We start from the raw sequence: 142,500 nt of genomic DNA, 5'->3' as shown, positions 1-142,500 counted from the left end.
GTGTATTTAACTCAAAATTACGCCATATCAACATTGATTTTAATTTCTAACAGTATGTATGTACATCACTATGTATGTAGTATGTACTCCTGTATAATGTACACAAGCAGAGTTGTAGAAAAGTGGCAAAAAGTGTTTTTTTTACATTTGTACTTTGTAGAGAAATGTAGACACAAGTTGGAAGGGAGCAAAATAAACCTGACGAGTTTGAATTTGAGTTGATTATGAGTTAATTTTCAATTGATAATTAGCTCACAATAAGTTCACTTTAGTTACTCACACAACTTGACACAAGCCATGGGTTCAGGTCCGGACTTATAAGTCCGGACCTGAACCTGAACCTCTGGACTTGAGTCCGGACCTGAACCTGAATGTGAGTCCAGGTACGCAGCACTACAGGTGCATAATAAATGTCAGACACACTCTGTTTCAGACTACAAGAGGGACCCCTACTCTAAAGGCCATCCGTGTAAAACCATCTGCTGCCGCAACGACCTGAGACCACGCAGACCCCGTCCTGGAGGATGCTACGACACAAAGGTCAGAGGTCATCAGCACAGAATCAGGTTTCTGATATGTACTGTAAAACTGATTATGCTGACATGTTTTCGGGGACATTCAGGTAGGAATATAGCTTTGGCTATAGACATGAGTTTTATTTAATATTATAAAGTCATAGTTAAAAAGGGACCATACTAAAACTATTCAAAAGGTGATTAATGCCAGATTTAACTAAAAGTAAATTTCCATTCTCATTCTTGGAGCCGGGTAAACACAATTATAACTTTATTTATATAGACAATAAACAGACAATGCTAACCTATTCACCATTTTAACTACTTAGACATACTTTATTGTCATTTCAACAAGACACAGAGTGTACTATTAAAACGAAATTTCGTTGTACTGGCTTACAGGAACAGGACAATATAAAAACTTGCTAAAATTATACATATAGATAAATAATAGTGACGTGGTGCTGATAAAATTAAAGATAAAGTGTGCGTTTAAAATATAAAGACTTACTATACATATAAATAAAATAGACATACTATATAGAAAATATGTGCGCTTTACACAGCGTAATGTAATCTCTATGAACATCTTGTGTTAGGATAAGACGAATGGGGAAATGGCTCATTCCCTTTTTTAACCCCCTTATTTACGGCCTGTTTGGACCATGCCTATATAAATAAAACTTGATTTGATTTGATGCCTGTTTTTAAATCTGTCCTCGTTTTCCTCAACTACACACTATAACGTTTTGTGACTTCATCTTGTACAGTTACAAAGCTCCACAGAAATAAAAACAACTGTCACAATACACCCAACGCTAGCACACGACCACAGCTACAATAGGTGTCTTCCAGGACCTCACACACACACACACACACACACGCACGCACGCACGCACGCACACACACACACAGACAGACAGACAGACAGACAGACAGACAGACAGACAGACAGACAGACAGACAGACAGACAGACAGACAGACAGACAGAGGTGCATATCGTATGATCACTGGGCAACCCTGACTGAAAGCTAACATGGACATTAGTTTGTTTCTTTTAAGTTTTGTTCAGAGGCTTTTCCACTTTAAAGGGAAACACTGAATCCTTTCATTTCTGGTTTTAAAAAGGTCAAACTGTATTTGATGAGCAGTTTTAAAATGTCATGGGACAAGCATTGGTTGTAACCAAACTTTATATAAAGAATTCAAGGTCATGTGAACTAGGTTTGGCAACGAATACCTAGAATCTCAATCTCCTCTAACTATGCAGCAGGCGATATACTTAAAAGTAAAATAATGCAATAGACAAAATAATTCAATTATGTTAAAGGAGTAAGAACAGTAGAATAAGATACAACACAATGTAAACACTTTTAAATAAAAAATACTGTTCAAATCAAATGTAAATATTTGGATATAAGGACGATAAACAAATGTGCTAATGTTAATTATGGACAAGACGTATGTGAGTTGAAGGGTTTCAAATTACTTATTGGCAACAAAGATGTCTTAACGGATCTCTATTTAAAGATCCCCTCTTCTCCATGTCTCTTCTACATCAACATGTGTCCCCTCTTCTCCATGTCTCTTCTACATCAACATGTGTCCCCTCTTCTCCATGTCTCTTCTACATCAACATGTGTCCCCTCTTCTTCATGTCTCTTCTACATCAACATGTGTCCCCTCTTCTTCATGTCTCTTCTACATCAACATGTGTCCCCTCTTCTTCATCAACATGTGTCCCCTCTTCTTCATGTCTCTTCTACATCAACATGTGTCCCCTCTTCTTCACGTCTCTTCTACATCAACATGTGTCCCCTCTTCTTCATGTCTCTTCTACATCAACATGTGTCCCCTCTTCTTCATATCTCTTCTACATCAACATGTGTCCCCTCTTCTTCATGTCTCTTCTACATCAACATGTGTCCCCTCTTCTTCATGTCTCTTCTACATCAACATGTGTCCCCTCTTCTTCATGTCTCTTCTACATCAACATGTGTCCCCTCTTCTTCATGTCTCTTCTACATCAACATGTGTCCCCTCTTCTTCATATCTCTTCTACATCAACATGTGTCCCCTCTTCTTCATGTCTCTTCTACATCAACATGTGTCCCCTCTTCTTCACGTCTCTTCTACATCAACATGTGTCCCCTCTTCTTCATGTCTCTTCTACATCAACATGTGTCCCCTCTTCTTCATGTCTCTTCTACATCAACATGTGTCCCCTCTTCTTCACGTCTCTTCTACATCAACATGTGTCCCCTCTGTGGAAAGAAACTCTCTCTTTTCTTTTCTTCTTGCGAGCTATAATATATTGATGAAAAACAGTATAATAGGGGACCTTTAATATTAAATATGAAGCCAACTTTCCTCCTATAACTCCCTCCCCTCCTCTCCTCTCTCATGGTGCAGGTGACAGATTACCAGATGGCGATCCAGCTGGCGGCGGAGGCAGTAAACGGCCCCACGACGCAGGGGGGTCTGCGCCCGTTCTCATGGCAATCCTTCAACCTCACCTCCCATCATGGCCTCCCACACACCTACGACTTCCCCTTCGTCACTATGAGACCAACACTGCATCATCCCTGAGCGCACAGAGACAGAACATAGAGAACCAAATCCAAGAATATGTCGTGCTTTCCTGGTCAAATCAGGAATAACTGTTTGTGGCAACACTGAAACAAATCAGAATCGCTTTTATTACCAAGTAGATTTACACATACGAGGAATTTGCTTTGGTTTAAATGGTGCGTACAAAGACACAGGAATTATAAAAGCTATGTAAAAAAATATGTGAGCAACTGAGTACAGTCAAAATAAAATAGAATATCACGATGAGAAGGTTTAAAAGGTTGTAGTGTGGAGCAGAAATGTGCAACATGTAAGGGTTGTGCAGGATTTGCAATATTATAAAGTTTGGTTGGCATGATGTGCATTAATGTAATGTTTGTATGGGTTGGAAACTGTCCCTGTGAGAGAGAGCTGCAGAAATGAGTCCTAAAACTGGGAAGTTAGTTAGCATTTTAGCAGGTTGATATTCTTTTATTATTCTCAAGCGCTTTGAGCACTGGAAAAGCGCTATAATAAATGTAAGGAATTATTATTATTATTCTTTTATGTATTTTTGGTTAGAAGCCTAAGTTAAAGTCTCTGTTAACACATGCTAGCTTCTGGGATCGGACTACACACATGTGTCACCTTTGTAGAACTTAATTTAGTCTAAAACCAGAAGAGTCCCAGTATAAATACAACTAACAACAATGGGTAATGAGTGGTTGAGATTACATATATGGCCATCAGGGTAATGTTATTAAATAAAAACGTATTTGTTTGCTCTATGCCAGGGGGATCAAACTCAAATACACGGTGGGCCAAAGTAAAAAAAATGGCTACTAGTCGAGGGCCGGACTGGTTCAATGTTTATTGCAAAACTTATTGAAATGAATTTATCACACATATTAAACCTGGAACTAACGAAGCTTAAATGATTGCCTATATAAAAACAACATTAATAATAATAATACATGAGACTTGTATAGCGCTTTTCAGGAAACTCAAAGACGCTTTGACAGACAATTCAAAAATACAAAACAAAGAAAAATACAAAAAGAGATAAACAAAATAGGGGGGGGGGGGGGTCAGTGGTTGAATGCAGTGTTGAACAGGTGGGTTTTGAGTGATGGAAGAGTCCCTGATGGATTGGGTAGTGAGTTCCAGAGGGTGGGTGCAGCAACGGAGAAGGCTCTGCCGCCCCAGGACTTGAGGTTGGTCCGGGTGGGGAGGGACAGGAGGTTGGCAGCAGCAGAGCGGAGGGAGCGAGTGGGAGTGTGTCTGTGGAGGAGGTCAGTCAGGTAGGATGGACATTAAACATTAAATAATCAGTTGAGTCATTTCTTATGAGTACATTTCCCACAGGCCAACAACAGCTTCAACAAAACTATTCCCCTCAAAGAGAAACAAACATGGCCTGTTGCCGTGAGAGAAAGTGCAGAAGGAAACATTGAACTCAGTGTGCTGCTCTGAGATGCTAGCTCAGATACTTGGCGTCTCATCTCGGGTGCAAGGTCATCAATGTTTGGGGTCCGGCTCTGAGCTGAGGAGACCCTCAGGATGGAGTGAAGGCGTGCGTGCAATATACCGGCAGCCAGATCTAACAGTAATTAGAAATGATCCTGCGGGCAGAAATTAAATCCATCTGATTTCGCCTTGAGTTTGTTGACACATTATAATACATGTCATTTCTTAGAGGCTTTTATCCAAAGCGACTAACATATATTCACATGTGCTCTATGCAATCTTTCCTCAGGTTTAAACTGTTTGTAACAACATGATCTAACTACATTTTAATGAAAATATCATCTTTATATATTGCAATAAAGTGTGTTGCATTTTCTTCTTTATTTAGTATGCAGAATAGTTATACAATAAACGATAATACACAACGTTTGTTGTCTTGGTCAAGTCAGTCAAAGAGCACTTGTATTTCTTGATTATGTTTGATACAAAATATCCCTTCAGGTTGGTATTGGTCGGTTCAGTTTGTTTTCCGGTCTCTTGGTCGATCTATCTCCATGAGAAATAAAGAAAAATAAATTAAATTCAACCAGTCAAACCGTATACATGATCACTGGAATGGGTTTACTTTCACCAAACAGATCATTGCAGCATTACCCATAATCCCCTCTGTTTCAGCCCTGTTTCAAAAGTGCTGATTCTCTGTCTGTTACTTTAGGTGAAAATAAGGAGCCCCTGCCCACGCCCCTCTGAGAGATATTTGGTTAAAAAGAACTCAATAGCCGCTTTCACAGCATGTATTTTGCCGTACTTAGTTCCCAGCACTTAGTTCCCCCATGGAACTAAGAGCCGATCGCGTTCACACCGGAATAAATTCCCTGAGGGAAGATTACGCAAATGACGTCACTTCTTCTTCTGCTTTGGGTTTACTGGCAGGCCGCAAACAACTTCACGGCGTATACTGTCGCCCGAAGTCCCCGGCCGGAAGTCCCCGGAGTTGGGGACTGGCTTCAGTAGAAGCTGCTGGGACTCCCATCTAAGCCTTCCGAGTAAATCGCCAGAACGCCTCCTCATCTCCACCGCTCCCATGTTTTTTTTTGTGTTGCCATAAGTTATTCTCTCTCCGTTGGCTAATGCTAATGCTAATAATGCTAATGCCAGCAAATACAATGGCGGCTTCAAAAAACCTTTCAGAGTTTTACGGGGCGTGGTTTGCAATTCGCCCAGCCAATAGAAATTGGTACTTTTTCTCCCAAGGAAAGTCCCACCTCTCTAGCAGGCACTAAACATGGGGGTAAAAGTTCACTGAACTAAGTTCTCTTTTTGGTGTGAACGCAAAATTCCAGGCAGTATCGGAACTAAACTGGAAAAGTACGGGTAAAAGTACTCAGGTGTGAAAGCGCCTAATGTGCTCTAGGAGGAGATTCAGGTGATAAGGTGGGGGGGGGGGGTTACCTTGGTTGCTGATTGGCTAATGGTTACACAAGACAAACAATCGTTATGACATCATAAAGTGGCCAAAATCTGATAAACTCATTTTCAGACAGGTTTTTATATAAATGGATCTGGACAAAAAGAGAGAGAATCTTTTTTCCTGAAACATTCAGAATCTCTTTACACAGAGGGGACACATGTTGATGAAGAAGAGACATGAAGAAGTGGATTTTGCATAATAGGTGACCTTTAAAATGCAATATTTTTTTGTAAATATAATATCCACGTTAGGAGTTAACCGTTAGAGATTTTATTTTTGAAAGTATTACCCGGATGTGCTGTATCTCACTGCCTCTAACTTCACATTGTGGGCGGAGCTTATCCCCTCTCCTCCGAACGGACAGTTGTCTCGGAGCAGCAGCGGGCTCTCACGGTCCTCCTCTCCCCGGCTTCCTCGCTCCTTCTGCGGCTCTTTTCCTGATGGCAACGCCGGCGGATGACCCGCGGGAAACGGAGGACGTCGTCGTAGCGCTGTCGACGCATCAACACCACCACTTACAGAACAGCAACAGCAACAGCAACAACAATAACAATAATAACAACAACAAAGACAGTGAAGCAGGGGACAGCACGACGACGTCCAGCCCCGGGAGCACGGAGCCCGGAGGCGGGAGCACGGAGCCTGGATGCGGGGTTCAGAGCCTCGGTAACGGGTCCGTGCTCAGCCCCAGCGGGGAAATAACGGGAAATGGGTCCGGTTGAACGTGGGCGGCACTGTGTTCCTCACGACCAGGCAGACCCTCCTCAAGGAGCAAACCTCGTTCCTGTACCGGCTGTGTCAGCAGCAGGACCTGCACTCAGACACCGTGAGTTACACAAGAAATTAAACTAACCTGGAGTTTTATTTATCAACTTGAAACGATGGGCTTTTGTGCACAGAAGAAGTCTTTTTGTTAACAAGTCAGACTATTAGTTATGTGTTATTATAATTAGTTAGTGAAACCCATCCCTGTTAAACAATCAGACTATTATTTGTCTCATGTAACAGTGTGTGGTGTTAAGTGATTAGCTAGCATTGACATTTTCTTAATTTCTTCAGAGGTGAAGGTAGTATTCAGATGCTTTACTTGAGTAAAAGTAACAATACATTGTTGTCAAAAATACTTAATTACAATTATAATGTACAAGTAAAACAAAAGCCCTGATTCAAATCTGATTTAGTTTAAAGTTATCATTGTAACACCCCTCCCTGTTAACCAATTTTACAATTATTGATTTTGTATAACAGTGTGTGGCATTTAGTGGTTAGCTAACACCAGTGGTGTAAAGTAACTAAGTACATCAACTCAAGTATGGACTAAGTGGTGGGAGAAGTATTCAGATGTTTTACTTTAGTAGAAGTACCAAAACATTATTAACCTCTCTAATAATTATGTATGTGTTATAACTGTGTGTGGCATGTAGTGGTTAGCTAACAGTGGTGTAAAGTAACTAAGTACATATACTCAAGTACTGAAACAAGTATTTAGATGCTTTACTTGAGAAAAAGTACCAGTACATTATTGTAAAAATACTTAATTACAAGTTAATTCAAAATCTTACTTAAGTAAAAGTACAAATGTATTATAAGCAAGACGTTCTGCAACTACAATTAAAACATACTACATACTTTATACAATGGACATGTGTGCTACATTTAAAAGATGTTAGGACAGAATTCCCTAAATAATTAAGACTAAAGCAGTAAGTAGTACCAATACAATATTAAACGTAATAAAACAATTTAAACGTAATACAAATAAGCGTAATACTAGCTACTGTAGTGACAACCCACCTGCTAGATACTGCAGAGGCGGATCTACGGGGGGGGGGGGGGGGGGGGCAAGGGGGCAGCTGCCCCCTAACTGCCCCCCTAACTTTTGTTTCCCTAAAACTGTACTAAAACAAACCTACACTATTTCCACAAGCTTCTCAAGCAACGAAACAAGCATTATATTAGTCAAAAGTGAATCATTTTAAATATCATTTTAGGCCCGTTAAAAAGGCAGCTACGGCCCTGCATTAAACTGCGGAGCGGCGTTCACACAGCCCGCGGCTCACAGAGCTGCAGAGAGGGAACGAGCTGTCCCAGCACCTAGGGTGGATCAGCTTCCCCTGGGAGCATTTCCCCTTCCACTAGTTTTGTTTTTACTAAGGACGAGAGCTTGAAACTAGAGATGTCCCGATCCGATCACGTGATCGGGGATCGGAGCCGATCACGTGATTTTCCAAAAATCGGGGATCGGGAGAAAAAAATCGGGGATCGGAATTTTTTTAATTTTTTAAATATTATAAAATATATTTTTTAATTTAATGTTACAAAACAAAAATGACCATGTTCACGTCTTAAAGTCATCCTGAGGACTTAGTTTTGGTTTAAAGTTACACAACATCATGTGTTGCTTTCTTTGGGCTTGTTTTCAGACCTGGTTGCTTATTTCTCTGAAAGCTGGCAGCAGAGTGGGCGCAGTGTCTAATAGTAGCAGTAAGCTAACGAGAGGCTACGTCCAGCTGGTGACTCGGGAGTCGGGACGGAGAAAATGTCAGGAGTTTGGAAGTATTATAAAATTGAAAGCGAAGGCAGTGTAACAGCCAGATGCAATGTTTGCAAGGCGGAGGTTCCGCGTGGTGGAAAGAACAGAGCTACGTTCAACACGACCAATCTAACACGCTACCTGAGAAACAAACACCAACAACAACACGCCGAGTACACAGCGGCCACTCGGGTAACGGCACTGAAGCAACCGACACTTTCAGAGACTTTCAAAAGGAAAGAGAAACGGCCCCAGAACAGAGACAAGGCCAACACAATAACAGCCAGATAGCTGAATTCATCGCGTTGGATGACCAGCCGTTATCTGTTACCTTTTTTTTCTCTTAATGCATTGCATAAAGATCGGATCGGGAAAAATCGGTATCGGCAGATTGTCAAAATCAAATGATCGGAATCGGATCGGGAGCAAAAAAAGGTGATCGGGACATCCCGAAACTAAATATGAATAAAACGCAGCCGTTTGAATCGATAGCGTTTAACAGACGGGCGCTGTTTGGGGCGTTACGTTACAAAATCCTCATTCATGCATTCGTCTCCTCCCGGTTGGATTACTGCAACGGAGTCCTGTTCGGGGTTCCCAGTAAAGCCCTGGACAGGCTCCAGTATGTGCAGAACTCGGCTGCCAGGGTGCTTACTCACACCAAGCCCTGGCAGCACATTACCCCCACCCTGATCCACCTCCACTGGCTCCCAGTCAAGCACCGTATCACCTATAAACTCCTTCTTCTGACTTACAAATCCCTCCATGCCCTCGCCCCCCAATACCTGTCTGACCTTCTCCGCTACCACACTCCATCCCGGAAGCTAAGATCATCTGGACAGGATCTCCTCTCCACCCCCCGCACCAGGTTGCGGACTTTTGGTGACAGAGCCTTCAGTGTGGCATCCCCCACCCTCTGGAACTCTCTCCCCCCCGAAATCCGCAGCGCCCCAACCCTGGACATTTTCAAAAAAGCCCTCAAAACGCACCTTTTTACTAAGGCTTTCCCCACTAGTTAGTTTAATAGGTTTATTTTTCCACTACTTCCCCCCCCCTACCCGACTTGTAAAGCGACCTTGGGTTTCCTGAAAGGCGCTATAAAAATATTATATATTATTATTATTATTATTAAAATACTACGCAGACAGCGCTAGCTGGGAGATCGATCACTTTGCTAAATTATGCGGTAGGCTACTGTTAAATCCATGTAAACTACACATCACAGCCATGAGGCCAGATCAATGAAACCAGGATACATCCTTTAACGTAAAAACTGGATCTAAACACAGAGCCTTTGTGCGTTTGATAAATACTTTCTGATGTTATATTTATGATATGCTACTTATTAGCTACATGGCCCTAACGTGTAAAGTTATACAAGCATTTGTACCAGTGCTTTTCACAAGTAGACTCTTGCAGGCCAGAGTAGCTGGAGTGAGTCAACAACAACACAAAGACACCTGAGAAGTGATCAGGATGAACATATAGAGGAAAAGGAAAAGAGAGTTCACCGAAGACACCAGGAGGGTCAGAGCAGGAGGAAGAGGAGGAGAGGAAGAGACCAGGAGGGTCAGAGCAGGAGGAAGAGGAGGAGAAGAAGACATGTAGGCTGTGAGGATTGGAATAAAGATGAAGTATCAGAAAGAGGGCCAGAGGCAGGGATCAGGAGGCAGATGAGACTCCAGCTGGACCACATGGTATGTTCTTATTCTCCATACATATTCCATCACAGCAGCTCAATCTAGCAGCTCTTAGTATTGACACATGTTGAAATGTGTTGCTGCACAGCTCACCTTTAGCTCTCTGGAGAGATGGGGGATGTCATTTGTGTACTTCATTATAACTAAGTACTTTTACTGAATCGGGTGCCTTTTGGGTCTTTACATCTTTGAAAAATGAAACCAAAAAGTTTGGTCATCACATCTGGTGGTGGACTACTTACATGTTCCCACCTCAGGCACAAAGTATAAATAATTACTAGGAATTTCCTTGAAAAAATGTAACGGTGACGTTTTTGACAAAAAGTAGGCATGAGACCTTGTTTAGCTAAGATATGGCACCACATGGAAGTCAAGGACATTACAAAATTGTAATATTTTGCAAAACTATTGTTTATTATGTCATATACAATTATTTACTATTATTAATTCATATAACAGAGTTGAAATGTTGAGCATGTCAATCTTAATCTGAAAATACAAAAACTGAAATAAGAGAAGAAACTGACACTTGCCTTTCTTTGCCATCTTTTCTTCAGAAGACTTTTGTGATGTAATTCCCTCAATGCAGATGCAGATCACACATGGACTGATCCATTATTTTAATAGGAGGGTAAATGGTATGGCTTGGGTTGAAACAAACTGAGGGACGTGTGTCAATATTGCAATTTCATAGATAATTCAAGTATTTTTTCAGAATTTCTTTTTGATCAGTTAAAGTTGACAAGCATATGATTATATTAGTGCAGCAACATTTTGGGTTAATTGGCCATTTTGATTTGTTTAATATTAAATTAATATGTAATTATGCTTAGTGAGGACATGCAAATATGTCTGTCTACTACTAAGACAACCAATCTTTTAAAAACAAAATATATATATACATTTAGTTTTACATTGTAATGCAAAACAACCTGTTCCATTAATTAATTGCTTTAAAATACATTTTGTAGTTTCCTTTCATTTAAAATTGTTGAAGTAAGCTTGGGGGACTCAAAGGGGACCCGATTGTTTGTCTGAACACCTTGTTTCTCTTGTGCATTAAGAACACTTGTGTTAGGGCATGAATTAACAATAAATAGGTTATATATAAAATACCACCTACTAGCTACTGCCGTGACAACCCACCTACTAGCTACTGTAGAGACAACCCACCAACTAGCTACTGTAGAGACAACCCACCTACTAGCTACTGTAGAGACAACCCACCTACTAGCTACTGTAGAGACAACCCACCTACTAGCTACTGTAGAGACAACCCACCTACTAGCTACTGTAGTGACAACCCACCTGCTAGCTACTGTAGAGACAACCCACCTACTAGCTACTGTAGAGACAAACCCACCTACTAGCTACTGTAGAGACAACCCACCTACTAGCTACTGTAGTGACAACCCACCTGCTAGCTACTGTAGAGACAACCCACCTACTAGCTACTGTAGAGACAACCCACCTACTAGCTACTGTAGAGACAACCCACCTACTAGCTACTGTAGAGACAACCCACCTACTAGCTACTGTAGAGACAACCCACCTACTAGCTACTGTAGAGACAACCCACCTACTAGCTACTGTAGAGACAACCCACCTGCTAGCTACTGTAGAGACAACCCACCTACTAGCTACTGTAGAGACAACCCACCTACTAGCTACTGTAGAGACAACCCACCTACTAGCTACTGTAGAGACAACCCACCTACTAGCTACTGTAGAGACAACCCACCTACTAGCTACTGTAGAGACAACCCACCTACTAGCTACTGTAGAGACAACCCACCTACTAGCTACTGTAGTGACAACCCACCTACTAGCTACTGTAGAGACAACCCACCTACTAGCTACTGTAGAGACAACCCACCTGCTAGCTACTGTAGAGACAACCCACCTACTAGCTACTGTAGAGACAACCCACCTACTAGCTACTGTAGAGACAACCCACCTACTAGCTACTGTAGAGACAACCCACCTACTAGCTACTGTAGAGACAACCCACCTACTAGCTACTGTAGAGACAACCCACCTACTAGCTACTGTAGAGACAACCCACCTACTAGCTACTGTAGAGACAACCCACCTACTAGCTACTGTAGAGACAACCCACCTACTAGCTACTGTAGAGACAACCCACCTACTAGCTACTGTAGAGACAACCCACCTACTAGCTACTGTAGAGACAACCCACCTACTAGCTACTGTAGTGACAACCCACCTACTAGCTACTGTAGAGACAACCCACCTACTAGCTACTGTAGAGACAACCCACCTGCTAGCTACTGTAGAGACAACCCACCCACTAGCTACTGTAGAGACAACCCACCTACTAGCTACTGTAGAGACAACCCACCTACTAGCTACTGTAGAGACAACCCACCTGCTAGCTACTGTAGAGACAAACTGTCATTTATTGCATCTCTGCGTGAATGAGAGAGAACAAACACAAAAAGTGGTATTTAATCACTTGGGACTATCATGCTCTTTTTAATGTGTTTTTTCTACCATCACAAGACAGCCAGTCATGCACGATAAAGAACAGGAGAAGCGGAGGAGCTTTCATGCTTCTCCATACGCGCGAGAAAGAGAGATGTATTATGTGTTTCCCAGTCACATGTACGCTGAACACACTCATGAATGATGCAGATTTCTATATGCTGCAGCTGGTGACACGTGTGTGTGTGTGTGTGTGTGTGTGTGTGTGTGTGTGTGTGTGTGTGTGTGTGTGTGTGTGTGTGTGTGTGTGTGTGTGTGTGTGTGTGTGTGTGTGTGTGTGTGTGTGTGTGTGTGTGTGTGTGTGTGTGTGTGTGTGTGTGTGTGTGTGTGTGTGTGTGTGTGTGTGTGTGTGTGTGTGTGTGTGTGTGTGTGTGTGTGTGTGTGTGTGTGTGTGTGTGTGTGTGTGTGTGTGTGTGTGTGTGTGTGTGTGTGACAGTAGAGAGAAGAGGGTATGACTTCCCTTCAGTCTGGAGTCTCTAACTGGAGGCTGACATTTGTGTGCTCTTATCTTTCAAATGTCAAGTGTAAAAACATTGGGAATGGGCGGAGGAGGATAGGGATAAAATGTCCAGTCATGGTATATGGGCACGGTACCAATACATGTGGATTATTACCTTTTACTTCATCGTTCTTTAACAGAAGGATCTGACTAATTATTGTTTAATAATCTATGTTTTTTTTTATCGGACTTAGTCTGAAAATACAGATTACAACAGCATGAATCCAACATATCTTTAAGCATTTAATAAACACTTCATTGATGATTCTAACTGTCATGAACTCATGCTATCACAACATGGGCTAGCTAAATCACACAGCGGCCAACTAGTTAGCTCTGCATTATTATTTTACTAATTGTATACCTTGTCATCAACAATTCAAAACTAAATTCAAAAAATGTATATTTGCAGATTACTCCAGCTAACAAATATTGGGTATTCCCAGAATCAATATTTTATTTTAGAAATAATAACTTCTCAGTTCGTTTATTTATTTAATATTGTTTATTATTTTTTCCTTCTTATTTATTTTCATCGTTATGCGGATTCATTATTATTTCAGCCCTGGAAATGGCCTTGTAATATTTGTATTGGTGTGTATGAGTGCATTTGTGTACTTATACACCTGAACATATGGTGCTTATGTATATTCTGTGTATGTGTGAACATATGAATGTAAAAAAAGTCACTTGAAAATAAGTGTTCACAATGTTTATATGCATTTATTATTATATGCATTTATTCTTATTATTTATTTGCCAAGTATATTTCAATCAGGAGAGACGTGATGTATGAGTACATGTTTATTTATCGGGACACATGATATGCGGGAATAGTGATTGACGTATTACAACAAGTAACTGTAATGATGTTTTGGCGACTAGGCCCCGGGTTTGCAGGATGATCATTCAGGAGGGAAAGAATCGCTCTGATGAACCCCCCGGGGTCTAGACACTGGTGGTGGTGATAGTAGTTCAGTCCGATCTGAAGGGAGAAGGTTTAGCTTGGCCCTGTATTTAGGAGACAGGAGGCGAAGGGGTGGAGGAGGGTTTGCGTTGACACCTGAAATGACAACTGACAGGAAGGGGAGAGCAGATTTAAAGAGGTTAGCAGGTGCGATGATTGGCTAGCCGGGGCGTAATGCCCCTGATCACTTATTGAAATAACGTGTGACACCCGATGCTGTTGTCTTCCTGATTGAACTTACACTGAGCTACATTTCAATCAGGAGAGACGTGATGTATGAGTACATGTTTATTATCGGGACACATGATATGCGGGAATAGTGATTGACGTATTACAACAAGTAACTGTAATGATGTTTTGGCGACTAGGCCCCGGGTTTGCAGGATGATCATTCAGGAGGGAAAGAACCGCTCTGATGAACCCCCAAAAGAAGTGAAGTATGAAGTACGGAGCTGTGAGCAATCCTTACCTTGCGGCTGGCTGCGGAGATCTATGGATGAAAAGGAGATTAACATGGGGACACGATGAGCGCCGGAATCGCTTCCGGGCTGCGGGGTTAGTCATGTGCGGGACCACTGCCCGAAACCTGCACGCAGGTTTACCATGACGCAGACCCACTGGCCGCAACCTGCGCCCGCAGGGTTAAACCTAAGCGCGGACCTGAGTCCGCAACCTGCGCCCGCAGGGTTAAACCTAAGCGCGGACCTGAGTCCGCAACCTGCGCCCGCAGGGTTAAACCTAAGCGCGGACCTGCGCCCGCAACCTGCGCCCGCAACCTGCGCCCGCAACCTGCGCCCGCAGGGTTAAAGCTAAGCGCGGACCTGTGTCCGCAACCTGCGCCCGCAACCTGCGCCCGCAGGGTTAAACCTAAGCGCGGACCTGCGCCCGCAACCTGCGCCCGCAGGGTTAAACCTAAACGCGGACCTGAGTCGGCAACTTGACTCGGACCCACGTTCGCGACCTGCACTTGCGGGATTAGCATACGCAGATCCGGAGTCATAGCCTGACAGATCCGGAACCGTAGACACGTATACATGCTGGCGTGTTACCACACCAGTTATAGGTATATTTACCATCTTTTAGTGTTTGAGGGACCTTTGGATAGCCAGCACGGCACTGATGTCCGGGCGGATGTAGGATGTGAAGGCAGAGGAGGACCATCGTCCGAGTTGTTGCAGGGATGAGGATGAGACGCCTTGATTAGCAGCGGAGGTAGCTGCGCCTATCCTTAACGAATGCCCCGAGAATAATTGGGGCGATAAGCCGGATCTAATGAGAACTTGCTTAAGGTAATGATTGAACTGGTGTTGAGTTAAGGGAAAATCCCCTGAAATAAGAAATAGTGGTGAGAGAGGATTAATGGAAGGTCTAAGACGCAGGAATTTGATCATGGATTCATAAGGGCAGAACGGGGAATCGTTGCGAGCTGCGATGACGGAGCAAGCGCCTCCGCATTTGGAGTGTTTAATGTTTAAACTAAAATGGCTAGCGTGGAAGGATAGGTCGTTAAGGCAGACGTCTTGATTGGGATTGAATGATCGTGAAGCTGTGGTAAATTCGCCTGGTCTAAGAAAAGCATAAAATGCCAGCAGAAATACAGCATCGAGTAGGGCGTCGATGTAGGGAGAAAATAATCCTTCTCTAAGTTTGGAGAGCATAAGGCGCAGAGTGGAGAGTGTAATGGGTCGTCTATGGTCTAACGCTGGGGGAAACGTTTTTAGAAGACCTCTAAGTATGAGTTTAACGGATAGGTTAGCAAGCAAGCTGGGGAAGCTGGGATCGAAGCAGCGAACGTTAAATTGTACTCCTGCTAAGAGGCCCCGGATGTATTGGGGTTTGAGGTGGCGATCAGTGGCGCAGTAGCACATGAAGGCGCACACGGTGGGGATGAGAACGGGTCTAAGTGAGATGCCTACGGAAACACAAAAGAACGCGAACGTTCTCCATGCAAAGTCGTACGTTCTGAGGGTGGAAGTGGCTAAGCCTTTCCTCATAAAATATCTGGCGGACTCTAGGTGCCTAGCTAAGGGGCTCTTGTTTAATGTAGAGAGAGGAGATGCAGAGGAGGAATCCCAACGGGTTGCGGGCTGGCTTCCGGGCAGAGGTTCCGGAAGGTCTGAAATTGAAAGCGAGAGAGGGAATCAGCCACTATATTGAGGTGGCCGGGGACGTGACGAGCTGAGATGAGGAAGTTGTGGGTGAGGGAGGACCACGTGATGCTTCTCATGAACGGCATGATGTCACTGCAAGAGGAGCGACCTTTATTGATGATCCAGACCACTGACTGGTTGTCGCAGAGTACCGAGATGCGTTTCCGTAGCCAGAGGTGGCCCCACACATGGCAGGCAACAGCAATCGGATAGATCTCGTGCAGGGCGGAGGATGAGGAATGATTGGGAAATGAGGGAGGCCACGGGCCCGCGAACCACTCTCCCTGAAAGAAACCCCCAAAACCCACGGATGGGGCAGCGTCCGTGAAAAACCTCATCGAATCAGAGGAGTACACGAGGTCGTCATAAAAGAAGGTGATGCCATTCCAGTGGGCGAGCAGGAGAGACCAGAAGCATAGGTCTGAGCGGCAGCCTTCGTCTAGAAACACGCGGTCGTGGAGGTTTGTTACAGCCGACGCTGCGTCCAGGAGGCGGGAGATGAATGAGCGCCCCTGGGGGATGACGCGCATGGCAAAGTTGAGGTGCCCGAGGAGGGAGAGCAGCTGCTGTTTGGTGATGACTTGTTGCTCGCAATAGGATTTAGTGATGTCGCGTATGCGCTGCAGTTTGGCGATGGGGAGAGATGCTTTCATGTCTATAGTGTTGAGTGTGATGCCTAAAAACTCCAAGCTAGTGTCGGGTCCTATGGTTTTCTCTCCGGACAGGGGGACGCCTAGCTCCTGAAAGCAGCATTTGAGTTTCGCCAGGGAAGCGCCTGAGTTATCCCGAGGGGGATCTATGAGGAGAAAATCGTCCAGCAAGTGGAGAACGGAGGGAATCCTGACATTATTCAGCAGAATCCAGCAGAGAGCTTCGGAAAAGGAATTAAAAATACAGGGGCTACTTCTGCACCCGAAAGTCAAGCGAACCGCAAAGTAGAATTTAGCTTCCCACTTAATACCGAACATGTTCCACTGGGATGGATGGATGGGAATGATCTTGAATGCGTCAGTAATATCTGCCTTGGAGAGCCAGGCTCCTTGCCCCGCAAACTTGATTAGTTTGATTGCGTTATCGACTGAGGCATAATGAAGGGAGAATGGCTCTGGAGGAATAAGGCTGTTAATACTGCAAAACGGGCCGGAGCGGGGTGCGGACAGATCGAAAATCAGCCTTTTTTTCTCAGAGTATTTACTCGTGGCTACTCCTATTGGGCTTGTCCGGAACACTGAGAACGGGGGTGAGTGAAACGGACCGATAAGGTATCCTTTGTTGAGTTCTTTCTCGATAAGCTGGGAGACTATGGTGGGTTCTTTAAATGCTGATTGCAGATTTTTTGAAACAAGGGACACGGAGGGAGGAGAAATAACCCCGACCCTGAACCCTTGAGAGAGCCCTGACAGAAGATATTCTACGAACACGGGATCTGGGTGAGTAGAAAGCGCTGCTGCTAAATGTGGGATGTTGATGGGGGTGGAAAGGTGATGTTTCAGGAGTTTTTTCCCCCACGTGGTTTCTGCTGCGGGAACTTCACGTGCCCGCGCCTGGGGCAAACTGACTTCGGGTGAGCCTCCCTGCAGGTACTGCAGATATGGAGATAAGAACAATAAGCAAAGGTGCAGATATTTTCGTTGAACTTATAACAGATCCTGTCGTCTGCCCTAATCTGCGCCTCTTGCCTATTCTGCACCTGGTTTTTTTGTTTATTATTCCCCGACTGTGACGCAGGAAAAGCTCTGAACCCGGAGAAAGGCACTGATGGGCAGAAGGGGGAGGTGTGGCCCTGCGTCCCGCAGCTGATGCATGAAACAACTTGTTGCCCGCCAGTCGCCATCACGAGCAGCTCGGTGTCCAGCACGGACCAGTCCAGGCGAACGTTGCAGTGGGCTAAGTGAAGCGCTGCTTTGCTAGAAAAGCTCTTGTGATAGGAGTAGAACGTGGATTTCCCGAATTTGAGATAAAGATCGCCGATGAGGCCCAGATAAGCGTCTAACTCAACTCTTCTTTCCGGGTAAACGGAACACAGGACATCGCGGAAGATGCCGAAAGCAACCAGAAATTGTCCTATGTTGAGGTCTCTGAGGAGCCGAGGATCTGCGGATTTAAAAACGGCAGTGATGCTTCCTCCCGTGGCGATTGACTTGTCGCACTCCGGGGAAGGCAAGATGAGGGTGACTAAATGTATGTCTTTCCCATCGAGGATTTTCGCTCTCAGCCGAGAGGAAATGTGAGCGCTCTGGGGAATATGAGGCCTACCTGAGTGAGGCGCTGGGAGTGCGGAAGCCAGGGAGTGAGGGGGAGCTATGATTTGTGGAGGGAAACCCCCGAGACCTGGCATAAATCATGTTGGCAGCGAAGCGGGGACCGAGGCCCAGTTCGCAGAAGAGGTTGAAGCTCCGATGGGGCCTTTATCCATGGCCTGCAGGCGAGCGTCAATTAGCAGCATAGAGCTAGCCAAAGATTGCAGGGAGTTTGCTATGCTATCCGTTAGTGGCTGATTACCGGGGCTCCCGGGCTGGGCGACGCTCGGGTGAGCCTGTGGAAAGGTGGACCTTTTTAGATGGACCGGCTCTAGAGGGACTTGACTTTTTTTTCCTCGCTCCGGCCTCTCGGGGGTGATAGCTGGAGAGTTGGCTGGAGCTGCTGGGGCTGCTGCCCTGGGCTGATGGACCGCGCCGGAGACTTGGTCCGAGAGCTCCCTGAGCTGGGAGAGAGGGAGATCTGAGGCTGCAGAGATACCCTGCTGCCGTAAATGGGTGATTATGAAGTTTGCTTCTGCTGATTGTGAGCTGTCACGGGAAGCCAGGCGGGCGCTCATGCGCCGGAGGCTTGAGGAGTTCGAAGCTGCATCCGGAGGTACATCGGAGTCAGGATCGAGATCCTTCGAAAACGGTTCGTTCTCGGAAGAGTCTGTGTTAGACATTGTGGTTTGTTTTTCTTTCTTTTCTGAGTGTTTGCGGAGGAGTATTCGTTTACTACCTTTTGCGTTGACACCTGAAATGACAACTGACAGGAAGGGGAGAGCAGATTTAAAGAGGTTAGCAGGTGCGATGATTGGCTAGCCGGGGCGTAATGCCCCTGATCACTTATTGAAATAACGTGTGACACCCGATGCTGTTGTCTTCCTGATTGAACTTACACTGAGCTACATGTGTACATATTTGTATATATAGTATTTTCCTTTTCAATAAAGATAGTCAACTGGGTTATATAACTGACCCTATATCTAGATTTCATATATATATATGCATTTATTTATTTTTTCCCCAGTTTTCTTTATTTCTTTGTACTCCTTCATTTCTATACGTTTTTGACGCAATAATGCCAATGTCATATTAGGGTGATTCACCGGAGGGCTACTTCCCATACGCTATGCTTCAGCCCTCCCGCTTCTACTAATTTAGTTTATCTTTGTGAGTATGAATTATACTTTTTCCTTTTTTGGATGAATTAGTGGAATACATTTATAAAAATAAATAAATAAATTGTATGCACAATTTAAAAAGGTATGTTTAAACATATATATGCTTTTTAGGCCCATTTTAATACTCAATTTTTAACAAAGGGGTCCCTGCACCATCTCTCTTTTAGCTTCGGGCACATGTGTCAAACTCAAGGCCCGGGGGCCAAATCAGGCCCTTGGTGGATTTAATTTCGGCCCGCAGGATAATTCCTAATCACTATTAGATCTGGCCCGCCGGTATATTGCACGCACACCTTCACTCCATCCTGAGGGTCTCCTCCGCTCAGAGCCGGACCCCAAACATTGATGACCTTGCTCCCGAGATGAGACGCCAAGTGTCTGAGCTAGCATCACAGAGCAGCACACTGAGTTTCAATGTTTCCTTCTGCACTTTCTCTCACGACAGCAGGCCATGTTTGGTTTTCTCTTTGAGGGGAATAGTTTTCTTGAAGCTGTTGTTGGCCTGTGGCAAATGTACTCATAAGAAGTGACTCTGGAAAAGCTGCAGATAGAGCCATAAGAAATGAATGCAACTGATTATTTAATGTTTAATGTTGTTTTTATAGGCAATAATTTAAGCTTTGTTAGTTCCAGGTTTAATATGTGCAATAAGTTCATTTCATAAGTTCTGCAATAAACATTGAACCAGTCCCAGACCCCCCTGGCTTAGGGCCTGAAAAACAATGCAGACACCTGGTTTAGTCTTTAAACGGTAAAAAAAAAACAGAATGAAAAAATTCACTGAGGCTTCTTCAAGTGTCTGGTTTTGTTGTAACAAAAATCAAAATACCCAAAATTATTACTCAAAATTATTTATGTCACAGAAAAGCAGGAAATCTGATCATTACAACGGTTAAAATCAGAGAATATCATTATTGTTCGGCTATTTCTGCTTTAAAAATAACTGTCATGGTTATAACACAGCCAATTATAATAATATATGACTATATTCTATATTAAGATGATTTCCAGTGTCTATACTTTGTAGACCTCAGCCGAAGAGCACACATCCCTTCAGCTAAAGTGACTAAACCAAAACACACAGCCACCAACAAATTGGAGTTTGGAGGTTTTCAGCCGGCAGCAGCGATGACTGCTCCCTTGCTGAAGCTCTCCAGTCTGTGGAAAGATTATTCCCGTGTGACCTTCAGGAGTTCCCTCTGCACTGCCTGAAGACACACACACTAGTGTTGTCACGATACCAACATTTTGGTTTCGATACCGATACCAAGTCAAGAATTGCGATTCCGATTCTTTTTCGATACTTTTCTTAAAAAAAGGGAAACACGGAATATCGGCTTTAAAATTAGGAATAACAGATGATTTTAGCCGTCGGAACAACTAAAGCAGCAGGTAATAATAACAGAAACGCCAAAGAGTCACATCTAATATAAATATATATAAAAGCATTTATTTTAATTGTGTAGCAGTGAGTTTAACATTTTGGCAGCACTGTTGAGCATTTTGAAAATGTATTTTCATGCCTCTGTGCAAGGCTTAGTCTTTCTATCTTTATAGCCACTGGTGTAAAGTAACTAAATTCATAAACTCAAGTACAATTTTGAGATACTTGTACTTTATTTAAGTATTTCAATGTTTCTTTTGCTACTTTGCACTTCTAATCCACTACAGTTCAGAAATAATGGTGTACTTTTCCTCCACTACATGTATTTAATCCCTTTAGTTACTTCACAGATCTGGATGAATGATGTGAAATATAATCAAGTGTTAAATCAGACTTTAGTTCCACCTGGAGTAAATCCACCAGCTACCCTGCAGTATACAAAGTCATTCAAACTAGCTGCACATTTACCAGCTTTGAGAACACTTTCATGATCAATCATTATAAAACATATCATATATATTATTCTGAAATGGACCAATCTGCACAATGACTACTTTTACTGTCGCTACTTTAATACTTTTACTTGAGGAACATTTTGAATGCAGTACTTTTACTGTAACAGAGTATTCCTACACTCTGGTGCTTCTAGTACAAGACCTGAGCACTTCTACTTTTACTGTCGCTACTTTAACTATATTTTGATGATAATACTTTTGTACTTTTATTTGAGGAACATTTTGATTGCAGGATTGTTCCTACATTCTGGTACTTCTACTTTAACTCAAGTACAACACCTGGGTACTTCTACTTTTACTCAAGTACAAGATATATACTTATACCACCTCCGTTTATAGCCTATGAAAAAAACTAATAGAAAACGAAAGCTAACGTTAGCAGATAGTGATGCTAGTTTGCTAGTTAAGTTTGCTCAACGATAATATTGCGACAGAAAAACTTTTCAGTGCACATCACGCTCTGCTGCTCCGACAGGAAGCTCTGCTCTGAACACCTGAACGGCCCGTTCACAGACTTCTGGCGTCTTTTCTGTCAACAAGCCGAGGCGCAGCGGCAGTTGCACTCCCACTTGCAGCCATGCTTCTCGTTTTCTCACATGCTCTGGCAGCTAGCGCGTGGCAGCGTGCACGAGAGAGGGGAGGGACTTAGAACGTGCTTGAGAGGAGCGGGACTGCAGGCACGGCTGCAGGGAGTGGAAGCAGAGCGCTGAACATACACGGCTCTTATTAAACGGCGTTTTTTACGGGAGTACTTTTCCCCGTCATTCTTAAAGTACCGATACTAATGAAACGGAGGAATCGTACCGTTTTAACGGCAGGGTATCGCGGTACCTTTCAAGTATCGGTACACCGTGCAACACTAACACACACACACACACACACACACACACACACACACACACACACACACACACACACACACACACACACACACACACACACACACACACACTGAATCTCTCCATGTTTCCTTCACACCTGTCCTCGCTCTCAGCAGCTGCTTATCGCACATGCATCCTCCATATTCACCTTTTATTATCCCCATCTCTATCACACACACACACACACACACACACACACACACACACACACACACATACACACACACACACACACACACACACACACACACACACACACACACACACACACACACACACACACACACACACACTTGATTCTCGAGAGACACAAGGAGAGGCTTCATTTTTTATTTTATATTTCACTTGCTGTCATTCTGAAAACCGTTGCAGAGCCGCAGCTGAGGCTCTGAATCCTCTGTGAGTTGTGACTGCGGTTGTAACGATGTCAGGCGTTTTGATATCAATACCGGTGAGATCTCATGCTATCCAGTTGGATACCACGGTAAGAACAAAACAATAAACCCCATGCACATCAACATAGACTGATCTGTTACCTGTGGCGCAGTGGATGGTGCGTTGGTGTTCGGATCAGGGGGCACAGGTCTAACAAGTGACATGTAATGTAATGTTACCGTTAGCATTCTGTTTTTTGTCAAAACGGTGATAGATTCCTCTGTATTGCTGTGAACACATCTCCTTCAAACACCTTTATTTATTCCAATTGTACAAGAATACATTGAACACATCATGATTACATTATAATTCCCCTTGGCCCACTATTGATATTAAACAGAGCTTGAACGCACCGTAGTGTATCTCTATGGACCCGCTGTTCACCAGTTGCTAACGTTAGCTAGCATGGTACACAGAATACAGAATTGCTGCAATCGTCTTCATACCAGAGAGAAAGACATGTTTCTGGGTTATTATAAAGGCTTTGACAATCAATCTGTTTTCTCTTTTAAGTGCTTTTGTCCTGATGTGTGCCCGTGTGTACTAAAAACCAAACATGCTGGAGCAAAAATAGAAAATAAATAAGTTAATTTTCATGCAGAAATCTGTCTTGGATTTGCATGTGCAAAATATGCTGCCAAGAAACTTTAAAGGTCCCACGTCACGGCCATTTCTACTGATCATAATTCCATTGTTGAGGTCTACTAGAATAGATTTACATTGTTCAATGTTCCAAACTCTCATTGGTTTCTCACAGCATCTCTGTAATCTCTGGCTTGTTGGAGCTCCTGCCCCCCCCCCCCCCCCCGGGGCTCGCTGCTCCGCCCTTTGAGACTCGAGGAGCGGACAGTGTGAGCTGGATTACTGGTGTCGTTTCCTGGTTGCTGCGAGACACGGCGACACTCAGCATGAACTCAGCCCGAGCACACACGTGAGGGGCAGCACAGACAGTTTTACTCGCTACAGGGTGCACTTTGAGGGTTTGTGACTGCAGACCGTTTACATGCAGAACAACCTTCATAACACGAGGGGACGGGTGATAACCGGAAAAGCATGACATGGGACCTTTAAACCAACAACAAAAAGACGCGGATAAGGTCATCACACATATATTGACATTCAAGCCTTTAGACAAATGAAACCAATGCTTACCACCATGCTGATAATTACATATATAAGACACAAGAGCAAATTCAGTACTAGAAATTAGGGCTGCTCGATTATGGCAAAAATCATAATCTCAAATATTTGGGTCAATAATTGTAATTGGGATTATTAAATGCGATTATTCATTGACTTTGAAAACATCCATTTATTGGAGAAAAAATGTCAACAGTATGTTTTTAACAGTTGATTCCCCTGAACTTTATAATTCAACTGAAAAAATAATTTATAAAAAAAAAAAAAAAATCGTTTTATTTCGATTACGTTGTTTTCGTAATCGTTGCAAGCCATAACCGTAATCGCGATTAAAATACGATTAATTGAGCAGCCCTACTAGACATGGGAAGGTTTTGTAAATAGATTTTATTCAGCCGGTCTCGTGATGAGAGTTTCTCTGAACACACAGCTGTGGACGCACACAAGCATGAGCGATACAGCAGATTGGGCGCACACGGTTAGTTAATGGACAGAAATCTGGCTTTATTAGGGATGTAGCCGGGCAACTTTATCTGTGTTCTTCGAGGAAGAATCTAGTATTTACCCGGAAATATGTGCGGTTTATTCCTCTCAGTTGTTAAACTAGCAAAGTCATAAAACCATACATTTCATTTGATAGGCAAGCTGATAAAAGCTACACATTAAATCTGAGCTATATCACGATAAACATATTGCACATGTTCTCCGTCCACCTTCACGATAATCTAGTCAAATAATACGAGTAAAACATTAGATATTTCCTCTGAATTGCTGTCATCTCGTCTTGAGTTTGCAATGTTTCTTCTTGTTCTACAATAAATTGAATCACTCTGCGAAAGCCTGCTTCCATAATGAGGTCTGGAAAAGTATGAAGTGCATATTGAAGCGTGTGTGAAGGAGCAGTTCAGACGGTGTGTCTTCTCTCAGGAGGGCGGCTGATTTATGTGCTCTAATCCGCTGGCGTTGGTGTGTTTCTGGATGTTTTTAAACACACACGCACGCACGCACACCCACCCACACACACACACACACGCACGCACACACACACACTGTCTGACTCTGTGTTTTAATGAGATTAGCAGCACCTCAGCTAACCTTCCTGCCGTTATAGCGTTCCAATCTGCCCTCATGTCGTCCCACGCCAATAACATTATACTTTGATGCCAGATTATGTCAGCTGACCAAACTAGGCGGACATTTGCAGACTATAATCTTATTAGCTCAGATTTATGATAGCCAATGGCTCAATGCACATGAAATACTAAGAGGATTACTAGATGAGATTTGATTGCCTATTCCTAATGCTGTAACGTGTAGGCTTTCAAAAATAATTCCCTACTGACTTATCATACGATACATGTAAATTACCCTAATCATAAAGTAAGTTATATGGACCTGACATTGATCACTTTGGCGTTATGTATTGTTATTAGCCCCATCAATTTTACGAACAAGGATTATTTTTCGTCACATATAAAATATATGATAGTACCTACCTACCTACCTACCTACCTACCTACCTACCTACCTACCTACCTACCTACCTACCTACCTACCTACCTACCTACCTACCTACCTCCATTGCTTTTTGAAAGAGTGTATCTTCCTTATTTTTGCCTTACTATTTTTATTTCAGTGCCATAAAATGGTCTTAAAATGACAATAATATTGTTTATTGAAATTCCTTCTGTGACAATTTATTTTCCCACCCAAATGAGTTATGGTTACAGGTTTAGTAACGTGGGTTATCTCCTAAAATATTTAGATTTCTTTCTTGTTTTCTAACATTACATCTATGTCTCAGCTTGCAGCATCAGCATGGATTCTTTTACATGCGTCGACTCGCTCTATCATCTTATCCGTGCTTTGAGGTGAGGCGTTGGCAAAGAACTGTAAACACGAGGCCAGAGCCAAGGTCTTAATTAGAATAAAAAGTAGAGTTGTGTGAACTTGTCCTCTTTCAACCAACAGGAAACAGAAATTAGACGTATTTATTTAGACTACAGGGATAGAATCCCCAAGTTTTTCTCAGTAGAACGAACATGATAAAATACATGATAGTGCCTACCTACCTACCTACCTACCTACCTACCTACCTACCTACCTACCTACCTACCTACCTTGCCGCGCACAGAGAAAAGTGTCATGTATTTGACGTCATGTGATCGGCTCTCCTGATCGGCCTTTATAGAGAGCAACGATCGATCGGCAGAGAGTGAATATCGATCGGAGCATCCCTACTTCCTACCTGCCTAAAATGCCCCTTATCAGCACAGTTTTGCTGATTTTTTACATTAACTTCCATAAATAAATCAATACAGATGAAAGGATGGATGAACTTTGTCACAAGCCTTTTTAAGAATGTCCTAAACTTCCTCAGTTTTAAATCTGTTCTCATTAACCCAGGACGAAGCGGAAGCACAGTAAATAATATGTGTGTTTCCTCCTACATGAAAAACGTCAGCAACACTGAGAAGGCGTCGGTTCAGTCAGACCATCTGTGGCGCCGGAGATGGTAAATTAGGCTCTCCTCTAATTAGAAAAATCACACACACATCCGCGTTTTCCAGATCAGAATCACAGCAGCAGAACAAATACGTGTGTGTGTTTTCACATTTTCTATTGAGGCTAAGCAGTATTTTATTCAAGCATTTAAATCACAATGTATGCATTGAAACGAGGCAGGGATGCGAGTGTCCCACAAACATCCCATTAATAACCAATGGACTTAATAATATATTTAATTTATATAGCGCTTCTCATCTGCCAAGACAAATCTCGAAGTGCTTCACAACAAGGGATACTGATACGCTTTGAGATAATAAAAGACAAATAATTGTAATAATAATAAGAAATCAAAAAATAAAATATAAAATAGAGTACAAACTTTAACTTACCTCCTTTTAAAAACACTTTAGGCTTTTAAATATTAAACTAAATCCTTTATTTTTGTATCGGATTGGTTTTCATGCCAGAGATGTACAGTAAGTGTAAAACAAGGGTATTGAATACATGAGTCGGTGCCATTTTTAATCGTGCGGAGAATTGATCGACTGCCCTACTTTTTTGTATTTACTGATCTGCCAGTCAGTGATAAATGACATCCATGATGGTAACAGCAGATTTCAGGTCTTGAATTTCTTCATAATTAACACAAATGTTAACATAAATTAGATTAGATTATCAAAGGTCGCTGGGACCTCATAAAAACATTTAGTTTAGAGCATGACTCAAGAAATCACACGCTAATTATAACACTTTCACACTTATCTCTGATCGGATAACTCAAATACAAATGGATAAGTGAGGACTTTTTTGGCCGACATGGGCACCTTCACTGGTTGAGGCGCTCAACCCTGAAGCAATGGTACTTTATTAAGTTTAATTCAGTTTGCACATGCTCAAACAAGCAGCAGAATGTGTGTGTGTGTGTGTGTGTTTGTTTGTTTTCGTCTTTTGGTGATAGATTACCTCTGCAGGGACATGTTGTGGTGTCGCATCTTATTTCCCTGAACAAATGCTCCGTAAACTACTAACTAGTGTCCTCACAACAACCCAAAGTATCACCCTGAGAGGGAGGAAGGAGTGTTTTGTCGTCACGAATAACAATACTGATTCTGTGTGTGTGTGAGAGAGACGGAGAAACTGCAGCGATGACACATCCGGGCAGATTTTCCTCTCTCTGTCAAGTCAAGTCACGTCAGGGAGGCGTCGGTCTGTCCTCCGCCGCAGCCCACACACACGCACACGCACACACACACACACACACACACACACACACACACACACACACACACACACACACACACACACACACAGTCCTTCATCGTAGTGCTGCAGGCTGCGTCTTCATATCGAATCATCCCCCGTCTCTATGGCAGTGTCTTTCTATGCCTCTTTGTCTTTGTACCAGTCACTTCTGACGGGATGTGTAATGGAAATTATGAGTTTAAAGGTCCCGTGGCCATTTCTACTGATCATAGTTCCATTGTTGAGCTCTACGAGAATAAATGTATATTGTTCAATGTTCCAAACTCACATTGGTTTCTCACAGCATCTCTGTATAGTCTGTGTATTCACTCTCTGTCCTACACGGCTTGTTGGAGCTCCTGCCCCTGTGGGAGGGGCTCCACGGATTGGTCCATTTGGGCCAATCCGGTCATTTGTTGTTGATCTGGGAGTTCACACGTCACAGAACCCAGGAAGCAAACAATGGAAGAAGAGAAATCCCCACCGAGGCGTTCTGGGGCAGCAGACAGGTCTTCTCTGAGTTAGAGTTCTACTCGCTACAGGGTGCACTTTGAGGGTTTGTGACTGCAGACCGTTTACATGCAGAACAACCTTCCTAGCACACGGGGACGGGTAATAACCGGAAAAGCATGACATGGGCCCTTTAAGAGAACAGAATGCTATTTGAAGCCTATATATAAAATAATGTCAAGATTTCGAAGGCTCGTTGTTAAATGTAGAAGAGCTACAGCGTAGTTTTGACATTGATAATATGAGCTCCTCCTACAGTGCAACACACACTTCATACTGCAAGAAACCAAACTAATATCGTTTATTGCAGATTTTCCACCACAGACCTTTGTGTCATTCTTTTCCTTCTATCGTATTTGTCTTCCTGTTGTTCATTCCCGCAGGCCTCTCCCTCTTCCTGTCTTCTCCCTCCCTTAATCCCTGATTTAGCTGCATAGCACATGCTCCATCCCGCTTTACAGGCAGGATCCGGCCCTTTCCGTACGTCAGTGTCACATCAGAAGCTGCCGTCACGCTACGTCAGCAAAGATTGGACGTGGAGAGATGAGTGTCGGGGATCAAATTGGCTCGACAGCAGCACCATCTATCATTCAGAAATGGACTTCTTCAGGCTGCTCGCAGACTCCACTCTCCTGATTCTGTCTGACTGACTTACTGCGGGTTTATTTGGGGTTTCTTACTCTCTGTCTCACTGTAGAGACGATGAGTTTCAGCTTATATTAATTATGAAGTGAAGCAGCTGTCCTCGCGCTGTCCTCACATCCCCGGACCCCCAGACTCCGAGAAGCACAGGGATGTCAGTATTGTTTATGAAGCAGGGTATAGAAAGTACATTATGGAAATGAAAATACTATTTATTTACTTTTACAAACAGTGAGCAGCTGCAGCATGTGTGTTGCAGGACATGTGTAAGCGTGCAAGCGTCTTTGAGTTGTAGAGAAGCGCTAGGCCTATAGGCTATACATCTAATGTATTATTATTATTATTAGGTTATGTCCTATGTGTTGGACATGTGTGGTTGGACTCTGTCTCACAGGCAGGCTGCAGTGTAACATCAGAGGAGACTGGGCCAATCGTACATTCTCAAACTGCACCACTTAGAACTAACTAAACAATGCAGAGATTATTTTTATATAATTGTATTCAATAACCGTAAGAAATTCAACAGTATGAAGTGATTTGTAAATAGGAATACAGATTTGACTTAATGTTTTCATAAATATATTTTTCTCCCAGTTTGTCATGGGACTTATTTTTACCCTCTCAAAGATCCGGAATCGAGAACCGAAAATAACCGGAATCGAAAAGCAGAACCGGAATCGTTAAAATCCAAACGATACCCAACCCTATGTGTGATGCAGTCAAATCTTACCGCTCACTTACGTTAGCGGTGTCGTAAAACCGTGGGGAAATGTAAAATACGATGGCGAAGAAGAAGATTCCAGTGGCCCCAATTTTTGTCCATTCTGGACAAGTGGACAGTACATTTCCAAACTCACTTGTCCATGGACGAGTACTCTCTAAAAACTTCTTCTCACACTGAATAGATGAAGGGGTAGATAATGATGCGCTGCCGAATCAATTAAATACTAGCTAGTTTCAAACAAGAGATTTAATACAAAGTAGAATGTTATCAGGTAGTCACTGTACGAGCGTTTTACTGCACATTCTTACTTTAACTCCATATTTTAGTCCTTTTTTCATATATCTTTTATTCATTTCATTCTAAACTGGAGCAACAAATCCAACTTTGCCCGGGATAAGTCAAGTATTTTTATTCTGATTTGATTACAAGATGCTATTTCAATAATTTCATAAACCAGGCATTCCTTTTCAAATGTATGTATGCATAATTGGAGAAAGATGTGTGTGTAAATAAGTAATATTAACTTAGTGTGTTTTTCTTTGTGCTTCTTGCATTTCATGGTTGAATTGAGGTCAAATTCAGGTTATTGCTGATGTGTTTCTCAATGTCGAGGACGCTTGCTTGGTAGCACATGTACCTGTCAGTTGCTTCAGAAGCGAGGCAAGAATCCTTCCTAGCCTCGGAAAACGAAGAATTGTGGAACAGGTGTGCGTCATATGAGAGGCCCCGCCTTAAATGGAGCGCGATTTCCGCCAAAGATTTGGAAATTGGTCCGTGCGTGCGCAAAGCATTGTGGGGATTTTAAGACCGCAGATTCTACACATGTGCAGCCTGGAAATGTCTCGCTACGAAGGACGTCGGCCTCGGTAGAATTCCAAGTATGCTGGACATTGGAGCAGTCCTTCGGCGGCACTCGATGACGTGAAATAGTGTCTCTGGAGCAGCCTTCCTCGACATTGAGAAACGGCCCCTGTGTCTAGTCTGTTGGCCATTTTTCTCCAGGTCTAGTAGACAAAGCGTTTTTCACGAGAGTCAACTACGCTATAATTACATGTAGCAGCAACTCGTAAAGCACGAGAAGTAAGTAAGCAAGATGCGCGTTTTTTATTTATGGATGATTAAATCCAAGAAGCCACAAAGCTTGACAATATGTTTGAGTAGGTAGAGCAAATTCAAAAGAGAAATTCTTCGATACAGCCGCAAAACTGAGGAGGAAACAGCGCATCCAAATCAAACCTGCAGCCTCTTATAATCTAGTATTAGTAACAACATACCGTTATATCTAAACTGTACACTCCTTTGTTTACAGTCCAACTTTGTGTTAACCTGGAACTAGGGCTGCTCGATTATGGCAAAATCATAATCTCGATTATTTGGGTCAATAATTGATATGACGATTATTAAAAACGATTATCCATTTACTTTGAAAACATCAATTTATTGGAGAAAAAAAATGTGAAAAGTAGCTTTTTAACAGTTGATTACCGTGAACTTTATCATTCAACTGAAAATCCAATATAAAAAAAAAAAAAAGTAATAATAAAAAAAAAATTGTTTTATTTCAATTACGTTGTTTTCGTAATCGTTTCAAGCCATAATCGTAATTGCGATTAAAATACGATTAATTGAGCAGCCCTACCTGGAACCGATGTCAGCAGCTGATACGAACACCTTTCCAAATAAACAAGATTTGAATAAACGGAAATTCCCTTTTTTCAACATTAGTAACAAACCAAAAGCTGGAGCAGGAAAACATTTGCAGCATGTTGGTATTTAAATGTTGCCTTTTGGGTTACAATCAAATAATCAACGGTCATCACATACAGCGAGGCTGAGTGGTGCTTTGAGTAAAGAGCCGCTATAAAATGCGTCTGTGCAGGATGCTGCGGCTAAGGTTGTTTTCATTCAACAAACCATACAAATAATCAGAATAAAGCAGGTTTACTTTATCACGCTGAAGTTTAAGGGCTTTGTGGATTCTCAAACGTATCTGTCTAGAATTTTTACTCACCATAAGAACCAACTACACTGTGTTCCTTTTTGCTTCTCTCGACCAATGCTCTCTAGACTGTTGAACCTATGTTAGTGACACATGAGTCCTCTTCAATACGTTCCCTCCTCCATCCTTCTACTTTAATCTCCTCGAGGCCTGCATGTTGTTGTATGGATATTTCAGCAGTGGCTCTTTTGTGAATTTGACTCTTTAAAGGGCAGTGCTTCAAGCGATCATCACGAGAGAGAGCTGTGTGTGTGTGTGTGTGTGTGTGTGTGTGTGTGTGTGTGTGTGTGTGTGTGTGTGTGTGTGTGTGTGTGTGTGTGTGTGTGTGTGTGTGTGTGTGTGTGTGTGTGTGTGTGTGTGTGTGTGTGTGTGTGTGTGTGTGTGTGTGTGTGTGTGTGTGTGTGTGTGTGTCTTTAAAGGGCAGTGCTCATGACATAAGCCATCTACTCTGGAGAGCCAGGAAGCAGTGGAATCTGTGTCCTGCTGCTGTGATACGAGGGTCAAATAGCAATGTCTTATTAGCTTGTTGTTATGTGAGATTAAATAAAAAAGACAACCAGGATGTTACTCTCCAGACAGGGAGCTTTGGGGCCAAAAATACTACACAAATATTGCTCAAGAGGCCCCTTAATGCGCTCAAAATAGTAGTAGCAACATCCTATGTTTACACTTAACATATGAACACAAAAAAAGTTTTCTGAGCAATGTAGAAAGTAACAGACACGTTGCACCACCCGAGTTAAGGTCAGTAGACAAACATGGAAAAAGGCTTTCTGCAGGAACGTAAACACCTGCAGTTTGTTGAGTTGTGTCACAGTCTGCTTTCTCGCTCACCTATTTTCTGCATTAACATTCCTTAGTCACCTGGGAGTCACACCCTGTCTCTCTCTCACTCTGTCACACCCATCAGCTCCATTAGTATTTAGGCCCACTTCGCTTTCACCTCAGTGCCAGGTCGTACTTTGCAGCATGCCAGTCTTTCCCGCATTACCCTTCAGATTGCTCTCCCGGTTTCGACCCTGCCTGCCTTGCCTGCTCCCTGACCCGGTCTGTACCTGCGCCTCCCGTCCTGCTTTCTCCTGGAACCCTCGCCTGTCCCCGACCAGCCCTTTGCCTACAATCTGCCGTGTTGTCTCCTACCAGCCTATTGCCTTCAATAAAGCTGGTTACCGACTATCCCTGGTTTCCCGTGTTCTGCATTTTGGTCCTCGGCTCGTTTGTGACAAGTTGTAATGTTTTTTTAACTGGTAATTTTCATTTTTACAAATCAAGACATATCCGGACATAGGACTTTTATTCAAATGACAAATAATAATATGGTTAAACAGAATATTAAATAAAATAAAGCAAAAAATAAAGTAAAACAGTTATAAGTTAAAATAAGGAAACAAATAAGATAATTATAAAAAATATATTAATAATAGTAAAGTAAATACACACTTTTTCAGCTTGGGAGCTACTTTTAATTTGACCAAGCCCACATGAGCTACCTACAGGGCCGCCCCTGCCCAATCTGTGTCGCGGGGGGTGCTAGTGGACTAAACGGATAAACTGTGGCGCGCTTACACTAATTGTGCCGCATAAGCTCATAATAGTGCGCTGCATTTGCGCTTCAGATGAGGAGGTGAGGGTTACACGGTTACATTTTCCATAAGTTATAATGGTTTAATGGAAGTTTTTTTTTTTCTGTTTCAGGACGATTCGGGAGCCTATGTGATCGACAGAGATCCGACCTACTTCGGTCCAATCCTGAACTACCTGCGGCACGGAAAACTGGTCTACAACAAGGAGCTCGCTGAAGAAGGTCCGACATGTTTTGAGTCTGAGTTTATTTTAAATGTTGGGCAAGTGGAAATAATGAAATGGCTTAAAAAATACTGTGTACCTCCATACTGCCTTCATGTGATGTCATTTCCCCCCGAGCAGTCCTTAGTTTCTAGTTTCCTAAATGTGAAAATATACCATATACAGATAACTAAATATTGTATCTTGTAATTGTTGCTTGCTATAAAATAACAGAAACACTGTACATTATTTTGCTTAAACAAGGCTAAAAATAATGGATACATGTTTGTAATAGTAGCTTAAGGTGGGCTAACAGGGTGTCCGCAGGGGGGGGGGTCTTAAAAAGTATTACAAGTTGATAAATCAAGTTAGCGAAAATGAAGGCTATTAAAAAGTATTAAACGGCATTTTCCAAGGTATGACATGTTGTAGCTTGTTTTCAATAAGTATATGAATTGTTGTATTCCACAGTCTGCCTGAATGTAGTCATGGCGTAGGTGTGTAGTGTGATTCTGAGTAGTTTATTGATGGCATCCCGTTGGGTTTGACGTCATCTGAACAGGACATCGCACACTCACGGCTTGATAGCGCGCGAAGGTCCGTTTACGCCGGTTGCTAAGCAACATCGTTATGGGGAAATGCAAGTCTGCGTCCAAATGGTTGGAAGATAAGGAGGAAGGACAATCAATACTGTATATAGTCAATATGAGGTAAAGTGTGTCGCCAAGGTAACCGGTTAGAACTCCAAGTGGCGATGAGGTCTTAAAATGTGTGTAAAGTGTCTTAAAAAAGGTCTTAAAAGATTTGACATTGACTTCAGGATTCCTGCATACACCCTGGCTAAAGACAGATAGAAAAAAGTAGAGCAGATAAACAGAGAAAATATCACACCCTCTTGTGTATAATTAATAATTCATTAATATGTAGTTGAACATCTGCTCAAATGGACATGATTGATGCTGTTTGTAAATAAACTGGATTTTATATATTTAACTCAGTATATAGAGCCTCTTGTCCTCAGTATTTAGAGCCTCTTGTCCTCAGTATTTAGAGCCTCTTGTCCTCAGTATTTAGAGAGCCTCTTGTCCTCAGTATTTAGAGCCTCTTGTCCTCAGTATTTGGAGCCTCTTGTCCTCAGTATTTGGAGCCGCTTGTCCTCAGTATTTAGAGCCGCTTGTCCTCAGTATTTAGAGCCGCTTGTCCTCAGTATTTAGACCCGCTTGTCCTCAGTATTTAGAGCCTTTTGTCCTCAGTATTTGGAGCCTCTTGTTCTCAGTATTTAGAGCCGCTTGTCCTCAGTATTTAGACCCTCTTGTCCTCAGTATTTAGAGCCTCTTGTCCTCAGTATTTAGAGCCTCTTGTCCTCAGTATTTAGAGCTTCTTGTTCTCAGTATTTAGAGCATCTTGTCCTCATTATTTAGAGCCTCTTGTCCTCAGTATTTAGAGCCTCTTGTCCTCAGTATTTAGAGCTCCTTGTTCTCAGTATTTAGAGCATCTTGTCCTCAGTATTTAGAGCCTCTTGTCCTCAGTATTTAGAGCCTCTTGTCCTCAGTATTTAGAGCCTCTTGTCCTCAGTATTTAGAGCTTCTTGTCCTCAGTATTTAGAGCTTCTTGTCCTCAGTATTTAGAGCCGCTTGTCCTCAGTATTTAGAGCCGCTTGTCCTCAGTATTTAGAGCCTCTTGTCTTCAGTATTTAGAGCCGCTTGTCCTCAGTATTTGGAGCCTCTTGTCCTCAGTATTTAGAGCCTCTTGTCCTCAGTATTTAGAGCCTCTTGTCCTCAGTATTTGGAGCCTCTTGTCCTCAGTATTTAGAGCCTCTTGTCCTCAGTATTTAGAGCCTCTTGTCCTCAGTATTTAGAGCCTCTTGTCTTCAGTATTTAGAGCCTCTTGTCTTCAGTATTTAGAGCCTCTTGTCCTCAGTATTTGGAGCCTCTTGTCCTCAGTATTTTGAGCCTCTTGTCCTCAGTATTTTGAGCCTCTTGTCCTCAGTATTTGGAGCCTCTTGTCCTCAGTATTTAGAGCCTCTTGTCCTCAGTATTTGGAGCCTCTTGTCCTCAGTATTTAGAGCCTCTTGTCCTCAGTATTTAGAGCCTCTTGTCCTCAGTATTTAGAGCCTCTTGTCCTCAGTATTTGGAGCCTCTTGCCCTCAGTATTTGGAGCCTCTTGTCCTCAGTATTTGGAGCCTCTTGTCCTCAGTATTTGGAGCCTCTTGTCCTCAGTATTTAGAGCCTCTTGTCCTCAGTATTTAGAGCCTCTTGTCATCAGTATTTAGAGCCTCTTGTCCTCAGTATTTAGAGCTGCTTGTCCTCAGTAGTTAGAGCCTCTTGTCCTCAGTATTTGGAGCCTCTTGTCCTCAGTATTTGGAGCCTCTTGTCCTCAGTATTTGGAACTGATCCTTGTTGTGTTTTTGTTTGAAGGCGTCCTGGAGGAGGCTGAGTTTTACAACATCACGCCGCTCATCAAACTGATCAAGGAGAGGATCCTGGAGAGAGACTCCAAGTCCACGCAGGTAAACACCTCCTGTCAATGTGTCAATTTAGCGAAAATGAAGGCTATTAAAAAGTATTAAATGGCATTTTCCAAGGTGTTACATCTTGTAGCTTGTTTTCAATAAGTATCAATTGTCCAAAGAGGTTGTGTTCCACAGTCTGCCTGAATGTAGTCATGGCGACGGCGTAGGTGTGTAGTGTGATTCTGTGGAGTTTATTGATGGCATCCCGTTGGGTTAGACGTCATCTGAACAGGACGTCGCACGCTCACTGCTTGATAGCGCGAAGGTCCGTTTACGCCGGTTGCTAAGCAACATCGTTTTGGGGAAATGCAAGTCTGCGTCCAAATGGTTGGAAGAGAAGGAGGAAGGACGATCAATACTGTATATAGTCAATGTGAGGTGAAGTGTGTCGCCAAGGTAACCGGTTAAAACTCCAAGTGGCGATGAGGTCTTAAAATGTATGGAAAGGGTCTTAAAAGGGATTACATTTGACTTCAGGATTCCTGCATATACCCGGACACACACACACACACACACACACACACACACACACACACACACACACACACACACACGGTGGTCTGAGTGCAGGGCCTTCCAGTAGGTGTCTCTTTGTTGGTGCCCCCCCCCCCCCCCTGCTGTCCATCAGACTCTTTTCTCTTCTCAGGATGATTTCTCTCACTCTTATATAACCCCTTCGCCTCTCACGCCATCATTCATGCATTCAGCTCCAATGGACTCTGCGGCCGGTCGCCTCGGGTTGAATATGCTGCAGGCATATGGAAGAAAGGGCTGGTTGTGTAGCTGCTAGCTTTGTCATAATGCAAAGGTTTTATCAAGGCATATACATTTGGATTAGGATGAGAATATTGAATTTATTCGGCAGTTAACGCGTTTTTGTGACAGTTGTTTAATTTTTATATTAATTAAAATATTACATTTACTATAAATATTGTTAAAAGTTAATTAAAAATGTGCAATAAAATAATATAGAATACATATATTGATATGAACTCAAAAAGTTAAAGTTAAAATGTGCAATAAAACAAAAAAAAGAATATTTATATATTTAAAATATTCTCCATGTCTCTTCTACATCAACATGTGTCCCCTCTTCTTCATGTCTCCTCTACATCAACATGTGTCCCCTCTTCTTCATGTCTCTTCTACATCAACATGTGTCCCCTCTTCTTCATGTCTCTTCTACATCAACATGTGTCCCCTCTTCTTCATGTGTCTTCTACATCAACATGTGTCCCCTCTTCTTCATGTGTCTTCTACATCAACATGTGTCCCCTCTTCTTCATGTCTCTTCTACATCAACATGTGTCCCCTCTTCTTCATGTCTCTTCTACATCAACATGTGTCCCCTCTTCTTCGTGTCTCTTCTACATCAACATGTGTCCCCTCTTCTTCATGTGTCTTCTACATCAACATGTGTCCCCTCTTCTTCGTGTCTCTTCTACATCAGCATGTGTCCCCTCTTCTTCATGTCTCTTCTACATCAACATGTGTCCCCTCTTCTTCATGTCTCTTCTACATCAACATGTGTTCCCTCTTCTTCATGTCTCTTCTTCGTCAACATGTGTCCCCTCTTCTTCATGTCTCTTCTACATCAACATGTGTCCCCTCTTCTTCATGTCTCTTCTACATCAACATGTGTCCCCTCTTCTTCATGTCTCTTCTACATCAACATGTGTTCCCTCTTCTTCATGTCTCTTCTTCGTCAACATGTGTCCCCTCTTCTTCATGTCTCTTCTACATCAACATGTGTCCCCTCTTCTTCATGTCTCTTCTACATCAACATGTGTCCCCTCTTCTTCATGTCTCTTCTACATCAACATGTGTTCCCTCTTCTTCATGTCTCTTCTTCGTCAACATGTGTCCCCTCTTCTTCATGTCTCTTCTACATCAACATGTGTCCCCTCTTCTTCATGTCTCTTCTACATCAACATGTGTCCCCTCTGTGGAAAGAGACTCTGAAAGTCTCAGGAACAAAGATTTTCTCTCTTTTTGATCCATTTCTATAAAAACCTGTCTGAAAATGAGCTGATCAGATTTTGGCCACTTGATGATGTCATAACGATGTGTTGTCTTGTGTAGCCATTAGCCAATCAGCAACAAGGTAACCCCCCCCCCCCCCCCCCTTATCACCTGAATCTCCTCTAGAGCTCCATTGAGTTCTTTGTAACCAAATGTCTCTCAGAGGGGCGTGGGGAGGGGCTCCTTGTTTTCATCTAAAGTAACAGACAGAGAATCAGCACTTTGGAAACAGGGCTGAAACAGAGGGGATTATGGGTAATGCTGCAATGATCTGTTTGGTGTTTCAGCCAATCAGAGACAGGCTCTGTATATATCTGAGACCTGTGATATATTGATGAAAAGCAGTTTAATAGGAGACCTTTAAATAGAAAGAGTAAGTACATAATTACACTAATTGAGACCCTGCTCCTGCCTTATTTAACCCCCCCCCCCTCCTCTCTCCGCAGCAGGTGCCCCCCAAGCATGTGTACCGCGTGTTGCAGTGCCAGGAGGAGGAGCTCACGCAGATGGTCTCCACCATGTCGGACGGCTGGAAGTTTGAGCAGGTCAGCGTGCGCGCCTGCAGAAAGCCCCGCACCGGACTGCTCTGGACTGTGGGTTGGACTCACGCTGCTGCTGACCTTCAAACTTGACCCTTTGGCCTGACCCTGACCCCCCTTTTTTTGCCCCCTCCCACTCTACCAAAGACCCCCAGATTGCACCAATTTGCACGGTGTAGATTAATGAATTGACTTTAGGCTGGACTTAGGTTGGAGTCCATGTTTGCTGAAGTCTTTCCCACCGATAGTCCCGAGAAATCTAAAGATCCTCCTCTAGGAGTCGAGAGATAGATTTATTACATGGCTTAGTTGAATACTCGATTCTGATTGGTCAATTCAGAACACGTGACACGTTGTTAATCCAGTACAGACAGACCGCTGTCAAGGACTTATTGACCGTTGTTAAGGACGCTCACATCTGCACAAAGAAGTCCGGTCGATTGAACTGTATACCGTTTGGCCGAACTGGGACAAGAAAACAGCGGAGAAGTAACGGGGCAGAAACCCTCCTTTTTACGCAGCGGTCCAGACATAGACATCAAACGAAGACACATATTCAGTGTGCAGTTCCTTTGGCATCAGGGCAGGGATATCTAGATACTTTCCAAGCTTTGACATCATGAGTCGTGCTACTTTTAAAGCAAGCAACGATGTTTTCAAATCTGTAATCAAAGAGGTCCGCAAAAACGCTATCGAAGCGGTTCTTGCCGTTGCTACGTAGTTCAGTAACAACGGACTATTTTTCTTAGCGGATGCATATAATTTAAAATGAATAATAGCCTACTATTTTCTAAATCTATAAAAGCATTTCAATTAATATTGGGAGTCATATCGTTACTTACGGGATAATGTGCAGCGACTTGGTCCTTGTGGAGAACACCCTTCATGCCGCTTGGCGCCGGGCTCCTGATCCGCCTGTCGGGTGTTCTTCTCCCCGTAATGACCGCCTCGCTGCACACTATCCCTTACTTAGAAACCTTTCGTAACACGAACCGTGCGTTCACATAGTGAGGTAAATATTAAATAAACCACAGACTAATCAGTCAGTATTATACTTCTCTTGTAGACGCATTCAAACGTTCTAAAGTGCTTGAACTGGTTTGACCACCAGATATTGAAAACTGTTTGCTTGATAATCCTTTCCTTTGACTTGTTTGGCTTTCATTGACAGAATATTATGATAAAGAACATTTTTTTTTTAATTGCTAAAATGCCAAAGAGAAAACACAAAAGGCACCAACAAATTAATAATGATAGTTACATGTTCCAGAGCAGTTTTCTGTATTTAAATTGACATTGCGATGACTATTAAAAAACATAGTAAGCAGCCCTGAAAACAAGCAATTCCGATATGTCGACATCTGCTCTGGGGAATTGATTCAGCGTTTTTTCGACTGTGAATAATCGAAAAGTTGAGAAAAATAAATGTGAGCTTACTCTTAAGAGTTAACATTTTGAAGGGCTTCGCTCTAAAATAGTTTAAGCTGCAGAACAGCATTTACTCTCCCTGTCGACAGTCTGTTTGAAGTGTGAACACGCAGTAAAAAATAGCCACAGTCATATTGATTTCTTGAGTCTCTGTAATAGGGAGGAGTCTGGCAGTGGTAACATCTATTTGAAGGTGAAGGCCTCTCCAATTATAGCTTCTTTTTTTACCCCTAAAACTCCCCCGTAGACCCTCTTTTCCCACTGCTTCGCCCACTGCATGCTGCACCGCGTATTTCGCCCACGATTCCCTGCAGAAGCCGACCCACAGTGTTTGTGCTGTTTCCCCCACAAGTAAATCATGCTTCTTGTCGAGTCCAAGGTCGAGTGTCTAACAGCAGTCTTAAGCCCCGCCCACTCCACCTCCATCACGCATGAGCACCAGAAGTCTCTCCTGGCTTTAGTCTAGATCAGGGGTGTCCAAACTTTTTTCACCGAGGGCCACATACAGAAAAATATACGATGGCTGGGCGACTCCCTAGAGCTGGGGTGTCAAACTCAATTTCATCACGGGCCACATCAGCATTATGGTTGCACTCAAAGGGCCGGTTGTAACTTTAAGACTATATAAAAAATACATACATAAATATTTAATATATATAAAATAATGTATTATATTATCCTATCGGATAGGATAATAACTACATAATTAACTACGTCTGAAAGCAGAAGTCTACGGCAAATAATTGCAAGTCTCTTCAGTGAGAATGTCACAAAATGATTTAAAAGGAAAAGACGAAAAAAGAAGAAGTGACATTTTGAAAAAAAGTCAAATTCTGAGAAAAAAGTCAAATTTGAGATGCATTGTGGGACATGTAGTTTATGGGCAACGTGCTTCTGTAAATCGGCATGTAACCGTATAATAAACATATTATATTCTTTGCAAGCTCTTGTGGGGCCACATGAAATTAAGTCGCGGGCCGGATTTGGCCCCCGGGCCTTGAGTTTGACACCCCTGCCCTAGAGGTATACTGCCTCATAAGTTCAGTATTCGGAGACGTGTGGCGCAGTGGACTAGTGCGTTGGTGTTCGGATCAGGGGGGGCACAGGTTCAAACCCCACTGCAGTCATGTCGTTGTGTCCCTGAGACACTTCACCCCAAATTGCTCCTGTGGGGATTGCCCATAGTATTGAGTATGTGAGTTGCTTTGGATAAAAGCGTCTAACAAGTGACATGTTAAGTTAGCAAAATCAATCAAATGTAGGGAAAGTATACTTGTGAGTGTTGGCAGCCCTTACAACAGAAGCATCAGATTGATTATAATCAGGAGAAATAGGAAGGGTGTATTTCAAGCTTGTTAATAAGTCATAGGGCTTTTTCCTTATCAACTAAGATATGTTTGAAAATGTTTCCAACTTGAATTGACTGATTTTATTTGAAAAATGAGTACTACTGTGCGATATATGTTTACATTCATATTGAAGAAGTACAATATAAGACAAGCACAAGTTCATTTGTGGGCCGTATTTGATTATACTTTTTGAATTTGACGAATTTGGTCGTAGTTCGGACGCCCCTGGTCTCAGGTCTCTCTCTTCCTTCCTCTTGCTTTGAGTTTTCTCTGCCGTTGCTTCTGATGCTTGCTGTCACTCACTCTCCTCTCCGTCTGTCCCTCTCTCTCCTCTGCATCTCTTCCCCTCCCTCTTCTTCACAGATGGTGAACATCGGCTCGTCGTACAGCTACGGGACGGAGGACCAGGCTGAGTTCCTGTGTGTCGTCTCCAAAGAGCTTCACACTCCCGGGTCGGGACTCGCTACGGAGCAGAGCCACAAAACAAAGGTGAGGCTCAGTCCTTGTCTTTCAGGAACACACACACACACACACACACACACACGTATGTTTGAAGGAATACTTAACCTACAAAATGACGTTTGTGTAACAATAATTCACCCCGTCTTGAATTCTTATAGAAAATGCTGTTTTTCTATGAGGCCTGCATGTCGAGCAAAGATTTAAAAAATACTGAGAAAAGTCTTGATGATATAAGACTTAAACTAAGGCAATACTTTATCAAAACATCCATTTACAAACCCTCACACAACTTAGCCTGATTTTCAAATGTTAGCAATGACCACTGTAGTGCTTTCTGACACCCTCCCTTAATTCCTCAACATAGTGGAAGAGTTATTTTAAAGGGGACCTATCATGCAAAATGCACTTTCTTTTATACATCAACACGTGTCCCCGGTGCGTCGGGGAACTCACGCAGCGTCAGAAAATAAAACCCTCTCTCTTTTCCTCCGTACCCAAATCTCTAAAAACGGGGAACAACGGAGCTGATCCAGATTTGCGTCCGATATGACGTAATATCTGAAATGTGGACCCACGGGCCAATCAGAAACGTTGCTATCAGAAACAATGCCCGACTGTTTTGGACGTAATGTGGTCGGTGTTTACATTAGCATGCTAACACTCAGAGCTAAACTGTGCTGGAGAGCATGTGTGTGAAGAAGCAGGAAGTAAAAAGGAACTCACCTTGTGGTATAACCGGCAAGAGAGAAAGCCTTTGAGCTCCAGACTGTTTCAGATCCTTGATAATCCATGATATGGCGTTTCATCACGGCAGCATTTAGTTTAGACGGTAGCTGCCCGGTCCCGCATGAGCTCAGACCCCTCCCCTTTTATTATTTTTAAAGCTTTATATCCAAATCAGCGCTTTTAAAACAGGAAGTGAAACAGAGGGATATGAGGCGTGGCTAGAAAACACTTCATAGACATGTTTTTTATATATTTGTATATATCTGAGACCTGTGCTATTGCCTAAAAATAGCATGATAGGTGCCCTTTAAGATGTAACGTGTGAAAAATGTATTTTAGCTAGCCTAATTAGCAATTCTGAGTTTCTGAATAACTTCACCGTTGAGCATAATGTTTTACTTTCAGTGAGCTTACACGGCGTTTCAAGATGGACGAAATCCCGAAACGCAAAGAATCTATACAAAAAACTTCTGTACGCATGGCTTGCAGGGTTCTTGCTGCTCTGAGTTTGTATCCTCGTGGTTGATTGCACTTATTGTAAGTCGCTTTGGATAAAAGCTTTAGCTAAATAAAATGTAATGTTATGCATAGAAAGAGCAGCGAAAGGGAACGTGAGGACAAGGCCTAAGTCTCATTTAATCAGCTGCACTCGCTCATTAATGTATTTTCACTATTCTTACTATTTAAAACCCTCCTGCATTAACAGAGTCACACTTATGGAAGTTAAAAGTGTTTTAAATAGTGAACTTTGAGCTGAACGCATGAGTTCTGGGAGGGAGGAGAGTAGCTGTTGTTAAAAGCGACACCTTTTTACCTCAAATGATCAAGAATTTCTTCAATTTTTTGGTTTTCCGTTCACTGTTCACACACATGAGAGAAAATCAATGTCTTCAAGAATTCAAGGGAACACGGGGTGAATAATTGATATAGAAAAGATCATTTTATGTGGGTAGTGTTTCTCTAAATAGGATCCAGCTACAAGGCCGTAGAGTGTGTGTCTTTGGTGTGTGTGAGTCCTCTCATTGAAGTGTGTGTGCTTTGATCCTCCACTCGACGCTCCAAATGTCACCCGCTTCAAAATGTCATTCACAAACACGTTCACTGCCATCTTCACACTGCTCTCTCCTGCTTGCATCAACCTTCATCCTCTCTCTCCTGTGGATCTATAGAAATGTTTTCTCTCTATCGACCTCTCCGCTTCTCGCTGTCCGCTCACTGACACTCATCAGCGTGTCGTCTTGTTTTTTGTTTGTTTTTTGTTTTGTGTTTTCCCCTCCGTCCATCGTGCTGAATGAAGCCGGCAGAGATGCAGGAGGAGGAAGAGGAGGTGGAGGAAGAGGCTGCGAAGGAGGCGGAGGAGGAGGAGGAGCAGGAGGAGGAGGAGGAGGAGGGAGAGAAACAACACCGAATGAGTGGATTAGAGAATGAGGGAGAATGATGTTTTTGTTCCAAAGAGAGGCGGGAATGGGTGAGGAACTGTACGGTACGTGTGCTTAGTGGGTAGATATGGTAGAATCTAGTGCGTGTGTGTGTAGGTGTGTGTGTAGGTGTGTGTGTGTGTGTTTAGGTGTGTGTGTGTGTGGAAATCTGGGATGTGTCATGGCGCTGCATTGAGAAGGAACGATAAGCCCAGTAAACACAGTGCCTACCGCACATGAGTAAATGTATTTGTGTGCAAACTAAATAATTGTTCGTAGCAAATACACTATAGCGAAACAAGTGCATAAGCTTTAGAAGGGGGCATAAATACATCTCTTTAAAATCATATTTACATATCAACAGCAGAAATGTGTATATCTATAGAATAAACAATATACATTATCACTATGAGGCCCACCTACTACAACATACAATAACATACATTATTATTAAAGGTGTAGATAGTTAATCTATAAAGTGTTGGTGTGAGTTATTGAGTGTAGGATAAATCAGCAGTAGATATATCCCCGAAGAGGAAACATCTATTTCAGAAAATGGGGTGAACTGTCCCTTTAAGCCAGGGGTGTCAAATTCAAGGCCCGGGGGCCAAATCCGGCCCGCGACTTCATTTTCTGTGGCCCCGCAAGAGCTTGCAAAGAATATAATACGTTTATTATACGGTTACATGCCACTTTACAGAAGCAGGTTGCCCATAAACTACATGTCCCACAATGCATCTCGTTTTGTGACATGCGCACTGAAGAGACTTGCAATTATTTTCCCTGGACTTCTGCTTTCAGACGTAGTTAATTACGAAGTTATTATCCTATCCGATAAAAATCCAATTCAAAGGCAATCATGTAATACATTATATATATATTATATATTTATATAGTTACAACCGGCCCTTTGAGTGAAACCTTTATGCGAATGTGGCCCGCGATGAAATTGAGTTTGACACCCCTGCTAAGAAAGGAAAAGCAAGCATTATTATTCGTGTGCGTGTGTGTGTGTGTGTGTGTGTGTGTGTGTGTGTGTGTGTGTGTGTGTGTGTGTGTGTGTGTGTGTGGTGTGTGTGTGTGTGTGTGTGTGTGTGTGTGTGTGTGTGTGTGTGTGTTGTGTGTGTGTGTGTGTGTGTAAACAGTGTCCCGACGCAACCTTTCTCAGATATCGATCCACGCTGTGTTTCTATTGGCTCTCATTACCGATGCCGTGACATGAAATATCCCTGACCTTCAGAGCAGCAGTCAGACGTCCCTCTGTGTGTTCAGACAGGACTGTGTGTGTGTGCGTGTGTGTGTGCGTGCGTGTGTGTGTGTGTGTGTGTGTGTGTGTGTGTGTGTGTGTGTGTGTGTGTGGTGTGTGTGTGTGTGTGTGTGTGTTGTGTGTGTGTGTGTGTGTGTGTGTGTGTGTGTGTGTGTGTGTGTGTTTTCTGTTGATCCATTATGCATGTCAGTGAAGTCATTTGCTCTCATTCTGTCTCCATCAGCATCACCACATCATTGCATAGCTCATGTAGTAACGTGTGTATATATAAGATATTAAAAAACAATTCCTAATGTCTGTTTTTCTTTTTATTTCACAGCTCTTCCAGCTCCATGGGTCCCGGATGTAGAAATGTACAAGATATTTAAGTTATTCTTTTCTATTCCTATTGCGCGTCATCAACACGACAACAAAAGTGTGTAGCATTGATATCAGTTTATTCGACAAAATGCCAGGGAGACTAAAAACACAAATGCTCACCGTGAAGCACAGCAATACTTCAAAACGCATTTAAGTCGTGGAAATAATCACGTGTTTGCGTACGTTACCTCGCCAAGGGCAGTGGTGTCGTGGAGTTTAGTAAAACCTAACCAAAGATCAGACCTGAGGAAAAGCAGATGGTGTGAAGGAATCAGATCATTAAAGCATTTCCTAAGGGCGTTATTCCTCAAGTCAATTTCAATCAGGACCGACGTTATATGTCGTTAAGACCGGAGAGTGCCATTCAGTTAAATGCTGTCAGTGTGGAGATGAGTCGACCCCCACGTTTAGGGATTCATTTCGCTTCTTAAAACAGACACCCGTTGAACATGCGGATGAATTATCAAGGAAGAACGTTTTGTCTTTGATTCAGTGAGCTTTGAGCGCTAAATCCATTTAGATCAGGGGTGTCAAACTCAAGGCCCGGGGGCCAAATCCGGCCTGTGACTTCATTTCATGTGGCCCGCAAGAGCTCTGAAAGAATGTAATATGTTTATTATACGGTTACATGCCGGTTTACAGATGCACGATGTCCATAAACTACATGTCCCACAATGCATCTTAAATTTGACCTTTTTTTTTTAATGTCACTTTTTTTCCAGAATTTGGCTTTTCTTTTAAAATCATTTTGGGACATACGCACTGAAGAGACTTGCACTTATTTGCCCTAGACTTCTGCTTTCAGACGTAGTTATTTATGAAGTTATTATTACCTTATCCGATAATAATCCAATGCAGAGGCAATAAAGTAATTACATTATTTTATATATATTCAATATTTATATATGTATGTTTATATAGTCTTAAAGTTACAACCGGCCCTTTGAGTGCAACCATAATGCTGATGTGGCCCGCGATGAAATTGAGTTTGACACCCCTGATTTAGAGAGAAGGTGATGTGTTGTAAATATTTCATTTTCTGCTTTTCGGAAATTGAATCGGACCAAGTGCTCCGATCGGTATCAGCTATCATTCGTTCTTAATTCTTTAGTTCTCTATTTAAAGGTCACCTATTATGCAAACTCCAAAAAAGACCCCCTCTCTTTTTGAAACCTGTCTGAAAATGAGCTGATCAGATTTTGTCCGCTTTATGATGTCATAACGATTTGTTGGCTTGTGTGACCATTAGCCAATCACTGAAGCAACGCAGCTCAAAATAAGCAGACAAAACCACACACACTCCACCGACACACCGTCAGAAGAAAGGCTGTAACTGAGAAGCCAATACATGAACATGGAGAGAGGAGCTGTATCTCTGTTTTGTAAAAGATGATAGTCACACTAATATAAAATAAAGGCTGCTGTGCCGCAGTGCAGGTGAATGATGGAGGAGGGTTACCATCACATGTTACAGACCTCTATTGGCAACAAGTAGGAATTGCACCACAGATCAAATGTGTAAACTCTGCACAAAGTCCGTTTTTATAATGTTGTGTGAAGAAATTCATTACTATCATTCAGCAAATAGCAGTGTTTTCGGTCAGTTTATATCAGCAGGTACTTTTTTATTGGCAGAAAATCTACAGAGGGTCGTACAGTGCAATCAGAGAGATACAGTATGTCCACGTTTTGAGCAAGTCCACGAATCCAGTCTTTGTCAAGTCTGTCACCACCTTCGCGCAGCTGCTGGCGCCACTTCGTCCAGTCCTCCGCCAGCCTCTCCCAGTTGTCCGTCGCAATGTCCAGGGCCTTCGTGTCACGTTTTACGACATCCTTGAAGCGCAGCAGTCGTCCTCTGCCTCTGGAACCAGCGCTCAGCTCGCTGTATAAGATGTCCTTCGGCAGGCGGCCAATCTGGCATTCTGCGAAGGTGACCGAGCCAACCGCAGCCTCCTGACCTTCAGTGTTTGGAGCATTGACTTGCTGCCCGTGTGCGCGCCAGCACCCGCCTCGTTCGTGACCTACGTATACAATAGTCATGTTTAAAAACACTAATATTTACCCGGAAACACATCCATTGTTGAACAGATGCTAATGTTGGGGTAGGACTGAAGGCCCTGACACACCTACCCGATTTTGGGAGTCAGAGGCAGTCGGGCATTCGCGGCGCCCTACTCAGGTTGGTGTGTCCCGCACCGGCGTTGCTTTACGGCATATTTTGACACCTCCCGCGGCCGATTCAACATGTTGGGACAAAGAAAGTCGGGACAAATAAATCACTCTGATTGGCTGTTCAGCTTAGCGAGTCAGTGCATGAGAAGCGAAACGGAAGTGAGGGACCCAAACAAACTACGAAGAAGACAAATCTGAGATTTCATTTAACTCCAGCTCTCGACTCAGGTTCGGGAAAGCCCCGTGAGCTTCTCGCTGTAGAGTGAAAATGGAACGCACACGCTATTTGTTGTTTGTTTATATCACGCAGTCTGTTCTTCTTCTCTCGGTTATCACGCAGTCTGTCTTCCGGTTGTTGCCCTTCTTCTGAGTGACGAATACACACACTACCGCCGCCTGCTGGTAAGGAGAGTTATTGCCACTCACGCATGCGCAGTGCGTACGTGCAACTTGGGCCGTCGGCTGAAGTCTTCGCGGTGTGTTCCAGTGCGAAACATGGCCATTAAGTCAAGGTTTATTTTCAGCGGCAAACTGTATTTACACAATACACTGTAAAAAGAAGTGGGCGAAGTCACTGTGCTTTGACTCATTGGTTGTTTGACTGTCACCATCATCTTGGGCATATTAGGGAGGTGAATCCGCAATTCATTTTAAATTGGGATGCTAATTTTGGATTGTAAAACAAACTAGAAAATGTCTAATTACCCTGAAAATAATAAACTGCAGACTCCTTAAAGAGTGTCTTTCTGGTTGTCACGCCCTAAAGTATACACTTCTTTATTGCCTATTTTACCCTAAATGAGATAATACATTTAAAGACTTGAATCTAAAGATTGAGACCATTAGTTCTTCAGAAAAATGTTTGATAATTTAGTAAATCAATTGAGATGTATGGCAATTTTCTCATAGACTTCCATACAATCTGACTTCTTATTGCAACCATGGCCCTCTGCTGGCCAGATGAGAGAATGCAGAGATATTGGTGGATACATTCATAGTTAATTTGGGTCTTTTTAAGGAATTACTGACTATAAGAAATAAATACCACTATACTTATCCTTAAACGCCTTTTTAATTACATTACATGTCATATGTTAGACACTTTTATCCAAAGCGACTTACATACATTCAGTACTGTGGACAATCCCCACAGGAACAATTTGGGGTGAAGTGTCTCAGGGACACAACGACATGCTGACTGCAGTGGGACTCGAACTTGCTATCCCCTGATTCGAAGTCCAGCACCTCTCCACTGAGCCACAGCCTCCCTCTGCTGGCCAGTTGAGAGAATGCAGAGATATTGGTGGATACATTCATAGTTAATTTGGGTCTTTTTAAGGAATGACTGACTATAAGAAATAAATACCACTATACTTATCCTTAAACGCTTTTTTAATAAACCTGTATTTGGCTCCACTCAGATTTAACTCAAGAAAATAACATTATTCCTGCCTCTCAAGATTCCTGCAGCCATTTCTATGGTTTGCTCCTGTATAACACTGACTAGCACAAACACACATTTAGGCTGCTTCATACAAACCCTACGCAGTAACAGGGAGACAATCGAGACTTAAGATGAAGAAGATCTTTTTTTATCACACTTTTGTACTAAAATCTGGGGAAAAGCCTGCAAATACAACACTTCAGTTGCATGTGTGTGTGAGGTGAAGTGCCTCGTCCAAAGGTAATCTGTTTACCTTATTAAACTAATAGAGTACATGTTAGAATAGTGATCATGCTTATGATAATCGTGATTTCAGCAGGAGGAAGAACACTGTTTGTTATTTTTGGGTGCCTTGAGTTCAAAACTGACGCGTCAACAGACACACGTGTCAAAACGATCTCGGTGTAATTATTACTACATGCTTTTCTTTCCGTTTTAAGTAGCTGTTTTCATATGTTAGTCGACAAATGATTAGTTTACTATCCCACTGAGAGTTTAAGAGTGATATGTTGTGTACATTTTTTCAAGTGCATGTTTGTAAGTAGAGATTTTCGACATAGAAGGCTTGTAGAAAATGCCTTTTTTATTTTTTCTACGTTCGGTTGTCTTAATTTATTCTCACTGTTTCTTTAGGAATAGGAATTTGGGATGTTACATTTTTTTTTAAAGGGGGAGGGGACATTGGATTTTACTACTTTCATTTACGAGTTAAAGGCAGTCTATGGTTAAAGGTAGGGTAGGTAATTTTGGAGAAACCAGCTCGAGATCGCTAGAATTTGAAAATACACAACCGGAAGAAATCTGCCTCTTCCTCACAGAGCCCCTCCCCCAACACACACGAACGCGCACATGACCAATGAGGGCACGAGGTAAATGTGTGCACAGATGGAAGGCTGACAGGCAGGTAGGCCGTCCAGTTACCTTAGCCGGCTCAGATGATTGGTCGTGCTTTTTACAGCGCCACGGCTTCCACGGATGATGTTTTTTAATGCATTTATTGTCATCATTGCTATCGGGATGTTAAGAGCATTCCATGGAATATAACAAGTGTTTCTGAAATAAATGACATACTCCACCTTTAACACTATAGCTATATCCGGTTTGTTAAATATGCTAGTTTTAGCCCTCATGAATGCTGTTGAAACGAATATTATTTCCGTCAGATTTATAATCCTCCCTTCGCATTGTTCAGGTACCTTCTTTGGTTTTCTGGATCCACACTTTATTTTATACTTTGTGCACTGTGTTGAATTATTTCTGCTGTACAGTAAAGTGCGTTGTCACATAGTATTTGCAGCTCTGTTTTATTATTCTGTTCAAAAAAGCAAACATCTGTCGGGCAGCTGTGGAGGTTTCTTCTGTCCATAGAGCCTCGGCGTCTGTAAACATGAAGCAGCGTGACACATGCATTGTAATTGTTTTAATTTTATTTGACTGTATTTCACCTGAAAAACATGTATTTTCAACAAACTGACAGGTTGCTTTTTTATTTTATTTAATGTAAATGAATGTCAATATTCTCAACAAAATAAATCTTTGTCCTTTGGTTTAAAAAACAGATATGTAAATCTCATTTTTGTTACAACCGTGACAGTCTGAAATAACAAAACTGGTTATTTAAATAAACATTGGGATACAGTTTGCAAAAGCTTCGTCCTAAATGATGGTTGAAATGTTCTGCTAATGCTCTTTGAGAGGTGGAGCTGTGGTTGTGTTTTTGTATTTAAACTATATATAAAAAATATTGTTTCCGACAGGGGGGAGAGAAAAATGTACACATGCATGCGGTTGCTAAAAGTGTTAAAAATGTTTACAAACAAAGCAGATAACGTGCGTACAGTTTGGCAAATTGTATGAATGTATTTCCTTAAAGTGTCCATTAATTCAGACGTAGGAATCACTCAAAGATAAAGCGTTCACCTTTCTAACGTTTATCAAACAGAAACACAAAGACAAAACCACATGTGGCTTCTTATTTTACGTAGGCTTTGACTCTGGCAAAAGCCTGTATGCTTTGTCTTCTATGTGTGAAGACGTCTATAGAGAGGCGAAGTCACGCCCATCTACTTCCGGCCCATGGGACCCCGGAAGCGAAAAATTAACATTGAATTCAATGGAGAGAGAAAACGTATCTTTTGATCCCGTTTGAATTGTGCCACGAACTACACATATGATGTTTGTCAATCTTAAACAATAAGTTCCATGTCAAAAAAGTCACATTTTGTCGTAAAACTGTTGAAAAATAATCGTAATTAAAGCGAAGAAGAAGAAGATCTCATAACTGATTATTCCCTCCAATAAATAAGAGATTGCTAAAAATAAATTCACTTGTACAAGATGCCTGTGTGCTTTGTACCAGGTTGTAATCACATAAGTGATCATACTTATAGATCATAGCTCGTTCTATCGCTTCCCGTCTGATGAAAGGACCAGGAGTCGCTGGATCAGAGATCTCAGGTAATACACATGTTGTGCATGGAACACAGTCAAGCTAGCTACATAGCTATTAGCGAGCACGTTAGTTAGCATCACATTACTTAGCCTTGTCATTTGTATTAGCCTTAACATGAAGTGAACCCAAATGTTAAACAGTAAGAGTAGTCATGATGGTAAGTATTTTGTGAAACATTTGAAGAGGAGCCTATCGCCCCCTCCACCAGGTGCTAAGGGGGCGGGAGGTAGGCTAACGGCAGATTAGCATCTGCGATCTTTTCTACTTAATGCTAGTGAGTCAATCTGTTTGTTGGAAAGACAGTAGTTGAGTGATTACTGAGAGAACATTATTAAAAGAGATAATTATTCAAAGTGTTGTTACTGACCTTTTTCTCTTTTATTTCCTTTCCCTCACCTGTAACTGCTGAGACCCTGAGGAACATGCACACTGACCTGCTCTGGCAACCTGATTTCCACTGTACGTAATAGTATTTGGTTATGGTATATTATTTATATACATCAAAGGCACAATGCACCCCCCAGAGACACACATGTATTGAGTGTGATATTGTGCATAGGTCAAGTGAAATCATCTTTACACACTAGAAAACTGTAGGAGCGGCAACTTGTTTTAAAATTGAATTTTTAATATCCGATAATGAAGTTGATCTGTTTTCTTTATTCTTCTCTCTTCCCAGCTCCATCCATCACCGTGCTCTGTTCCTGCAGGTCCTGCTTGCTAATCAATGCTTTATTTTTGTACACAATTACAAATAAAGTCAATGTATTGTATGACATGAAGTTGTGCTTCATTCGGAGTCAATAATACATTCATTCTGCCTTCAACTGCACAATGACTGTGGACTGCACCGACATCCATGTAGCTGCCCCCCAGTAAGATGAACCAAGCAAAGAGGGTCAACATCATGCCTAAGGACATCCAGCTGCATCCGCGAGAGAGGGCTTAGACTGACCTGAGACCAGCACACCCAAACACAACGGCTCTTTTAAGAGCCACCTACAGTTTCAAAGAGTTGCAATCCTACGTTACTATAATGATTAAACTGGTTCATGTGTCACTTAGTTTACTGCACCGTGATGAATGAAAGAAATGAGTGAGGTAGTGGTTTCCTGAAGTTACAAAGACATTAATATATGAGTAACAGGTCAGTGTAAACACAAGCTTCTGTCAATTATGGATCACTCAAACTATTTATATAAAAATATGTAATAAAGTTCTAAAACAAGTATTCGGTATATTCCTTGATAGCTTTTGGAGAAGGTTGTTTTTAAGTTTACTAAAATCTATCGTTTCAACTGTTTCACTTTATAAAAAGGAACAGGTGAGTAGAGCATCATTGAGTTTCTTATTCTGTCAGGAAATTATCCAAATGAAATGTTTATCATTATTTTAGTCAACCCTAAACAAATTGATTGTACCTTTTAATAATGACCTTACATGGTTAAGTTAAATTAACTTCAGAAAATCAAATCTGTTCTGAGAAAAAACTAATAAATGTTTAAAGATAGGAACTTGCCATCCCACTGAAAAACAGTCCGTAGAGATTTAAAGGCATAGTTGTAGTTCAGTCCAACGTTTCATTTGGATTCATTTCTCCAACAGTCAACTATTTTCATAAAGAATATATATATTTTTCAAAGTCAACTTTATTGTCAATCTTACTCAGTTTGTGTTTATAGACAGAGAGATCAAAAAGACTTTTAAATCAAATAAAATTATACAATTTACAGATATGTATACAAATATATATATATATATATATATCCTATATAATGATGGTGGACACTTCACCTCCAGCAGGGCAGATGGCTGCACAAGTCCATCGGGGGATGCTCCCAAAACACCGACTCACTCACAAAGAGACCAGACTCGAACACTGTCACCTGATAGGCCTGCACAAAAGCCTTCACCCCTTCGGCCCTCGTTTACAACCCCCCCAGTTGACAGCCATGACTCCGTCCAAGTTGTACCCCCCGAGCACCCTCTTCATGAGGGACGCGCATGGAGTGGATGAAAGTCCCGACCGCAGCACAGCACCAAACTTGCTGGCTGTCAACCTGCCCCGCCTGTGTAACTGCCACTTTGTCCGCTGTCCTCCGGTGGCTGTCTGGATGGCAGCTTGCTGGTCTCTGCTCAGTCGCATTGAGGCAAGAATTTCCTCAAGCCCCCCGACCCCCATGCCCCTTCACCAGCTCCGGCACGGTGACAATGGCCTGATGTTGAGGCCGCGGCTCTGGCTCAGGTGACAAAAGCCATGCCATGCCACACTGTGCGCCCCTCAGTGCAGACCTGAACCAGTCTACATCCTGAGTGGCGATGTCTCTGGCCAGTGGGTTGTATGTCTCCTCTCACTGTTGGTAGAGTTGAGACACCGGCTGGACTACTTTGGAAGTGCCAGGCTTCCTCCACTGGCACTCAACATCTGTGGAGCTGATCTGCCACATGGCACATATTGCCAATGCTGCAGCGTGGCTGCATTTGTACATCCCCCGTGCACAATCACAGACAGCACTCTGCATCGCGCCATCGTCTCCCATGCAGATCTGTACAAATAAAGTAAGTACCATGTTTGTTAGCATGATATAATAGATTGAATGAGCAATAATACAAGGATGGTCCGGATCTGGGGGTGGGAGGGGTTATTTTTCCATAGTTTTGTCTGATTGTTGTTATTGTTTGTTTTTTCTGTATTTTTTGTAATGTGTGTTGTACTGGTTGTGATTGTACATTGTATTTTTCTAAATGTGTATGAATACATTTTTGAAAAACATTTGATCAACAATAAAAAAGGACTTGCTCAGGATCTAGACTCAGTGTGTAGTTAATTAATTAATTAATCAATGCTCTCTACATTAGGAAAACACATACCAGTGTACCCGAGGGAGTCACGCACAGCTGTGCCTGGATAACCAAACAAATTGACAAGATAACCAAAACCCTTGAATCTACACACAGCAAATAAACTCAAATGACACAACGAGATGTAAAAGGAGATCACACATACAGTATAGTCGATATAAAACTGGCCGCTTCAATCTGAAGAGCAACTAAAACAAAACACGGGAGTGTACCTTGTTCTTGTGAACACTAATGTTATCCACAGCATACACAGAGACCACGAAGTTCTAAAGGAGAAAACGAGTTACTGAAACAAAACACGTTAGTGTACCTTGTTAGCAAATGTTAGCTAGCTGACATTAACGTTACACATTGCACTCATATTACTCACCAACATCTTGTAAAGCCGGTCCCGCTGCTCTTACAGAACCGAATAACTCCCCTTTCGTGTATGTACAGCTCTCAACGTGTCCAGACTTGTAGTCACCTCGTTTTATACTTTTATTCTCATTCTGAAAGAAACAGGTGACATTTGCTAACGTGACGGCCATCTTTGTGATGGTGACGCGTATTGTGCGAGACCCAGAGACCTGTAGTTCACTCAGCGGTTTCACACAAAAAAATGTGTAACTTCACAGTTTTACGACACATTTTAAAAAATTTGACTTGCAAAATATTCTTTTAAATGACAAACATCATATGTGTCATTCGTGGCACAATTCGACGGGATCAAAAGATAACCTTTCTCTCTCCATTGACTTCAATGTATAATTTTACGCTTCCGGGGTCCCATGGAGGCTCCCGGAATGGGAGGGACTTCGCCTCTCTATTGATCAATCACGCATCATCAAAACATCAGTACAACTAATCACTCGAAGGAAGAAACGTACAGGAAAAGTCTGTTTTAAAATGCATCTTAGAGTGGCTTATAGAAACAAATGAAGTATGCTATCTGCAGTACTACAGGAAGGATCTACCAACAATGGGCGCGGGAAGGGGGGTGCTGAGGGCGCAGCACCCCCTAGCGGCAGGCAGGGGGTGCGGAGCTCCCTGTCTGAATTATTATTTGACGGTTATTGCTGCTCCCGCTGTGCATAATCTGTGTAATATGTAGCCAATACATTCCACATTGTTGGTAAAATAATATTTTGGCCTGCCCAGAATGTTGTTTCTGTAGCCCCAGACAATTCTACCTCAATAATATAATACATTAACCGTGCTTTACGTGAACCTCATCATGACACTAGAGAGGACGGCAGGACTGTAATTTCCCGTGTTCAGTGAATGCAACAGGCAAGACACCAGACCAATCAGAAAGTTACATGGAAATAAAAGTGTGCTTGTGTCATTCACGCTCGGCTGTGTGTGTGTGTGTGTGTGTGTGTGTGTGTGTGTGTGTGTGTGTGTGTGTGTGTGTGTGTGTGTGTGTGTGTGTGTGTGTGTGTGTGTGTGTGTGTGTGTGTGTGGTGTGTGTGTGTGTGTGTGTGTGTGTGTGTGTGTGTGTGCGTGCGTGCGTGCGTGCTTGCGTGTGTGTGTGTGTGTGTGTGTATGTGTGTGTGCGTGCGTGTGTGTGTGTGTGTGTGTGGCAATAGCGCATTTAGTGTGTGAGAGAGGGGGACCGGTGCCAGCAGGGACCGTGTTGTTAGCATCTGGTTAGCTAGTGCAGCATCTGATATTTAAGAAGTGTGTTACATTTGAAAAAGGCAGAAAGTCTTGTTGCAATTTCCAGATATTAAAAGAGGTCCATTGAGTTCCTCTGGTAATTATCAAATAGTAGCAGTTAAGTGAATATTGTTCAAACAATACCTATGTTTGTGTTTTATATTGATTTATCTGTTTCATCCTTTCATAAATGTGAGGACTAAAATGGCGGTAGACCAAGAGCTGTTAAGGGTTTTATTGCTGTGGGGGGAGCTGGAACAAGACCCCACTGTGGTCTCTGGAATGTGATGGGGGGATGTGTGTATGTGTGGAGGCTGCAGAAACTGGAGACAGTGAGGGTCAGAGGTGTTTGTTTGAGATGACTGGAAAAGACGACCAGTTGTCCTTAAACTCCACCCCTTCCTGTATCATTGGGTATGAAAGCCTATCCAGCTTGCTGTTCTCTCTCTCTCTCCTCGCGCCGCTTGGACTGGAACGTCGTGGCGGCCCGTGGGCAGGGGCCAGGGGTGGGCCCACTTCTGACATTATACATATGATACGATATGGTTGTGTATGGTAATGTATTTGATTGTATTGCATTGTATTATTACCATTAAATAGATTATTGTTAAACGGTTAATTGTATGCTCTGGATTTCCTTCCTGTAAGATAACAGCTTGTTTAGGGACGCGCGGAGATTTGGAAATGCGGACTAGTTATTTACTTAATCTCCTAACAAATGGTGACCCGACGTTTCTGAATAAACAGAGCTGTGGAAGGATTCAGACGACCAGACTGGGTCGGGAACAAACACTTTTAGACACCTCAGACAATCGCAGAGCCCTGCAGCTACAAATAAGGTAACACAACTGTAGGATTGTCTGTAGGCGTTTCAGAGTGTTTTTGAAGTTTAAATGGAATATACAATGCATATTTTTACTATAATAATAATAATAATATATTGGATTTATATAGCGCTTTTATACGTACCCAAAGACGCTTTACAATATGAGGGGGGGGGGGGGGGGGGGGGTAGATAGACTGGGGCAGGTAGACAGCAGACTAAGAAAAACAACAAAAACAACAAAACACAGTGGCAGGCAGGAGGAGGTCGAAAATGAGTGGGGGGGTGTTTTACGGATAGAGAGAGGTGAAAAGATGGGTTTTGAGGCGGGACTGGAACAGAGTGAGGGACTCGGACTCACGGAGGTCTTGGGGGAGGGAGTTCCAGAGCTTTGGGGCGGCCACAGAGAAGGCTCTGTCTCCAAAGCTCTAACTATGTTAGGAAAGTTATATAAAACACGTGAACGTTGATCGCAAGGTACAGAGAGTCCTGCGTGACGAGATATAAAGCAGTTAGCGTGGATCTCAGGTAGTTTATTCCTGAGTGGCGTGGAAACGGTGCAGTTCGTGGGTGGTGAGGTGTAATTCCTACACGACGAAACCTGGACACTCGATATATTCAGATCGAGTCGCCGTTTAAAACTGAGGTTCAATAGCAGACTGACGCCATAAGCTAAAGTGCCAGCGTTTGCTATTTGTTCAAGTAATTTGAAAGGCTGACGTAAACATAACGTTGATCGCAAGGTAGACAGAGTCCTGCGTGACGACATATGATGTACGTTATCAAGCTGGACAAACTGTACGGGGAATACATCTGTGTGATTTTTACCTGAATAACCTGTGTGAGCGATTGTCTGTGCGACTTGCCGTGTTTCTAGAAATCGGACTCGCTGTTCCCGGAACGGCCTTTCAAAATAAAAGCCAAAGGCCGCTGTTCGCCAGAGATGCCTTCACAATAAAACAGTAATTACCTTAACAATATATTTAACTTATATTGCGTCCTTAAATATTGATTTTAATTCATTACAGATCTAACCTGCTTGTAACACAACTTTGATAAACAATTTCAAAAATAATAGGATAAGCAAGTGGTTAAAGGGGGTTTCCTGTCTGGCTCATTTGATTTAGAACTGAAGTAAGGGAGAATAGTGTTTTATGAGTCATTCCTCATGGTTTCTAAAGATAAATCATCAGTTTGTCTGGACTTTGATCTAGAGATAGGATCATGGTGGAGAAGGAAGACCTTTTTTGGTTTCAAATTAAAGAAGAGTTTAAAGATGAAGTAAGCAGGACTTCAACTGGCCAAAAGAGATTTTAAAGTTTAATATTCTTGGTTAGCAAACAAGACATCTGATTATTATGTCACACATGATAATCTTGTTATAGAAACTAGCTTAAAATATTGGAGAAAATATGTGGATGTTCTTTCGTAGTGTGTGGAATATGTGATGCTGAAAACATGTACGTTTTTCAATGTATAGGAGAAAATGGTTTCCTGAAAGAGTTATGTTGGGTACATATGTAGCAATGGATGAAACAATTTTTTGAGTGAGTTTTGGTGATATCATTAGTAGACATCAATTATGTTGTTGAGATGGCATTTAACAATTAAGACAGATAGTATGATTAGAAAGAGTCAGAGTGGAAAGGGTTGGATTTATTTAACCTCAGTGTGCTAGATTTTTTTATAGGTAATGCGTCCCGAGACCTGGACTCCCCCTCTGAGTTAGAAAAGGCTACGATCCCGACCCTCCAAGCAGACAAAAGACCTAACCCAACAGGAGACTCCTCCTTCTCCATCGAACAGACAGAGAACCAGAGCTGAAACAACAACAACAAGACTGCAGCCAGAACTATCTCCACCTGTGGCATCCAGAACCAAACAGCATGCTGACAGGCAGAGATCTACGCTCATCAGTCCCTCAGACGGGACCATGAAGTTCCAAGCTGAGCCACGACATTTGGCACAAGAGCAAAAGTGTGGGACATGAGAGCAGAATCCGCCCTCCATAAAAACAGCAGGGAGACTGTAAAGGAGGAGATGAAATGCAAAGCAGTGCAGGAACATTGGCATGATGGCGGATGCAGATGTAACTGGGCCAATGGCTGCCTAAAAGAGTTACAGCGGATGAAGTTACAGCTGATGGACTGAAGAGAACACAGAATCAGAGGAGTTGGCATGGTCGATTAGAAGTGAGGAGGCCGGGGTCACGGCTTGAGAAAACCAGAGGAGGAGAAAAGGAGAACGGGAATGAGTGAGTTTACACATAAACACACTTATTCACAAAACGCACATTTAAAGCATAAATACGTAAAGACAGGAAGATTTATTAAATTAAATATAGCAGTAAACTATTAGAGTAAATGAGAACACACTGAGGGTTAAAGGGGGAGACATGACAGAGTAGAACCATATTCTTCAATCTTTTAATCATGTTAACAAAATATTCTTTGACATTTTTTATTCACGTGTGAATAAAGTATTGGGATAGTTTTAGGAACCACTCTATAAGACAAATCTTTATCTGTATGGATAATGTTAAAGGGAGAGCTGGTGCCAAGCCAGATATAGTATTCCAATCTAAATAATTGATTTCACCATTGTAGCATAGTTATTACCATAGGAAATATGAAATGACTTCTGTTTTAAATCCTTGATAAAGGAGGGAGTAATTGTTGCATGTTCGGACATCCAGGGTTCCACACACTGCTAAAGAGTTTAACATTGATTTTTAGGTGGACCAGAATTGAAGACGTGTGGTTGTTATACCATTGTTATCATGAACAAAAGATAAATATAAATAAGTGAAGATAAGAAGATGTATTGACCATAAATTAGTCAATTGGTAAATAAAAATAGCGGAAAAGAGGAGAACTATTAAAGTGAAGCGGAAAATCAGTCTAAAACACACTGATAGGAAAAGGGGGGGGCATGTAGGAAGTATGCACTGGACTTTTTATTCGTGTGTGAATTTGGTAGTGTTTTAATTTGTTACAGTATTGATCAGTTCAAAGGGAGAGTTTTAGTAACAGCTCTATAAGATCAGATAAATATTTATTTATATAGGTCATGTTGAAGGGAAAGCTGGTTCTAAACAAAATATAGTATTTCAATTTGAGGTACTGGTTTCATGTTCAGACACCCAGAGTTCCACGCACTGTTAAAGAGGGTAACATTGTTCTTTAAGTGCACCAGAATTGAAGATAAATTGATAGAATGAGTTATGGAATACATAGCAGATCTGTACAGATCCTAGTAATGTTTTGACACAAGATAGTGATGTACACATGTTTCTGAAATAGATCTATTGGTCATTTTAATACTAATTAGGTGTTAATGAATTACAGTAATAGTAATAGTACAATAAGGAAGTGACATTTTTTTGGCTAGACACTTTTCAGGGAATGTGCGAAACAACAAGGAGGGGTTGGAGATATCTTGAACATTATAGTTTGTAATTGTGAATTAATAAATGATGGCGCTCCATATATACAGATTTTTATAGACGAATGATGCTGGCCTGTGCTGGAAGACGGAGTCTCTGCAGAGCACGACACATGGCCAAAAAGACTGAGACCAACTGACCGACAGGGTAACTTGGGAAGGCACTGTCTCTGCGGTGAACCTGACCAAACCTGACTTTACAACCTGACAGTGTGAGTGTGAGTGAGTGTATGTCTGCATCTGATCAGTGCAACTGCATGATTTAAAACGATGACTAATCAAGCATGTTTTGGACTAACACATTATCTTTGTGTGATAATAATGTGTGAAATGAGAGGTTTCCTAACATTGCACAAAAGGGGAAACCGTATCTAATCTGCTTGATGATGTTTCACTCCCACAGGAGGTGGCCGTTTGCAGAATGTGAAACTCAAACTAAAACATGAGGATTCTGTTTCTTTTAGGACTGAAAGATGGAGAGAAACACTTACTGGAGTGTTTACTGGGGAAATGATGGATGTACATTTGGGAAACATGTTTGGTATTGTCTTATAATCCATTATGACCTGAAGGTTTTCTTCCCATACAGGTTTTTGTTTACACATGAGATAATGTGTAAAAAAGGGGGAGTGTAAACTTTACAATGTACATTTTTCATTTAGGGACTGAAAGTAACCTGCTGCCCAACTCCATTGTTCAATCTGACCATTGATTGACAGTTTTAGAATTGACCTGCTCCATATTTGGGGATAACACACTGTTTGATGAATGTTGACATGTCTCTAATATTGATTGAGTTATAGCAGGTAACACAGATAAAGAATCAGTGGCCAAGGGGCTACCAGAGAGATGTAAGTCCAGAATGAAATACTGAAGAAGCTGACCTGTGAGTAATGTGTCAACTAATGTTTCAACAGGTATTAAAGTAACTAAGGTTTGAAATGTAGAAAGAACATATTTACAGTTAAAGTTAAAACATAGTAATGTAATGAGACACAATGTAATTTGGACAACATCATGTAACTAGCCTGGTAAAGAAGTAAAAGCCATAGACTTTATTGTTGAGGTCATTATGGGGATATACATTTAATCTAAATACATAATAGAAAGACATTTGATGACAGTTTGTTGGAATTCTGTATTCATTTTTTCAGCGGGATAATATCTAAGCACTGACGGGTAGAAGCAGTATCACCAGGAAGCCATTCACTTTGTTAGTATTGTGATTTTGGTTGTTTTTGAATCCATAACATTAGTGTGTTTCTTTACCAGAAACATTAGCAGTTCAAATCATATTTAGATTTTTAATGGGATCTCAGGGATTTCATTTAAAAATAAACACAGATGCTTGTCAGAAATTCAGAGCTATTGAAATATGTTATTTAGTTTACCTAAAGATGTTGGGGTTCTTATTTAGTTGGCACAGTCCAAGTATTAAGATTCTGAAGCTGCACAATTAATTTAGAAAACCTGTGCACAGACGTCTGTTGTTTTAAGACACCCCACCAACAGGCTCCAAGTGGCCACGCACTGGTGGGTCAAACAGCCGAGGGCCCCAGAGCCCGGAGCGTAGGCTTGAGGGATTTGTATCAGATTTCTCCACACAGGTTGTGGATGCCAAAAGGGGGACCCGAGACGCAGGAGGCTGACTGTCAACCCCAGGCTCTCCGGCCCCGACCGAGTGACCCAGAGGACATCCCATGCCGTCCGCCTACAAGGAAAGGGGGACAACTGGTACCACTGGAGCCAGTGTGCGGCGGGGGAAAACACCTGCGAGGACCCTAGACGACATCAGGACGGATCTGGCTTTCGTCATGGAGGTCGACTCGGATGCTGTCATCAGCGGATTGGAGGAGAAGGACCTCGAGGACATCCATCCAGCAGTCGTCCCAGGAGGCATCATCATCGGAGCGGAGAAGGAGGATCGAGAGGACATCCATCCAGCAGTCGTCCCGGGAGGCATCATCATCGGAGCGGAGAAGGAGGATCGAGAGGACATCCATCCAGCAGTCGTCCCAGGAGGCATCATCATCGGAGCGGAGAAGGAGGATCGAGAGGACATCCATCCAGCAGTCGTCCCAGGAGGCATCATCATCGGACCGGAGAAGGAAGATCGGGAGGACATCTATTCAGCATCGACTCGGAAGCCGCCATCAGCAAGCCGGAGGAGAAGGAAGACATCTCTCTAGCAGGCAGCCCAGAAGCCACCGTCAGCGGATCAGAGGGGACAAAGACACGGCAAGCCAGGACGGCACAGGGGACTCCACTCTCCGCGGAAACAGAAATGTGTGTTAAGTGCAACAAGACGGTGTATGGAGCCAGCCAGGCCTGCCAAGCTATGGGCAGCCTCTACCATGACAGCTGCTTCACCTGCAGTGCCTGTAGTCGAAGGCTGAGAGGGAAGGCGTTCTACTATGACGCAGGAAGGGTTTTCTGTGAAGAGGACTTTCTGTACTCTGGGTTCCAGCAGTCTGCAGACAAGTGCAACGCAGGTGGACATCTGATCATGGACATGCAGGCCGGCAGACCCTGGGGAAGTCTTACCGCCCCGGTGGCTTCCGCTGCGTCATCTGCAGCGAGAGCCTGGACGGAGTGCCCTTCACTGTGGACACTGAGAATAAAATCTACTGTCTGAAAGACTACCACAGGGTCCTGGCGCCTAAATGTGCTGCCCATCCTGCCCTCAGAGATGGTCTGATGAAACCATTCTGTTTTTCGCTCTCTTTCTCTGGCTGGCTGGCTCACGTGAGTATCAGGTAAATGTGGGATCCCACAGATCTGTATTTATTTTGTACTGTATTTGATTGTATTGCATTGTCTTATTACCATTAAAGTGGATTATTGTTTAACGGTTAATTGTATGCTCTGGATTTCCTTCATGTAAGATATCAGCTTGTTTAGGGACGCGAGGAGATTTGAGAAAGCGGACGAGTTGTCCACCAAATCTCCTAACAGTGTGTGTGTGTGTGTGTGTGTGTGTGTGTGTGCGTGCGTGCGTGCGTGCGTGCGTGCGTGCATGCATGCGTGTGTGTGTGTGCGTGCGTGCGTGTGTGTGTGTGTGCAACAATTTATTTAATTAGATATACAAAACCTGCACATTTTGAGAAAGAAATATTAATCAAGATTAAATAATTATACTGCTAATTTTTTGGAACACATTGAGAGATCAGCCTGGCAAAAAAACAAAAGTAGTTATGTTGAACAATGTTTTATATTTGTTAAATCTTTCCCTTTCTTATTTCCTATCATTTTCAGCTTCACTTTCAAACTGTTTATGTTAAACTAATATTCAAAAGACTCGTTGTAACCCTGACCCTAGTTGGTCAAACATATGGTCCACAACAAGGCGGCCATCTTGAATTTGGTCAGATGTTCTACTTGGTGCTTTGTGCTGATGATCCATTCCAGAGCACTTTACATGTCCACATTATATGCTCCAGGTTCTTCTGGTAATAACTGATCTTGAAGATGATTTAAAGGTCTCAGAAATGTATTGATTTGATCCATTCAAATGAAGCTGGCGATGCCATGTTAAGTATCAGCAATTCCTCTCTAACAGGAAGTGACATCATACGATCATGTGGAGGAGCTCTAGCATAAAGTGCATTACCTTTGGGGTGGTGAATGAGCGACATTCTGAGATATAATTGTCACATAATGAGGTCAGAGTAATCAAGGAAGTACAACTCGGAAACCTACTTTCCATATTTGACATCGATACAGATCAAATGTTGAGCAGCTTGTTTCCCGACGTCGTGACGTTAAAAACAGAGATCCTTTTCACAGCAATTTGTGCACGTGTGATGTTGTGCACGTTGCTGTTTCCCCAATACATACAACAAGCTGTGTTGACCTAATCCTGGCCTGTTGTCACTGTTCTAACTAGTCATATGTTAAGAAAGTGTGTTATATTATGTTATAGTTTTAATTATGTTGTTTTGTGAAATCTAAATTAATATTAAACTTCCAAGGTTTTTGGAATACAACACTTTCCCCATAAATACACAAGTTGCTAAGAGGACTTTTTGGACTATAATGTTATTCTTGAAACCTTTTATACACTAATCTACGCATGTGACAGTGAATCATAAGTTCTGGGTATTTCATGATACACTTATTTCCTTATCAATGACCCCCCCCCCTCCTGTATTGCTTATCTAGACGCACCAGGCTTCTGAGGAAAAGGGTTGCACCTTTACTCCTTAATCTCCGCAGCAGAAGGGAGCGGCTACAGAGCGATAACTTATCAATGACCCCCCCCTCCTGTATTGCTTATCTAGACGCACCAGGCTTCTGAGGAAAAGGGTTGCACCTTTACTCCTTAATCTCCGCAGCAGAAGGGAGCAGCTACAGAGCGATAACTTATCAATGACCCCCCCCTCCTGTATTGCTTATCTAGACGCACCAGGCTTCTGAGGAAAAGGGTTGCACCTTTACTCCTTAATCTCCGCAGCAGAAGGGAGCGGCTACAGAGCGATAACTGCTGCTGCTTCTCAACGTGGGATTTAGTTTGCTCTAGTTTTTGTAAATATCTTTTTTTAATATCCCCAGTTCAATCAGGAGAGACATGATGTATGGAATACATGTTTATTATCGGTCACATTATATCGATGAAACATAATGATGACAGTTCATCACAAATGAATGAATGTTGTTTTGGCGATTAGGCCCAGGTTTTAGTAGGATATCAATCGGGAAGGGAAGAACCATTTCCGATGAACCCCCAAAAGAATGAAGTATGAAGTACTGAATGTGAATAATCTTACCTTGTGGGATGCAGCGGAAATCTATGGATGGAAAGGAGAGGTTAATACATGTGAGGATTTAAGCGACTGATGCCTCCCGGGCATCCTTCCTGGACGTACAGGGCTTCCCGGCCGTACGGGGCATCCCGGACAGACGGGGCATCCCGGATGGGGCTTCCTGGACATACAGGGCGTCCCGGACGTACGGAGCATCCCGGGTGAGCGGGGACTACCCGGACGCACCGAGCGACCCGACCAGTGCCCCGGGTGCCCGGAACGTGCGAGGCTTTCCGAATGTGCGGGGTAACCTGACTTTAGCAGGGAAACATTATACGGACCGGAGGTTTCACGACCCGGACATACGGGGCTTCCCGGACGTACGGGGCATCCTGGACGTACAGGGCAACCCGGACATACGGGGCTTCCCGGACGTACGGGGCATCCTGGACGTACAGGGCAACCCGGACATACGGGGCATCCTGGCCGTACAGGGCATCCTGGATCGTACAGGGCATCCACACAGGGCTTCCCGGACGTACGGGGCATCCCGGAGGGGGGATCCTGGCCGTACAGGGCGTCCCGGACGTACGGGGCATCCCGGGTGAGCAGGGACTACCCGGACGCACCGAGCGACCCGACCAGTGCCCCGGGTGCCCGGAACGTGCGAGGCTTCCCGAACCTTTTCTCTTGCGGGGCAACCTGCTTTAGCAGGGACACGTTATACAGACCCGAAGGTTTTACAGCCTGGACATACAGGTTTAAATATGCAGAAATAAACATGAGCCGTGGGGCGACATGCGTGCTGACATACTAAGAACCACCACCAGTTATATGCATATGTACCAATTTGTTTAAGGTTGGAGAGACCTTTGGATAGCCAGCACGGCTTGAGGATGAGTTTGACTGACTGGTTTGTGAACAGGCTGGGAAAGCCGGGATCGGAACAGCGAACGTTAAACTGAATTCCCGCTAAGAGGCCCCGGATGTATTGGGGTTTGAGGTGGCGATCAGTGGCGCAGTAGCACATGAAGGCACACACGGTGGAGATGAGAACAGTTTTAAGTGTGAAGCCTACGGAAAGCAAAACGTCGCAAACGTTCTCCAAGCGAATCATATGTTTTGAGGGTGGACGCGCTAAGCCCTTCCTCATAAACCTGCTGATTCGAGGTGCCTTTCTAGGGGGCTTCTATTTAAGAGAGAGAGAGGAGATGCAGGGGAGGAATCCTGACGGGTTGAGCGCTGGCTCCTGGGCAGAGGTTCCGGAACGTCTTGTGGGCTGACTGTGGTGATCTATGGATGAAATGAGAGATTAACATGTGGATTAAACAATCTGCCGGAATCACTGCCGGGCTTACTGTACATCATAAGATGCTGACCCGAAGGTCGACGGCCGGAATCAGCGCCGGACTTACGAGAACATTACCACTAAACGACGGCCGGAGTCGCTGCCGGGCTTACTGTTCTCTGCTGGGCTTACTGTACATCATAAGATGCTTGACCCGAGAGCCACCGGCCGGAATCAGGCCGGGCTTACGTACTACCACTAAACAACGGCCGGAATCGCTGCCGGGCTTACTGTACATCATAGGATGCTGACTCGGGAGTCGACGGCCGGAATCAGCGCCGGGCTTACGTGAACACTACCACTAAACCTTGCCGACACGATGGTCGATGACCTGCGATGCAGGGTTAAACATGCACAGATGAACACTACCACTAAATGCATAAATACCAGGAAAGAGAGATCTTGGATGGCCGTCTGGTTGTTGTAGGGATGAGGAATAATTACCTTGATTGCGGCAGGGTTGCTGCACCTATCCTGGACGAAGCCCTGAAATGCTATTAAGACACCACCACCAGTTATATGCATGTTTACCATAGGTAAACTGAGAGATCTAGGATTGCCGGCACGAGTCGATGTCCGGGGGAAGAGGGAGATGTAGACAATGTAATGCAGCTGTTAGCTTGAGTACAATGAGACATGAATGTTATATCCTGGCTTATCGTAAGCCATGTGAGCATGAGCCAATATAAATGAGACAATATGCGCAGCATAAAATGATGTATGCTTAGGTAAATACTGAAACATGACCCATGATATGGGACTAGCTTAATTAGCAGTTTAATTACGCCACGGTGAGACATGGATGCACTTGATTGGGTGATTAGACTGTCTTCTATCATATTACGTGAACTTCTCTTTCTCCCTGAAGAAACTCCCCAAAAACCCCACGGATGGGCAGCCTCCGTGAATAAAAACGAAGACTCATTGAGTGTCTGAGTGAGTAGAACGGCCGCTGCTAATGTGTAGCGTTAATGCGGGTGGGGGGGGGGGGTGAAAGATTATTTTCCATGTGATTCCTGGCGCGAGGTACTGCCAAAGCTGCGGTTGCGCTTGGGGCATACAGACCTCGGATGAGCGTCCTTGCAGGACTGCAGATGTGGAGGAATGTACGATATGGGTGGTAGCAGACGTTTTCGTTAAAGTTATGACAAATCTTGTCGTCTTGCCTACGCTGCACCTGACGGCTTTGACTATTATTCTCGGAAAACAGCATGGGAAAGACTCTAGCCCAGGGGTCTCCAACACGTCGATCGCGAGCTACCGGTAGCTCGCGGGCAGCTTTTCAGTAGCTCGCCGCTCGATTATCGATTATAGCGTAGTGACGTTGCTTCTTGATTTTTCGGCCGCGGCCGGGCAATAAAGTTTTTTTATTTTAGAATTGTTTCTGTCACACGAATATAAAATTGGTCGGTGACGCAGAGATCAAGGAACAGACGTGACAGCGGCACAGCGACACCACACACGGAGCAGTCTGCTTTCTCCAGCGGCACCAGTCAGAACCAACAGCAGAAGGACCCGCTCTGAATCAGTCCGCGTCGCTGCGGCTCAGAGACACACAGGGAGGGATTTGTGTTTTTGAAAAACACTCGTTATCGTCATGTCAGGTTTTTGGTGGATTCAATCAAGTCTTGGATTGCAGAGTATGAATGTCCTCTTGCTATTTTCAGTTGATAAATACGCGTGTAAAGTTTGTGAAGGCAGGAGGAAAGCTTCCGCGATCACCGTCTCCTCTCTATTCCTCTAAGCCCCGCCCCCTCCTGAAAATAATGAGTGACAGGCTGACAGTGACCCGATAGAAACTTTATTATTCACTTAATCACTGAGATATAATGAAGCTAACTTAATCTCATACATTCATGGGATTCATGTAACAGTAAGACAGAGAATGTAAGTGTGCACCCACATGCACTATTTTTGTTTTTATAATGCTGTTGTAAATACTCCTTGTCTGCTGTGTTCAGACTTCATGTGTGTGATGCCTCATTCAAGACATTCAGTGTCCTTTTTTTTAACAGAAGACCGTTGCTAGAAGCTGCAACTAGACTGCAGCAGTATTAGTTTTTTGTTTTTGAGGATGGAAAAATGTCACACACAGATATAGGGAGGCTAGAACTATTGATTAATTATGGTTTATAATTTCATGTCAACACGAAGAAGAAGAAAAGATGGCTGCAATGTTCAGTGTCAATCCTGTGGAGATGGAGATGGAGGTTATAAATCTCCAAAATAATGTTCAGCTGAAGTCTCAGCAAAACTCACAACATTTCTGGAGCCTTGTACGCCCAGAGAACTATAAGAACATTCACCAAGCAGCACTGAACCTGTCTGCTTTATGTGGTTCTGTATACTTCCCTTTGTGAAGCAGCTTTTTCTGGCATGAATGAAATCTAAATACAGAACAAGACCGACTGATGAACATGTAAATGACTATTAGTGAACCTAAGTGGGTCCAGCATACACCTCTATGGTAGACTCCATGCAGCGCCAGTCATCTCACTGACTGTAAAAAAGAGTGAATGCACTTATTTTACACATGCCATAAGATGCTTGCAAGGTGGTGATTAAAGCGATGTATTTACTATGTGGGCCATACTAAGAAGTGAAAACATTATAATTTGCTCTTGGACATGTATGTGAATCTTCAGTGAAGTACTTACTATGTTGTCCATATTAATATGTTAGAAATTGTCGTTTTCTTGGACCTTGATGTGAAGTTAAGATTTTAGATAAGCTTTAGGTATTGCAATTTCACACAAAAGTAGCTTAATTCAACTGATGAGTGCTATGTGAAAAAATGTAAGCGATGCGATGCAAGTAGCTCTTGGCCACTTTCATTTTTTCAAAGTAGCTCTCAGGTGGAGAAAGGTTGGAGACCCCTGCTCTAGCCCAACAAAATAAAATACTCAGTTACCTCTAATCATTAACCCATGTTTGTATAATTTAGTGAACTCTGTGTGTTGCTGCCAGCATACATGACACCTGACGTGGAAACGTTACTCGTGGATGGGGCTACAGAGTTGCTAGACAGTCGAAAACGGTGCATTCCTCTGTCTGAATGTGCTGCACTTTGATAAATGTTTAGACAAAAGCTAAACTCTTATTGCACTTTTGGCAACGAGCATTCTCCACGTCGAGACGGGTAAAGTTTAACCACACCTCGGAGCGCGTTCTCTCCGCCACCTCCGCAGAGTGCTCCGCTGCATGTAGCAGCTGCGTGTGTGTAAACGGCCCCGCCCCCTCGCACGCAGACCGGGAGAGAGATCTCGTCTGATCGAAAATACATCATAGACGCATTTGTTTGTCTTTTGCATATTAGAAATGAGTTGGCACCATTCATTTCAGGTAACGCTGTGTTGAAGCTTGACACTGCGTTAGTTACTGAGCATTGTAATGGGTAGTAATTACCCGAGCTGCATTAGTAATGCAAGTAATACGTTACTGAAACTCCATACTGTAACACGTTTCACCCAACACTGCCTGGAACTCACCTTACCCCTCTTGCCAGCGCTACTCAACGCCTATTTTAGAGTGAGGCGCAGGGGGAAGTAGCCTTCAATGGGATGTAGCTTGAGCCCTGCCTGCCTGCAGGAGGGGTTGGTGGTTTGAAGCCAGAATGGGTAAAGCTTCGCATGCGATGAAGGACCCCGTTCCGCGTGAAGCCGGAAGCGCCGCATTTGAGGCGGCCCCTGAAGCCAGTGATACACTCTTGAGAGACTGAAGGGCGTGCGTCAATTGTTTGGGTGAAGTAGCCCGTTTCCATTAAGCCGGAGGAACTTCCGTGGAGCCCGATTTCCCTTGTCTTTTCCTCCGCGTCCGGGTTTGCGGGGCGGCCGGCTGGAACCGCTAGCCGACTGGGGAACGCCGCCTGTAGCTTAATCCGCCAGACTACGGAGCTGATGAATAATGTCTGGAGCTGGGACGAAGCCCTGCTGCTGGTTGCGCGTTGACACCTGGAAGACAGCTGATAGAACAGGGGAGAGCATATATAGAGGGATTAACAGGTGCGATGATTAGGCTTGTAAATGGAGGGGCGTGATAGGTTTAGCTGAGGAGTGGCGCTCCCTGTCATTTAGATGCAGGGAGCAAGTATTGCCATGACGAGCAATACGGAGTGTTAGGTCTTCCTGTCTGAACTTGCGCTAAGCTTCATTTGTTTTTCCACCAAGCAAGTGATGCTTAGCATGCACATTGGGTTTGGATTCACAAGTAGTGATACATACAGCAGTATTCATTTCTCATAAGAGAGGAGCCTTTCAGTATGAACTTAATTGTCTCTAACCCTAGAAGCACATGACATGTTTGAACCCGCTGAGAAAAGGTGATGGAGGGGTTTTGTTGCTTGTGTAAAATAAGCTCTATGCGCCACTCTTCAGTTGTATCAGGCTATGTTTCAGCAGAATAATCACATTTTAAGTATCGAAACAAGTGATTCTTAGGCAGGCTGTACAGTTCAGATAATTGAGAGAAGACGCAAATGTGTCCTCTATGTGAAGATTATAAATTGATGAATCCTTTATTAAACCAAACAGTCGAAGCTTGTTCGGTACAGGTTGGGGTGAACATGGGATTTGACTTAATGAACAAGTGCCTTGTGGTCCAAAGGGCCTCCTGACCTCAGCCCATAGTCTTGTTGAATTAACTTACTATTACACCTGAGTCCAAATGATGATTGAGGAGGGGTAAGTCCTGCACGAACCACTGAGCCCAGGTGGTGCTGATATAAAGAACACTCATTTCACCCAGTCTGCCTCTTCTGACTTTGGTTTGTTTCAAACCAGTGCACCAACTTCTGAATGTTGCATGGCTAATCGTAGAACATTTTGAGATCTGGGCTTCCACCCTTATTATTGACTCAATGAAAGTACAAGCTTATCAAACCTGTGTTAAAGTTTATGAACACGTCTGACTCTGCTGCGATTCTTCCTGATTGCAAAACCTGATGAAAAAATGTAATTCCTTATAGCCGCCATACTTTGTGTAGAATTTCTTAGACCTTTATTGGAAAATGAGTACTAAAACTATACATTTTAATTTGTAATCTAATGGAACAGAATGTCCTAACTCTAACCATACCTGCATTTCCACAAGAGGAAATATATGTCTTCTTCTTTTTATTATTATCATAATAATGGTAAAAAATTGTAAATGATTGTGTCCGCCCCACAAATATGTTGTACTTATAGTGAAAACTAACCTTGGATGATGGGTTAGTAGACTAAGAAGCTTTAGGAATCCACAGTACAACATATAATAAGTACCCTGTATTAAGATTGATGCAAAACAAGTGGATATTTTATCTTTTTAGACAGATTTAGCAAAAAAAACCTCTTCTGGGGCCATTTGGGTGGAAATTTTCCATATCGTCTGGCCCCCCTTGCTTCGATTTGACATGTGACAAATCGTCTTCGTCCTGACCGTTAGAGGCCAATAGAATCGAAGGGAAATCATCCCGCACACACTGATGTTAAAAAAAAGATGGCGTCTTTCGCGCATGCAAGCTTGCAGCAGAGTATAGGAATATCCCTGCTCTGATTTCTGGAAACGGAAAAGTAGTTTTTATTGCTTTGGATTATCAGAACATTTCAAAGGGACACAATCACATTGGATTAACCTAGGGATTAACTACAGCATTGTTTTTATCGTTTTAATGCCATTGAATACCAGTGTTGACCAGACAAAACCAAGGTAAGCCATGTTAGCGTCGTGGGCTACCTAGCGCCACATGTGTTTGATGTACGTTTTTGTTTGATAACGTTGGGAGTTTGTATCTTTCCAGTGTTGAGGTGGGCACCGTTAGATTCTGTGTCTCCTTGCGATCATAAACAATGTGTTGGATGTGCAGCTAGGATAAGTAATAAGGGAGCTAGGAGTGATTATCGGTGCAGTAATAGGTTAGCATTTTTCTCTCGGTGGCTAATTCAGAGGGTCAGTGTTAGGCATGTGTGTTTTAAAAAAAAAAGATCAGTTAAATTAGTTTTTTCCCGATATATGGATATAAATGTTCATAGTTTATTAAATATTAAGGTTTGTTTGACGTTTTTTTCCTGCAAATGACGCGATTTTCGGCCCCGGAACCGGGTCCGTGGGGCTTAATAGGTTAAAACAGAACGGTAGAGGAAAATACAAAAAAAAAAAAAAAAAAAGCAAGCACACTCAGAATAAAGTATTATTTTTATGTTTTCCGGATTTCACATCGCATAACACCATCTCCCAACGTGCATTGCGGCTAAACCATACAATCACCGAGCTGAGGATCTTGCCTACGTCTGTTTCCGGTATTGTTTATGACGATGTGATGTGAGATGTGAGACTGGGTTGGAGAATTGCACAGGGGAAAATAACGTATCTATGCCACAATTTTAGATGCAGATTTTGTTAAACTAATACGTTTGCGCTGTGGAAAACACTATACATTGACTGGGAAGGGGGTAGCAATAAAGATAACACCATTCAACAGAAAATATTGATAGCAGCGTCCTAGCAACCACCTTGATAACAATGAAAACGTGACACAATTTCCTGAAGTAATCTTCGTAAAAACTAGCAAACTAAAGAACATGTACATCAACTGCACACTCAATCAGAAAAACAACTCATATTTCACCGTCAATAGTTACGCCACTGGTTCTACTCCACAACAATTCAGAGGTTAACCTGGTATTTTTACCCACTATATTTATTGGTGTTACTTTACAGATTCTGATTAATAATGTGAAGTATAAACAACCCTTAAATCAGACTTTAGTTACAACTGAGTCAAGTGCCAAAATAAACTATGCAATTTATTGGACGTTAAGTACTTTGTCAGACTTAATATTTATCTGTTGATAACCCCAACGTTTTGTTCTTATTCAAAAGAAGACCTTAACTTAAAGTAATCTTAATGTTTGTTATAAAGCCTTATTAGTTTGTCTGTTTTGCACATCCTCCTGTTAATATCTTTGTATGTCCTGCACTAAACTGTTTTATTATAGAGATCACTACAGTATCTTCTTGATATTTTCTATTCTATATTTCTATCATGACCTTCTACTTTCCCCCAATGTTGTATGTAGGCTACTCTTAATATTTAAATGTTTTCATCAAATATAACTTATTCAACAACTAAATTCAATAACGTGCTTTAACCACTATGCGGAGAGGGTTAAAAAACAGTGGTCTCGTTAATAAAACATAATAATATCAAACATAATCTGACTATTCACTTTATTGTGTAATTAAAACAGAACGGTAAAGGAAAATACAGTTTCAGTCTCTCGATGTGAAGCTTATGCATTGTACCATGAACCTGTTTAGACCTGTAACAGTCAACTGCATGAAGAGTTGGAGAGGTAGTTCAGTAAATCAGTAATATATTTAAAAACTACAAGTCCCTTTCTATCAGATCTGCACCGTTATGGTGTAAATACAGCCTATCTACTAATTGGATCAAATATAAAAGTCAGCCGAATAGTGTTGATACTGCAAGGAGACGTATTGTGTGAAAATAAATGTTGTTTAATTGCTGATATATTTATGATCAACGTCAAATATTCAGTTTTGGCGGCAGTTCGTCCTTTTTGTCCAGAAGTCTTCTGATCAGGGCTCTATAAATAAAGAACTACGGCAGATGTGTAATATTTTATGCAGCCGAACCGTGTATTACAATGCCGTTATGTGATGACTTTCAAAGAGAAAAGCAAGAACACTCGGAATAAAGTATTATTTTATTCCCGATTTCATATCGCATAAACACCATATCCCAACGGCATTGCGTAAAACATCCAGGATTATGGGTAGTTCGATATTTTCAAAACCTCTAAAGAAAAAGAAATGTGTCTCTCAGAATTGAAAGAGAAAAACCTATGGGAAAAAGAAAAAAGCATTGTCCACAATTTAAACCAATAAATGTCGTGTAATTAACAAGGATAAACTGATGTTTTTAGTGGATGAGTAATGCAGATATCACTGTGTAATCATTTGATCATTGGTTTTATTATGAACATTTGATTTAATAATTAGTCTTGAATGACTAATAACTCTCAAGTAGTGTGTGTGTGTGTGTGTGTGGGTGTGTGGGGGTGTGTGTGTGTGTGTTGTACATTCCTGCTTTTTTTACTTTTCTCAATGTTCTTCCAATTAAACTGTCACCCTATCAGGTGTGTGACTTCCACAGAACTGACAGAAACACTCACACCCATAAACACACAGGATGTATGGACTCATTTGGCTTCAGTCATTGTGTTGGCATGAATTCAGCATCATTTCTTTAGAATACGACTCCTTCCAGGTAACGATTGCACAATGACGCACAGCATCTCTGTGCTCTATATATATGCAGCTGACCTGTGGTCAGTACAACAGACTTCAGCACACCAGTTGACTTCTTACTGCCTATCATTCGCTGTCTGCACACACGTAAGTGTTCAACAAGGTCTTGTGTTCTTGCTGTAATACCTTTTTGTATTTCACAAACATTGTAATCAATACTTTTCAGAACTCTGTGCAGTATACATTTGATTTGAACTTGGTTTAGATGTCATTGTTGTTTCCAAAATGTAACTCCTGATGCTTGAATTTGTCAGGATGATATTCTAGCTCAGCTGAAAAGTCAGATGTATTCAGTTAACTACAATTGTGATTACTCATGACGTGTCTTTCTTTAATGCAGGAACCCACAATGAGCAGCTACATCTCAGCGCTTGATGTGTCCCTGAATGCAGCTGAGGAGCAAGACCTTAAACTGCGAGGCTTCATTATGATCGATGGCGATCTGAACAAAGGAGCAGGAGGAGGAAATGTCATTCATCTTTGGTACAAACGTGGAGCAGAGCCGATCACCAAGATTCAAGTTTCCTTCAACGAAGCGATGGCTAAAGGTTTGATCAAAGCAGGGTACAAAAAGATCTACAAAGATATCAATGCTGGAGCAGGAGGTAGTGACCTCTACCTTTGGTCCTCCCACGGGTCCGGAGAGTTTAATACTCCCATAGTGGACATTAGTGTCACTACAGATGCAGCCAATGAAGGTGAAAGTTTGCAAGTGGTTGGGGAGAGTGTCCTGTGATCTGAACCGCGCGGCTGGTGGTAACTGGATCCACTTGTGGCTGAAGAGAGAGAAGAAAACCTACATCTGTGACGTCACTGCCACTGAGGCCTTTGTATCAGACGAAGGCAAGTTTAAGGATGGCTACATCCGTGTAGATGAAGATACTAACAGAGGTGCAGGAGGACCGAATGTCTTCATCTGGTACCGTGAGACCACCGACTCCCAAGAAGGCACTCAAAGATCTGAAAGTCTTCCATCAATGCTGATCAGTATCGGGAATATCAGCAGAAAAAGTACACGCAAGTGGATGTTGACCTGAACAATGGGACCGGAGGTGACAAAGTGTTCCTGTGGCACAAGAAAGAAGGATCCAGCCCAATGAAGGCCCTCGGCGTGCTTCTAACAAAGATGTGGTTGAAGACTATCAGAAGGCCCGTATCAGAGTTATCCTGAGAAATCTTCAACGCGGGCAACAAGGAGGGCAAGCTTGAGTACCTGTATGTCTATCAGTGAAGTCAGAGCTGAGAGTTCTCAACACTCACTGAAGTGCATCTTACCATTTTGTTAAATCATTCGGTGATGGCCGCTTTTTCCCTTTTTAAATCAGTGCTAGTAGTAATAACAGAAAGTATTAATAGTTAATGCGTTCTTCTGTTAATCTCCCTGTCAATGAAATCAAACTATTCCAAATGTCTGTTTTTCAATATAATCTGAACGAATGACTAAATGTTTCACTTACTCTGCACATGTCTGCTCTCAATAAAGAAACCTTTGCATGTGAATGTGTTTGTTTTCTTAATCTTATTCCATCAATGTTATCATTCCAACAAATCAGGGCCGATGTTAAACAATTTACCTAAGTGTCATTTTTAGCTTCATAGCGACTAAGACCAACCGCAGGACGTATAAAGAGGACACGGTACAAGTCCAGAAGTACTCGTTAGAAAAGCAACAAACAACAACTCAAGTGAAGTCTGAAGGCACGGCATGCTTACCTCGGTTTTGGAGATGTATGAGCCAACACTGAAATATGTATACCAACACAACTCCACAAATAACTTGGTGCAGTTACATTATAATCATGAGTAGTTTCCAAATTGAATTGAATAAAAGGCAACATTTGTTCAATAATTCACTCTTCAATTCCTGCATGGGATCATTGTCACCTTATTGTTACCTACATCTCTGTCATCTGCAAAATACTTGTTACGTTTTGTTGTGTTTTCCAGAACCTTAGCATAAGCATGTAGATGTAGAACAGATTGCAGATGGACGAGATAATCCTTGTTCTGTGGACAGGATTCAAACCGGGGTTAGAGCTGTTTCAGAAGTCCTCCAAGTTGCTCTAGCACTGATATCTCATCAGATTGAGACTGTGAGCAGTCTCAGTGCTGTGGCTTGTTGAAACCTAAACTAGAAACACCCTTTCAATGACTTGACACCCAATGTCCCAAAAACTAACATGCTGCCATTCAGCAGATATGACGTTTACCATGTTCTTCCATTTAGTTCAGCGTGTTAGCATGCTAGCGTTTACTAATAAGCAGTGGTGTAAGAAGTACTCTAATATTTGACTCAAGTAAAAGTAGAAATACAACAGTGTAGAAATACTCTGTGACAAGTAAAAGTCCTGCATTTCAAATATTAGTAAGTAAAAGTACAACATTGTGTGTAATGGCCCATTTTATATTTAATAAACGATGAGGTGGATCCAGCATCGCACATCGTTAAAAATATACTTTCAGGGTTACATTTGTTTCTCCTTCCCTAACCACTTACATTGGAGAAAACAATAACGTTATTGTTTTCCCAGTAAATTTTTCGGTTTGTTATTGGCTTTATTATCTCAGAGGATATTGAACCTTTCTGACCTTAAGTTGTGTTTTTGCTCGTAAATGTACCAATTAAACCTCAGAAAGTCATTAATGTTCCGTACATAATGGGATTATATCTGACTTGGATCAGGAAATGGGATTTAAAACCTTTCAATGCTCCCAAATTACAAACAAGATCATTTGACTTGTTCCTAATGATCCATTGAGCATTGATCAACTGTCACCCTTGTGAGCAGCTGATTCGTTTGTGAGTGTTGTTGTGCTGTAAACAGAGGCCTGTACTACGAAAGTGGTTCAACCTAACCTGGATATGTTTGAGTTAGCCGGTTGGCCTAATCCAAAACGCTAAACCAGTGGTTCTCAAATTTTTTCTGTCATTTCCACTTTGAACAGGTGGGCCGTTTCAAGCCCCCACCTGTTCCTCATCGCTCCAATAAAATGGTAGGCCAATCTTAAAATTGTCAAATGTATCGTTCTATAACAGGGGTCTCCAACCTTTTTTAGGATGAGGGTTACTTTAAAAAAATAAAACAAGTTGTGAGCTACTTTTACTCCTGTTTTTGTTTTTTTGCAGTGTATATATTTAGCACATTTTAACATTATTATATGCTACCTTTAACCTTTGTGTGCTGTTTGGGTCTGTGGGACCCGTTTTCAGTGTTTACTAAAATAAAATGTAGCAATTTAATTATTTTAACCTGCTTTATTTGGTTGTGGACGTCACATCCTCTAGGGGGGTCCGGGGGCATGCACCCCCAGGAAGATTTTTTTTTAAATGTTGAAGTTAAATGCATCAATCTGGTGCACTTTGAGCTAGGGCTGCTCAATTAATCGTATTTTAATCGCAATTACGATTTTGGCTTGCAACGATTATGAAAACATCATAATCGAAATAAAACGATTTTATTTTTTTTAAATAGATTTTTCAGTTGAATTATACTTAAAGTTCAGGGTAATCAACTGTTAAAAACATACTTTTCAAATTATTTTCTTCAATAAATTGATGTTTTCAAAGTAAATGGTTAATCGTTTTTAATAATCGTGATATCAATTATTGACCCAAATAATCGAGATTATGATTTGCCATAATCGAGCAGCCCTACTTTGAGCCTAACATGAATTTATGGATACAGCTCTCAACACTCAGATGAAAGGGAGCTGTATACTTTTCAATAATCCAACATCTTTAGAATATGACCACAACAAATCATTTAAACTTGTTTATTCTTATTTTATGTTACCTAGTTAGCATTCTTTCTTTTTATGCATATTTGACTAATCCCTCCCCTTTTAAACTTTTTACTGTCCTATAGTACACATTGGAATGATTTCTTACAACTTTATTAAATAGATAAAGGTGTGCTCTCTCTCTTGCTCTCTCGCTCCACATTGCTTTTCTTCCCGACTGCAACGCTGTTGTGTGTGTCTGTGAGAGCGTTTCACATGTGTGCATGAGAGATTTGTACCAGTGGCGAGCCTGTCTCTGAAGGCCTAAAATATTCTACAAAATAATATTTAAAAACATTAAAACAAAATTATATTTTTCTTTATATACTTTTTTTAAATATGTTTTTAGTAATATTTGTCATTAGTTTTACCAAAAATTTAAATTAAAATAAATAATAAATAACATTTCCAAAGAAATAAATCCTTTGAATCTGCCCATTCAGTTTCTGTTGGAATGTGAAGGGTTAAATGAAAGAAGCTCCTCTCTGCGAGTCTGTGAAGACAGGAGCTGATTGGACGTCCAGCTATGAATTCAGGGAGGGCCAGCTACAGTAACTGAACGAGAGACTAATGTCAAATGACAGTACATTTGACCAATCATATCTTCCCTCTAAATGGGTGGGCTTTATTATCGCGGACTTTATGACAAGTTCCGCCCGCTGTGACACGTTTCTTGTTTCCATAGCAACAACAACTGTCAACAGCGGAAACTCGCCTTCAAAATAAAAGCATGCCAAATTACACTTAAAACATACAACGAAAGTAACAAACACAATGCAATATACTTTTCAATTTCAAAGAACACAAATTGGGTGATTTACAAGTGTTGTTTTGTGTGGTGGAGGGTCGCTCTCATTGATACGTTTTGCAGCCCGGGCGTTGTTTTGGTATTCTCCTGCACAACGGAGCCTAATCGCCAAAACTCCATTATATTAATTTATGTATTCCTGGCAATAAATATGTATTCTTACCAAAACCGTCTCTCCTGATTGAATAACTGAGTTTCCTCCTGAAACAAAGCACAGTGTTCATCATCACTCAGCCTGTCCCCTTCCTCATGCTAGTGGAGCCGCGCCACACTAATTGCGCCGAATAAGCGCGCCGGATTTTCGGCTCAGTTGAGGCCCCCTCCGCATGATGAGGCCCCATGCAGTCTGCATGATCGGCCTATAGGGAGGGACTGTTACGGTGTGTGTAGGAAGCAGGACCCAAATGCAGATTAAAGGGACAAAAATAACTCCTTTATTTCAAGGCTAAACTATACAGAACACTCACCGCAGACCAAGTCATTACACAAGACGAACCGACAAAGACAGACAGAAAAAACAGAACTTAAATACACACAAGACTAATTATACAAACAAGACACAGGTGAGGAGGGAGGAGAAAACACAGGGACACCAGGTGCACACACCAGCGAAACTAACGACAGGGAACCACAGACAGATCTAAACCAGACAAAACACAACGCAGACAGATCGTGACAGGGGCCACCCTGCTTATTAGCTACATGGCCCTAACGTGTAAAGTTATACAAGCATTATACGAGTACTTTTCACAAGTAGACTCTTGCAGGCCAGAGTAGCTGGAGTGAGTCAACAACAACAAAAAGACATATCTGAGAAGTGATCAGGATGAACAGATAGGAAAAGGAAAAGAGAGATGAAGACACCAGGAGGGTCAGAGCAGGAGGAAGCCAGGAGGAGAGGAAGACATTAGTGAGGAATAAAGATGAAGTGTCAGAAAGAGGGACAGAGGCAGGGATCAGGAGGCAGATGAGACTCCAGCTGGACCACATGGTATGTTCTTATTCTCCTTACATATTCCATCAGCAGCTCAATCTAGCAGCTCTTAGTATTGAATATTGAAATGTGTTGCTGCACAGCTCACCTTTAGCTTTCTGAAGAGATGGGTGATGTAATTTGTGTACTTCATTATAACTAAGTACTTTTACTGTACTTACAGTACACAGAATTATAGGGTATCATGAGTATTTTCTGCTCTTTTATACTATATTTGAGTTTGTTTGTCTGAACACCTTGTTTCTCTTGTGCATTAAGAACACTTGTGTTAGGGCATGATTTAACAATAAATACGTTATACAGTATAAAATACCACGTACGGTCCGCCCTCCCATGCCACCCTGGCATGACCTCTTGCCCCCCCATGTAAAATGTTCTAGAACCGCCACTGTATCTACAGTACTACAGGAAAGTACTCGGTGTGTACTCTGCAGTACTACAGGAAGGTACTCTCTACAGTACTACAGGAAAGTACTCGGTGTGTACTCTGCAGTACTACAGGAAGGTACTCTCTACAGTACTACAGGAAAGTACTCGGTGTGTACTCTGCAGTACTACAGGAAGGTACTCTCTACAGTACTACAGGAAAGTACTCGGTGTGTACTCTCTGCAGTACTATTTTATGAATTGTAAGGTGTTCTTGGGTGCTTTGAAAGATGCCTCTAAATATAATGAATTATTATTACTACAGGAAATCACAGGAAGTGTATTCTCTGCAGTACTACAGGAAAGTACTCTGTGTACTCTCTGCAGTACTGCAGGAAGGTACTCTGTATTATCTGCAGTACTACAGGAAAGTACTGAGTGTGTTGTCCACGGTGGCCAGGTGCAGGTACTCGGGGAGTTCTGACTCTTCCTCCGACTCCTCGTCTTCCTCGCGGCTCTGACTGGTGAGCGGCCTCTTCCTCCTGATGGACCCTCGAGAGCGCCGCTCCAGACAGGCCAGGGTCATGTGGGCGAGGTCCCTGCTGCAGCCGCTGGAAGTTCTCCCTGGAGGGGCAGGAAGAAGGGAATAAAGCACGTTTTAGAACAATAAAATGTGTCCCTTTCTCACGCATCCAAAATTGTATTTCATTTTTTATTTGTATCTAAAATGGCCCTACAATGCCATGGTGCACTTAAAAAACATTTATATTCAATTTAATATTCAATAATAAATGTCTTGCACAATAATATCCTGCATTATATTTATTACTGAAAATTTGTTTTTCTACATGTATATAAACAAATCAATAAAGTACTTGTTTATTTATCTATCCATCCATCTATCTATCTATCTATCCATCTATCCATCATCCATCTATCCATCCATCCATCCATCTAGCGAGCTATATAGCGAGCCAGCCAGCGAGCGAGCGAGAGAGCCAGCCAGCGAGCGAGCCAGCCAGCCAGCCAGCCAGCCAGCAGCCAGCGAGCAGCCAGCGAGCCAGCCAGCGAGCCAGCAGCCAGCGAGCGAGGAGCAGCGAGCAGCCAGCACCCAGCAGCCAGCGAGCCAGCCAGCGCCAGACAGCCAACAGCCAGCGAGCCAGCCAGCCAGCGAGCCAGCCAGAGCCAGCAGCCAGCGAGCGAGCCAGCGAGCCAGCCAGCGAGCAGCCAGCAGCCAGCGAGCCAGCCAGCAGCAGCAGCCAGCGAGCCAGCCAGCGAGCCAGCAGCCAGCGAGCCAGCAGCCAGCGAGCCAGCCATCGAGCCAGCCAGCCAGCCAGCCATCGAGCCAGCCAGCTAGCAGCCAGCCAGCGAGCCGCGAGCCAGCCAGCGAGCCAGCCAGCAGCCAGCGATCCATCCAGCCAGAGAGCAGCCAGCGAGCAGCCAGAGATCCATCCATCATCCAGCATCACCCACATCCATCTATCCATCCATCTATCCATACATCCATCCATCCATCTATCCATCCATCCATCTATCCATCATCCATCTATCCATCCATCCATCCATCTATCCATCGTCCATCTATCTATCCATCCATCCATCTATCCATCTATCTATCCATCCATCTATCCATCCATCTATCCATCTATCCTTCTATCCATCTATCTATCCATTCATCTATCTATCTATCTATCTATCTATCTATCTATCTATCTATCTATCTATCTTAGCCTAGTGAAAGTAATTTAGATGTTCTTACGTTGTTGGAGGCGTCGGCAGGTCGTAGTTTTCTCCCGTCTCATTTGTCAACCAGTAGGTTATCTCTGTGCCTTTACCCTAAAAATAACCAAACATTTACAACATGTTACGTCAGTGTGTGACAGGGAACTCTGCATTATGTCTGGTTTCAAAAAGTTCATATCCTTTATTTATATCAAGGTACCACTACATTTCATGTCATAATACTCCATTACAAGTCAAAGACCTGCATTCAAATTCCCAAAGTAAAAGTACACATGTATTATCATCCATTTGTACTCAAAGTATGAAAATAAAAGTACTATCCTGCAGGAATATGACCTCCATTTGTGGTAAATTATTATGATTATATATGACATTATTAGATTGTTTAATTGGTGCGTTAAGTAGCATCTTACTTTCACACAAAAACAAAGCTATGATAATAAAAAATATACGTTCAACTTTCAACTTTTTTTGTGATATATTGGATAATTTGACCTCTTTGTACCTAAAACAGTTATGTTGCTGGTTTGATCAATAGTAATGCTTTACTAAAAAGTACAATAAGTATTGGAGAAGAAGTATTAAAAAGCATTACATTAAAATGCTTAAGTAAAATACATTTAACTCAAAATTATCCTCAACAGTACTTGAGTTGATCTGCTTCTGTCTGACCGGCTTCTATGTGAATAATTGAACTTAATATAGAGGTCTATCTTCACCTTCAGATATGTCTCTCCTCTCATCTCGTACTCGAACCTGCAGTCGGTCCTCTGCAGGATGTTTACAGTGGGCTGGCTGACGTGGATCCGCAGCGCTGCAGGAAATTAAAAGATGAAACAACAGGCTTCTGTTCTTCAGGCTCTGGTTGGTTTATTTAATTAGATTGATCTGTGTGTTCTGTAAAGCCCGCGTCACACTGTCCCCAAATTGACACCAGATGGACACACGATAAAGGAAATGTTCAAATTCGGCTGTGATCGTAGCAACATCGGGCCAGTCGTGAGGGCATCTTAAGCCATCGTATGACCGCCGGTGGAGTTTCTCAGGCTCCGGCAGCAACTTCGTGAGCGGTGGCAAAATCTTTGGCATGCCAACAAATTGCCGAAGGACCTTGCGAAGGTTCATTTTCGTGTTGAATTTGTGTGTCCATTTTGCCCTTTGTAAGGCCATCGTGAGGGCATCGTGTCAAATCGGGTCATCTTCATCTTTACTTCGTGTGATCGTCGGTGCCATCGGGCATTTTTCGCCTCACGAAGACAATACGAAGGAAACAAGAAGCTGCCCGATTGTCTTACGGCCCGTCTACACTACAGGCATCGAAAAATGCTTTCAACGCTTCGCCCATTCATTTGAATGGGGTGACGTAGAAGATTTTGAATCTTCGCCGAACTGCATTGTGGGGAGCATGGCATGGCTTTGCAAGCATCGTGAGCATCAAAAGTTGAGCAATGTTCAACTTTTGATGCTCCCGATGCTTTCGAAGCTGGCATCAGCCAATCAAATCCCGTTTATGCAAATCCCGCCAGTACAAGCGCTAGCCAATCAAACCGAGTGCAAGCTGGGAGAGCCATATTCCAAACGAGAAATTACGTTAGCAAATCACCCGGTTCTTTACGACCAGAACTATTTACCGGGATACAAACCGGAGGAACCAGGCATGGAGGGAGGTGGCAGAGACAGTGGGTGAAACTGGTAGGTTTTCGCCTGTTTGGGGATTTTATATCCAGTTTACTTCGTTCTAACATTGCTATTGCTTTGTATGTCGGGGGCGGGAGATTCATGTGATTGGTTGTTGGTCGCGTTGCTCGCAAAAAATCGCCAAGCTTCAGACACGCCCAGCATCAAGATTTGTTGATGCCTGTAGTGTAGACGGGCCGTTAGGAAGGCAACACAACTACGTGAAGCACTCGCAATGCCGTCGTGTAGCCATCGTATTATAGTACAATTTGTGTTCTGTGAAACTGAAAAGGATATGACCTTGTTTTTGTTACTTTCGTTGCAGTTGTATGTCTTAAATGTAATTTAGGTTAACTTCCTGTTTTATTTAGATGCTTTTATTTTTGAAGGCGAGTTTACGCTGTTGACAGGAAGTTGTTGTTGTTGCTATGGAAACAACATGACGGAGTGTGTGTTCGGGTGTGGCCTTCTGTAGGCATCGTACTTGCTTCGGCTGTTGCTTGGCTGTTCACCAAGTTCGGGGCCATCTTCATGCGATATTCACAATTCGTGTGTCCATCTGGTGTCAATTTCGGGACAGTGTGACGCGGGCTTTAAGGAGCTCTGAGTAATGAGTACTGATCAGTGTGTGAGTGATCTGTACTGTCTGCAGGTTCTTTATCTCGCTACTCACGATGTCCTGATGACTCCATACGAGACGCCGTGTTCACCGTGTCTCCAAATAAACAATATCTGGGCATCTTTATCCCAACAACCCCCGCTGCACACGGACCTGGACACCCATAAAGACAGGATTCTATCAATACCACTGATAGAAGAAAATAAGAGGAACGATCAAAGAGAGGTTAACAGTCAAGATGGTGGTGAGGGATTTGTTTATCTCATATCGTGCCTGAATTTAGTGCATCGTTACACGTCAGGTAGAGAATTAATATGCAGATGCTGTGTTTAAAATTGAGACCAAACCCATCTACGAATGGAGGTTTATATAATAAAAAAACATGTAATTAGAAATAACTTATATATGTTGGGGAAATATGTCCCAAGGCCCATAACTGTGACCCAGTTTATCAGTTCTGTCCTGACTGAGCACACGCACCTGTAACCTTGGCTGCTGTGCTCTCAGTGTTCTGCCTCCCTGCTCCTGCCTGTTGGCGTCAGCTGATAGAGGTGTTAGGATTCTATCTTGTTATGCAGCATGTTGATTATTCTCTCTGAACTAGCTAAATATACGGGTCTGGGGTAGAGTTCTTCAGAATTGACGAGGCAACTCTACCGTGAAGTCAGAACCTCTGACTCTTTGATTTGTTTTGTGAATTTTCCGGCCGAAGCTCCAAATAAACTATCAGTGTTTGACATCAGAGCTCCGGCTCACCCAGTGTCTCATCCATTGCTACACAGAAGTTTCCCCCACAATATACAGTTTATTTCTGATTGATTATCAGCAGGACTGGGAGAGCTTTGTTTAAAATTACATTTCATTTATGGTGAGAAATCTGAGAAAAGTTCTAAGGTGAGAAATATATTATATCAGATTCTTTTGTGAAAGATTTCCGAAAATGTGTAGGTAATAATAATAATAATAATAATTTCAATTTATATAGCGCCTTTCACGAAACCCAAGGACGCTTTACAATGGGAAGTAACATTCAAGTACTCATTCATATGTTGTTTCTATTTGCTGATTGAGTGATCAGTTGTAAAGTTATCATATAGTACTCATTTTCACACCCTGTGTATCCTCTTTTTGTGGAGATTTGCACTCTACTTTCTGGTCATTTTATTGTAAAGAAAACCCGCTATCACGGTCCGGACTTCAGATTGTACCTGAGTGAACTCCGATGCGGATCCACACGGGGATGCCGGGCAGGTGTCGGAGCTGGAACGTTCCCATGAACGCCAGAATATCCAGCGCCATGCGGCAGATATCCACCGCGTGTCTGTTCCCGTTTCTCATCGGCAGCCCGGAGGCCACCATGTAGGCGTCGCCGATCGTCTCCACCTGAGGAAACACAGAGGATGAAGTCTGAGGTGGGTGTGTGTTTAGTCCTGTAACTTTAAAGGTCCCCTATTATCATGTTTTTCATCAATATATCACAGCTCTCAGATATATCCAGAGCCTGTCTCTGATTGGCTGAAACACCAAACAGATCATTGCAGAATCCCATAATCCCCTCTGTTTCAGCCCTGTTTCAAAAGTGCTGATTCACTGGGTGTTTCTCAATGTCGAGGATGCTTCCTTGGTAGCACATGTCTTCCGAGTCAGGTTCTTCAGAAGCGAGGCAAGAATCCTTCCTATCCTCGGAACACGAAGAATGGTGGAACAGGCTAACAGGTGTGCGTCATATGCGAGGCCCCGCCTTAAATGGAGCGCGAATTCCCGTCAAAGATGTTGGAAAATGGTCCGTGCGCAAAGCATTGTGGGGATTTTAAGACCGCGGAGGATAAACATGTGCAGCCTCGAAATTTCCCGCCACGAAGGACGCCGGCCTCGGTAGAATTCCAAGGATCCTGGACATTGGAACAGTAATTCGGCGGGACTCGATGACGTAGCATCCTTGAAGTAGTGGACATTGAGAAACACCCTCTGTCTGTTACTTTAGATGAAAAAAAACCGCAATGGAGCTCGAGGAGGAGATGCAGGTGATAATGTGGGGGGGGGGGTTACATGTAGAAGAGACATGAAGAAGAGGGGACACATGCTGATGTAGAAGAGACATGAAGAAGAGGGGACACATGGTGATGTAGAAGAGACATGAAGAAGAGGGGACACATGTTGATGTAGAAGAGACATTAAGAAGAGGGGACACAGGTTGATGTAGAAGAGACATGAAGAAGAGGGGACACATGTTGATGTAGAAGAGACATGAAGAAGAGGGGACACATGCTGATGTAGAAGAGACATGAAGAAGAGGGGACACATGTTGATGTAGAAGAGACATGAAGAAGAGGGGACACATGGTGATGAAGAAGAGACATGAAGAAGAGGGGACACATGCTGATGTAGAAGAGACATGAAGAAGAGGGGACACATGCTGATGTAGAAGAGACATGAAGAAGAGGGGACACATGCTGATGTAGAAGAGACATGAAGAAGAGGGGACACATGTTGATGTAGAAGAGACATGAAGAAGAGGGGACACATGTTGATGTAGAAGAGACATGAAGAAGTGGATTTTGCATAATAGGTGACCGTTAAATATCCCTAACACCATGCCCTTGGTCATTGGTATCTGATCTTCCTGGTGTGATTGGAGCACCTTGTAGACGTCGTGGTGGTCCACGATGCTGTCGAAGCCCTTGTAGATGTCGTTCAGCATGTCCACCACCTCCATGGGCGTGCTGTACTGACACAGAGTGGTGAAGCCCACGATGTCGCTGAAGTAAATCGTCACTTCTTCGTAAAGCTCTGGCTCCACGACGCCCGACTCCTTCAGGCTTTTCACCACCGGGCTGAGAGATAGAGGACAAGAGGATCCACTTTTCATTCCTATTGTTGAGGCTTTATTTATCATTTTGCTTCCATTTTTTATTCTTATTATACAAAAAAATGTTTACACATGCTTGCGGTTTTGCTAAAAGTGTTTACAAAAATTACAAACAAAGCAGATAACGTGCGTACAGTTTGGCACATTGTATGAATGCATTTCCTTAAAGTGTCAATTAAGTCAGACGTAGTACTATAGGAATCACTCAAAGACAAAGCGTTCACCTTTCAGAACCATTTATAAAGTTCTAACATACATCAACACAGGCTCTCTATTTGGCAAGATGACTAAGCCTTATATTGGCTACTTAGCGAGAATCAACTCAGTGAGCAACAGATACCAAGGATGCTGTCTGATGAAGGAGACGAAGTAAGCTAATGGCGCATTTCCACTACAGCGCGGTTTAAGTGCCGTGCCCGGCCCGTTTTTGGTTGCGTTTCCACTAGGCGTAGATCCGGCTAGCGGGTACTTTCTCACAGTTTTCTGGCTCTCCAAAATCGAGGTTCTTTCCGGGCCAACAACCGGGCTGAGTATGCTAAGCTAGTGAGAGAGAATCGCTGGCAAGGGGGCTACAACTACAACACAATGAACATATTTGACCGTGATTTAATTGTAATACACGTTTCTAAATGATGCCGAAGTAACAACATACTGATACCGGTTAGTAAAAACCATGAATTAATGAAAGTCTGCAGACAGACGGCAGAGAAACCCCTTTTAAAATGCGTGTTTTCTGAATGGAGATGGGCTAAGCTAACAAGCTAACGTTGTATATGCTGCGACCGTCCACACTCCCAACAACGGCCTGCAGACATAAATAAAGCAGCGACTGTATTCTCCATGACACAGGCAGTCTGTGGTTTGTACTGTTTAACTTTTGTTTAGTTTCTGAACAGATATGAGGAGCTGTGAGCTCTGAGTGCTAACAGCTAACGGCTGATGTTGGTTTTGTGTTTTGCATTGAAGATGACGTCACGGCCCCGCCTACACTGCGTTACTATAGTTACTGCCCCAGCTACTAAACTGTAATGGAAACGCTGCATAAAGTGAGCCTGGCCTACCAAGGCCTAACTAAGCTGTGCGAGGCCCTGCAGTGGAAATGCGCCATAAGTAGCCAATATAAGGCTTAGCAGTACAGATAAATGTGGGCTCACTATTTGGCAAGCAACCGGTCATAGTCGCCCTGTTTATCTCATGTCTTATAAAAGCGTATTAATGATTTATAAAGTGTTCACAACCTAATTAATAAATAAGGGTAGTCTTATTGTAAAGTGGTACCGGTTTATCTAATCTTGTTTTATTTCAGTAAAACAAGTGGCTTTTTAAAGATGAGATGTTGCAAGATTGTGCAGCACAGGTGGGACCACGTTCCGAACAGTATCTGAACCGTCCTGAGAGTAAAGTGAGAAAAATAAACATCCGGTAATCCATACTTTAAGGTTTGATATTAACAACTGTGTTACCCGTTTCATAAATTAAAATAAAGGGATTATTTTATGGGAATTTATGTTTTTCAACTGATTTACAGATGAAAAAAGCTAAGAAACTCAGAAATGTTTCACACGTTTAAAACCTTATTTTCTTTTAGTAAAAACATCCAAGAGATCAGACTTAGACAATGGTACACTACATACTTATTGCCTCTTAAATGCTGCCATATTTCTATGTTTTCAGACCATTGTGTTGATGTTATCGTGTGCTGGTTCCAGTGTGAACAGACCCGGGCAGCAGCATGAAGTTGAGGCAGTCTGCTCGGTCCCTCTCAGCTTTATAGAGAACCGTTCTCTCCTCCACCAGGTTCTCCAGGTTCCTCGAGTACATCTGCAGGCGGCGGATCATGTTGTCCATGTAGCTCTCATTGTCCTGGTTATGAATTTTACTAAAGGACAACAGGAGGGAAACAAACACTTTAACACATACTGTATGCTATCAATTTCACAGAGCTCGGCAGGAAAAGGCAAAATGAAGTAAAGCATTACCTGATGATTTTCCCCAGACAGTATTCCACCCTCTTAAAGTCCGGTCTTCTCTCTGGATCTTCTTCCCAGCAGCTTTTTATCAACATGTATAACTACGAGAGGAAGGTAACAACGTTTTAAATACTCAATTCAGACGACTAGAAGCAGATGAAGTTGGTATTTACTCACCTCTAACTCTTTCTCTGAAGCTGTCTCAAAGTTAAGGTCAGGTCTGAAGTACGACATGATGACCATGGCAAGCTTTTCTGTTAGACACACACACACACACACACACATTTATCCTCTTTCACCATCATCTAGTACGTACACTGCAGCCTTGTCATATTCTTAATAGCTGCTGTGATGCAAGTCAAATTTCAGACTTGATTATTGTATCGTATCGTATTAATAAATCTCTTTGCTCTCATTTCACATCTTCATTTTCACAGCACTTTGCAATATTTTATAATCTTGTTTTTCTTTCGGTATACATACATAATTATGTGGTAGTTAAAGGGGACCTATCATGCAAAATGCACTTTTTGATGTATTGTATTCATCAACATGTGTCCCCGGTGTGTCGGGGAACTCACGCAGCGTCAGAAAATAAAACCCTCTCTCTTTTCCTCCGTACCCAAATCTCTAAAAACGGGGAACAACGGAGCTGATCCAGATTTGCGTCCGATACGACGTAATATCTGAAATGTGGACCCACGGCCCAATCAGAAACGTTGCTATCAGAAACAATGCCCGACTGTTTTGGACGTAATATGGTCGGTGTTTACATTAGCATCGCTAACACTCCGAGCTAACCTGTACTGGAGAGCATGTGTGTGAAGAAGCAGGAAGTAGAAAGGAACTCACCTTGTGGTGTAACCGGCAAGAGAGAAAGCCTTTGAGCTCCAGACTGTTTCAGATCCTTGATAATCCATGATATGGCGTTTCATCACGGCAGCATTTAGTTTAGACAGTAGCTGCCGGGTCCCGCATGAGCTCAGACCCCTCCTTTTTATTTTTTTAAAGCTTTATACCCAAATCAGCACTTTAGAAACAGGAAGTGAAATAGAGGGATATGAGGCATGGCTAGAATGATCTGTTTATACATCTGTTTATTTATAGAGATGTTTTTTATATATTTTTTATATATCTGAGACCTATGCTATTGCCTAAAAATAGCATGATAGGTGACCTTTAATGGCTAATCATGTCATTTTTTTTAATTCAAAAAGGATATTAAAGAAGAATAGCTGATTCCAGTGTTGTAGTCAAGTCACCAATTCACGAGTCCAAGTCACCCTCGAGTCACCACTCTTCGAGTCCGAGTCCAAGTCCGAGTCACCAAGGGAGAGTCGTAGTCGAGTCCGAGTCCAAGTCCGAGTCACCCAAGGAGTGTCCAAGTCGAGTTCGAGTCCGAGTCATCATTACCTGTGTTCGAGTCCGAGTCCAATTCCGAGTCACTTAAGAAGAGTCCAAGTCAAGTCCGAGTCACAAGTCTTCATGTATTAATCTTCGTGGATATATGTTTTGAAATGTAGCTGCTCCTCTACATTGCTGTTATCCTGTCTATTGAACTGCTGTGAAGCGAGTTTGGCTATAATTCTTGTAATAGGTGCTATACAAATATAAAGCTTATTTCTAATATTAATATTATTATTATATATAAATAAACTATATTTAAAATGAGTTACCTTTTAGAGAAGTGATTATATTTGTATGCCAATATTTTCCTATGGTAAAGTTTTCGTTTTGCACTTTTATTTTGATAGTAATAAGATCGGGACTCTTATTTTGAAGGAACTTTTACGGGTTAAATCAGTTTACTGATAAAGATTTATCCCCAGAAAGCACATGGCTACTTGGCATGCAAAATGACGTCATTCTGCATGTTAAGTATGTGCTTTCGTTATCGGCTGAATCTTTATTTATTGATTAGATCACGTTACTCTGATGATAGTGTTCAAGACAGCCTATATGTCTGAACTCGATCCTTAGAGTAATGTGTTACGGATCCTTCTCTTCTATATTGTTTCCACATAACGAGCATTTTGCGCTGCTCTTTTCCAATGTGGAAGCAGAATGTGTGAAAGCATACAGCATGGTGCGGGGTGTGTCTGTAGACATCTCTAGACTGGAATAGCGGGGCCCAGTACGTGAACTCGCCATACAGGATAGAGGACAGCAGACTCCAGAGAAAATGTGCTCGAGTCCGAGTCCAAGTCGGAGCGTCAATGTACGAGTCGAGTCCGAGTCATCGTGGGGGGGGGGGAATTCACGAGTCCGAGTCCGAGTCCGAGTCCAAGTCATCCTGTGCGAGAATTCACGAGTCCAAGTCCGAGTCGCGTCAATCAGTGCGCGAGTCCGAGTCGAGTCCCGAGTCCCGAAAATCGGCACTCAAGTCCGACTCGAGTCCGAGTCCAGGACTCGAGTACTCCATCTCTGGCTGATTCTGATTTTTCAGAGCTCCATTCTGGACGGCGTGTGTTTGTCTCACCCGCTCTGTCGGCGCAGAGCTCGGTGTAGAAAGTGCTCTTCCTCAGAACGATCTCCTGAGCGATGATAGAGAAACTGTAAACGTCTCCTTTCTGAGACGTGCCCTGACGTCTGAGGTGTTCTGGAGCTGTCCACAGGTCTGAGAGGGGGAGAGGAGATGAGGAGAGGAGAGGAGAGGAGAGTATCTCAAATCATACTTCAGTGTAGTACTTGAGAAGTGATTTTCAAGCATTGCAGCTGTTGTGTTGTTGTTGTTGTTGGTATTGTTGTTTACCTTTCCCGGGGCTGAGGAAGCTGTTGCAGCCGAAGTCAGTGATCTTCACCACCATGCGGTTATCCACCACGCAGTTTGTGGATTTGAGGCGACCGTGAACCTGGATGTGACTCGAGTGAAGGTAGGACATGCCCTGCAGAGAGAGGAGATTAAAGAGTCTCTACTGACCTCTAGTGGCCAAAAGAGGGAACTGCGACAACAATTACTCACGGTGCATTATCAAAATGTTATCAATTATACTTTATTCTGGGGGGACATTGGATATAATAATAATTATTTAAGTGCTGAAAACCAGATTATTGCTCAAAATGATATAAGTATTGTAAAAGTTGAAGAGTTAATGCAGAATGCTGCTAAGTGGGTTAAATAGCTCACGTATAGTCCATATCCAAGTAAATTTTGAGTCTAAAAAAACCATTCAGCTCGCTTTGAACCTTAAACTGTCCTACATATAATAATAATATGTCACCTTAGCGATGTCGTACATGACGGAGATCTTGAACTCCCAGTCCATGAAGGTGTTCTCCGGGTACGAAACCTTATCGTTCAGCACATACTGGAGGAAGAAAAGGACATTAAATGTGGTAACAATTATTGTATTCTCATTACATTGAGACACATATTCATTACTTTAAGATTGAAGCATCATTTTGAGAAAGTCAGTCATTAGATTGAGGTACAGAGTCATTAGTACTTTGATCTTTGAGAGAGTAAGTCATTATTTTGAGATATTTACTCAATATCTTTGATCAAATCTGTCATTAGAGATCAAATGTTCATACTTTTTTTGCACAGATTGTTGTTTAAGGGCTTCCATTTTACTTGCTCGTTCTTTACCATACTACTACTGACATTATTAGGTAGTATTGGTTTATGTTCAAACTGCACTACCATTAATATAACACGTACCCTGAGCGACCCCCTCTCTCCGTACTCAAACACTCCGAACACACCCTCATCAAACTTCACCGTGCCGTAAAACTTTGTCAGGTTGTTATAGTCGATCTGCATGAGCTGCAGGGGAAAAAGAAACTGGTTATTTATTATCATATAAAGAAAAAAACAATAACAAATATCCTGCAGAAGAGTTTGTAATTCTTACGGCGTTTAATTCAATCATCTGCGTCTCGTTAAAGTTCCCGTCTGAGTGCTCGAGCTCCTTCAGGATCACAATCTGAAAAATAAAATGTTATTGTTGTGCAAAAGCTTATTGATTGATTTTAAATCTACCGCTTACCTTTTTATCGTAGTGCGCTCGGCGGATTTGGAATTTCCTTTTTTCCCTCTCGTCATCGATCTGATGGAGAAACAGAGCAAACATGACGTTAAGGTGATTAGGGTAAAAAAAGTTACCTGATGGATATCACCATGACACTTCCAGACTGTATTACAAACGGCAAGACAATTATTTTTTGCATTACACGTTTTTAGATATGATTTGTTTATGTCTGCTTTTCGGGCATTATCTAATCAAAATGTGCATTCTTTTTCAGAACAGGAAATTGATGAAGCCAGGCTAAAAAAGATCTGTCTGATGTTGTTAACATATAATAGACAAGGGAGCATAGGCGGAGTTTGACAATTGCGCTTGGGGGGCAAACCTTTTTTACTGACGTCAGCACACAGTCCCAACTATTGCGTGGGGTGCTACGGATACAGTAGCAATAAAGCCAGCGCTCACCGCACTGAGTATGACTTTTCCACATACGAACACAACTCGTCCTGTCATGCACGCCTCATGCCCGCCCGCCGTACACACACACACTCATATGGAAGGGGCGGTCTCTCCCCCCAACAACAGTGCATTACATAACTGTAAAACTTATCATAACTGTGCACATCTTATAGGCTACTACATCCCTTGGTTACTTGAACACGCTACAATATTATTAGCCAGTGTCCTACCTTATTAAAATATTGATATACGAAATATTTGTATTGGAACAGTTTTCGACGTAGTAATGCTGTAACATGTTTCAGCCTATGCAAGGGAGGGACATTTGGATATCCTGTCTTATCAATACATTCATCAGAAAATATTGTTTTCTGATAAATGTATCCCTTGAATGCAATGGGACCAATCTGGTTCAATAAAGGTTTGAAATGAAATGAAAATGGTCAAAAGCCATTACATTACTTTGAATTGCCTTGTGTTCAAAGGTGCTGTATACATAAACTTGCCTTGCCTCGTGCTGATTGAGAGCTTTAATATATTATCTCACCTTAAGAGAGACGACGTTGAGCTCGTTGTTCTCCAGTTGAGTGACCAGATCAGAGGATATGTGAGACCAGCGCTTCCTCACCAGCCGGTCCCTCCTGTTCTGTCTGCAGGGACACATAATATCAACTAGAAAATGCGTGCGAATGCTGTAAACTGTGAACATTTGTGGCTGAATTTAGCTGAAAATGCAGAAAAAGCTGAATATGTTATTAGCTGAATGGTAGCTGCTTTAAGCTACAAAAATGCAGAAAAGCTTAATATTTCAAAGAAAAGGTTTAAAAAAAGGTATAAACAACAACATGTATAGCCTTGATGTCCTGAAATAGCTGAATAATGTAATAGTTGAATGGTTTCTGCAGCTGAAAATAGGCTGAAGGCTGAGTTAATATCAGATGTAAGTAGTAGTGAATGAATTTGTATTAAGATGAGAAAAGAAAGTAAAAAGGCTTGGGAAAGCAGCAGAATATTTTAACTGCAAACTTGATGGTGAATTATCTGTCGCCATGGCAATGGCATTTGATGACACCCCATAATACGATTAGATGCGTTGATGGCTGCATCGTTACTAAACCTGTGAAGTTTTGGGCCGTTTGGAGCATTTTCACTGAAGCTATGAGAAAACCGTGTTTCATGGTGAGCATTGTGTCGCCATGGCAACGGCATTTGAAGAAATCTCAAAACGTTCCCGTAGATGTCTTCACGGCTGGACTGTTAGCACTCATGTGAAGTTTGAGCACTTTTGAACATTTTCATAGGTGTTATACATTACATCAGGTTACATTACTCTCTCTCTTCTCTTGATCGCCCTCTCTCTCTCTTCTATCTCTCTGTAAACAGCATTCGCACTAATAAATACAAAATGAAATGAAGCACAGTGATCCACATCTATCGCCACCAAAAATAATAACTTTTGACGTAATTCTTGATGTCAATTTTGCACATTTTTCACAAAAAGGCTCTAATATGAAGTGAAATTAAAATAGACGTTTTGATTTTTAACTTCCATTCAACTTTACGTACTTTCTCTGTCTGTTTGAAAATGCTAAATCCCTTTGACATTGGCTTGTGCTTTATGATATGCATAGATAAAAACTGCCATTTATATCTCTTGTGATAGAAAAGAGCCGCTGTATTCATGCATAGCAACTCCATTTTATTTACTTCACTTCATACCGTTAAAGATATACAGAAAAATGTACATATAATGTAGGCACCTCATAGGTCAAGCCTCGGGGGTATTATACTTTTAAAACCTTATATGTTAGTCAGTGGTTCTCAACTGTGGGTCGCGACCCAAAAGTCTTGTGGGTCGCAGATGTGTGATTGAAGAAAAAAAAAAGTCAAACTTTTATTTTGAAGGCCCGATGTTCTAACGCTGTGCATGCAGTCGGCGTTGGACTGGAAGTACCGGAGACCATAAACTGTTTTGAAAACTTCTGTCAAGTAGTGGATCATCTTCTCAATAAAACATCTTTGCTGATGTTTTTTTCGAGTCTTCTGGCCAATCAGATCAAGATTGTTTCTGGAAGTCCCCAGAATAACTTTGTGGTAGAACTATTCTTTATACATCCATGGGTGCAATAATTTCAGATCAAAAATGAACACATAACGAAATACGACCCCGGTCTGATGACTGACAGGTCACAGAACAATGGGAGCTATCTACCCTTACCCACAAGTCACACAGACTATCTCCTCTTTGCTCTCTGTGAGGAGCAGCAAGCTGTCAGAACAAAGTGAAAAACAAACAATGGCATAAATATTATTAATATATCGGGTAGTAGTAATAGATTTATTTATTTTCTTCTCAGAGTGCGTAATTTATATGTTAGTATTTCTAAAAATTTGATTCCATCATCTCATTAAACTTTTTTAAAGCATACTTTAGTTCTGTGGAAGGCACTGTACTTCACTTTATTCATATTGTATGCCGAAAAGCGTATATTACAGCACGATTTGTTGTTGAATAGATTTGAGCTGGTTCAAAATTTCGGGTCGCGATGTATTGACAAAGGACAAAAGTGGGTCCCGAGGCCTGACCATATAATGTCCCCATTTAGAGGTGGCTGTGCACTGACCTGTAGAAGATGAAGGCGATGGTGGCCACGACACCACCGTAACAGCCAACACAATGACGATTATATCGGGAATAGACAAATCTGAAGAAAGAAACACAGTTTAGGTTTTAAACTGGTCGATGAAGAGGTTAGAAAAAAGCCTCTTTTAACAGTGTTTAGACTTTGAAAATTACATTTTAGTTTAAGATAAGTGTTAAAGTCAGTCTCTAGAAAAGTATTTAACTCAATGTATTGTGTGTGTGTGTGTGTGTGTGTGTGTGTGTGTGTGTGTGTGTGGTGTGTGTGTGTGTGTTGGTGTGTGTGTGTGGTGGTGTGTGTGTGTGTGTGTGTGTTTGTGGTGTTGTGTGTGTGGTGTGGTGGTGTTGGGTGTGTGTGGTGTGTTGTGTGTGTGTGTGTGTGTGTGTGGCCTAGCATTACCATCCTTGTGGGGACCTAAATCTGTTTACACAGTCACGTGTGGGGACTCGCCCCCCTTATGGGGACAGGGTGAAGACTTGGTTAAGGTTAGGTAAGAAATTAGAGGTCCCCGGTCACCATCTTGTGGTGACCGGGGAAAGGCACGGGCACATGTTTTATATTTGGTTAGTTTAATAGAATAAAAGGGTTAGGGTTAGGCATGTGTTGGTTATAGTTAGGAGCGTGTGTGTGTAGTGCTGCGTACCTGGACTCACATTCAGGTTCAGGTCCGGACTCAAGTCCAGAGGTTCAGGTTCAGGTCCGGACTTATAAGTCCGGACCTGAACCCATGGCTTGTGTCAAGTTGTGCGAGTAACTAAAGTGAACTTATTGTGAGCTAATTATCAATTGAAATTAACTCATAAACAACTGAAATTCAAACTCGTCAGGTTTATTGCGCTCCCTTCCAACTTGTGTCTACATTTCTCTAAAAAGTACAAATGTAAAAAAAACACTTTTTTCCACTTAGTCTACAAATGACTTATGACAGCAACTACAGTGAACTACTGCAAAGTTCAATATAATAATAATGTTTACATTATACAGTACATACTACATACATAGTGATGTACATACATACTGTTAGAAATTAAAATCAATGTTGATATGGCGTAATTTTGAATTAAATACACTATTTAATTTAAATCAGTTTTATTCTGAAAATCCGGAAGTTCACACTATTTACTTAATACTTTTATTCTGAAAATTCTTCACTTCCGGTTAGCATTAGCATGTGGGGAAATGCTACGTCTTCAAACCGTGAATCGAAGGTGAAATGACATGTGATGTTGTACACTGAGCACACTGGGATTAGCACTCATTTATTGACACTGAATCACGTTTATCAGGGAATGTTTAAATAACCACAGACACCAGAATATACGTAAGTGCTAGTTTTTTTGCGAGTCCAAGTACCGGTTCCTGACGTTCCGGTTTTAACCGGACTTGAACCGAAACTTTTTACAAGTCCAGTATGTTGTGTGTGTGTGTGTGTGTGTGTGTGTGTGTGTGTGTGTGTGTGTGGTGTGTGTGTGTGTGTGTGTGTGTGTGTGTGTGTGTGTGTGTGTGTGTGCGTGCGTGCGTGCGTGCGTGGTGTGTGTGTGTGTGTGTGTGTGTGCGTGCGTGTACCTTGTGTACCTTGGTCTGGGGTGGAATCAGGGAGCTTTCTCCCCCAGATGAAGGAAGGGTTCGCGTCCATCACTTTGATTACTTGGAGCTCCGTGTCGAATTCGAATAGCACTTGGTACTGAGGAGACATTTTGACAAGAGAGTTAATACATGGAGGATTTCCTTTTAAAGTGGAGCAGATGTTCCTTTATAGATGTTGATTCTGGCATTATAATCAGGTCAGGAGAGCAGTGTACCTTGTTGTCATTGGTGGTGTAAATGACTGAGAGATTCACGTCTCTGTCTCCATGTTTGTCCATCTTGTATGTTCCAGCACTTCCTGAGCAAAGAAATCAACAGTTTTACTCACAAATATAGCTTTTTTCACAACAACGTCCCCAGAAATCAGCCTCTGGTGTATGCTTTACAATGGGAAGTAACATTCAAGTACTCATTCATATGTTGTTTCTATTTGCTGATTGAGTGATCAGTTGTAAAGTTATCATATAGTACTCATTTTCACACCCTGTGTATCCTCTTTTTGTGGAGATTTGCACTCTACTTTCTGGTCATTTTATTGTAAAGAAAACCCGCTATCACGGTCCGGACTTCAGATTGTACCTGAGTGAACTCCGATGCGGATCCACACGGGGATGCCGGGCAGGTGTCGGAGCTGGAACGTTCCCATGAACGCCAGAATATCCAGCGCCATGCGGCAGATATCCACCGCGTGTCTGTTCCCGTTTCTCATCGGCAGCCCGGAGGCCACCATGTAGGCGTCGCCGATCGTCTCCACCTGAGGAAACACAGAGGATGAAGTCTGAGGTGGGTGTGTGTTTAGTCCTGTAACTTTAAAGGTCCCCTATTATCATGTTTTTCATCAATATATCACAGCTCTCAGATATATCCAGAGCCTGTCTCTGATTGGCTGAAACACCAAACAGATCATTGCAGAATCCCATAATCCCCTCTGTTTCAGCCCTGTTTCAAAAGTGCTGATTCACTGGGTGTTTCTCAATGTCGAGGATGCTTCCTTGGTAGCACATGTCTTCCGAGTCAGGTTCTTCAGAAGCGAGGCAAGAATCCTTCCTATCCTCGGAACACGAAGAATGGTGGAACAGGCTAACAGGTGTGCGTCATATGCGAGGCCCCGCCTTAAATGGAGCGCGAATTCCCGTCAAAGATGTTGGAAAATGGTCCGTGCGCAAAGCATTGTGGGGATTTTAAGACCGCGGAGGATAAACATGTGCAGCCTCGAAATTTCCCGCCACGAAGGACGCCGGCCTCGGTAGAATTCCAAGGATCCTGGACATTGGAACAGTAATTCGGCGGGACTCGATGACGTAGCATCCTTGAAGTAGTGGACATTGAGAAACACCCTCTGTCTGTTACTTTAGATGAAAAAAAACCGCAATGGAGCTCGAGGAGGAGATGCAGGTGATAATGTGGGGGGGGGGGTTACATGTAGAAGATGAAGAAGAAGAGGGGACACATAGTGATGTAGAAGAGACATGAAGAAGAGGGGACGCGTGTTGATGTAGAAGAGACATTAAGAAGAGGGGACACAGGTTGATGTAGAAGAAGAGACATGAAGAAGAGGGGACACATGTTGATGTAGAAGAGACATGAAGAAGAGGGGACACATGCTGATGTAGAAGAGACATGAAGAAGAGGGGACACATGTTGATGTAGAAGAGACATGAAGAAGAGGGGACACATGGTGATGAAGAGAAGAAGAGACATGAAGAAGAGGGGACATGAGAGGGGGACACATGCTGATGTAGAAGAGACATGAAGAAGAGGGGACACATGCTGATGTAGAAGAGACATGAAGAAGAGGGGACACATGCTGATGTAGAAGAGACATGAAGAAAGAGGGGACACATGTTGATGTAGAAGAGACATGAAGAAGGGGACACATGTTGATGTAGAAGAGACATGAAGAAGTGGATTTTGCATAATAGGTGACCGTTAAATATCCCTAACACCATGCCCTTGGTCATTGGTATCTGATCTTCCTGGTGTGATTGGAGCACCTTGTAGACGTCGTGGTGGTCCACGATGCTGTCGAAGCCCTTGTAGATGTCGTTCAGCATGTCCACCACCTCCATGGGCGTGCTGTACTGACACAGAGTGGTGAAGCCCACGATGTCGCTGAAGTAAATCGTCACTTCTTCGTAAAGCTCTGGCTCCACGACGCCCGACTCCTTCAGGCTTTTCACCACCGGGCTGAGAGATAGAGGACAAGAGGATCCACTTTTCATTCCTATTGTTGAGGCTTTATTTATCATTTTGCTTCCATTTTTTATTCTTATTATACAAAAAAATGTTTACACATGCTTGCGGTTTTGCTAAAAGTGTTTACAAAAATTACAAACAAAGCAGATAACGTGCGTACAGTTTGGCACATTGTATGAATGCATTTCCTTAAAGTGTCAATTAAGTCAGACGTAGTACTATAGGAATCACTCAAAGACAAAGCGTTCACCTTTCAGAACCATTTATAAAGTTCTAACATACATCAACACAGGCTCTCTATTTGGCAAGATGACTAAGCCTTATATTGGCTACTTAGCGAGAATCAACTCAGTGAGCAACAGATACCAAGGATGCTGTCTGATGAAGGAGACGAAGTAAGCTAATGGCGCATTTCCACTACAGCGCGGTTTAAGTGCCGTGCCCGGCCCGTTTTTGGTGCGTTTCCACATGGCGTAGATCCGGCTAGCGGGTACTTTCTCACAGTTTTCTGGCTCTCCAAAATCGAGGTTCTTTCCGGGCCAACAACCGGGCTGAGTATGCCTAAGCTAGTGAGAGAGAATCGCTGGCAAGGGGGCTACAACTACAACACAAGAACATATTTGACCGTGATTTAAGTGTAATACACGTTTCTAAATGATGCCGAAGTAACAACATACTGATACCGGTTAGTAAAACCATGAATTAATGAAAGTCTGCAGACAGACGGCAGAGAAACCCCTTTTAAAATGCGTGTTTTCTGAATGGAGATGGGCTAAGCTAACAAGCTAACGTTGTATATGCTGCGACCGTCCACACTCCCAACAACGGCCTGCAGACATAAATAAAGCAGCGACTGTATTCTCCATGACACAGGCAGTCTGTGGTTTGTACTGTTAACTTTTGTTTAGTTTCTGAACAGATATGAGGAGCTGTGAGCTCTGAGTGCTAACAGCTAACGGCTGATGTTGGTTTTGTGTTTTGCATTGAAGATGACGTCACGGCCCACGCCTACACTGCGTTATATAGTTACTGACTACTGCCCCAGCTACTAAACTGTAATGGAAACGCTGCATAAAGTGAGCCTGGCCTACCAAGGCCTAACTAAGCTGTGCGAGGCCCTGCAGTGGAAATGCGCCATAAGTAGCCAATATAAGGCTTAGCAGTACAGATAAATGTGGGCTCACTATTTGGCAAGCAACCGGGTCATAGTCGCCCTGTTTTATCTCATGTCTTATAAAAGCGTATTAATGATTTATAAAGTGTTCACAACCTAATTAATAAATAAGGGTAGTCTTATTGTAAAGTGGTACCGGTTATCTAATCTTGTTTTATTTCAGTAAAACAAGTGGCTTTTTAAAGATGAGATGTTGCAAGATTGTGCAGCACAGGTGGGACCACGTTCCGAACAGTATCTGAACCGTCCTGAGAGTAAAGTGAGAAAAATAAACATCCGGTAATCCATACTTTAAGGTTTGATATTAACAACTGTGTTACCCGTTTCATAAATTAAAATAAAGGGATTATTTTATGGGAATTTATGTTTTTCAACTGATTTACAGATGAAAAAAGCTAAGAAACTCAGAAATGTTTCACACGTTTAAAACCTTATTTTCTTTTAGTAAAAACATCCAAGAGATCAGACTTAGACAATGGTACACTACATACTTATTGCCTCTTAAATGCTGCCATATTTCTATGTTTTCAGACCATTGTGTTGATGTTATCGTGTGCTGGTTCCAGTGTGAACAGACCCGGGCAGCAGCATGAAGTTGAGGCAGTCTGCTCGGTCCCTCTCAGCTTTATAGAGAACCGTTCTCTCCTCCACCAGGTTCTCCAGGTTCCTCGAGTACATCTGCAGGCGGCGGATCATGTTGTCCATGTAGCTCTCATTGTCCTGGTTATGAATTTTACTAAAGGACAACAGGAGGGAAACAAACACTTTAACACATACTGTATGCTATCAATTTCACAGAGCTCGGCAGGAAAAGGCAAAATGAAGTAAAGCATTACCTGATGATTTTCCCCAGACAGTATTCCACCCTCTTAAAGTCCGGTCTTCTCTCTGGATCTTCTTCCCAGCAGCTTTTTATCAACATGTATAACTACGAGAGGAAGGTAACAACGTTTTAAATACTCAATTCAGACGACTAGAAGCAGATGAAGTTGGTATTTACTCACCTCTAACTCTTTCTCTGAAGCTGTCTCAAGTTAAGGTCAGGTCTGAAGTACGACATGATGACCATGGCAAGCTTTTCTGTTAGACACACACACACACACACACACATTTATCCTCTTTCACCATCATCTAGTACGTACACTGCAGCCTTGTCATATTCTTAATAGCTGCTGTGATGCAAGTCAAATTTCAGACTTGATTATTGTATCGTATCGTATTAATAAATCTCTTTGCTCTCATTTCACATCTTCATTTTCACAGCACTTTGCAATATTTTATAATCTTGTTTTTTCTTTCGGTATACATACATAATTATGTGGTAGTTAAAGGGGACCTATCATGCAAAATGCACTTTTGATGTATTGTATTCATCAACATGTGTCCCCGGTGTGTCGGGGAACTCACGCAGCGTCAGAAAATAAAACCCTCTCTCTTTTCCTCCGTACCCAAATCTCTAAAAACGGGGAACAACGGAGCTGATCCAGATTTGCGTCCGATACGACGTAATATCTGAAATGTGGACCCACGGCCCAATCAGAAACGTTGCTATCAGAAACAATGCCCGACTGTTTTGGACGTAATATGGTCGGTGTTTACATTAGCATCGCTAACACTCCGAGCTAACCTGTACTGGAGAGCATGTGTGTGAAGAAGCAGGAAGTAGAAAGGAACTCACCTTGTGGTGTAACCGGCAAGAGAGAAAGCCTTTGAGCTCCAGACTGTTTCAGATCCTTGATAATCCATGATATGGCGTTTCATCACGGCAGCATTTAGTTTAGACAGTAGCTGCCGGGTCCCGCATGAGCTCAGACCCCTCCTTTTTATTTTTTTAAAGCTTTATACCCAAATCAGCACTTTAGAAACAGGAAGTGAAATAGAGGGATATGAGGCATGGCTAGAATGATCTGTTTATACATCTGTTTATTTATAGAGATGTTTTTTATATATTTTTTATATATCTGAGACCTATGCTATTGCCTAAAAATAGCATGATAGGTGACCTTTAATGGCTAATCATGTCATTTTTTTTAATTCAAAAAGGATATTAAAGAAGAATAGCTGATTCCAGTGTTGTAGTCAAGTCACCAATTCACGAGTCCAAGTCACCCTCGAGTCACCACTCTTCGAGTCCGAGTCCAAGTCCGAGTCACCAAGGGAGAGTCGTAGTCGAGTCCGAGTCCAAGTCCGAGTCACCCAAGGAGTGTCCAAGTCGAGTTCGAGTCCGAGTCATCATTACCTGTGTTCGAGTCCGAGTCCAATTCCGAGTCACTTAAGAAGAGTCCAAGTCAAGTCCGAGTCACAAGTCTTCATGTATTAATCTTCGTGGATATATGTTTTGAAATGTAGCTGCTCCTCTACATTGCTGTTATCCTGTCTATTGAACTGCTGTGAAGCGAGTTTGGCTATAATTCTTGTAATAGGTGCTATACAAATATAAAGCTTATTTCTAATATTAATATTATTATTATATATAAATAAACTATATTTAAAATGAGTTACCTTTTAGAGAAGTGATTATATTTGTATGCCAATATTTTCCTATGGTAAAGTTTTCGTTTTGCACTTTTATTTTGATAGTAATAAGATCGGGACTCTTATTTTGAAGGAACTTTTACGGGTTAAATCAGTTTACTGATAAAGATTTATCCCCAGAAAGCACATGGCTACTTGGCATGCAAAATGACGTCATTCTGCATGTTAAGTATGTGCTTTCGTTATCGGCTGAATCTTTATTTATTGATTAGATCACGTTACTCTGATGATAGTGTTCAAGACAGCCTATATGTCTGAACTCGATCCTTAGAGTAATGTGTTACGGATCCTTCTCTTCTATATTGTTTCCACATAACGAGCATTTTGCGCTGCTCTTTTCCAATGTGGAAGCAGAATGTGTGAAAGCATACAGCATGGTGCGGGGTGTGTCTGTAGACATCTCTAGACTGGAATAGCGGGGCCCAGTACGTGAACTCGCCATACAGGATAGAGGACAGCAGACTCCAGAGAAAATGTGCTCGAGTCCGAGTCCAAGTCGGAGCGTCAATGTACGAGTCGAGTCCGAGTCATCGTGGGGGGGGGGGGAATTCACGAGTCCGAGTCCGAGTCCGAGTCCAAGTCATCCTGTGCGAGAATTCACGAGTCCAAGTCCGAGTCGCGTCAATCAGTGCGCGAGTCCGAGTCGAGTCCCGAGTCCCGAAAATCGGCACTCAAGTCCGACTCGAGTCCGAGTCCAGGACTCGAGTACTCCATCTCTGGCTGATTCTGATTTTTCAGAGCTCCATTCTGGACGGCGTGTGTTTGTCTCACCCGCTCTGTCGGCGCAGAGCTCGGTGTAGAAAGTGCTCTTCCTCAGAACGATCTCCTGAGCGATGATAGAGAAACTGTAAACGTCTCCTTTCTGAGACGTGCCCTGACGTCTGAGGTGTTCTGGAGCTGTCCACAGGTCTGAGAGGGGGAGAGGAGATGAGGAGAGGAGAGGAGAGGAGAGTATCTCAAATCATACTTCAGTGTAGTACTTGAGAAGTGATTTTCAAGCATTGCAGCTGTTGTGTTGTTGTTGTTGTTGGTATTGTTGTTTACCTTCCCGGGGCTGAGGAAGCTGTTGCAGCCGAAGTCAGTGATCTTCACCACCATGCGGTTATCCACCACGCAGTTTGTGGATTTGAGGCGACCGTGAACCTGGATGTGACTCGAGTGAAGGTAGGACATGCCCTGCAGAGAGAGGAGATTAAAGAGTCTCTACTGACCTCTAGTGGCCAAAAGAGGGAACTGCGACAACAATTACTCACGGTGCATTATCAAAATGTTATCAATTATACTTTATTCTGGGGGGACATTGGATATAATAATAATTATTTAAGTGCTGAAAACCAGATTATTGCTCAAAATGATATAAGTATTGTAAAAGTTGAAGAGTTAATGCAGAATGCTGCTAAGTGGGTTAAATAGCTCACGTATAGTCCATATCCAAGTAAATTTTGAGTCTAAAAAAACCATTCAGCTCGCTTTGAACCTTAAACTGTCCTACATATAATAATAATATGTCACCTTAGCGATGTCGTACATGACGGAGATCTTGAACTCCCAGTCCATGAAGGTGTTCTCCGGGTACGAAACCTTATCGTTCAGCACATACTGGAGGAAGAAAAGGACATTAAATGTGGTAACAATTATTGTATTCTCATTACATTGAGACACATATTCATTACTTTAAGATTGAAGCATCATTTTGAGAAAGTCAGTCATTAGATTGAGGTACAGAGTCATTAGTACTTTGATCTTTGAGAGAGTAAGTCATTATTTTGAGATATTTACTCAATATCTTTGATCAAATCTGTCATTAGAGATCAAATGTTCATACTTTTTTTGCACAGATTGTTGTTTAAGGGCTTCCATTTTACTTGCTCGTTCTTTACCATACTACTACTGACATTATTAGGTAGTATTGGTTTATGTTCAAACTGCACTACCATTAATATAACACGTACCCTGAGCGACCCCCTCTCTCCGTACTCAAACACTCCGAACACACCCTCATCAAACTTCACCGTGCCGTAAAACTTTGTCAGGTTGTTATAGTCGATCTGCATGAGCTGCAGGGGAAAAAGAAACTGGTTATTTATTATCATATAAAGAAAAAACAATAACAAATATCCTGCAGAAGAGTTTGTAATTCTTACGGCGTTTAATTCAATCATCTGCGTCTCGTTAAAGTTCCCGTCTGAGTGCTCGAGCTCCTTCAGGATCACAATCTGAAAAATAAAATGTTATTGTTGTGCAAAAGCTTATTGATTGATTTTAAATCTACCGCTTACCTTTTTATCGTAGTGCGCTCGGCGGATTTGGAATTTCCTTTTTTCCCTCTCGTCATCGATCTGATGGAGAAACAGAGCAAACATGACGTTAAGGTGATTAGGGTAAAAAAAGTTACCTGATGGATATCACCATGACACTTCCAGACTGTATTACAAACGGCAAGACAATTATTTTTTGCATTACACGTTTTTAGATATGATTTGTTTATGTCTGCTTTTCGGGCATTATCTAATCAAAATGTGCATTCTTTTTCAGAACAGGAAATTGATGAAGCCAGGCTAAAAAAGATCTGTCTGATGTTGTTAACATATAATAGACAAGGGAGCATAGGCGGAGTTTGACAATTGCGCTTGGGGGGCAAACCTTTTTTACTGACGTCAGCACACAGTCCCAACTATTGCGTGGGGTGCTACGGATACAGTAGCAATAAAGCCAGCGCTCACCGCACTGAGTATGACTTTTCCACATACGAACACAACTCGTCCTGTCATGCACGCCTCATGCCCGCCCGCCGTACACACACACACTCATATGGAAGGGGCGGTCTCTCCCCCCAACAACAGTGCATTACATAACTGTAAAACTTATCATAACTGTGCACATCTTATAGGCTACTACATCCCTTGGTTACTTGAACACGCTACAATATTATTAGCCAGTGTCCTACCTTATTAAAATATTGATATACGAAATATTTGTATTGGAACAGTTTTCGACGTAGTAATGCTGTAACATGTTTCAGCCTATGCAAGGGAGGGACATTTGGATATCCTGTCTTATCAATACATTCATCAGAAAATATTGTTTTCTGATAAATGTATCCCTTGAATGCAATGGGACCAATCTGGTTCAATAAAGGTTTGAAATGAAATGAAAATGGTCAAAAGCCATTACATTACTTTGAATTGCCTTGTGTTCAAAGGTGCTGTATACATAAACTTGCCTTGCCTCGTGCTGATTGAGAGCTTTAATATATTATCTCACCTTAAGAGAGACGACGTTGAGCTCGTTGTTCTCCAGTTGAGTGACCAGATCAGAGGATATGTGAGACCAGCGCTTCCTCACCAGCCGGTCCCTCCTGTTCTGTCTGCAGGGACACATAATATCAACTAGAAAATGCGTGCGAATGCTGTAAACTGTGAACATTTGTGGCTGAATTTAGCTGAAAATGCAGAAAAAGCTGAATATGTTATTAGCTGAATGGTAGCTGCTTTAAGCTACAAAAATGCAGAAAAGCTTAATATTTCAAAGAAAAGGTTTAAAAAAAGGTATAAACAACAACATGTATAGCCTTGATGTCCTGAAATAGCTGAATAATGTAATAGTTGAATGGTTTCTGCAGCTGAAAATAGGCTGAAGGCTGAGTTAAATATCAGATGTAAGTAGTAGTGAATGAATTTGTATTAAGATGAGAAAAGAAAGTAAAAAGGCTTGGGAAAGCAGCAGAATATTTTAACTGCAAACTTGATGGTGAATTATCTGTCGCCATGGCAATGGCATTTGATGACACCCCATAATACGATTAGATGCGTTGATGGCTGCATCGTTACTAAACCTGTGAAGTTTTGGGCCGTTTGGAGCATTTTCACTGAAGCTATGAGAAAACCGTGTTTCATGGTGAGCATTGTGTCGCCATGGCAACGGCATTTGAAGAAATCTCAAAACGTTCCCGTAGATGTCTTCACGGCTGGACTGTTAGCACTCATGTGAAGTTTGAGCACTTTTTGAACATTTTCATAGGTGTTATACATTACATCAGGTTACATTACTCTCTCTCTTCTCTTGATCGCCCTCTCTCTCTCTTCTATCTCTCTGTAAACAGCATTCGCACTAATAAATACAAAATGAAATGAAGCACAGTGATCCACATCTATCGCCACCAAAAATAATAACTTTTGACGTAATTCTTGATGTCAATTTTGCACATTTTTCACAAAAAGGCTCTAATATGAAGTGAAATTAAAATAGACGTTTTGATTTTTAACTTCCATTCAACTTTACGTACTTTCTCTGTCTGTTTGAAAATGCTAAATCCCTTTGACATTGGCTTGTGCTTTATGATATGCATAGATAAAAACTGCCATTTATATCTCTTGTGATAGAAAAGAGCCGCTGTATTCATGCATAGCAACTCCATTTTATTTACTTCACTTCATACCGTTAAAGATATACAGAAAAATGTACATATAAATGTAGGCACCTCATAGGTCAAGCCTCGGGGGTATTATACTTTTAAAACCTTATATGTTAGTCAGTGGTTCTCAACTGGTGGGTCGCGACCCAAAAGTCTTGTGGGTCGCAGATGTGTGATTGAAGAAAAAAAAAAGTCAAACTTTTATTTTGAAGGCCCGATGTTCTAACGCTGTGCATGCAGTCGGCGTTGGACTGGAAGTACCGGAGACCATAAACTGTTTTGAAAACTTCTGTCAAGTAGTGATCATCTTCTCAATAAAACATCTTTGCTGATGTTTTTTCGAGTCTTCTGGCCAATCAGAATCAAGATTGTTTCTGGAAGTCCCCAGAATAACTTTGTGGTAGAACTATTCTTTATACATCCATGGGTGCAATAATTTCAGATCAAAATGAACACATAACGAAATACGACCCCGGTCTGATGACTGACAGGTCACAGAACAATGGGAGCTATCTACCCTTACCCACAAGTCACACAGACTATCTCCTCTTTGCTCTCTGTGAGGAGCAGCAAGCTGTCAGAACAAAGTGAAAAACAAACAATGGCATAAAATATTATTAATATATCGGGTAGTAGTAATAGATTTATTTATTTTCTTCTCAGAGTGCGTAATTTATATGTTAGTATTTCTAAAAATTTGATTCCATCATCTCATTAAACCTTTTTTAAAGCATACTTTAGTTCTGTGAAGGCACTGTACTTCACTTTATTCATATTGTATGCCGAAAAGCGTATATTACAGCACGATTTGTTGTTGAATAGATTTGAGTGGTTCAAAATTTCGGGTCGCGATGTATTGACAAAGGAAAAAGTGGGTCCCGAGGCCTGACCATATAATGTCCCCATTTAGAGGTGGCTGTGCACTGACCTGTAGAAGATGAAGGCGATGGTGGCCACGACAACCACCGTAACAGCCAACACAATGACGATTATATCGGGAATAGACAAATCTGAAGAAAGAAACACAGTTTAGGTTTTAAACTGGTCGAGAAGAGGTAGAAAAAGCCTCTTTTAACAGTGTTTAGACTTTGAAAATTACATTTTAGTTTTAAGATAAGTGTTAAAGTCAGTCTCTAGAAAAGTATTTAACTCAATGTATTGTGTGTGTGTGTGTGTGTGTGTGTGTGTGTGTGTGTGTGTGTGTGTGTGTGTGTGTGTGTGTGTGTGTGTGTGTGTGTGTGTGTGTGTGTGTGTGTGTGTGTGTGTGTGTGTGGGTGTGTGTGTGTGTGTGTGTGTGTGTGTGTGTGTGTGTGTGTGTGTGTGTGTGGCCTAGCATTACCATCCTTGTGGGGACCTAAATCTGTTTACACAGTCACGTGTGGGGACTCGCCCCCCTTATGGGGACAGGGTGAAGACTTGGTTAAGGTTAGGTAAGAAATTAGAGGTCCCCGGTCACCATCTTGTGGTGACCGGGGAAAGGCACGGGCACATGTTTTATATTTGGTTAGTTTAATAGAATAAAAGGGTTAGGGTTAGGCATGTGTTGGTTATAGTTAGGAGCGTGTGTGTGTAGTGCTGCGTACCTGGACTCACATTCAGGTTCAGGTCCGGACTCAAGTCCAGAGGTTCAGGTTCAGGTCCGGACTTATAAGTCCGGACCTGAACCCATGGCTTGTGTCAAGTTGTGCGAGTAACTAAAGTGAACTTATTGTGAGCTAATTATCAATTGAAATTAACTCATAAACAACTGAAATTCAAACTCGTCAGGTTTATTGCGCTCCCTTCCAACTTGTGTCTACATTTCTCTAAAAAGTACAAATGTAAAAAAAACACTTTTTTCCACTTAGTCTACAAATGACTTATGACAGCAACTACAGTGAACTACTGCAAAGTTCAATATAATAATAATGTTTACATTATACAGTACATACTACATACATAGTGATGTACATACATACTGTTAGAAATTAAAATCAATGTTGATATGGCGTAATTTTGAATTAAATACACTATTTAATTTAAATCAGTTTTATTCTGAAAATCCGGAAGTTCACACTATTTACTTAATACTTTTATTCTGAAAATTCTTCACTTCCGGTTAGCATTAGCATGTGGGGAAATGCTACGTCTTCAAACCGTGAATCGAAGGTGAAATGACATGTGATGTTGTACACTGAGCACACTGGGATTAGCACTCATTTATTGACACTGAATCACGTTTATCAGGGAATGTTTAAATAACCACAGACACCAGAATATACGTAAGTGCTAGTTTTTTTGCGAGTCCAAGTACCGGTTCCTGACGTTCCGGTTTTAACCGGACTTGAACCGAAACTTTTTACAAGTCCAGTATGTGTGTGTGTGTGTGTGTGTGTGTGTGTGTGTGTGTGTGTGTGTGTGTGTGTGTGTGTGTGTGTGTGTGTGTGTGTGTGTGTGTGTGTGTGTGTGTGTGTGTGTGTGCGTGCGTGCGTGCGTGCGTGTGTGTGTGTGTGTGTGTGTGTGTGTGCGTGCGTGTACCTTGTGTACCTTGGTCTGGGGTGGAATCAGGGAGCTTTCTCCCCCAGATGAAGGAAGGGTTCGCGTCCATCACTTTGATTACTTGGAGCTCCGTGTCGAATTCGAATAGCACTTGGTACTGAGGAGACATTTTGACAAGAGAGTTAATACATGGAGGATTTCCTTTTAAAGTGGAGCAGATGTTCCTTTATAGATGTTGATTCTGGCATTATAATCAGGTCAGGAGAGCAGTGTACCTTGTTGTCATTGGTGGTGTAAATGACTGAGAGATTCACGTCTCTGTCTCCATGTTTGTCCATCTTGTATGTTCCAGCACTTCCTGAGCAAAGAAATCAACAGTTTTACTCACAAATATAGCTTTTTTCACAACAACGTCCCCAGAAATCAGCCTCTGGTGTATGTTTCCTGTTCATATACTTATGTACACTGAAGTGTTAAAGCTTATTCATACCTTTTAGTATAGAATAATTACAATAACACAAGAAAATGACACAACAACAAAGCTTTCAGAAAAGTACTCCTAAAAATAAAAATTCGGATTCTTATAAATCCTTCTTCTTCTCTTCAATTTTGATAACGCCAATGTTTTCTAGTTAGCTAAGTGGGAATCTAAACCACTTAGCCATGAGATGTGCAGGTTTTGCATGAAACTGGCATCCGCAGTGTGTCATCTGGTGGCTGAATGTTATCAGTTGCACCTTTAATGCTAATTTTTTTTGTTTTATTGGGTCATTTGTGAAAAAAACAGGTATAAAAAAGCCTGACAGTGTGTCTCTCACTCACACATTCACACCCAATTACACACAGCTGCTGCCTGCAGGACATAACACCTAGTCAGATAAATTAGACTGGGAAAAATGTATATAACATGTTTAGGCTAATTTAATGAGAAAAGCAGTCATCAGTCATGACAGAGACAATTTAGAAGGGAGACGTCGCCCTAAGAGATAATATCCTGTATCTGTGACGTTGGTGAAGTGAATTCAAACACAGATCATGACCAATTTTATCCAACCAATCACCACCAAAGTAGGGATTTGTCGTATTTTTCACGAGCCATTTATCTTCAAATAATTCTGACAGACAAATACGGATAAACTTAACTTGCAAGAAACGTTAGCGGGATTTGGAAACACAAAGCGCTAACATTAGGCTAACATTAGGCTAACATTGGCGAACTAATACGTTAGTGCTTAATATGTTTGTAAGCTGTGTTATTATGTAATGTTAGCTAAATAAAATATAAATACATTCATCCATGCCCACTTAGAAATGGATCTAAAATGGGTTTCTTTGAGGATTAAACCCATACTTGTTACTGGAATGGAAGATAGGTTAATTTCTCCTTTTACCCAATAACTCTTCCTCCTTTCTTACCGTTGAAGGAGGTGTTTCTGAACTTAGACACGTTGACAAACTCCATCTGCTGAATGTTCGACTGATTCTTCTCAATTATCTCTCTCATCACCTCGCCTATCATCAGCACCGAGTCGTGGTACGCAGCCATGTAATCATTCATCTGCAGAAAGAGAGAGGAACAAATTAATGATGTAATTAAAACCAAAATTATCTGCATTGCTTTTAATTAGTACAAGGACCATTGTTAAAAATAAATACATCATGAACCTGGGAAAGAAGGGAAAATCTTGGATATTATCTAAAATGAAAGTGGTAAATTCACACAACCTGGATATTCTCTGAGATTAAAATATGAAATGTTCAAAATAAAATGTAGAAAACATTTCGAATTTTCTCAGAGTTAATAGTCATAGATTTGTAAGATTGGGAGGACCAGCCCTTTAACTAGACAAGCAAACAGCCTGGAGTTTGTAGTAGAGATATAATTGATGCTGCTCAAAGTCTTAATGCTAAGCTAAGCTACCTAAGTATAGTTTCTTATTTGCATCATTCAGCAAGAGAGCAATGACAGTATATCCCTTATATTTCAACTATTGCTTTTAGCAGTACGAGGAAGTAATGTGTGAAGTGTCCTCACCGTGTTGTTGTCTGTCAGGTCGGTGTTGATAACGTAGTTTCTGGTGTTGGGCATTGTCACCACCAACACGTTCTTCATGGACGGCAGTGACGATGTGTTGATGTAATATTGATCACTGTAGACACATGTAGAAAGTAAGATTTTACAAGACACACTGCAAAGAGATTGAAATAGAGATATAAGAGGCACTGACTTGAAAAGATCAATAAGGACAAAGAGAATATCTTTGCTGTTTGCTTGGGAGACTCTCTTCACCTCCTCTACGTCCTTCGGGGATCCACACATTATGAACACTGCAAACAAAGAAGATGTATTAAAACCACAGACCCCTTAATGTATGCATGTCTTGCTTTGTGTGTTTGGGAGACCTTGATTTCCATTTAAATGTCCACTTAAACCTTGAATCTAGAGTTAATACCAAACCTAAAATTGCCTTTTTATAGCTGCATCAAAGTAGAACAGAAAGCTATGGTATGTGTTAATCATTCTACAGGCTATAGTCATGGGTTTCAGAGTGGGACATGTGCCATTATCCACTTCTGAAAGTCAAAGTTACAAGGCTTTGTTTTATTAAATACACCAGCAGCTTCAGGGAGATTTTCTATACAACCTTGTCCTAAAATGTACGTTCCCATAGAGCAGAATCTTCATTATATTTCAAGGACAACATACTGTATTTTTCTCCGAGATTATATTTGTTTTTCACAAATGTGACCAAATCAGTCACATCGTCCCCGAAACACATTTTGAGTTATACACCATTGGAAAGGGGAGATTCTCAACTTTCAGATGATATCCTTACTGGTTTTCTTTACTAAATATTCAGCAAAATATTTCACAAAACAGGATGCTGGTACCAAGACACAATTCAGATAAAAATGCCTTCAAAGAGGGGGATCGAGGCTTAGTACCCCTTGGCCTCCACTTTAGGACAAGCATTCGATTAGATTTGATTTTTAAATCTTTGTTTGTCTATAACAAAGCTTGTCAGCAGGCTTTCCTCTCATAATGTTCAACAGAAAGTGGATTCTGCTCTCATTTGCAGTTGATGTTGAAAATTAGGGATATAAATATCAAAGTTCACTCACAAAAGGCAACCAACCCATTCTACAAAAGAGTTGGTTCTTCTGGACTTCTGACTTTTATCAGAAGTCTGTGCTTTTTTAAAAACGTGCACACATATACAATAATCACTGTATGTGTTTTTAAAGACTTACAGTTGCTTGACCTGTTGCTTGCTCTCAAAACTGTATCCAGTTGTTCTGGTTCGCGCACTGACGTTTTCTGATATTTTTTGGCAAAGTCGCTTGTGTCTGTATCAATTGCATTTATATACCTGTAGGAGAAAATCACAAAACCAAAACATTTTTTAAGACATCTCCAAGATCCGTTTTTTGTTTTAAAGATATGCAACTTTTTTGTATTTTACAGGATTAAGTCAGGCCTGAACACAAGCTGCTAAACAGCCTTGTCAAACATTAGAAAAGTACCCTGTTTATATTTGCAAAGACCTAACATAAAATAGCCAAGCGTCAGGGAGAAGAAAATACTGAATTTGTCTAAATGAAAAGGAGTTTATAAAGTATGCAGAACTGTTAAATAAAGAAAATGCATTGTACAGCAGGGCTATTCAATTAGCGGCCCAAGGGCCAAATCCGGCCCCGTGGTGATATTTACTGGCCCTTTGAGTATAATGTTAAAAAGTTTTAAAAAATGGTGCCAGAATGCCTTTATTCCAGAGAGGGTGTTAAATTGAGAGACATTGCCTGAAAACTCTGGCGAGCTCGGGTTTTCGAACCCACCTACTAGCTACTGTAGAGACAACCCACCTACTAGCTACTGTAGAGACAACCCACCTACTAGCTACTGTAGAGACAACCCACCTACTAGCTACTGTAGAGACAACCCACCTACTAGCTACTGTAGAGACAACTCACCTACTAGCTACTGTAGAGACAACCCACCTACTAGCTACTGTAGAGACAACCCACCTACTAGCTACTGTAGAGACAACCCACCTACTAGCTACTGTAGAGACAACCCACCTACTAGCTACTGTAGTGACAACCCACCTGCTAGCTACTGTAGAGACAACCCACCTACTAGCTACTGTAGAGACAACCCACCTACTAGCTACTGTAGAGACAACCCACCTACTAGCTACTGTAGAGACAACCCACCTACTAGCTACTGTAGAGACAACCCACCTACTAGCTACTGTAGAGACAACCCACCTGCTAGCTACTGTAGAGACAACCCACCTACTAGCTACTGTAGAGACAACCCACCTACTAGCTACTGTAGAGACAACCCACCTACTAGCTACTGTAGAGACAACCCACCTACTAGCTACTGTAGAGACAACCCACCTACTAGCTACTGTAGAGACAACCCACCTACTAGCTACTGTAGAGACAACCCACCTACTAGCTACTGTAGAGACAACCCACCTACTAGCTACTGTAGTGACAACCCACCTACTAGCTACTGTAGAGACAACCCACCCACTAGCTACTGTAGAGACAACCCACCCGCTAGCTACTGTAGAGACAACCCACCTGCTAGCTACTGTAGAGACAACCCACCCGCTAGCTACTGTAGAGACAACCCACCTACTAGCTACTGTAGTGACAACCCACCTACTAGCTACTGTAGAGACAACCCACCTACTAGCTACTGTAGAGACAACCCACCTACTAGCTACTGTAGAGACAACCCACCTACTAGCTACTGTAGAGACAACCCACCTACTAGCTACTGTAGTGACAACCCACCTACTAGCTACTGTAGAGACAACCCACCCACTAGCTACTGTAGAGACAACCCACCCGCTAGCTACTGTAGAGACAACCCACCTGCTAGCTACTGTAGAGACAACCCACCCGCTAGCTACTGTAGAGACAACCCACCTACTAGCTACTGTAGTGACAACCCACCTACTAGCTACTGTAGAGACAACCCACCTACTAGCTACTGTAGAGACAACCCACCAACTAGCTACTGTAGTGACAACCCACCTACTAGCTACTGTAGAGACAACCCACCTACTAGCTACTGTAGAGACAACCCACCTACTAGCTACTATAGAGACAACCCACCAACTAGCTACTGTAGTGACAACCCACCTACTAGCTACTGTAGAGACAACCCACCTACTAGCTACTGTAGAGACAACCCACCAACTAGCTACTGTAGTGACAACCCACCTACTAGCTACTGTAGTGACAACCCACCTACTAGCTACTGTAGTGACAACCCACCTACTAGCTACTGTAGTGACAACCCACCTACTAGCTACTGTAGAGACAACCCACCTACTAGCTACTGTAGTGACAACCCACCTACTAGCTACTGTAGAGACAACCCACCAACTAGCTACTGTAGAGACAACCCACCTACTAGCTACTGTAGTGACAACCCACCTACTAGCTACTGTAGAGACAACCCACCAACTAGCTACTGTAGTGACAACCCACCTACTAGCTACTGTAGAGACAACCCACCTACTAGCTACTGTAGAGACAACCCACCTACTAGCTACTATAGAGACAACCCACCAACTAGCTACTGTAGTGACAACCCACCTACTAGCTACTGTAGAGACAACCCACCTACTAGCTACTGTAGAGACAACCCACCAACTAGCTACTGTAGTGACAACCCACCTACTAGCTACTGTAGTGACAACCCACCTACTAGCTACTGTAGTGACAACCCACCTACTAGCTACTGTAGTGACAACCCACCAACTAGCTACTGTAGAGACAACCCACCTACTAGCTACTGTAGTGACAACCCACCTACTAGCTACTGTAGAGACAACCCACCTACTAGCTACTGTAGAGACAACCCACCTACTAGCTACTGTAGAGACAACCCACCTACTAGCTACTGTAGAGACAACCCACCTACTAGCTACTGTAGAGACAACCCACCTACTAGCTACTGTAGAGACAACCCACCTACTAGCTACTGTAGAGACAACCCACCTACTAGCTACTGTAGAGACAACCCACCTACTAGCTACTGTAGTGACAACCCACCTACTAGCTACTGTAGAGACAACCCACCTACTAGCTACTGTAGAGACAACCCACCTACTAGCTACTGTAGAGACAACCCACCTACTAGCTACTGTAGAGACAACCCACCTACTAGCTACTGTAGAGACAACCCACCTACTAGCTACTGTAGAGACAACCCACCCACTAGCTACTGTAGAGACAACCCACCCGCTAGCTACTGTAGAGACAACCCACCTGCTAGCTACTGTAGAGACAACCCACCCGCTAGCTACTGTAGAGACAACCCACCTACTAGCTACTGTAGTGACAACCCACCTACTAGCTACTGTAGAGACAACCCACCTACTAGCTACTGTAGAGACAACCCACCTACTAGCTACTGTAGAGACAACCCACCTACTAGCTACTGTAGAGACAACCCACCTACTAGCTACTGTAGTGACAACCCACCTACTAGCTACTGTAGAGACAACCCACCCACTAGCTACTGTAGAGACAACCCACCCGCTAGCTACTGTAGAGACAACCCACCTGCTAGCTACTGTAGAGACAACCCACCCGCTAGCTACTGTAGAGACAACCCACCTACTAGCTACTGTAGTGACAACCCACCTACTAGCTACTGTAGAGACAACCCACCTACTAGCTACTGTAGTGACAACCCACCTACTAGCTACTGTAGAGACAACCCACCAACTAGCTACTGTAGAGACAACCCACCTACTAGCTACTGTAGTGACAACCCACCTACTAGCTACTGTAGAGACAACCCACCAACTAGCTACTGTAGTGACAACCCACCTACTAGCTACTGTAGAGACAACCCACCTACTAGCTACTGTAGAGACAACCCACCTACTAGCTACTATAGAGACAACCCACCTGCTAGCTACTGTAGAGACAACCCACCTACTAGCTACTGTAGAGACAACCCACCTACTAGCTACTGTAGAGACAACCCACCTACTAGCTACTGTAGAGACAACCCCACCTACTAGCTACTGTAGAGACAACCCACCTACTAGCTACTGTAGAGACAACCCACCTACTAGCTACTGTAGAGACAACCCACCTTCTAGCTACTGTAGAGACAACCCACCTACTAGCTACTGTAGAGACAACCCACCTGCTAGCTACTGTAGAGACAACCCACCTACTAGCTACTGTAGTGACAACCCACCTACTAGCTACTGTAGAGACAACCCACCCACTAGCTACTGTAGAGACAACCCACCTACTAGCTACTGTAGAGACAACCCACCGACTAGCTACTGTAGAGACAACCCACCTACTAGCTACTGTAGAGACAACCCACCTACTAGCTACTGTAGAGACAACCCACCCACTACCTACTGTAGAGACAACCCACCTACTAGCTACTGTAGTGACAACCCACCTACTAGCTACTGTAGTGACAACCCACCTACTAGCTACTGTAGTGACAGACTGTCATTTATTGCATCTCTGCGTGAATGATTAGATCATTTCAGCTAAATTAAATCAAATTAAATGATGTTGATGGTAAAATTAGCTTCACATGTAGGCCTACTGAATTCTGAACTTACCATTTGGATCTATAAAGGCCTTGGGGCTATGTTGTTTGATTTAATTAAACACAATATATGCACTCCACTATGCTGTTTGTAGTATTTATTGTATCTGAAGCTCTTAATATGATTGCTCATATCTCAAGCCATCTTTTTCCCGGCGCCTTGCTTTGGATCATTTTCATAAACCGGCCCCATTCCAAACTAATTGAATAGCCCTGTTGTACAGGCTTCGATATGTGTTGAAATGTACTTGTAAATAACAGGAAATCTGATCTTCCGTTAGGCAATATTATAAGGAATCATTCTGTAAATTTCCACTGTCAAGCCTGATGAAACTAATCATCTAAATAAAATTCAAGACTGCTTCAAGGACTTAAAAACGTGGATGATCTTAAACGTTTTGAAGTTTGAAGTTATTGTACTCGGCCCAAAGAATCTACGAAACAAATTATCTAAAGATATACTAATTATGGATGGCATTAATTTGGCCCCCACTGTAATGAACCTTGGTGTTATATTTGATTAACGCCCACATAAAATCAATTTCAAGGACCGCCTACTTCCATCTACGTAACATTGCAAAAATCAGGCATATCTTGCCTCAAACCGATGCAGAGAAACTAGTCCATGCATTTGTTACTTCTAGGCTGGATTATTGTAACTCTTTATTATCAGGGAGTACTAAGAAGTCAATCAAGTCGCTGATTCAAAATGCTGCGGCTCGTGTACTAACCAGAGTTAGGAAAAGGGACCACATTACTCCTGTTCTGGCTGCCTTACACTGGCTCCCTATAGAACACAGGATAGAATTTAAAATTCTTCTTCTCGCCTACAAAGCCCTTAATGGGCAGGCGCCATCTTACCTTAAAGAACTCATTATACCCTACTGTCCTACTAGGGCATTGCGTTCCAAGAATGCAGGGTTGTTGGTTGTTCCTAGAATCTCTAAAAGTACAATGGGAGCCAGAGCCTTTTCTTATCAAGCTCCACTTAAGAGTGCGCTTAAAACCTTCCTTTTTGATAAAGCCTTATAGCTGAATAATCTAATAAGAGTGCATTGACGTGGACACGTTGTGCCTCTTCACCTACATTTTAGTTCTTACTCTTTCACTTAAATCCTAAAAATGTAGATCTCATATTTAAAACTAAGGTTATTACTACTTCTCATTCTTCTAAATCTATTCTCTTTCTACTCCTGTAATCTATTTATTAAATGTTCTCTTTATCCAAAACCTTTCCCCTCTCTGACCTCTCGAGGTTCTATTAGAGCGTAACAGCAACACATTCTCACTCCCAACTCGGCCTATGTTGACGTTATGTCAGGGTCCCTGTCATCACTTTCCAACGCAAGGGGGGGCCCTTTAGCGTCGAGTTTCAACTATCAGGGAGTCCCATTGACTTGCATAGCGCTCCCTGAACGTTGGTAATAGACGAGTTGGGATCACGGAGAAATGCTCCCCGCAGATCCATTCTCACAGCGTTTATCAACCTTTTTCTAACTCGATATCAAGCCACACTTATTGTTTTTACTTCTTTATTTTAATTGAATAATGTAGGACTTTTGTTGCCGTCAGTTAAGCCCCTGTCACACTGTCCCGAAATTGACACCCGATGGACACACGAATATGGAATTGTGAATTTCGCACGAAGATGGCCCCGAACCACACACGAAGGCAACATTTACATTACATTTAAGACATACAACTGCAATGAACGTACCAAAGATAATTATGTTACAGTACTATGATACTGTACTGATATCTTCAGACTTTGTTCTTTACTTTATCCGTCCGTTTTATCCCTCACGAGTGCCTTACGAAGTTGCCGCTCACGAAGTTGCTGCCGGAGCCTGAGAAACTCCACCGGCGGTCATACGATGGCTTAGATGCCCTCACGAATGGCCCGATGTTGCTACGATCACAGCCGAATTTGATAATTTCCTTTATCGTGTGTCCATCGGGTGTCCATCTCGGGACAGTGTGACAGGGGCTTTATGGGGAGAGTAGGGGCTCAGAAAACTGAAATCTGTATTGTTTCATCGTTTTTTCCTTCTAATTTTGTATTCTTTTCTAAACCACACACTGTTATTTTCTCAACAATAACACATAATTATCCTTGTGTTTATTTATTAGTTTGATTAATAAACACAAGTTGGAGTCCGTCAGGACCGAGGGTCGGAGCAGCTCATGTGCCCCTTTCACACCAGCGCCTTTTCAGCTCCGGCTCGGAGCTAGAGCCTGAAAAGCGCCGGGTTTTCCAGTTCACACCGGAGCGGCGCCGGCTCTTAGCTCCGGAATCCGCTTCATTTCCAGCTCCAAAAAATTGTCGGTCCAGAGGCAAGAGCTTTGGAGCTAAGAGGTGACGTCGCTTACGTCTCTCTTACGTCGAGGCGTGCAGGAAACTAAACCCACCTCCCATGGGTCGACTGCTATGCCTGCCTACAAGCAGTAGTGCCTATAAACACACTTTATAAAGTCAGGCAGCACTAACCAGGCTTCGTGTGATTCTGTTTATTTGTGCCTTACTTTGACCATCCGTTCGCTGTTATCGATCATTGTGGAGAGAGGCAGACGTGTTGTTTTGTATTATTGCAGCTATCGGATGCAAGTAGTCAGTTTAGCTTCGGTTGCTATGCTAACATCACCCGTTTTATACCAGAGAAACTTTCATAACAGCGTTGTGATACCAAACAGCGTCAATTCAGACTGACACACATTCACTTAGGCTAAGGGGAACTGGGGATATGCATCAGCTGCTTGTGTGAGTCGGACAGTGAATACTTAGAGCGGCCGCTGCAGTGTGAGCTAACCGGGAGCTAACGGGAGAATAAACTCCCGTGGAAGAGCAGCACTGCAGCGGTCGGTAAATGCTGCAGAAACACATTAATAAACAATGAACCACGGCACTCTGGAGCAAAGCATAAGGTTGGAGAAGTCGTTATTCAATTTATTCTGGCTTCGTGTGATTAAAAGCAACGCGATCATCGACCCGACGCAGTTGTTGTTGTTGTTGTTGTGAGCTGCCGTTGGGGGGCAAATCAGCGATGTAAACGGTGACGTCATGACGCAGCAGGGGCAGCTCTGGGGCGCCAGTGGGCGGTGTGCACAGAGCGGGAGCTGAAAAGGGAAACCGGAGCTGAACCAGAAAAGCTCCCGCTCGGAGCTAGAAACTGAAAAGCGCTGGTGTGAAAGCCGCAACAGTAGTTGCTTTAGAGAATTTTACACCCGGAAGTAAGTATTCTCTCCGCTTAGCTTGACAAACCCCGTGATAGTCCTCAAGCTCTGTGATTGGATGTTTGAGTGTGCGCCGAGGGTTACGCCGAGGGTTACGCGGAGATTTTAATATATACCCACATGACAGCTAAGGTCAGAAGAGCTTTATTTAACAGCTGGTCTTATGTCTGTGACTCCTCCTGTTGTTCATTGATAAGCCTGAAACATGCACTTGTCAAGGTTCAGAGGCACATTTTGAAAACATGGCAGTAGCCATCGATCAGCTTAAGATAAGATATACTTTATTGATCCCAAGTTGGAACATTTGCGTTACATCAGCATGTGTAACAGTTGTAAATATGCAGTGGTGTTTATTTGTAAATCATTTAGTATAATCACACAAATTCTGTGTTTTATATTCAACAATTCTGTGTTCTTTATTTATTGATTGTTCAATACCTGACAAGGCCGGAGATGAAAAACTTGGGTCGCAGGTTCCTCAACAGTGCATTACAAGACATCTATCAATATGTGTATACCTCCACCATTAAACTGTCATATTCTGCACATTTCTTATACTATCTACATACATCTTATAAGAGTATAATACGTATAATATCAGTTAAAATAAGTGCTTAAACATACAGTAGTTAGCATTGCAGGAAAGCAATATATTAGTACTTTGTCTGGCTTAATATTTAAACCCCCAAAGCTTTTTTCTTATTCAAAATAAGACCTTAACCTAAAGTATTCTTTAATGTTTAAATAAAGCCTTATTAGTTTGTCTGTCTGTGTCTCCTATTAATATCTAATAATAAAAATAATACATTTCAATAACGTGCTTTAACCACCAGGTGTCCCTTTCTATCAGCTGTGCACCGTTATGGTGTACATATACCAATATACCGATTGGATCAGATATAAAAGTCAGCCGAATTAGTGTTGATACTGCAAGGAGACGCATATTGTGAAGAGAAATTGAAGATGAAGATGTTGTTTATTGTTGAGTAAATAACAGTGTGTGGTTTAGAAAAGAATACAAAATTAGAAGGAAAAAACGATGAAACAATACAGATTTAAGTATTCTGAGCCCTTACTCTCCCCATAACTGACGGCAACAAAATCCCTACATTATTCAATTAAAATAAAGAAGTAAAAACAATAAGTGTAGCTTGATATTGAGTTAGAAAAAGGTTGATAAACGCTGTGAGAATGGGTCTGCGGAGAGCGTCTATTACCAACGTTCAGGGAGCGCTATGCAAGTCAATGGGACTCCCTGATAGTTGAAACTCGACGCTAAAGGGCCCCCCCTTGCGTTGAAAGGTGACGACAGGGACCCTGACATAACGTCAACATAGGCCGAGTTGGGAGTGAGAATGTGTTGACCTTACTCCCTGCGTGTGCCTCTCCATCTCTGTTTCTAACGGCCCCTACACACGGCGGCGTGCGTTGCCGCTTGGCGGTGGGCGTGTCTTGAGCTTGGGGAGTCAACGCGAGCAGCCCGACCAACAACCAACCACATGAATGTCCCGCCCCGGACATACAAAGCAAAGCATTCATGCTACATCCATGCTGGCTAAATATACTGTCTGCTTGCTAGCTGTCCATTCAAATGAAGCACACTGGATATAAACTCCCCAAACAGGCGAACACCTACCAGTTTCCCCCACTGTCTCTGCCCCCTCCCCCCATGCCTGGCTCCTCCGGTTTGTATCCCTGTATGTAAAGAGGGACTGGTCATAGAGTACCGGGTGATTCCCTACCGCCACGATCATTTTCTCCTCCTGTTGTTGACATATGGGAAATAGCTGCGGTCTGGCTCTCCCAACATACACCCGGTTTGATTGGCTACTGCTTGTACTGTCAGATTTACATACGAGGGATTTGATTGGCTGACGCCTCCGTCGAGGCGGCAAAAGTAGAACATTGCTCTACTTTTGCAGCGAGCACCTCGAGAGAAGCTATGCTTTGCTCCCACAATGCAGTTCGGCGAATCGTGACGTCACCCCATTCAAAGTGAATGGGCAGAAGCGTTGAAGCGGCACCGCACGCCGCCGTGTGTCGGGGCCGTGACTTCTTACTTGCTACCCTTTTCCCTCAACCTATCCTAAGGGAGTGCATGTACGTAGTAGACACGTTAGTTTAGCTGCTATAGGCTTGGACTGTCGGGGGACACCTTACTTCGTCCTTCTGTCGAGGCTAATCCTGTGTACTCTCATGTTCCGAATAACCCAGCTTCCCCCAAATCTCTTTTTTGTGTTTATATCTACGCCGGGATCCTGAGTCGAGGCTAATCCTGTTGCTGTGGTCGTGTGTCCTGGATCCTCTATCCTGAGTCCTGGACTTCGAGTCGTGGCTGAACCTGTCTCTGCGGTCCTGCCTGACTCTCATCACACTACTTCCCTGATGGCTCCCACAGGATTGTTGACATCCTCGTGGATTCATCTTCTTATTATACACACATGCATTTCCAAACATTTGGTCGAACTACGCTGTAAAATGTATTATCTCTTCGATTTACACGCGGCATCTATTGCACGTCTGTCCGTCCTGGGAGAGGGATCCCTCCTCTGCTGCTCTCCCTGAGGTTTCTCCCATGTTCCCTTTAAACTGTGGGTTTTCTCTGGAAGTATTTCCTTGTACGATGTGAGGGTCTAAGCACAGAGGGTCTAAGGACAGAGGGTCTGAGGACAGAGGGTCTAAGGACAGAGGGTCTAAGGACAGAGGGTGTCGTATTGTCATCCTGATATTCTGTACAAACTGTGAAGTCCACTGAGATAAATGTAACATTTGTGATATTGGGCTATATAAATAAACATTGATTGATTGATTGAACTCTGATGCAATAAATACAGGAGATAATCTGCTCAAAATGATTACAAAATACTTGTTTTACACAACTTTCCTGCAGTCACTATTTGGGTTCATTGTACAGTTCATCAGTTGTTCTGTGGTGCGATTGTTATGCACATAATTAATGATGTTATTAACATAAATATGACACTTATTCAGTGATCAAAATGTCTTCGGAACCTCCATTTTAGGGGACTCACCAAAAACAATCCTCAGAGTTGCTCGGCTTCTTGTAAATATAGGTCGTCTTCCATTCAGGTTTCAACTTGGTGTGGGTGTATTGCCAGAAGTTGATGAAAAAGGAAGAGATTTTGCGTGCTGGAGGCAGGATGCGCTGCAGGTTGAGCGTGTCATCGCAGGTGAGACCAAAACTTCCCGCAGAGATGATGGGCATACTGAGCCTTAGACCTTGGTCAACACTGATGTGAAGATGTAGGGGAGAGGAAAAGAGATGGAAATAGATATTGACATAATGTATTGAGGGGGAAATTGTAAGGTGCATCATACAGACAAATCCAATACAGAAACACATGTTATGTTGGAAGCATAAGAAGAAAATCCCATATGCAAACCCTTTTTTATCTGCAAAAATGTGGACCTGACCTTCAAGAAAATGCACTTACTCAACCATTTGGAAAGTAGCGTAGGTGCAGGTAGGCCCAAGCACTGCACACCCCAGGTCGCCTGAACTCTGCAAGGGAAAATAAATTAGTGTGAGCTTTTGTCTTTCTGTGTGACGGTGTGTTTGTCAAGTTATTTGATGACATTATGTTTGATAGCTACGTCTGTGTACCCTGAATTTCTTTGCAGAGTTACTCTAGTGTCCACTAGATGCAGTTAAAGTAAGTGATATAAATATAATAATATTATATCTGTAGTGACCCGTTGGACACTAAGCTGTTTATGTTGTGCATAGTCAAGATACCTCCTACAGGATACAACTTTTTATCCTGAAGGATACACACTAAGCACATCATCAGCGTTAGATGTACGATAATTACCATATTTGTCATTTTACTTACTTTATTATAAATTATGACAAAAATTGCCATCATGTATGTTACTTCAAGGTTCTTTATTGTCAAACTACCATAGCTAAAGAGTAATTATGTCATTGAAAATCTTATGTCACAGGCTTCTCCAACAGTGCAACACAATAATACAGATAAGCAGACAATATTAAGGTGTCGTAGAGCAGGGGTTCCCAAACTTTGCCATGCCAAGGACCCCCATATAGCATTATCCTCTGGCGGGGACCCCCCTGTTGCAAACATTTTTTAAATGATGTGTACAAGTGCCTCGCGATGGAGCATGCAGTGTGTTGCCACTACATTTGGGGCCTTCTGCCTGATCAAAGCTGTCACTCCGCTTTTTTACCTGTCATAGCCCCACTGCCCCATCCGAACGCACACCCACACAACGAGACCAGTCAAGTCCATTTGAGATGATGTACTCATCTAAAACTTGGAAAATGTCTCTTCCTGTGTTCCTACCTTCCAGTGCTTTGCAAAATAATATTTCCTCAACAAAGTTGTCTTCTGAAATAAATCTAATGCTGTATGCAAGCAATTCTGCGACATTTGCTACATCCGTGCTCTCATCCAGCTGCAGAGCGAAATATTCACTAGCTCTCACTTGCTCCAAAAATTGAGCAGATACTCAGTTTCACTCTCAGTAGCAGCAGCTCGATTCTGATTGGCTTGAAGGGCGGTCGTTGTGATTAAAAAAAAAAAAAAAAAAAGATTGCCATCAAAAAAAGATTGCCATCAAATTGGCATAGATTGATAGATATACAGTTATTAATAACATCTAAAAAAAATTATTAAATTAAACTTAAATTAAAAACAAAAAATCCCTTTTCCCTCAAACTTTGCGTGACCCCCCCTGGCGGCCCCCCACTTTGAAAAACACTGTTGTAGAGCAGTCAACATGTAACTGGTCTAGGAAAGCAACAATATGGACCCTGCTTCTGTGTTAATTCATATTTTTTCACATGACATTCCCGGGCAATCACACTTGATGTAGGCTGTTTTTTAAATTACACATTTACTTATGTGTTCTTGTGGTTAGCAAGTATGTTATGTCTCTCGGTGGGTGTTAAATTGTACTCACTAGTAGCATCTTTAGCTCGTCCACTCCCTCACACGCACTACTCCGGCAGCCTTTGTGTCGATAAAAGGTTGTGTTGAATCCGCCATAGTTAGCCGTGAGATTAAACGTTGCATCTTAATGTGGTTTGGGTAAAGAACAAAAAGGCAGAAAATATTTCATACATTAGAAAATATAGAAAACTCATAACAAATTAATTAAACAGTGCGCATTTGTCTTCCTGTAACACAAGCTACAAATGTTAGCATGTCCAGCTAACTAGCACACTAAGATTAGCGGTAGCCTTACCCAGTATTATATTATATTATTTTGGGAGGTTACAGATACACAAAAAAGAATACACGTTTATGTTTTGCCCATCTGCTTTCTAGTATTTTCCCACCGTGTGGAAGACAGTATACTTTATCACATTATTAGCTAGTGTAAGCTAAGGTTAGCTCCAGCAGCCTTAGTTAACTAGCCATAGTATTTTAGCATGATATAATGTGTGTTACCATGTGAAATGTGTATATTTGACAGCTCTTGACTAGGTTCTCATTGTAGTAAGGTCATCTTGAAACATTATTAAGTCAGTCAAAACATAGGGTTGAACAAACAAATATAACGTTAGCTTAAATAGCTAGGTACTGTGATCAAATAGGCTACAAATGACAAGCTGGCGTGACAGGGGGGGCGCGAGAGACCAGGAGGAAAAATGGTTATTAAAAATAATATGATACAGTACATTACTATTACGTCTGGGTCTCTGTGTTTCATTAAAGCTCGGCTCTGTGTGTGTGTGAAACGAGCCATTTTGTGTGCGCGAGCGAGAGAGAGCGCACCGGTACCGGAGATCGTTGTTGTTAGCTTCTGGTGCTAGCGAGCTACGCTAACGGATATAAGGAGTTTTTTCAACAACAAGGTGGAGGAGAGTCCTCTCCTGTCAGACTGAGAGATTGAACTAAAGGACTTTTCTAAAGGACAGTGTTATCTCAGTGGGCCTCAAACGTTTTGGTCACCATTAATGAAAACAATTATTTCTGAGGCACACCTTTATATGATCATTATAGTTGTAAAATAATAAGAGAATAAATGAAAAACAGGTATGAAATACTTTATGACAGTAAAAAAAGAATAAAGTTTAAAAGGGTGATTTGTAAAATATCCATAAAGAAAAAGTAAATCTGTTTACAGTTCTGTTTCATCTGGGTGTTGAGGGATGTATCCATAGATCTCTTCATTTTGCTCTCAAAGTGCACCAGATTGATGCTTTTAACTTCAATATTTAAAAATAAATCTTCCCGGGGGAGCATCCCCCGGACCCCCCTAGAGGAGGTGAGGACCCCCCCTAGAGGAGGTGAGGTCCCCCCTATGTGAGGCAGTGGCGTAGTTTACTCTGGCCCCCCCTTAGAAAGCTTCGGTGTGATTTAATTATTTATTTTTTTTATTATTTTTTTTTTTAATTATTTTATTATTATTATAAAAAAAAATATTCACCCATTGAGAATATCCAATAATTCAAAGTGAAATTCAAGTGAACAAATATCGAGTTTAATTAATGTTGTATGTGCTTTGTCCTCTGAACCGAACTCATTTACGGTAAAACTGATTGTTGGTTCCGGCGCGCGCCATAATAACGTGAGAGAGGGCTGCCTGCAAAAATAAATGATGGCTCAAATTTCACTAATGAACTTTGGTTTGCCTACGCTACTGATGTGAGGTCCACACACCACCTATAAAAATAGCATTTTACATCTGCTTACACCATATGCCGTGAGCTGATTATCGAGCCTTCATTGTAACAGTTGCGGGTACGTTGTGAATATGAGTGGAGAGTGTTGCAGTGGAACATTCCACTGTAGCGCCCGGGACGTTAATGGGAAACCTAAATGTTTGAGCACCCTATGAAACGTCAAGCTACCCCACAGCACCCCCAAAATAAATCTCTGGCGCCGCCACTGAGCCTGACTTGTGTTGGGGGGGCCCGACTTTTTTTTTTCTCCAAAGACAGAAAAAGTTTGGGAACCAATGGGCTATGTGAAATGGTTTGGGTAAATAATGCACATTATCAGATCAAATGTAATGGCATGGTCTGTAATGCTAAATAAATACGCGGTCGACCTTATAATGCAACCGAGTCTCACGGCATTTCGTGTTATAGTCACAACATTTAATCCATTAATTCGTGTTCACCAACACGATTTTCCCCTTTTTTTCGTGTCACACAGAACGATTTTAAAAGCAATGTATTTCTGGTAATTGGTATTATTTCTGGTATTGGTAATATGTTTCGTGCCTGCACCACGTATTTTTGTCCGGTCGGGTCGTGGAAGACCGGAAGCTGTGTGGTTCTTAAAAACATCTTCTTACTCAATATCAAGCCACGATTATTGTTTTTATTTTAAATCGTATAATGTCGGACTTTTTTTGTCGTCTGTGAGGAAAAGAAATGGCTCAGAGCCTCAGAATACTGAAATCTGTATTTTTTTCTTTCCTTCTAATTTGTTATTATTGTCCAAATATAACACACAATTATCCTTGTTTTTATTTATTTGTTTAATTCCATAATCTCTGGCTTTTTTGGCGTCCGTCAGAAACTGAATTTCAAATTGAAACTAACCGGAAACAGACGTAGGCCTATAAGGGACATTTCGAGCATCATTGCGATACACAGCCACTGAACTGATTGCCCAAGATCCTCAGCTATGGTTTAAGCTCGGTGATTGAATGTTTTAGCCGCAATGCACGTTGGGATATGGTGTTAATGCGATATGAAATCCGAAAAACATTTCGGAGTTTAGGATAGCCGAAGACACTACACTACCCATAATCCCCAACTATCGTTTGGGACTACAGTCCCCGTGATTAATCTTCAAGCTCTGGGAATGGATGTTGGAGTGGCAGTGCATAAGAAGGTGTTTTTACGAACCACACAGCTTCCGGTCTTCCAAGACCCAACCGGACAAAAAGACGTGGTGCAGGCACGAAACACACCACCAATAGAAATGCATTGCTTTTAAAATCGTTCTGTGTGACATGAAAAAAAGGGGAAAATCACGAATCAATAGATTAAATGTCGTGACTATAACACGAAATGCCGTGAGACTGGTTGCATAATAACAAACAATAGGGGCCAATGATTAATCTTTGCCAGGGGCTCATAGGTTAATCCAACCATGTATAAATGAGTCAAAACTTAATACATTATTAGAACAGTGGTCAAGGTTAAGATTACTTCCCTTTTGTTCAAGACCCATATCTGTTACACACTTTAAATCATATCTTATCTGTTATCAGCCATTGTTTCACTTGTCCCCTGATATCTAAACAGATAGACTAGTCACAGACTTGTTTAGTGAAACTCTTTCATAACTGTGAGACAATTTCTTATGAAAAGAGCTTAAAACAACTGTAACACTTGGAATAAATGGTAAATATTGTTAAATATATCACAACAGTTATGCACAATACATAATTTTGCTGCTGGTAAATTAAGTATATTTGGAGGCCAATACGTTCATACTTTTACTGGCGTGAGATTTTGATTGCACGACTTTGACTTGTATTTTTACAATTTAGTATTGCTACGTTTACTGAAGTTAACACCTCTAAGTACTTCTTTCACCATTGCATAATTCTTTGCACGCATGTACATGGTTTTTATGTCGTATTTTATTACCTTCTGCAGCATTAATGGATGAATCTGTCTCTATGGCCTTCTCTATTTGTCCCCTCACAAACCTCAGACTCCAGGGAGAATCTTCATCCTCCAGCAGCATCACATTGATTTTAATCCCATTCAGACACTTTCCTCGACACGGAGCAGCGACAAAACCCAAGACGCACAAACACAACCAAAACCAACACGTTCCCATTTTCAGTCTCTCTAATTTCCAGGCTTTTTATATCGTTGAGCTGTTCAGGTAGAGTCCATGATCTGGTATTCTGTCTTTTGTTTTTTTCTCTGTTCCGGATCCAGAGGCCAGTGCAGTAAAGTCACCACAATGTCCTCTTAGACAAAGAAAGGTTGTCTTATCCACACGTTAAAAGCGTTTTTTTTTGCAATTTCCAGTACCCAAGTCCTTCTGTGAGGTGATCTCTTCTCACATTCACACTCCCTGTGTTCCTCTGAGTGGCCGCTCACCTGTCCTTTCCCACCTGAAGTTGTTAATGGACAACCTTTAAAGACACGGAGGAGGGCCATATAACCTTCTCTCTGTTGTTCTGCTAAGGTCTGAATGAATTACAAGCTTCGAACACACACTTGTAATGATTATACTGTGTGATACAGGATAGTTCATGATAATATAACTGGATTTTTGATATTGTTTTCTGTAATAAGCAGCACTGATGTTCAACAGCAGGTTGATAGTTGATATTGAGCAACAGTCCTTGTATACTATGTGTTTTATTTGGGTTCGAAACTCACATTGGGAGCAACACATGAAGGATGTTCAAAGCTTGCTAGATCTGAGCTAGTCGGTAAACCGTTGTGAAATTGCAGGTTTTTGAAATGTAAATGAAACAACTTAAACTTGTTCCATTTTTGATCTGATCTTCCAACAAGTAAATATACAGAAATAAGAACATTAAAAATCCATTCATTCTTTTTTTAAATAGAAGAACATTATTCAGCCCCACTAGTACTTTCCCATGTTGTTGTGAATTAGTTTCTCTTTAGATTTAGAATATTAATCAAATCTTCTTTGTAAAAAAAAGATATTTTCACCAAGGAGGTTATGTTCTCAGTTTGTTTGTTTGTTTGTTTGTCTGCTTTCTCAACAGAATAACAGAAAAACTACTTGCCCAATTTTCATGAGACTTGGTGGAGGCATGTGCCAAGTAATGACCAATTATTGGGTGGATCTGATTTGTCTTGGGGAAGTTATGTGCTTTCCAATAGCGTTTGTTAGAGTTTTGACAATCCTCCATGTTATATCCAATGCCGCAACAGCAGCTGACTTTAATTTGATTTTAATCAGAAAGCCATTAATAGACAGCAGATCGATGCTAATTACCTACATGCAGGACTACCTCCACCAAACCACCATTAGAAAAAGGGTGTGTAATCGTATGTAATCAGGTTCTGGTAGATTGCTATGCTTTGATTATGAAGAGTCACTGTGACCTGTGTGTGTGTGTGTGTGTGTGTGTGTGTGTGTGTGTGTGTGTGTGTGTGTGTGTGTGTGTGTGTGTGTGTGCGTGCGTGCGTGCGTGCGTGCGTGCGTGTGTGTGTGTGTGTGTGTTCACTGTACTGTATGTGTCAGGGATAGGTAGACAGCAAACACAGACACACAGCTTGTATATTTCTAATAGACAGTCCGGGGAAAGGAAACCAAGGAGAGAAAGGAGAAGCGCAAAGGTTGATCGGGCTGTAAAACTCATGCCAGATAACAAGCTGTAAAACCACACACACTTTCATCACAATCTCACAATCTTTCACATGTACGCACATCCAGACCTTGAAATACAGTCACCTGTTAACTGCATTAGGTTAATTACTCTGGTAGAGAATTGTTTTTCCAACAATCTCTACTCAATTAGTACTACATCTTAAACTTAATAAGTCACATGTATAATCTACCTCAATTTGTATTTATTGCATTAAATGTATGTGTATTGTATCCTTTTATTATATTTCAGTAGTAGTACTTGTATTTTATATTGTGTATTCATTAGATGTTGCAATAAATTGCTTGTGATCAGATTTTTCCCACACTTCCTTGACAACACAAATGTTGCTCATATGTGACGCTTAAGGGACCAGCGTCAACCTGGTAATAAAAGTGTGTGTGTGTGTGTGTGTGTGTGTGTGTGTGTGTGTGTGTGTGTGTGTGTGTGTGTGTGTGTGTGTGTGTGTGTGTGTGTGTGTGTGTGTGTGTGTGTGTGTGTGTGTGTGTGTGTGTGTGTGTGTGTGTGTGTGTGTGTGTGTGTGTGTGTGTGTGTGTGTGTGTGTGTGCGTGCGTGTGCGTGCATGTGCGTGCGTGTACTATGGTTCATATTCATAGTGTCGGCATTGATATTGTAATGTATCCTTTGTGATGGAAATATATATAATAAACCCAATAAATACAGATCATTAAAACATCTTGTGTGTTTCTGTGTTGGAAAATCAGTTTGTACACATTTCCTGTTTGCAGAAATAAATAAGAAAAATACACATCCCTAAATCAAAGGCAAACAGAGATTGAGTAGAAGACTGAATCAATAAGTGGCTCAGGTGATATCAGCACAGTGATATAATGTAAAAAAAACTAAACAAACCAAGTCTGCATCACTCCGTCCAAAGTCCTGCCTTTCTGCAGGACTTTTTGTTTATTGGTGTGTCATTGATTTCTCTTTACACCTGAAACACGCTCAGCTTCAGGAAGATGACCGGGACCATGAGGGTCATTTTACAGCACTCAAAACCATGACAGTTTTCTAACTCTCCGGTGTTGAGGATCAGGGTGGAGGATGTGATGTTTCCCACCCGCACTGCCTGGGGTCTGCCCGTCAGGATCCAGTCTAACTTTATCCGGTATCCTAGCCTAATCTGTTATCTGTTAACGTTCCCTAAATCTACTCATTTAGAGGGGGATAATCCCTGGCCAATTTGTGGCCCCACGCAAAGTTATATGATGAGGCCCTCTGTGTCGCGGGCGTCGCAATGTAAACTTGTCAGTGTTTATTTGTAGTAAATAGTCATATTAGTATATATCTTACTAGGTAGTAATGTCTCTAGTTTGTTAGCGGTGCTGGATGCTAGTGGTAGCTTAGTTGCTAACTTCTTTGTATTTGTGTATTGCACTCGCTTGTCTAATTCAATTGTATTGATTCTATAATTGTTATTATAGATAATTGTGATTATTATTAATGCCATTCCTTGTTTGTACTATTGTTACAGACCACACACATGGCTAACAGCAAGAACAAGTATAGTTAAAGATCTAAACTGGGAAAGTCTGTTCTCTGTGTTCTTTTGTGGGACACACCCATCAACACCGTGCCATCTCCAATTTCCTGGAGAGCCCGTGTCCTTTACAATCTACGTTCCATATGCGCTCAGTCACCTCCTTCTTTACCTCAATTCAGCTCTGATCCAGTGGTGTATCACTCCATCAGTTTGGTCGCAATTTAGAAGGCATTTCAACTTGCAGACAACGTCGGTACACTCTCCACTCAAGAATAATTACAACTTCCCTCCCTCCCTCCCTGACTCTACGGGACACGAATGGCATTAAATCCATTTGTACTCTGTATCTAGGGGGGAAATTCGGATCGTTTACACAATTCTCCCAATGATTTAAGTTACCACAGTCTCACTTCTTCAGATATCTCCAGATTAGACATTTTCCCTGACATCCCAATGAACAACGCAATCGATCATATTCTCTCACTATCGCCGGGTAGCAAAGTGCTAGTCTCTCTTCTCTATAATAGTATAAACAATTTCGGGTTTATCTCTGCAACATGCCAGGAGTCGTTGGGAGAATGACGTTGGTGAGGAAATGGCAGACGATCAATGGCAGAAAGTGCTTGACTTAATACATACCTCTTCCCCATGTGCTAGGCATAGATCTATACAACTCAAAATTGTTCTGAGAGTGCACTTTACCAAAGCAAGGCTGGCGAAGCTGCTCTTTGACCTAGACCTTCATGCCCTCGCTGTAACAGTCAGCCAGCAGATCACATTCACATGTTCGGGTCCTGTCCCAACCTCAGCTCATTTTGGGGCAACATATTCATTGCATACTCCAAGATCTTTCAAAAAGACATCACGCCCAATGCTGTATGTGCTTTATTTGGCTTCACCCTTGAAACCAGCTACCTTAAAGGTAAAACTTGTGCAGTCATATAGCATTTACCTCCTTGGTTGCCAGACGCCTAATTCTGCTGTCCTGGAAAGAGCAAGCACCTCCCAATGTTACTAGACACTATGCACTTCCTTAAACTTGTGAAAATCCGGTACACTCCAAAAGGCTCTGTGCAGAAGTTTGGACCCCCTTCTTAAATTATTACGATAGCTGACAGGTCCCCCTAAACTAGGATGACTAGAGCAATAGTTTGTGGCAGCAGAACCGACCCCCCCCCCTTTCTTCTTCTTTTTTTTCTTCTTATTTATTTATATATGTTAATGTTGGAAAAGCTCAAGTTTGTTAGGTCTCTGAAGGGCACTTCTCCTTATTCTCGGGGGCTTGCCATTCCAAATGAATGATGAAATGCTTCTCTCCAAGGAATGAAAAAGGATAGAAATATTCTGAAAAAGGTAGAGGAATTTTGGTAATGCAATGATTTACTGGGTGGGATGGAGGAATGCTAGTGAATGTATATTTTTTCTGATTTTGAAATCTCAATAAAAACTGTTAAACAAAAAAAAAGATGACAAAATTAAAAACTACATTACTGAGCAACAAACACAATGTGACAAATGCTAGATTAAGGAAATCACAGTTACTAGCTAACTTTAATCTCAATAAAGCAAATGGAAACCGTTAGGGAGATAATTGTCCTAGACTCCTAGATATGACGTACAGGACCAACCCTGACGTCTGTTCATCTCCTTTAAGGACATAGGCTGCTACAGCCATAATGGTATTGTTCCCATTCTGTGATCGGTCAACACGAGGTCACAGATGGTCTGTTGTTGTGGGTGCACTGGGACACTTCCTTCTTTGTTGCTTATGGACTCCAAGGTATGACATCTTCGAGGCCATAAGTGACTCAGTGTGCCCAACTGTCTAAAACTATCTTATCAAGATATGATGATTACTCTGTGAAACCAGTGCAATGGGCTGACGAGAGAGAGGCGCTCCAGAGTTGACGTGGCAACTCTCCCGTGCAGTCAGACCGTGACTGTGTGACTTGTGATGTGAATTCTCCGGCCGTAACTCCAAATAAACCTCCAGTGTTTGACATCGAAGCTCCTGCTCCACCGTGTCTCCTTCCTGAGTCGGTGACTCCCACTCCTTTGCTACACAGAAGTTTTCCCTTACAATTTGGCGTTGTCGGCAGGATGCCAACAAATCTTCAGAGCTGGTAAGTGTGATTTTCAAATCTACATTAGGACATTGTCTTACCAGAATCTGTGATTGACGGTATCCTAAAAAATTACCTGTGAAACTGAGCAGCTGCGTTTCGTTTTTGGTTGATGATAATTTGGGGATAGTAAACCCAGGGGATCAGTGTCTGGGGACTTTTGTCCTGGCTGATTTTCTCTCTGTATGCTGCTCGGGACGTATCTGCCAGTTTCCCTTACAAAGAGATGTAATACCGGTTTATATGTGACATTTAAGAGACACTGTGTTACTTTAAATGACACTGTGGAACTTGTTAATGTTAATTTAATTAAACAAATGTGAAATTTAAGGGAAGAAATAAAGAGTTTTTGAGGTTAACATGGAGGGACATTAGATTAGTCCAGCGAACATGGTGTCTCTTGGATGTTTTTCATGACACTTAAATCACAGCTATTATCATCAACAATCTGTCTGCAGCTGCTGTGCACTTTAACCGGGTTATGGACACACCCTGTCTGCAGAGTCCACATCAGCAAGTGTGTTAAAGTCCAACTTCCTGCTGCACATTCAGGAATGTATTTACATCAAGGAAGAAGAACCAATAATGTTATAAAAGGAGCAGGTGACTGAAAGCAGTCAAACAGACACACGATGTTTTTGTATCTAGGAAACCTCAGAAACGTTCTCTACTCACCGGTGCAGAAATCAGACGTCACTTGAACGTTTGATTCCCCACGATGATTTCATGGTTCTTTCTGGCGATGCCACGCTCTCTCACTGAAATGACAACACTTTATTAACGTCCCAGCAGTAGAAGTTTAGCCACTACTCTGAAACAGAATTGGAAGCAATGGTTTGACACTGATTGTTGATTAAATATTGGATTTAAAATGTTGATTAGCTCTGTTTCAGTTTGTAAGTAGAGAAGATGCTGGATCATTTCAAGCCGAGACAAACGTTTTTTAATTATCATTTATCTCAGGGGTGTCAAACTCAATTTCATTGCGGGCCACATTAGCATTATGGTTGCACTCAAAGGGCCGGTTGTAAGTAACTATATAAATATACATATAAATATATAATATAGATATATAAAATAATGTATTATATTGCATGATTGCCTCTGAATTGGATTGTTATCGGATAGGATAATAACTTAGTAATTAACTACGTCTGAAAGCAGAAGTCTAGGGCAAATCATTGCAAGTCTCGTCAGTGCACATGTCACAAAATGAGATGCATTGTGGGACATGTAGTTTATGGGCAACGTGCTTCTGTAAATCGGCATGTAACCGTATAATAAACGTATTATATTCTTTGCAAGCTCTTGCGGGGCCACATAAAATGAAGTCGCGGGCCGGATTTGGCCCCCGGGCCTTGAGTTTGACACCCCTGATTTATGTTGTACTTTTTATCATGCATCTTAATATTGACTTAAATTCTGTGGTAAATGTTGTACATGTACAGTATAGGGTGAAAACTCTCGTAATTGTACAATATATTAATCTAACAGCTTTCCTCATTCATATTATTGTTGATAAAAATGTAAAGAAAAAAATATATCAATATAATCAACCAATGAGAAAACCACTTAGCCTTTCAGAATGTACTTTTATGATTCAGAAACAGATGTATTGCCAAGTAGGTTTACACATACAAGGAATTTGCCTCTGTGTATAATCACAGCTAAAGAAGATAAATTGTAAGAAGAAGAAAAAACCATAATAACAAAATAAAAAGTGTTGGGGTGAATATAAAATAAATAATGAGTTTTAAATAATTATTAACTGAACTGTGTACAACCGTGCACAGAACCTCGTGTGGTAAACTCCCAGGTCTATAGTTTTGTATGACATCAATAATGATGTGTTGTAGAACAGTTTTCAAACTATCTTTCTTCGACACTTTAAATATTTAAAATGTTATTACCAACAGAAACACAAGTAGAATTTAAGGGCCGCTCTCGGAACTTCCCCCTCGGCCTCCACCCGGCATTCCCCCCCCCCCGCTGGACTTCTTCTTGCTCCCGAAGTAAAGCTCCAGTTTGTTCTTCACGGTCTTGCTCTGTGCCGGACCCCAGTCCCCCTCCACGGTCACCGGTGGCGGACTCTCGGTCTGCTCCATCGTGTTCTCCTGTAACTCTCCGACAGACTGACAACAACACACGGAGCTCTCTTAGGCCGCGGCTGATTTCACTTTTGTTTCCTCTGTCAGATAAACTTAAACCTCCTGCTGCTGCCGACTCACAGAAAGACAAGGAGGCTTCGACATATTACAAATGACTTCACGTGGGCTGATAATAATACATATCTACTCAGCAAATATACATTAAAACATAGTTTAGGAACAACCTCCCCCCCAGCAGTGCTGTAAAGTAACTAAGTAGATTTACTCAAGTACTGTAGGCCTTACTTAAGTACAATTTTGATATACTTGTAGGCTACTGTACTTACATATTTCAATTGCTTGCTACTTTGTACTTCTACCCAACTACAATTCAGAGTAAAACCATTTGTTGATGGTCCCTAATGAGTTCATAATATGGACTCATTTAGGGACCAACGAAGTGCTGTCATTATCACCAGGATCATTCATTCAAGCTCTCCTCTCTTCATCATGTGACCTAATAACTTCAAAACAGAAGAAAGAAAACTAGTCTTTACACAGCAGACACACCTCTTTATATAGAATGTTGGTGCTTGCTTTATTTACTATGAATATTTGTATTGAAATGTCAGCGTTTTTCTTCAATAGTGACCTAATATCGAGATAAGGTCTGTGGTTGACATACATTTAAGAGACGGATCACGTTTTGTTCAGTCGGATAATCTCCACATGTCTACCCTACTTTTATAATTTTATAATCATAAATCTATCAATTAGATTACATACATGCATTCTTCTCTTGCATACTTATATTGTCTTCAGACATGCATATATCATTTATAATATTAATTGTAAACATTGAATGCAAAATGTATATATGTGTAAGTGAAACATGTATAAATATGTGAGTGACAATTGTGTGCATTGAAATATGATATTATGAGAGCAAAATGTATGAATGTGTGAATGTAAATAAATATATACGTGTGTGAGAGTGAAAATGTATGTAGCCCATGTAAAAGGAGAATGTATGTGTGTGAGAGTAAGGCAAGGCAAGGCAAGTTTATTTATAGCACTTTTAAACACAAGGCAATTCAAATGCTTTACAAAAAATGAAAGACATTAAGAAAATGGCATGTCATTAAAAAGAAAAGCTAATAAAAGAAACATTAAAAGATAAAAGTTACAGTGCAGTTTAAGATATGAATAGTTCAATGAAAAGCAGCGACAAAAAGAAAAGTCTTCAGCCTGGATTTAAAAGTAGTAAGAGTTGCAGCGGACCTGCAGGTTTCTGGGAGTTTGTTCCAGATACTTGGAGCATAATAACTGAACGCTGCTTCTCCAGGTTTAGTTCTGACTCTGGGGACAGCAAGCTGACCAGTCCCTGAAGACCTGAGAGATCTGGATGCTTCATAATTTAGCAGGAGGTCAGACATGTATTTTGGGCCTAAACCATTCCGTGCTTTATAAACCAGCAGCAGTATTTAGAAATCTATTCTTTGACACACAGGAAGCCAGTGTGAAGACTTCAGAACAGGAGTGATGTGATCCACTTTCTTAGTGTCAGTGAGGACTCGAGCAGCGGCGTTCTGAATCAGCTGCAGCTTTCTAATAGATGTTTTAGTGAGACCTGTGAAGACACCATTTCCAGAGTACCAGTATGAATTACGGCCTGTACGGCCCCTTTTTATGTTTTCATATTTTACGACAAACTATAGCCTACTATTTGTCATATTTCTCGTCTTTTTTTTTTTTAACCCTAACCCTTTTTTCTGTTTTTCAAATTAATTACCTTTTTTTTCGACATACTATTTTTACTTTCTCTCCAATTTTTCGGACATATTGTACTTTGACTTTTTGTTGACTTATACTATTAATCTTTTGGACATACTATACAATGAATCTTTTTCTGACTTACTATACTATGAATTTCTCTCAGATTTTCCGACGTTATACTAGGACTTTTTTCAGTAGAAAGACAAAATAAACACAGAACAATCTTTATGCTATCAAATAAAGTTTTATTCAAAATGAATGACAGAAGAAAGTGCCACAGTGATTTGCCAAAATCAAAAGTGCTTGCGAACAAAACCAAATGTGTTTTTCTCACAATAAGGAAAACAGTCTACTAAGATGTTAAGTCATGTATCACCACATTTAATATAAAATTAGAACAGCTCATAACATGCCGATTTCCAAAAACACAGAAACCGCTTGATACAGTTACTAAAAGTTAGACAAGGACTGTGTAGAAATTAGAAAGGTTTTTTTAAAGAGATATTAACAGGGTAGTGTCATTAGAGTGAGGTGTGCAGTGTATTCAAACTTACATTTGCACAAATACTTATAAATGCAGCGTTTAATTACCAAACACCTGATGGCCTCGTAGTTACAAATGAAAATAAATAAGTCAATAAATAAATAGACTTTTAAAACGTACATCAGGAAGCTTTGTTTTATGAAACTTACCCTCATGTTCAACCTTCCTCAGCTCTCTGAAAGCCAACTTGTTGATTCTTTTCATAACTTCTGACTTTAATTATTGTCCTCCTAACGACACGTGCTTCGTAACGTCTTAAAACCACGCTTTATCTCGAGCACGTCTGCAGATAATCACTCCATCCTCCGCCCTTTCCCTGACCTTCCTCCCTGAACCAAAAACCCTCTGGTCTCGTCTCCAAAAACAGACCGTCATAGAAGCTGGCTACAATAACACTGGATTTCTACACTTGCCAAGAAGACAGAAGACAGTAGCGCTACATTGTTAAGATGGGAAATAATTCCCTTAGAGAACGCAGCTCTGGAGGCCAACACGCATTAAGAGCTATTTGGGTCTCTGTCAGCGATACTTAACCATCTCGATTCGACTTTGTAAACACAAGAACCAATAAGGCATAACTGTGCATGTCTTTTGAAGGGATGACAGATATACATAGAGTGTTGCAAGTACGAAGTCATTTTATTATAAGATGACCTGATAGTTAGCATCTTCCTGGTTCCCTCGACATAAAGCCATTGGGATCTTTCCATTGGCTTTTGGAATATTGCAGAAAACACATGTTTACAGTATGATACTCACACGTTTTGTTCACCAGGATAATGTTCAAAAAATAACCCTCCTTGATTTTGGAAGCGTTAATACCTTATAAGTAAATAAGTAAAAAGCTAACGTTAGGCTATAAAGGAACTACAGCGCGGTCACATGACTTCACGTCACCGCAGATTTGCCTTCTTAATCGTTTGTTTGGGTCCCTCACTTCCGTTTCGCTTCTCATTCTCTGATTCGCTAGCTGAACAGCCAATCAGAGTGATTTCTTTTGCCGACAGCCTTTGGCCGAAAAAGTGTCCGCACGGCTGAAAAGACACGACGGTGCGGGACACACCAATCTGAGTAGCGCGTGTCGAAGCTCATCGACGGCCAAAATCGGCTTGGTGTGTCCGGGCCTTAAAGATACATATATACATAGAGTGTTTTTATATATAAGTCGATCTGATTGTTAGTATCGTCCTGGTTCCCTCGACAAAAAGCCATCGGGTAAAAAGCTAACGTTAGGCTATAAAGGAACTACAGCACGGTCACATGACTTCACGTCACCGCAGCTAAGCTAAAGGCGGCTAATGTTGGGCTATAAAGGAACTACAGCACGGTCACATGACTTCACGTCACCGAAGCTAAGCTAAAGGCGGCTAATGTTGGGCTATAAAGGAACTACAGCACGGTCACATGACTTCACGTCACCGCAGCTAAGCTAAAGGCGGCTAACGTTAGGCTATAAAGGAACTACAGCACGGTCACATGACTTCACGTCACCGAAGCTAAGCTAAAGGCGGCTAATGTTGGGCTCTAAAGGAACTACAGCACGGTCACATGACTTCACGTCACCGAAGCTAAGCTAAAGGCGGCTAATGTTGGGCTCTAAAGGAACTACAGCACGGTCACATGACTTCACGTCACCGAAGCTAAGCTAAAGGCGGCTAATGTTGGGCTCCAAAGGAACTACAGCACGGTCACATGACTTCACGTCACCGCAGCTAAGCTAAAGGCGGCTAATGTTGGGCTCTAAAGGAACTACAGCACGGTCACATGACTTCACGTCACCGCAGCTCAGCTAAAGGCGGCTAATGTTGGGCGAGATTACTTTTTTAGCCTCTTTTAGACACTTGTTAGCAACCGCTGTTTGAAAGACACGTAGAAGCTTCAGACATTCACCAGTGGGGTATTTTTACTGACATATTTTATGTCGTAGCACAAAAAGTTTAAATCTCTAAAGCTTGTGTTTACCACAGACCTTATTTTAGGCTTCTAGCCACAAACATGTTAAAAACACCAAGGACTTAAAGAAGAGGGAACCAGAAGAGCTAGAACGCTAACTCATGTTGGTGTTTCAGGACTCGTTCCTGCACGGCTCTGAGCCTGGAGCTCGTGCCTTGAGGCCACTATAGCTGAACTGGGTCAAATATGCTCTGAATGTGACTCAGCCTCCT

General features: G+C 42.1%; 3 protein-coding genes across 4 annotated transcripts in view; 2 read left to right on the top strand and 1 right to left on the bottom strand.

Annotated features, from left to right (window-relative positions):
• Window positions 1–4,866, top strand: part of plbd1b (phospholipase B domain containing 1b) — a 17,127-nt gene extending 12,261 nt beyond the window's left edge. Inside the window, exons 10-11 of one of the 2 annotated variants that reach the window (XM_034107847.2) lie at window positions 434–540; window positions 2,929–4,866. In XM_034107847.2, coding sequence (XP_033963738.1) covers window positions 434–540; window positions 2,929–3,105 — 284 coding nt within the window. In that variant the 3' untranslated portion in view covers window positions 3,106–4,866. Of the gene's footprint in view, window positions 1–417; window positions 541–2,928 lie in introns of those variants that run through there. The other variant, XM_071206725.1, reaches the window with a different exon arrangement.
• A 1,488-nt stretch (window positions 4,867–6,354) lies between these two features.
• Window positions 6,355–47,251, top strand: kctd17 (potassium channel tetramerization domain containing 17). The gene is given in 8 exon segments (XM_071206771.1): window positions 6,355–6,694; window positions 6,697–6,830; window positions 33,458–33,566; window positions 35,965–36,056; window positions 38,528–38,626; window positions 41,761–41,886; window positions 43,883–44,053; window positions 45,590–47,251. Coding segments are annotated over 7 exon segments (951 nt in total). The 5' UTR covers window positions 6,355–6,444; the 3' UTR covers window positions 44,024–44,053; window positions 45,590–47,251.
• A 33,895-nt stretch (window positions 47,252–81,146) lies between these two features.
• gucy2cb (guanylate cyclase 2Cb) lies at window positions 81,147–131,100 on the bottom strand. Its single transcript, XM_034107158.2, is given in 45 exon segments — window positions 81,147–81,417; window positions 81,419–81,440; window positions 82,576–82,652; window positions 83,279–83,373; window positions 84,910–85,008; window positions 86,064–86,238; window positions 87,497–87,689; window positions 89,445–89,603; window positions 89,704–89,795; window positions 89,872–89,948; window positions 92,174–92,311; window positions 92,447–92,579; window positions 92,916–93,002; window positions 93,356–93,460; window positions 93,549–93,620; window positions 93,684–93,743; window positions 94,669–94,771; window positions 96,746–96,779; window positions 96,782–96,826; window positions 98,330–98,447; window positions 98,566–98,648; window positions 98,930–99,104; window positions 100,345–100,537; window positions 102,298–102,456; window positions 102,557–102,648; window positions 102,725–102,753; window positions 102,756–102,800; window positions 105,027–105,166; window positions 105,301–105,431; window positions 105,768–105,854; window positions 106,208–106,312; window positions 106,400–106,471; window positions 106,535–106,594; window positions 107,520–107,622; window positions 109,598–109,679; window positions 111,187–111,304; window positions 111,423–111,505; window positions 112,564–112,705; window positions 113,183–113,297; window positions 113,376–113,475; window positions 114,400–114,518; window positions 125,023–125,241; window positions 125,446–125,513; window positions 126,935–127,047; window positions 130,590–131,100. Coding segments are annotated over 45 exon segments (4,893 nt in total). The 5' UTR covers window positions 130,786–131,100; the 3' UTR covers window positions 81,147–81,237.
• Window positions 131,101–142,500: the final 11,400 nt, after the last annotated feature.

Source organism: Pseudochaenichthys georgianus, chromosome 19 (assembly GCF_902827115.2).
Source record: "Pseudochaenichthys georgianus chromosome 19, fPseGeo1.2, whole genome shotgun sequence".
NCBI lineage: Eukaryota > Metazoa > Chordata > Actinopteri > Perciformes > Channichthyidae > Pseudochaenichthys > Pseudochaenichthys georgianus.
The sequence above is the reverse complement of the archived record's forward strand: the minus strand, read 5'-3'. Positions and strand labels throughout refer to the sequence as shown.